The sequence below is a fragment of the Bos taurus genome, chromosome 5, assembly GCF_002263795.3.
Source record: "Bos taurus isolate L1 Dominette 01449 registration number 42190680 breed Hereford chromosome 5, ARS-UCD2.0, whole genome shotgun sequence".
In the NCBI taxonomy this organism is placed as follows: Eukaryota; Metazoa; Chordata; class Mammalia; order Artiodactyla; family Bovidae; genus Bos; species Bos taurus.
In genome coordinates, this window is record NC_037332.1 from 100,432,761 (window position 1) to 100,576,939 (window position 144,179).

Sequence of the window (144,179 nt, forward strand, 5' to 3'; positions counted from 1 at the left end):
CTCAGCAGTGGCCACAGGACTGGAAAAGATCAGTTTTCATTCCAATCCCAAAGAAAGGCAATGCCAAAGAATGCTCAAACTACTGCACAATTGCACTCAACTCACACGCTAGTAAAGTAATGCTCAAAATTCTTCAAGCCAGGCTTCAGCAATATGTGAACCATGAACTTCCAGATGTTCAAGCTGGTTTTAGAAAAGGCAGAGGAACAAGAGATCAAATTGCCAACATCTGCTGGATCATGGAAAAAGCAAGAGAGTTCCAGAAAAACATCTATTTCTGCTTTATTGACTATGCCAAAGCCTTTGACTGTGTGGATCACAATAAACTGTGGAAAATTCTGAAAGAGATGGGCATACCAGACCACCTGATATGCCTCTTGAGAAATTTGTATGCAGGTCAGGAAGCAACAGTTAGAACTGGACATGGAAAAACAGACTGGTTCCAAATAGGAAAAGGAGTACATCAAGGCTGTATATAGCCACCCTGCTTATTTAACTTATATGCAGAGTATATCATGAGAAACGCTGGACTGGAAGAAACACAAGCTGGAATCAATATTGCTGGGAGAAATATCAATAACCTCATATATGCAGATGACACCACCCTTATGGCAGAAAGTGAAGAGGAACTAAGAAGCCTCTTGATGAAAGGGAAAGTGGAGAGTGAAAAAGTTGGCTTAATGCTTAACATTCAGAAAACAAAGATCATGGCATCCGGTCCCATCACTTCATGGGAAATAGATGGGGAAACAGTGGAAAGTGTCACACTGTATTTTGGGGGGCTCCAAAATCACTGCAGATGGTGACTGCAGCCATGAAACTAAAGACACTTACTCCTTGGAAGGAAAGATATGACCAACCTAGAAAGCATATTCAAAAGCAGAGACATTACTTTGCCAACAAAGGTCCGTCTAGTCAAGGCTATGGTTTTTCCTGTGGTCATGTACGGATGTGAGAGTTGGACTGTGAAGAAGGCTGAGTGCCGAAGAATTGATGCTTTTGACCTGTGGTGTTGGAGAAGACTCTAGAGAGTCCCTTGAACTGCAAGGAGATCCAACCAGTCCATTCTAAAGGAGATCAGCCCTGGGATTTCTTTGGAAGGAATGATGCTAAAGCTGAAACTCCAGTACTTTGGCCACCTCATGCGAAGAGTTGACTCACTGGAAAAGACTCTGATGCTGGGAGGGATTGGGGGCAGGAGGAGAAGGGGACGACAGAGGATGAGATGGCTGAATGGCATCACTGACTCGATGGACGTGAGTCTGAGTGAACTCCGGGAGTTGGTGATGGACAGGGAGTCCTGGTGTGTTGCGATTCATGGGGTCACAAAGAGTCGGACACGACTAAGTGACTGAACTGAACTGAGGAGGAGTATTGGCACCTCAAGCAGCTGTGGATGTCACATTGTCTTTTCTGCTTCCACAAGAAAAAGAAAAAAACAAACTTGATTTGTCCTGGTAATTTGAAAACTTTGACCCAAAGTATTAGTTCCAAAATATTGTTTAAACATTGTTTTTGTGTCTTCCAAATTTGGCACAAATGGACTTTTGAACCAGCATCTCTAAGTGACCTGGAAGTTGATTTCAGAAATTAGCCACTTTGCCATTAGTCATGCTCATAGCATGTGCTCCTGAGACCCCCATGACAATGTGAGATTTCTGTTTAAATGAGTAGCCATTCTGAATCTGGATGTATACTCTCTTATAATTTCATTTGAACATCTTACTTGGGTTTGTAGTCTTGTCTATAAAATGAATGCTTTTTCATATAAGAAGGAGCTGATATTTTTATCAATTCAATTTAAAGGAGTCAAAAAATTGTTATTATACAGTGCATCTTGCCTTATGTCCTTTCTACTTGGAGTTGATTCCATTTTTTAATCCAGTACTAATGAAGCTGCTAGAATATTTTCCTTGTAACAATTGAAACATCAGTTTTACATGTCTGATAGCTTGGTAGGCTGTCAACTTCATGACCACATGGTTATTTTTGCCAACATCCCTACACTGGTTTCTGTTCTCCTCGCTCCATTTGTCCTTTTATCTTCTGTGTTAATTGAAAAGAAACAATTCATTTTATCATTCTCTTGGTTTGGTTTCAATAACTTCTATTTTCTTACACAGCCAATGGCCATCTTGTCATATCATGACGTGTGCTTTTTCTACCTATATTTCTAGTTTCTTGGGTTTTTTTCCCATGGAGTTTTGTGAGGACTCTCCTGTGTAATTGCCAAGGGCTGAGTCAGATCATTTTGATATATATGTTACAAAGATACAAGGGGAATACCTTGTGGCTTCAGAGAATGTTTTCAGCCTCATTTAGGCTTTGCACTTAGCTTATTTTTAGCTACCTCTTAAAGCCTGGTTAAGAGCTTATTCCAGATTTCAGCATGCAATGCTAAAAGTGTATCAGTTATTTCTGGGCAATCAGAAACAGAAGTAGCACTTGTCACTGTGGACACTGGGCACCTTTCATGATTTGTTATCCCGTAGCCAAGGTAGACATCTGTGTTGGGTAACCTTTCAGGATAATTTGTTTCCAAGTCATCCACAGCTTCTACAGACTGAAAGAGAATTCATATGGCTCTTCACTCATGAGTAGTATTTCAGAGGATGGAGATGATGCTTTTTGCTTTGTTCTTCTCAAAGATGAATTAAAAAAAAAAAAAAAGATGAATTCTCTAAGAATGTGGTATTGCTTCTGGGTTTTCTTTTCTTTGAAACTTTGTGGTGACTGTATTTCCATGAGAAGTAAAGACAAAACATTTCTGAGGTTGGGGTGGACAAGGGCAGACAGTAAAAATCGAAAAATAATTTTGAAATGTTTCATTTTCAGTTTACCAAAGAATCTATTAGATTGTTAAGAGTTACAGAGAATGAAAACAGAAAAAGCTTCTTTTTTCATTCCCTGTAACTCTTAACAATCTAATAGATTCATGTTGGTGTATGGCAAAACCAATACAATATTGTAAAGTAATTAGCCTCCAATTAAAATAAATTTAAAAAAAGAAAAAAAAAACTGTGACAGAGACCCCCCCCAAAAAAAAGAAGAATAAAAAAATAAAGAACTAGGCTTTTTTATAGATACAAAAACAGCAATCATTAAAAACCATCAACATTATTCCAAACAAGCACAGTAAAATATCCCTCATCAGTTAATTTAGCCTTAAATGAAAATGAAATGTCAGTCAATCAGTCATGTCTGACTCTGTGATCTGATGGACTGTAGCCTGCCAGGCTCCTCTGTTAATGGGATTTTCCAGACAAGAATACTGAAGTGGGTTGCCATTCCTTTCTCCAGGGAATCTTCCAAGGGATTGAACCAAGGTATTAATTACTCCACTGGACTTTTGGTCAGGAGTTTCATGAAGTTGTTTCTTAACTAAAAAGAGTTCTGGAAATCTTGACCAACACACTGGAAAGATCTGAATATTGTCCAAGTAAGCAAATTAGAAGCCTGTCCCCAAAAGTCTATTGTTTGGAGGGGGAGTTTGGGGACTTTGAGGTGTCTGGTTCTGTGTTCTTCCATGGGGCTCAAAGGTGCTACTTCTTCAATTCTGGCCTCTAGCTGGTTTCTTTCATTTGCTATTATGTTTTCCTGTTCTGAGGCTTGTCTTTTCGCCTTGTTTATAGTTTCCAGACAGACAAATGGATAAAGAAGCATATATATAATGGAATATTACTCAGCCATAAAAAGGAATGCATTTGAGTCAGTTCTAATGAGGTGGATGGACCTAGAGCCTATTATACAGAGTGAAGTAAGTCAGAAAGAGAAAAACAAATACCATATATTAATACATATATATGGAATCTAGAAAGATGGTGTTGATGAAATTGTTTGCAGGGCAGCAATAGAGACAGACACAGAGAACAGACTATGGACATGGTGGTTGGGAGAGGAAAGAGAAGGTGGGATGTATGGAGAGAGTAACGTGGAAGTGTACATTACCATATGTAAAATAGATAGCCAATGGGAATTTGCTGTATGACTCAGGGAATTCAAACCAAAGCTCTGTAACAACCTAAAGGAGTGGGATGGGGAGGGAGGTGGGAGGGAGATTCAAGAGGGAGGGGACATATGTATACCTAAAGTTGATTCATGTTGATATTTGGCAGAAACCAATACAGTTCTGTAAAGCAATTATTCTTCAATTTAAAGTAAGTAAATGTTTTTAAAAAGAAATTAGCAGTTTACTCTGTGTCTTACTTGTGCATGTGAAAATCAGTTAGAGAGCTTTACTTCCTCATCTGGGCATATGCATTTGGTTTTTTAACAAATCTACTTCCTCCTAGTAGTGCCTAGCACTAGTGGCCCCACTGTCGTTCAAACAGACACATTTGCCCCTCCTTTTATTGGAAAACTGCGATGGAAGAAGCAGAATCAATTGGTTGGCCACTGGATACTTTCTCGAGACTGGAGAGAATAGAGATGGGAAGATAAGCAAACATTAATCCAGCCTTTAAATATAAGATACATTAGACATGGGACTTCACTGGTGGTCCAACGGTTAAGAGTTCATCTGGCAATGCAAGAGATGCAGGTTCAATCGCTGCCTAGGGAATGAAGATCCCACGTGCCTCAGGCCAATTATGCTCACACTCTGCATCTACTGAATCTGCACACCTCAACTAGAGAGCCTGTGTGCTGCAAACCACAGAGCCCATGTGCTCTGGAGCCCACACACCACAAGAAGGAAGAAGTCTGTGTCCACAGCGAAAATCGCACATGCTGCAATTAAGATCCAATGCAGCCAAAAATAAAAATTTTTAAGTTTATTAAACAAGATACACAAATCATCTCTTTAATATTAGCGACTATCCTGTAAGATATGTATTATTATCTTCTTCATAATCAAAAAGAAACTGAATTCCCCAAAGTGTCATAAAAACTAAAACTAAGATTCCTACCCAACTTGATGAAACTATAGAGACAGGTCTATATCTATCTTCTTTACTCTGGGAAAGAGAAGAGTGAAGAAATCTTGCTATGTTGCAGGTAATTTTTTATGTTCATAGACTTAGATTTTCTCCTGGCTTATACATTTACCACTAACTAGTTGATGGGCTTTAATAAGCTGGGGATATAATAAATCAACCATAGGGACAGTGAATCAAATCTGTCTTACATCTGTAACCATAGTGTTTTTTCAACTACATCCAAAGAGCTCATGGAAATTATCTTCAGACACTTGTTTTCTGTCCAAAGTTTCAGCAGTATTCTATTTCCTTAAATAACTGAAGACCTCAGCAGCTTTTTCTAAGATTTTTCCTTTAAAAACTGATGATCTCAATAGCTTCTTCTTTTCTATGTTTCATTATAGTCTTCTTAGTTTCCTATATTTCTAGTCCTGAAAATTCAGTGGTTTCAGCTGAATTTCAACAGCCTGACACAAACATTTGGGTCAGTATTTAGACTCTAAGTTTCGCCTTTTGCTGGTTAAAATAGTGATAGTCTGATATGGTTTGCTAATTATTGAGACATGCTAGTTCTTAAGAAATATAATACTTTTCTTTTCTATACATCAGTGTCTCTTTTGCTGTCTCCTATACAGGGTTATTGTTACCATCTTTCTAAATTCCATATATATGTGTTAGTATACTGTATTGGTGTTTTTCTTTCTGGCTTACTTCACTCTGTATGATAGACTCCACTCTGATCCACCTCATTAGAACTGATTCAAATGTATTCTTTTTAATGGCTGAGTAATACTCTATTGTGTGGACCCTGTGGGAGAGGGAGAGGGTGGGAAGATTTGGGAGAATGGTATTGAAATATGTATAATATCATATATGAAATGAGTCGCCAGTCCAGGTTCGATGCACGAAACTGGATGCTTGGGGCTGGTACACTGGGACGACCCAGAGGGATGGTATGGGGAGGGAGGAGGGAGGAGGGTTCAGGATGGGGAACACATGTATACCTGTGTCAGATTCATTTTGATATATGGCAAAACCAATATAATATTGTAAAGTTAAATAAAATAAAATTTAAAAAAATAAAAATAATAGACTAAAAAAAAAAGAAATATAATACTTTTCTATAGTAATGATCCCTTTTCAACAACTGACTTGTTAATAATGTATTTGATTCTTACAACACTTTAAGAATTAGACATACTAAATATTACTATCTCAGTATTGTAAAGGAAGAAATAAAGGTTAATTTCAAGTACTCATCAAGTATCAGGCTTCCCAGGTGGTGCTAGTGATAAAGAACCTGTCTGCCAATGGCAGGTAGAAAAGAGATACAGTTCAATCCCTGGGTCAGGAAGATCCCCTGGAGAAGGGCATAGCAACCCATTCCAGTACTCCTGCCAGGGGAATACCATGGACAAAGAAACCTGGTGGGCTACAGTCCATACGGTCGCAGACAGTTGTACATGAAAGCGACATAGCATGCACACACACAAGCATCCACCATGTGTTAGGCAGTGCAGATACCATGGTGTGTAAGTTCTAATTATTAAAACTTGCCATCTGTCCAACGTCAAAGAGCTAATGATAAGATCTAGTTTTCAAAACCTACCAATGTCCAGTCCAGGGCCCTTCAGTTCAGTTCAGTTGCTCAGTTGTGTCCAAATCTTTGTGATCCCATGGACTGCAGCATGCTAGGCCTCTCTGTCCATCACCAACTCCCAGAGTTTACTCAAACTCATGTCCATTCAGTCGGTGCTGCCATCCAACCATCTCATCCTCTGTCATCCCCTTCTCCTCCTGCCTTCGATCTTGCCCAGAATCGGGGTCTTTTCAAATGAGTCAGTTCTTCTTTCAGGTGGTCAAAATGTTAGAGTTTCAGCTTCAGCATCAGTTCTTCCAATGAATATTCAGGACTGATTTCCTTTAGGATTGACTGGCTTGATTTCCTTGCTGTCCAAGGGACTCTCAAGAGTCTTCTCCAACACCACAGTTCAAAAGCATCAATTCTTCTGGGCTCAGCTTTCCTTATAGTCCAACTCTCACATCCATACATGACTACTGGAAAAACCATAGCCTTAGACGGAACTTTGTTGGCAAAGTAACGTCTCTGCTTTTTAATACGCTGTCTAGGTTGGTCATAACTTTCCTTCTAGGAGCAAGCGTCTTTTAATTTCATGGCTGCAGTCACAATTTGCAGTGATTTTGGAGCCCAGGAAAATAAAGTCAGCCACTTTTTCCACTGTTTCCCCATCTATTTGCCATGAAGTGATGGGACCAGATACCATGATATTAGTTTTCTGAATGTTGAGCTTTAAGCCAACTTTTTCACTCTAATCTTTCACTTTCATCAAGAGGTTCTTTAGTTCTTCTTCCCTTTCTACCATAAGGGTGGTGTCATCTGCATATATGAGGTTATTGATATTTCTCCCAGCAATATTGATTTAGCTTGTGCTTCATCCATCCCAGCGTTTCTCATGATGTACTCTGCATATAAGTTAAATAATCTGGGTGACAACATACAGCGTTGATGTACTCCTTTTCCTATTTGGAACCAGTCTGTTGTTCCATGTTCAATTCTAACTGTTGCTTCCTGACCTGCATATAGGTTTCTCAAGAGGCAGGTCAGGTGGTCTGGTATTCCCATCTCTTGCAGAATTCTCCACAATTTATTGTGCTCCACGCAGTCAAAGGCTTTGGCATAGTCAATAAAGCAGAAATGGATGTTTTTTTGGAACTCTCTTGCTTTTTCAATGACTCAGGAGATGTTGGCAATTTGATGTCTGGTTCCTCTGCCTTTTCTAAACCAGCTTGAACATCTGGAATTTCACGGTTCACATATTGCTGAAGCCTAGCTTGGAGAATTTTGAGCATCACTTTACTAGCGTGTGAGATGAGTGCAATTGTGCGGTAGTTTGAGTATTCTTTGGCATTGCCTTTCTTTGGGATTAGAATGAAAAAGGACCTTTCCAGTCCTATGGCCACTGCTGAGGTTTCCAAATTTGCTGGCATATTGAGTGAAGCACTTTCACAGCATCATCTTTTAGGATTTGAAATAGCTCACATCCACTAGCTTTGTTTGCGGTTCCTGAAACAGTATCCAGGTAACTTACTATCAGCCAATGAGAGTACTGTGTACGAGCTGATCATGTACCCTGCACCCTCTTTCTGTGTCTTCTCTGAAAGTATCTTCTCTGAAAGTGTCTTCTCTGAAAGTGTCTTCTCTGTGTCTTCTCTGAAAGGGGTCAGGAAGTTCAAGTTTGAGCATAACCTTCTCATTCTCCTTGCTCGATGTTTTGTAGTCTACACTACTTGCCTTCACTACAAGCTGGTGTCAGTAGGTTGGTTTTGCTGTGTATCACATAAGTAGACCCAAGTTCAGTTCAGTAACACAAGGCCTTTACAGTAGTCTAACAGTCTTGTGAAATATTAAAAGTACCATCTGATCTGATCTTATTCACACTGCATGTATATTGTTGAAGTAAAATAAAGTCTTTAACTCTGTCTCTGACAGAGTAGAGAATACTACAGATAACAAATGACAAACATATTGGCCAAATCCACACACGCCTTTCCTTTTCATATTTGTTTTTGAAAAATTCAAGTTTTGCTAGAGAAAGTAATGAGTAATCACTCTGCTCCAGATTTCTGTCCAGAGGTGACTCTGAGCAAATATCGTATTGAGAAATCTTTGATAGCTAACTATGAGGATGACCATGATGAGTTAAATATTACTTCTATTTTTTTAATATGTAACCTTATAATATTTCCACTAAAAATGATAATGGTGGTGGTGATATTGCTTATGGTAATAAAAATAGCATAAAACAGCTTTTGGAGGCTTTATTTTTATTCAGTTCAGTTCAGTCACTCAGTTGTGTCTGACTCTTTGCCACCCCATGAATTGCAGCACGCCAGGCCTCCCTGTCCATCACCAACTCCCAGAGTTCACTCAAACTCATGTCCATAGAGTCAGTGATGCCATCCAGCCATCTCATCCTCTGTCGTCCCCTTCTCCTCCTGCCCCCGATTCCTCCCAACATCAGAATCTTTTCCAATGAGTCAGCTCTTCGCATGAGGTGGCCAAAGTACTGGAGTTTCAGCTTTAGCATCATTCCTTCCAAAGAAGACCCAAGACTGATCTCCTTCAGAATGGACTGGTTGGATCTCCTTGCAGTCCAAGGGACTCTCAGGAGTCTTCTCCAACACCACAATTCAAAAGCATCAATTCTTCAGTGCTCAGCTTTCTTCACAGTCCAACTCTCACATCCATACATGACTACTGGAAAAACCATAGCCTTGACTAGATGGACCTTTGTTGGCAAAGTAATGTCTCTGCTTTTTAATATGCTATCTAGATTGGTCATAACTTTCCTTCCAAGGAGTAAGCATCTTTTAATTAAATAGCTGCAATCACCATCTGCAGTGATTTTGGAGCCCAGAAAAATAAAGTCTGACACTGTTTCCACTGTTTCCCCATCTATTTCCCATGAAGTGATGGGACCAGATGCCATGATCTTCGTTTTCTGAATATTGAGCTTTAAGCCAACTTTTTCACTCTCCTCTTTCACTTTCATCAAGAGGCTCTTTAGCTCTTATTCACGTTCTGCCATAAGGGTGGTGTCATCTGCATATCTGAGGTTATTGATATTTCTCCCGGCAATCTTGATTTCAGCTTGTGCTTCTTCCAGCCCAGCGTTTCTCATGATGTACTCTGCATATAAGTTAAATAAACAGGGTGACAATATACAGCCTTGATGTACTCCTTTTCCTATTTGGAACCAGTCTGTTGTTCCGTGTCCCATTCTAACTGTTGCTTCCTGACCTGCATATTGGTTTCTCAAGAGGCAGGTCAGGTGGTCTGGTATTCCCATCTCTTTCAGAATTTTCCACAGTTTATTTTGATCCACACAATAGAGATACTACCCTTGTGGCAGAAAGTGAAGAGGAACTAAAAAGCCTCTTGATGAAAGTGAAAGAGGAGAGTGAAAAAGTTGGCTTAAAGCTCAACATTCAGAAAATGATCATGGAATCCAGTCCCATCAGTTCATGGCAAATAGATGGGAAAACAATGGAAACAGTGACAGACTTTCTTTTCTTGGGCTCTAAAATCACTGTGGACGGTGGCTGCAGCCATGAAATTAAAAAACACTTCCTTCTTAGAAGAAAAGCTATGGCAAACCTAGACAGCATGTTAAAAAAGTGAGACATTACTTAGCCTACAAAAGTCCTTATAGTCAAAGCTATGGGTTTTTTCCAGTAGTCACTTATGGATGTAACAACTGGACAATAAAAAAAGGCCGAGTACCAAAGAATCAATGCTTTTGAACTGTGGTGCTGGAGAATACTCTTGAGAGTCCCTTGGAGAGCAAGGAGATCAAACCAGTCAATCCTAAAAGAAATCAACCTTGAATATTCTGATGGACTGATGCTGAAACTAAAGCTCCAATACTTTGCCATCTGATGCAATGAGTCAATTCATTGGAAAAGACCCTTAAATGAAAAGTCAGTTCATTGAAGGAGGAGAAGGGGACGATGGAGGATGAGCTGGTTGGATGGCATCACCGTCTCAATGGACATGAGTTTAAGCAAATGCCAGGAGATGGTGAAGGACAGGGAAGCCTGACATGCTGCAGTCCGTGGGGTTGCAAAGAGTCAGAAATAACTGAGTGACCGAACAACAGAATGTTTCCACTGCTCCCAAAATCTATGTGCTCAGGACTTATGCATTCTTCTCTCTCTCTTCCCAACCCAAAACCTTGGTAACCACTAATCTTTTTAAAAAATATTTATTTATCCATTTTTGCTGCCTGGGTCTTTGCTGTTATGTGCAGGCTTTCTCTAGTTTCAGGAGAACAAGAGTGACTCTATAGCTGTGGTGTTCAGGCTTCTCATTGCAATGACTTCTCTTGTAGACCATGGGCTCTAGGTGTGCAGGCTTCAGTAGTTGCTGCATGTGGGCTCAGTAGTTCTGATGCATAGACTTAATTGCCTTGTGGCATATGGAACCTTCCCAGACCAGGAATCAAACCAATGCCCCTACTTTGTGAGGCAGATTCTTAAACCATTGGCCTATGAGGGAATAATCTTTTTACCATCACCTTTGCCTTTACCAGACTATCATATAGCTGGAGTTATACTATACGACTTTTCAAATGGCCATCTTTCCCTTAGCAATAAATATTAATATTTAAAGTTCCTTCATATCTTTTTGTAGCTTGATAGTTTATTCTTCAGAGAAGGCAATGGCAACCCACTCCAGTACTCTTGCCTGGAAAATCCCATGGGTTGAGGAGCCTGGTAGGCTGCAGTCCATGGGGTCGCTAAGAGTTGGACACGACTGAGCGACTTCACTTTCACTTTTCACTTTCATGCATTGGAGAAGGAAATGGCAACCCACTCCAGTGTTCTTGCCTGGAGAATCCCAGGGACGAGGGAGCCTGGTGGACTGCCGTCTATGGGGTCGCACAGAGTAGGACACGACTCAAGCGACTTAGCAGCAGCAGCAGCAGCAGTTTATTTCTTATTGTCATTTAACATACTTTATAGTATAGATGCACTAGCTTATGAATTCATTTATTGAAGGACATGTTGATTGCTTCTAGGTTTGGCAATCATGAATAGTGACTATATACATTCATGTTCAGATTTTTGTGTGGATGTAGGTTTTCAATTCATTTGGATAAATACTGAGGAACGTGATTTTCCAGTTATATGATTAATACGTTTAGTTTTGTAAAACACTACCAAACTATCTTCCAAGGTAACTGCACTTCACCAGCCGTGAATGAGACTTTCGTTGCTCTACATCAACATTTGGTAATTTGGATTTCAGCTGTTCTGATAGACATGGAGTGGTTGCTTTGTTGTTTCAGTTGCAATCCCTTAATGTAGGTGTCCTCAACCCCCAGGCCACAGACAGATACTAGACTGAGAGCATACACTGTATGATTTGAAGCTCAGAATACAGTCTAACTTGGCAGATGCTCAACGTGAAGTTCAGACAGAGGTATATTCTGTTGTTGTTAAATAAAGTAGCCTATGAATGTCAATTATTTTATATATAGTTTGTTGTTGGTGCTGTTAATACAACTACCTCCTTGTGATTTTGTCCGCTGAATCTGTCCATTTCTAACAGAGGGTTATAGAAGTCTTCAGTGATTACTATAACAGCAAATTCACCTGTTTCTCCTAGCAGTTCTGTCAGTTTTTGCTGTACATCTTGACACTGTTCTTAGATGCACATATGTAAAGAATTCTTAGGTCTTTTGGGGGAATTAACTGTTTTATAATTATATAATGTCCCTCTTTATCCCTGATAATTTTTCTTGTTTAGAAGTTGCTCTGCATGAAATTAATATAGCATAGCTACTCCAGCTTTCTTTTAATTAGTATTCATATGGAATATCTTTCTCCATCCCTTTCTTATTTTTTTTTTTTTTTTGGTTATATATATGTTTTTTTTTTATTTTATTTTTAAACTTTACATAATTGTATTAGTTTTGCCAAATATCAAAATGAATCCATCACAGGTATACATGTGTTCTCCATCCTGAACCCTCCTCCCTCCTCCCTCCCCATACCATCCCTCTGGGTCATCCCAGTGCACTAGCCCCAAGCATCCAGTATTGTGCATCGAACCTGGACTGGCATCTCGTTTCATACATGATATTTTACATGTTTCAATGCCATTCTCCCAAATTTTCCCACCCTCTCCCTCTCCCATAGAGTCCATAAGACTGTTCTATACATCCGTGTCTCTTTTGCTGTCTCGTACACAGGGTTATTGTTACCATCTTTCTAAATTCCATATATATGCGTTATTATACTGTATTGGTGTTTTTCCTTCTGGCTTACTTCACTCTGTATAATAGGCTCCAGTTTCATCCACCTCATTAGAACTGATTCAAATGTTTTCTTTTTAATGGCCGAGTAATACTCTATTGTGTATATGTACCACAGCTTTCTTATCCATTCATCTTATTTTTAAATCTACATGTGTCTTTATATATTTAAAATGGATTTCTTATAGACAACACATAATTGGATCTTATTTTTATTCCACTCTGACAATTTTTGTCTTTTAGCTGGTGTATTTAACCATTGACATGAAGGTGATTATTTATACAGATGAATTAATATTGACTATGTCTGTAAGAATTTTCTATTTGTTGCTGTTGTTCTTTGTTTTCATTTTTTGTCTTCATTTTTCTGCCTTACATGGTTTTAGTTGGGCAGTTTAGATTATTTCATTTTCTCTCCTATCTTATATTCACTGGACTTCTTTCTCTTTCAAAAAATATTTTTATTGATTGTCCTAGAACTTGTGACACAAAATTACAGCTAATTCAAGTCTGCTTTCAAGTAACATTATAAAACCTCAAGAGTGGTATAATATCTTATAATAACAAAATAATCCTAATTATATTCTTGTCCCTTATATAATAACTGTCATTCATTCCACTGATGCATAAACTACAAGAAATACAGTTACTATTATTTTGAACAAGCTTTTATCAGTTTGATCAATTAAGAACAAAAGATACATTTTTAATTTTCTCTTCATTATTCTTTCTTTAATATTCTGTAAGTAGATCTGAGTTTCTGACCTGTATCATTTTTGTTCTCTCTTTCCTTCTTCCTTCTTTTAGTATTTCTTTCAAGACAGGTCTCCTGACTACTAATTCCCTTAATGTTTGTTTGTCTGGGAAAGTCTTTATTTCTTCTTAATTTTGAAGGGTGATTTCACAGGATATAGAATTCTGGGTTGGTGGATTCTTTTTCTTTCAAAGTTTCAACATTTCTCTTCACTCTCTTCTTATTTACATTGTTTCTTAGGTAAACAAAAATGGTAATGCATCTTTTTCCTTTAGTCTTCTTTCAAAAATTTTTCTTAATCTTTGATTTTCTGCAGTTTTACTATAATATACCTAGGTGTATTTGGTTTGTGTTTTCTTCTTTTTGTTTTTGTTTTGTTTTGTAACAATTTTCCTGCTTGGTGTTCTCAGAGCTTCCAGGATGTATGGTTCAAATTAATTTGGAGAAATTCTCAGTCATTATTGATTTCAAATATTGCTTCTATTTCTTTCCTCTCCTTTTGATGGCTCCATTATAGATGGTACACTTTTTGTAGCTGTCCCACAGCTCTTGGATTTTGGGGCTTTTTTTTCAATCTCTTTCTTTTAACTTTTCAGTTTTGGAAGTTTCTCTTACTATAGTCTAAACTCAGAGATTCTCTCCTTACCCATGTCTCATCTATTAATGAGTTCATGAAAGGTACTCTTCATTTTTGTTAGTATTTTTGATTTTCTGGCCTTTCTCTTTTTTTCTTTCTTATAATTTTTATTTCTTTCCTTACATTACCTATTTATCCTTGCATGGTGCCTATTCTTTTGCATTGGAGTCATTAGCATATTGGTCACAGTTTTTAAAATATTTCAGGTTTGATAATTCCAATATTGCTGCCATATCTAAGTTCTGATACTTTTCAAACTGTGCTTCATTTTTTGTTTTGCTTTGTGGTTTAGTATGGCTATAATTTGTGGTTGAAAACCTGTGTTGCAGTAAATATACTTGGTCTTTACCCCTTATTCCTGGCAAAGAACTTCAAACAGCATTATAATTTCTTGAGTGATAGAGAAATATCTTTGTTATGCTAATATGATTACTCATTGTGGAGGTTTTAAATAGCTTTTGCATGGGGACTGGTCACCAGGAAAACCAACTACCATGTGATTAGAGGGTAGAGTCTTTCAGCCTCCTGATCTGTGACCTTCAAAGACAGAGGGAGACTGAACATTACATTTAATCATGTGACCAATGACTTCCTCAGTTATGCCTATATAGTAACACTTGGGTAAAACTCCATGCTGGCATGCACCTGGATTCTGCCAAGAAAGGGCATTTTATCCAAGTATTACTGTATAGGCATAAGTGATTAAATCATTACCCCCATCTCAAACCTTGCTCCTTGTGCCTCTTTCATTTGGCTATTCCTGAGTTGCAGTCTTTATAATAAAACTATTATCACATGTCTAGTACATTCAGTAAGTTCTGAGAGTTGTATCCATGAATGATCAAACCTAAGGGGGTTGTGGGAAGCCTTAAATTTGTAGTCATCCAGGCAGAAGTGTGAGTAGCCTGTGGACCTGACTTGTGGCTGGCAGTCTTGTTAGGGACATTGGTCTTTAATTTGCGGGATTTGGTACAGACTACAGTTAGTGTCAGAACTGAATTGGATTGAGTTATAGAACACCCAGTTGTGTAAGAACACACAGCTAGAGAAGATATGCTGTAAAAGCAAGCTGATACTTTGCAGTTCCCAGGCTTCTGCTCCAGTGAGTTGTGGTCTCTGTACCCACCAATGTCTCTCTTCAATTTGTCAGCAATGGTTTTCCATGTAACCTTAGTTCTCTGTTCAATCTAAGAAGAGATACTGATTTTTGGGTTTTCAGATTTTTTCTTATTGTATAGATGAGCTGTAGTTCCAGCAAGGTTGGATCAAATCCTCTGCTTTTTTCCCCTCCTTTCTTTCTTCCTTCCTGCGATATGGTCCTACAGATGCAGCCACAATTTAAAAGTGCATGGTAGACACTTTTCCATGCAATCACAAACTTCTAGCAGGAGGATGGAAAAAAAGAAGTTTCTGGGAACAACTGAGTATTGGGCAGATGATGAAAAGCGAGGAACTTTGTAAAGAGACCTTTGAATCTTATTAACAAGCTCCTGTGCTCCCCCTGCTAACACATGCAGAAGTTGCACATTTTACTCTAATGTGCCAAGACATTGAGACCTGAACTCTTCATATTAGAACATTGCTTAAATTCCATTTTGGTCATTGGTTGATGCACTTGCAAGAAATATCCCCAAACACTATAAAGGCTCTGAAAACTGAACTGGAACCAGAGTCCCCAGAAGGCCTGAACCTAGCCAGAGTGACTGCCTGCTTAAGCAGAATATTTGAGTATGCTGCATACATTTAAACAAAATCAAAAGTCTCACAGCAAAATGTCCAAAAGACAATCCAAAGTTGTTCAGCATATGAATAGCCATGAAAATTTGGACTTGCATGGGGAAAGAAAATCAACAGAAGCTGTGATGAGGTGACACAAATGTTGGAATTATCTAGCAAATATAAGCAGCTTTTATAGTTACTCAAAATACCAAAAGAATGAAGAAATAAATCATTTAACATGAAATGAGGGGAAATAATTTTTCCCCTCATCTGAATTGCATTCTATATACTTTTATCAAGGAAAAATAAATTTTTCCATCCTAAATTATGACACCTCAAATTTTCCCAAAAGGCAAAAATCACTTTTTCCATTCATTAAATCATCATAGAAAATCTCAAATACAAGTTTCTTTTTTTAATTTCAAGCTCATTTAAATATATCTGACATTATACATACATATATATATGTGTGTGTGTGTATATATATATATATATATATATACATATACACACACACACACACAAATAATTTTTTTTCTTTTTATAGTACCTGGAATATATTTCATTCTCCTAAGTTTTTACTTGGACTTGCTCACTTTTCTTTTTCTGTAACTGTTCTTTACTTACCTTGTGATGTTTTCTCTCCTATAATCTTCCATGATAGATTTTCTACCTTATTTCATAATAATAACATGTTGCATCTGTGTAACACTTTACAGTATGTATTGTTCTCAGTGAAATTAATCATTAAATTCTCAGTTATAAATTTAACCTGATTATATCCTCTTTCTCTTCATAGTCCCCTTTCCTTCCTTGTTAGAGAAAAAATTTCAGTATCTGCCTGTTTTTACACAAATTATAAGCATATATATGACTTCCAGCACTCCATCTCTCACCTTTGAATGCTCTGTACCTATCAACCACTTTCCCTGTGTAGAAACTAGAGTCCATCAGCATCATTACCTTATCACCTCAAATCCCACCTTTATTCCATACAGCCCAACTTAGCTCAATCTGCAATCCATACAGTTGGAAGAAAGTCTTCCTCTACAATATTCGTGTCATTCATTTTGCCTCGGGTTTTCATGAGAGAACTAAGACCACAGTTAACCATTTGATTCAGAACTTCCTGAGTAACTAAAAATGTCAAGCGAAGTTAAATTGATCAAAGACTCACGTTTTTATAAGGTCACTGGCCACACAAAAAAAGTGTATATATATATATATATATATATACACATACATATACGTAGTAAGTCCCCTATAAGATCTGCTTGAGAGCACGTTCATCCAATTTGTTCATAAGTCAAATAGCTTAGGTACTCAACCAGCACAATTGGCTTTATAGTACTATATTGTACTGTAATAGATTTAGAATAATTTTCAGACAAATAGTACACACACACACACACACAAATAAATAAAGAAAAAATAAAGAAAACAATTTTAACCTTATAGTACAGTACCTTGTGGGCTTCCCAGGCATGCAGTGGTAAAGAATCTGCCAGCTAATGCAGGAGACTCAAGAGATGCGGGTTTGATCCCTACATCAGGAAGATGCCCTGGAGTAGGAAATAACAGCCCATTCCACTATTCTTGCCTGGAAAATTTCATGGATACAGAAGCCTTGCTGGATACTGTCCATTGGGTCACAAGAGTCAGATATGACCAAGAGTGACAATATATGATAAACATGTGAACTAATTTACATGATTAGACATGTCAACACATGTTTGCATCTTTGAAAGTTTGCAACTTGAAGTTTTGTATGTAGCGGACTTACTGTAACTCATGTATTTTGTAACTAGAGGTTTTATCTCTCAGTCTCTCTCCCCTATGTCTTCCCTTCTGCGCACCCCACCCCCCATTCCTTTTTGGCAAACACCTGTGTTTTTTTTTCTCAATATCAGTAACACTATACATAATTTATAGCTGTTTATGTTTTGTTATGCTTGTTTTAGATTCTATATAAAAGGGAAGCCATCCAGTATTTGTCTGTCTCTGTCTAATTTCGTTTATCATCATACCCTCTAGGTTCATCTATTTTATTATAATTGACAAGATTTCATTCCTTTCTATGACTGAGTAATACTCCATTGTATTATATATACCACATCTTTTTTATCCATTTATCTATCCATACTCTTAGCTTGCTTCCATATCTTGGCTATTGTAAATAATCCTTCAATTAACATAGGGGTGCATGTATCTTTTCTAATTAGTATTTTTTTTCCTTCAGATAAGTACACAGGAATAGTAATGATGGATCACATGACAGCTCTATTTTAAATTTTTTGAGGAATCTCCATACTGTTTTTCATGGTGGCTGCACCAATTTACATTCCCATAAATAGTGCATGAAGTTTCCCTTTTCTCAGTCTCCTTGATAGCACTTGTTATTTGCTATCTTTCTGAGAGGTGTGAAGTGATATCTAATCTTTGCTTGACTTGCTTATATCTTTTAGTGTACCTGTTGATGATTTGTATGGTTTTTTTTATGTTGTATTTTTCTGTATATTTTGGATATTAATCCCTTCTTATTTATATTTTGCAAATATCTTTTCCCAATCAATAGGTGCCTTTTTCATTTTGTTGATAGTTTCCTTTGCTTGCAAAAACTCTTTAGTTTGATGTTGTCCTGTTTGTTTACTTTTGCTTTGGCTTCCCTTGCTGAGGATACATATGAAAAAATATTATAAAGATCAGTGTCGAAATGTATACTGCCTATGCTTTCTTCTAGATTTATCACTTCAGGTCTTACACTTAAGTTTTTAATCCATTTCAAACTTGTTCTTGTGTGTGGTGTGAGAGAGTAGTCTAGTTTGATGCTCTCACATATAAATGTCCAGTTTTCCCAACACCATTTGTTGAAGATAATCATGGTATATACTAGCCTCATTTGTTATATATTAATTGTCCATATAAGTATGGGTTAATTACTGAGATCTTACTCTATTCCACTGGTCTATGTGTCTGTTTTTGTGGCATTGTCATACTGTTTTGATTACTGTAGTTTTGCAGTACAGTTTGAAAACAGAGAGTGTGATACTCTTGTTCTTGCTCAAGATTGTTTTTACTATTTAGCAGGTGGCTCTGTGTTTCTGAACAAAGTTTAGTGCGGGGAGCCGGTGAGGCATTCTGCTCATGACAAAGGTCATGAGGAAGGAGGCTCGGCATACGCAAAGGCGGGATCGAGCCTCAGGAGTCCCCCCGGATATTCTCGAGCATTTTCCCCCAAAAAACCAGAGTCTGCCTACTTTATTGCTTTGTGCTCTCACCTCTGACTTTACTGGGGGCTGTCCCCTACCACCATCTCTCTCTCTCTGCCAAAGAGTTAACTTACAGCTCCAATTAATAAAGTTCCTGGGCAATTAGGAGTGTTTAAATCCAAACCCCTCAGATGGCTCTCTAACTCGCCTGACAAGTTTACCCGGACTCCTGCAGCTATGCATACGATTGTTTACAGTCTCCTAGCCTCCAGAGGCACGGGAAGCTTAAGATATTCAAATAGCTTAGAGCCTCTCAGAGAGTTAAAAACTGTCAGAATAAACTAGTAAAGGATTTCATTGATGAGTCGATGCTTGTTGCCAAGTTTTCACATCCCCTGAATTGTATCCTTGAATGTGTATTAATTAATAGTTGGTATATAGTAAAAAATAAGTAGTGGCCTTGGTGTTAGTAACTTTAGACCCTTAAGGTAATAAATTCTTTCTTTGTTGTAAACCCATTACACATCCGCCCTATAGGAATGCAATTTTATCTTTGGAAGATGGTGCCAAACCTTAAAATAATTACTCTTAGAGAAAATAAGTCTTTGTTGATAAGTCCTTGTCAAGAGTCATAAAATGTTAGTAGGCCTTCTGGCCAGAAGATGATGTAAATCACCTAAACCATTTGTATACGATAAATTTGCAGGAAAGAAACCTTGGTTTTTGATAAGAATCAAAGACTGCTGACTTTGCATCCCCTATTATCCTCTGTGTGTAACTTAGGGTATAAAAGCCCCTGTTAAAAATAAAGCTATGGGCCTTGTTCACCAGCACTTGGTCTCCCCATGTCATTCTTCCCTTTAACTTCCAGCTGAGTCTCCATCTGGAGCGCGGAACCCACCACGCTTACTAATTATGCCTGGGCTTCTAAGACCCACTCGAGAAGGTGTCTAGGGTGAGACACCTTCCGCTATTCGAGAGGGTGCCTGCGGCCTACGTAAGTGGTGCAAACTTCTTGTCTTGAAGTTTTATTGGTCTCCCGCGTAAACCAAGCTACTCAGCTTCTTTTCTCCACTGAATTTTCCTACTGAGCTATCCTCATTCTATTGTTCTCTATATCTCTAATTAGCATATAAATAGTCGCCTAGGCCGTCTCTCCTTCGAATACCCTGGATCAGCTGGGGCTGGTCCCCAGCAGTTTAGAATTATCTACTCTAGTTCTGTGTGAAAAAAATGCCATTCATATTTTGATAGATATTGCATTGAATGTGTAGATCGTCTTGGGTAGTATGGTCATTTTAACAATACTAATTCTTTTCATTCATACACATAGTATATCTTTCCATTTGTTTGTGTCATCTTCAGTTTCTTTCATCAGTGTCTTATAGTTTGCCAAGTACCATGTTTTATAATCTTACTTTGTTGTTGTTTGTTGTTTTTGTTTAGTCACTAAGTAGTGTCTGACTCTCTTTGTGACCCCATGGACAATAGCCCACAAGTTTCCTCTGTCCATGGGATTTCCCAGGCAAGAATACTGGAATGGGTTGCCATTTTCTTCTCCAAGGTAACTTCCTGACCCAGGGATAGAACCCTGTTGTTCTTTCACTACTTTAAAAAAAAAAAAGTCATTTCCTCGTTTCCATTATGAAGGCACTGGTCATTCTTACTATACCTACTTTTTTTCTTTTAATTTTGCAGTAATTTTACTATAGTTTTCCTAGGTATGATTTTCAAAAGTCTATCTTGTTTTTAATTTGCCAAGCTTCTTAAATTTATAGCTTGATATCTTTCTTCTCTTTTGAAAAATTATTGATTGCTATCTCTTAAATTACTGCTTTTGCCTTCCTCCATTTTTTTCACTTCTGAGTATACAATTGCATCTATATTAAGATTTTTTATTATTGCCCTTATATCTGAATAATATTTTCTTTATTGCTTCTCTGTGCTTCAGTGTGGAATTTTTGCTGACCTACCTTACATTTTTGTAATTGTGTCTTCTGCTGAGATCAATCTGCTCTTAAACCTATCTATTAAACCATCAATTTTTATTGCAATTTTTGTTTATAAAATTTCCATTTGATTTATATTTAGGGATTCCACTTCTCTAGTAAAATGCATCATTTTTGTTAACTATTTTCTAGAATGTGTTAATCATAGTTATTTTAAAGTTTGAGTTTGGTGATTCTAATACCTGAGTCATCTATGTGTCTATTATTTATTTATTCATTTGTCTGTTTGTTTTACCTGTTGGTACAATAAGAAAAATTTTGCTTGAATGTTGTCAGTGTACCTACACATGTATGAAATATGAAACCTGCTTCCAGGAAGTATTCACATTATCCTCTGCTAAGTATTACATTCATTGATATTGTCTTAATCCAATAAAGACTGAGTTGACTTCAGTCTATTGCAATTTCTGCAAGATTTTATCTACCATTTTTCAACCATTCCATTATTTCTTATTTATCTTAGCACCTCTGGCTAAACCCTCTAGAAATTCCATCTCAGAGCATGGAATATTACTAAAGTTCCTTTTCTTGTTGGAGAGTGAATCTAATTTTTTTTTTTTTCTTCTCAAAACTACATGACTGTCAAAATGCCACTCTGCTTGTCACATTTTTCTTTTTAGCCTCTTTCCTTGTGAAGTTTAATAATTTGGCAAATGGCTTAAAGGAAAAACATCAAGCTTCCTTTGACCCACTTTTCACTTCAGGATTTTGGTCCTTCAAGTGCATTGGTAACAATTTTTATCTCACCTAGCAGAGTGCCTGCTGGCCATGGCCCTGTTCAGATTCTGAGCAGGTGATCCTTCACCAAGATACTGCTAGGAGAAGAGTGAACCTCAAAATGTTTATTCACTTCTCTGAATCTTTACTGTTCCTCTAATTACCTTGAAAAGTTTCCGTACATACGAACTTTCAAGTTTATCCTTTTTACATCATTTTATCATTTTGCTGTCAAAGAGAAATGGAACAAACCTTAGTAAATTTCATATTCTTGGAATTCCCAAATAATTGACAGAACTAATAACATTACTTTTACCATTATTATCATGACATGGTAACATAAAGCTACAGTTTATCATCATTTACCATGAGCCAGAAACATTGATAAAAGATTTAAATGTATCTCATGTAGTTGGTTCAACTACATTGAAAATGAGCTCCTTGAGTGAGAAACCATGTAAATTTGTTGTAAGTTGCCAGCAACAGAGTAAATGGTCTGATTTGGAAATTCCATTAAGGCAGTAGAAGGTCAGTGACTAAACCAGGTCATGGGATTTCTGCATTAGACGCATTTATCATGAAAGCTCTGTTTCACATTGCTTAACTTCTCTCCATTCTGGGAACAAGAAACTGAAAACTAAGTACTTGAATATTTGTACGGTTACTCACTTGCCATTTAGAACATATTTTTGAAGATAATACCTTTGAGTCACCAGGCCTCACTGAGCAGTTTAATAGGAAACTGCAAAGTTAACAGGGTATAAATGATTCATTGTGACAAATTGCAAAAAACAGTGGAATAAGTACATTATGAGAGCACTTAATGAGATATATCTACTCAGTGGAAAGTCTTCCAAGGAAGTGTTGAATAAATTTCCAAACCAATAACTTGAGTAGACATTTGCTATATTAAAGGGCGAGAAAAAAAAGAAAAAAAAAAAGAAAGGGTGAGGCAATTGAGTTTGAAGGAGGAAATAGTCCATCTGAAGGGAACTGCAAAAGAGAAGAGAATGCATCTGACTGTTAGGAAACCCCCTAAAATTTAAAATAACTCAACCACATATTAGAAAAGAAGAAGTATGAGAAAATAACTTTCCAAATAACCCAAAGCCTCTTTATTAAATACGTGAATTTTATAATTCCTAAATCTTATTGTCTTGTTTACTTTCTTATGAAACTCTATACCTGATACCCAACATGACACATAAGATGAAGTGACATTGTTTTACATGGTTCCTAGGGAGCTGCAGTGTGAGAGGAGAAAGTCACAGTTATTTTAACTTTATTGAGGATAAAAACTTTTTATTTTCCAAAATAATTTAATTGGGCCTATATTTAGGAGATGGAAGTGAGTGACTAATTGACTGAGTGTGAAAAGGTAAGAAAAAGTTCTTCAAGTTACAATTACCACCTGAGAAATGGAAGATTTCCTGCCAGATCAGTAAAAAAGGATGTCACGGTTGTCAGTGATTGTAGCCCTCCAGTGTGAGCCTGTGAGCACTAAGGGAACTCAGTAAGGAGAAGAATACCTGCCCTCTAACAGCCGTCAGACTGCTGCCACTTCCTAAGATGAACTCCAAGGAACCTCAAGATGTTAAAACCCAAAATACTGGTCCCAGAGAACTGAGACACATTTGAAAGGAAGGATTTCAGTGAGCTCAGATTCTTGCATCCTCCCATACATAGGAAAGCATCCAATTCCTTAACTTGGAGTATCTTGTTTTCTTTAAGTGACAATAATCTTTGGATGTTCTGACTACCTGCCCTTTTTTGTAAAACTTCTATATAACCTGGCCCTTCTCCTCACCTCCTCAGAGCAGTTCTCTCAGGGTTACTTGAAATGCTGTCTCCCGGGCTTGAAGTCCTAAAAATTCCCACCAAATAAAACATAACTCTCAACTTTTAGACTGTGACTATTTTTTAAGTCAACAAACCCAACAGAAGTGACTGTCTAAATGAGTAATATAAAAATAAAACAATCACTGAGATGTGATTACATAGAGCAGTGGACTTCCCTGGTGGCTCAGATGGTAAAGCGTCTGCCTACAATGCGGGAGACCTGGGTTCAATCCCTGGGTCAGGAAGATCTCCTGGAGAAGGAAATGGCAACCCACTCCAGTATTCCTGCCTGGAAAATCCCATGGACAGAGGAGCCTGTAGGCAACAGTCCAGAGGTCACAATGAGTAGGACATGACTGAGCACAAAGGGCATGAAAATTTACTCCCAGTTTACCTCTGCCCTGCTTCCCTTGGGCCTTTCTAACTTTGACAACAGAATGGATGGTTAATGTAGCTGATGAAAGAGGAATATACTCAGTGAAAGACACAGGAAAAAAAAAAAAAAACAGTTTTGGAGCAAAATAAACTCAATGTAAGTAACAAATCTTTAGCTTGTTAATTGTTTGACTTTACACATATGTGGTAGACAAAGCAATGGATGCCCGTCATCAAAAGATACCGTGTCCCAAGCCCCTAAACATGTGTATTTGTTACCTTCCATGAAAAAAAATAAAAAAGAATCTTTGAAGATGTAATTAATTAAGGATCTTGAGATGGGGAGATTATTCTGGATTACCTGGGTTGGTCACATTTAGTCACACAGCTCCTTATTAGAGGAAGATAGAAGTGTCATAGTCATGGAGAGATTTGATGATGCTCTGCTGATGGCATTGAAGATGAAGCAAGGGGTCAGAGCTGAGGAATGCAGGTGATCTCTAGAAGCTATAAGAGACAAGGAGACACATTCTGTCCTAAAGCCTGCAAAAGGAACTCAGACCTACCAATATACCTTAATCTTTTTTCAGTAAGATTCATTTTAAACTGCTGACCTCCAGAACTGTAAAATAATAATTAGTGTAGGTTTGAAATCCCTAAATTGTTGCAACTCATTAACTTTCTAAGGTTAATTAATTTATTTTTGGCAGTGCTGTGTGGCTTGAAGGATCTTAGTTCCTCCTTCAAAGATTGAACTCAGGCCATCTGTAAAGGCAGTACAGAGTCCCAACCATTGGACCATCAGGGACTTCCTGGTAATTTATTATTACTTAAATTGTTACAGGATTCCCAGGTGGCTCGGTGATAAAGAATCTGCCTGGCAAAACAGGAGACACAGGAGATGTGTGATCCATCTCTGGGATGGGAAGATCACTTGGAGTAGGAAATGGCAACCCATTCCAGTACTCTCACCTGGAAAACTCTCTGGACAGGGCACCCTGGTGGGATACAGTCCATGAGGTCGCAAAGAGTCTGACATGACTGAGCCACAGAGCATTCATGCAAATTATTACAGCACATTAAGTTCTTTCACTCTCATGATCTATATGGTGACAGAAGTATTCTGAAAAAGAAAATTATGATTTTGTTAAAGGTGTCCAAAAAACTTCAGCTGTTAATATATTTATTATTCAATTACTAATACTGTTACCAAACCATACTTGAGTCTGCTCACCCATATGCAGTAAACCCAATTTACTGACATCAGGTTGTGATGAACGTAAGTACCGCATTTATTGCAGTCACCAGACAAATAGTCCAGGGCAGTTAGTGCTCGGAAAACCCAAATTCTCTGATACATTTCAGAAAAGTATTTTTAAAGGCCAGGCAAGGGAGGGGAGTAAGGGTGTATGATCCTCTCAATTCTCTTATTGGCTGATGGTGAGGTACCAGGGTGGTATCACAGGGGTTAACATTATCAATCCTAGAGCTCCAGTAGCTCTGGGGGCTACTACTCATGGGCATCAAGCAGTTAACTTCTTCTATTTGGTAGAGAGTTAAGCATCTGTGAAACCAATCAGGATATTGGGTCAGATGTTACTACCTAAGAAATTCAGAGAGGAGGTAAAGATTCTGTGACCACCATATGGCTGATTACTGTTTTAAATTGTTATCAGTTCCTTTCACCCAACAGCTGTTTTATCACTAAATGTTTACATCTATTCAATCATTTATTCTTGAGCCAGGCTTTTGTGACTCAGGGAGGCTTGGAGAATACGCCTTTTCTGCAAAGGAGAGGTGGGCAGAGGACATGAGGGGAGGGTCTGTTCCAGGAAGACCCCATAGGGTGCTGTGTGTGTGTGTGTGTGTGTGTGTGTGTGTGTGTGTGTGCACGCACGCATGCTCAGTCATGTCCAACTCTTTGCGACCCCATGGACTGTAGCCTGCCAGGCTCCTTTGTCCAAGGAATTTTCCAGGTAAGAATACCGGAGGGGGTTGCCATTTCCTGTTCCAGAGGATCATCCAAACCCAGGGATCAAACCCAGGTCTCTTGTGTCTCCTGCTTTGGCAAGTGGATTCTTTACCACTGTGCCACCATAGGGTTCTGCTCAGTTACAATTATTCATGCCTGCCTAAGGAAATATTATGAAATTTAGTATCTAAAATCTTCCCAGTGAAGTTTGGTCTGGGGAATACCTACAACCTTTTTTCTTCAGGGCTCAGATAAAGCTATAACCCTCAAGTTAGAACACAGACTAGAGACTCTTCTGATTGACCAGTGTCTGGGTTTAAATATTCTGAACACTAGAGTTTCTTAAAGAGTAGGATAAATGGTATATTTCACCCTAGTGCATCATGAAAAGAATTTAGAGAAATGAGCAAAGCCCACTTGATCTCAGAGAGACAGCAGTAACTGATGGCTTGAAACAAGCTAGATCTTACTTCCCTGCTCAGTAATTGAACCTAGGTAGCCCTGCCTGCCTGGAGAAGGCAATGGCACCCCACTCCAGTACTCTTGCCTGGAAAATCCCATGGACGGAAGAGCCTGGTAGGCTGCAGTCCATGGGGTTACGAAGAGTCAGACACAACTGAGCGACTTCACTTTCACTTTTCACTTTGATGCATTGGAGAAGGAAATGGCACCCCACTTCAGTGTTCTTGCCTGGAGAATCCCAGGGGCGGGGGAGCCTGGTGAGCTGCCGTCTCTGGGGTCGCACAGAGTCGGACACGACTGAAGCGACTTAGCAGCAGCAGCAGCAGCCCTGCCTGCCAATGCAGAAGACATAAGAAACACCGATTCAATCATTGAGGTCAGGAAGATTCCTTGGAAGAGGGAAAGGCAACCCACTCCAGTATTCTTGCCTGGAGAATCCCATAGACAGAGGAGCTTGGCAGGCTACAGTACATAGGGTTGCAAGAATAGCAAACACCTGAAGCGACTTAGCACACAGCACAGCCTAGATGAAAACCTAGAATCCTGGCTGATAGTCAACCAGGGGTTAGAAGACAGAAGCAAAACTCCCCTTACCCTCATTGAAAAATGCATTTCTCAAGGAGGCAAAAACTGTAAAACCAGGTACAAAGTTTAATTAGAGACACAGCACAAGTGGAAAACCCTCAGAAAAACAGTTTAAGACAGAAACAAGGCAGAGATATGCACCCAGAGAGAGAGGGTGTGGGCATCCCCCTTCATGAGGAGGAGTTTGGTAAAGAGGTGGTTAAATGATTTATACAGGACAGTTCTACCGGGTCTGTGTTTATATTTGGTTAATTATCTTGCTTGTTTTTGCACAGCTGACATACCCAAGGCCCCTCCCCAATGCGCATGCACAACTTTTTTCCAAGATGGATTCCCACCCAGAAGCCTGGGGAGGAGTGGGGCTTGGCATCACATATTTTCTGGATGATGCTTCCTCCTTTTTGAACCTCAAGGAGCCTTTCTGCACAGGGAGTTTCTTCTTTCTTCAAGGATGGGAAATATGTGATCTCTTGATCTTTTACTCAATCAAGGTTTAGCCCTTCTTTATCTCTGCCATAATTGTTATCTTAAAGTGAACATGAGAAACAAAGCCTAGCTATTCAGCCTCTTCCTGTGGCTATTATTATCTCCAAATGCAGACAGAAAGTTCATCATAAATATCTAGTCTGGAGACAACTTGTCTCCTGTCTCAGCAAGTTGGAACACAAGGCTAGTTATACACCATACACAAAAATAAACTCAAAATGGATTAAAGATCTAAACGTAAGGCCAAAAACTATAAAACTCCTAGAGGAAAACATAGGCAAAACACTCTCTGACATAAATCACAGCAGGATCCTCTATGACCCACCTCCCAAAGTAATGGAAATAAAAGCAAAAATAAACAAATGAGACAAAACAATGAAAAAAAACAAAAGCTTTTGCACAATGAAGGAAACTATAAGGAAGGTGAAAAGGCAGCCTTCAGAATGGGAGAAAATAATAGCAAACAAAGGAACTGACAAAGAATTAATCTCAAAAATATACAAGCAGCTCCTGCAGCTCAATTCCAGAAAAATAAATGACCCAATAAAAAAATGGGCCAAAGAACTAAACAGACTTTTCTCTGAAGACATACAGATGGCTAACAAACACATGAAAAATGCTCAACATCACTCATTATCAGAGAAATGCAAATCAAAACCACAATGAGGTACCATTTCACGCCGATCAGAATGGCTGCTATCCAAAAGTCTACAAAAAATAAATGCTGACGAGGGTGTGGAGAAAAGTGAACCCTCTTACACTGTTGGTGGGAATGCAAACTAGTACAGCCACTATGGAGAACAGTGTGGAGATTCCTTTAAAAAAACTGGAAATAGAACTGCCATACAACCCAGCAATCCCACTGCTGGGCATACACACTGAGGAAACCAGAATTGAAAGAGACACATGTACCCCATTGTTCATCGCAGCACTGTTTATAATAGCCAGGACATGGAAGCAACCTAGATGGCCATCGGCAGACGAATGGATAAGAAAGCTGTGGTACATATGCACAATGGGATATTACTCAGCCATTAAAAAGAATGCATTTGAATCAGTTCTAATGAGATGGATGAAACTGGAACCTATTATACAGAGTGAAGTAAGTCAGAAATAAAAATACTGATACAGTATACTAATGCATATATATGGAATTTAGAAAGATGGTAATGATGACCCTATATGCAAAGCAGCAAAAGAGACACAGATGTATAGAACAGTCTTTTGGACTCTGTCGGAGAAGGCGAGGGTGAGATGATTTGAGAGAACAGCATTGAAACATGTATGTTATCATATGTAAAACAGATCGCCAGTCCAGGTTTGATGCATGAGACAGGGTGCTCAGGGCTGGTACACTGGGATGACCCTGAGAGATGGGATGAGGAGGGAGGTGGGAGGGGGGTTCAGAATGTGGAACACTGTACACCCATGGCTGATTCATGTCAATGTATGGAAAAAACCACTGCAATATTGTAAAGTAATTAGTAATTGTAAGTTAATCGTAATTAATTTAATTTTTTTAAAAAAGAAGGCTAGTTATAAATGACAAGCCTAAAGTCCATTTATTTCCTGCCTCATGCTAAGCCAAACAACTCTTGTTAGGTAGCTCAGCAGAGAAAAGTACCCTCTTCAAGAAGCAAGAATACTAAAATTTCACAGACAATGATGAACTGCAGCTGGACATAAAAATGATTCTGTGTGTGCCATCAGCTATGTGGACATACAGACCATTCAGGACCACAGTTCTCTGTGCTGAAAAGGGTTTCATACCTGGCTTAATGCCCAACCATCAGTATCTTGAAATTATTAATGATTTTTTTAAACAAAGAACTCCACTCTTTTTATTTTGCACTTGCAAATTAGATAGCAGGTTCTGACTATATGATCATATGTGCTAAGTGGCTTCAGCCATGTCTGACTCTTTGCGACCCAATGGACTGTAGCCCGCCAGGATCTTCTGTCCATGGGATTTTCCAGGCCAGAATTCTGGAGTGGGTTTCCATGTCCTCCTCCAGGGGATCTTCCTGACCCAGGGATTGAACCCATGTCTCTTATGTATCCTGCATTGGTAGGCAGGTTCTTTACCATTAGCACTACCTATGAGCTTGAAAGTTTGAAATGAGTATTTTTTTTTTTTTTGCTTTATCTAATCTAGTTTTTTTGTTTTTTTGGTTTTTTTTTTGTAATCATCTTTTGACAGGAAAGAGTTCTTTGCAGAAAAGAGCTCTCAGCAAGTTACCAACTGAAGTGAGGGGGACTGCTCATTGCTTACAAAATCAAACTCATGGACATTGGTACAGGGACAAGCTGTTTTTAATCGGAATGCCAACAATCTGGGAAGATTGTGGGCTCAGTCCCCTTAGAACCACCTCCAAAGATGCTGCTAGCCCTGAAAGTCTTAAAGAAAAAGGGGGAAGTAACCTCAGTTAATCACTGAGGAAGTGGATCAAAGTCATCACCATCCTCCACTGAGTACAGGCCTGTCTCCTCCTGATCTTCCTCTAGACTTGCTCCTTTATCCTGATCACAGGTTAGCCACATGGTTTGTTTGGGAGGTCACTTAAGGGGAAGCTACAGAAGAGACCTGGTCATCTTATTCTACATTTCTACTTCTTTGATCTATGGGAAGAACCGACAAGCTAGGCAGGCTGTTGTGTGATTACACAAGATTAGAAAGTTGGGCTCAGGTCAGAAATGAGTAGAGCAGTGAAAGTGAAAGTGAAGTCACTCAGTCGTGTCTGACTCTTTGCAACCCCATGGACTGTAGCCTACCAGGCTCCTCCGTCCATGGGATTCTCCAGGCAGGAATACTGGAGTGGATTGCCATTTCCTTCTCCGGGAGATCTTCCCAATCCAGGGATTGAACCCAGGTCTCCCACATTGTAGGCAGACACTTTACTGTCTAAGCCACCAGGGAAGTAAGGGGTACCCAATTAAATTTAGTTATAATAAGGCTTGCTAAAAAGACAAGGAAAGGAGCCTCCTGCTGTCACCTTAGAGAAATATTCACAACCTAAAAGTTGAGAGTTACGTTTTATTTGGTGGGAATTTTTAGGACTTCAAGTTTTGGAGGCAACATCTTAAGTGGCCCTGAGAGAACTGCTCTGAGGAGAGGGAAGGAGCCTGGTTAAATGGAAATTTTACAACAATCTGCAGAGAAGGCAATTGCACCCCACTCCAGTACTCTTGCCTGGAAAATCCCACGGACGGAAGAGCCTGGTAGGTTGCAGTCCATGGGATCGCTAGGAGTCGGACACGACTGAGCGACTTCACTTTCACTTTTCACTTTCATGCATTGGAGAAGGAAATGGCAATCCCCTCCAGTGTTCTTGCCTGGAGAATCCCAGGGACGGGGGAGCCTGGTGGGCTGCCGTCTCTGGGGTTGCACAGAGTCGGACATGACTGAAGCGACTTAGCAGCAGCAGCAGCAGCAGCCAGTACTCCTGCCTGGAAAATCCCATGGACGGAGGAGCCTGGTAGGTTGCAACCCGTGGGGTCGCTGAGGGTCGGACACGACTGAACGACTTCACTTTCACTTTTCACTTTCATGCACTGGAGAAGGAAATGGCAACTCACTCCAGTGTTCTTGCCTGGAGAATCCCAGGGACGGGGGAGCCTGGTTGGCTGCCGTCTATGGGGTCACACAGAATTGGACACAACTGAAGTGACTTAGCAGCAGCAGCAGCAGGTAGTCTGAACATCAAACAAGTGTTGTTAATTAAAGAGAACCAGATATCCCAGATTATTGTTAATTAAAGGAAGCCAGATGACTTCCCAGGAGGTGTAGTGGTAAAGAATCTGCCTACCACTTCCAGAGACCCGAGAGACATGAGTTTGATCCCTGGATCAAAAAGAACCCCTGGAGTAAGAAATGGCAACCCACTCCAGTAGTCTTGCCTGGAGAATCCCCAGGAGTTCTATAGCCAATCACAGAAGGACAAACTCTACATGATTCCAGTTACCTGAGGTATCTACAATAATCACACTCATAGATGCCAAGGACAGAATGGTGGCTGCCAGAAACTGGAGGGAAGGAAAAATTGGAGTTGCTAATAAACATACATAAAATTTCATTTATGTAAGATGAATGAGTTTTAGATATCTGAAAGCTGACTGCAGAAGAATTGATGCTTTTGAACTGTGATGTTGGAGAAGACTCTTGAGAGTTCCTTGGACTGCAAGGAGATCCAACCAGTCCATGCTAAAGGAAATCAGTCCTGGGTGTTCATTGGAAGGACTGATGTTGAAGCTGAAACTCCAATATTTTGGCCACCTGATATGAAGAGCTGACTCATTGGAAAAGACCCTGATGTTGGGAAGGATTGAGGGCAGGAGAAGAAGGGGACGACAGAGGATAAGGTGGTTGGATGGCATCACTGACTCACTGGACATGAGTTTGGGTAGACTCCGGGAGTTAGTGATGGACAGGGAGGCCTGGCGTGCTGTGGTTCATGGGGTCGCAAAGAGTTGGACGTGACTGAGTGACTGAACTGTACATTGTACCTATAGATAAAAATGCTATGTTATGTATTTAAAAAATTGTTAAGAGAAGAGGTCTCCTATTAACTATTCTTATCACAATTTTAAAAAATTGTTAAACCATTTCCCTGAGTATCTGTAATATTTTATACTCCATGAGCAATGCAGTTTCTCTGCATCCTCATCAGAATTTTGCATTGTCATTCCTTTTTTTTTTTTTTAAATTTTGGCAAATTTTAGCTACTTATCGTGTCGTTTTAATTTTTACTTCTATAGTGATTAACGGCCATAAGCATCTATTCTTGGTCTTTGCTCTCTGGATATTCTCCTCTGGGAAATGTCTGTTCATGTCTTTTCTGGGAAATGTTTACTATGACTCTTCTGGGAAATGTCTGCTCACGTCTCTTGCCCATGGTCTGGCCTTGTCCCAGTTCCTGGAGGCAACCTTGAAACCTTTGGATTTTCCCAAGTAACAGGAACATCCTGGTTAGAGTAGACAAAGAATGACACCTGCCATTTCAGTAAACAAAGGAAGCTGTGGCCATAACTCTATCAGTCACAACAGCTGCCCAAAACAGTGCCTCCTGATAGGAATTCAAGAAGGAGAAAAACAGGACACTGGTCCTAGACAGTTAAAATGCCTATCAAAGGACTAATTCCAGTGAGTCCAGATTCTTTCATCTTCCCATTCATAGAAAAGCACTAAAATTATTATTAATTTGAGATGCCTCTTTTATGGTTAGTGGTAATCTTTTGATGTTCAAATTCTTTTTTTTTTCCCAGCAAAAACTCTTGTATATTCTTGGCTTCCCTGGTGACTTAGATGGTAAAGAATCTGCCTGCAATTCAGGAGACCAGGTTCGATCCCTGGATCCATAAGATCCCCTGGAAAAGGGAATGGCTAACCCACTCCAGTATTCTTGCCAGGAAAATTTCATGGAATGAGGGGCCTAGTGGGCAACAGTTCATGGGGTCACAAAGAGTCAGACAACTGAACATCTAACACTTATATATTCTGGGATCCTCCCTTACCCTTTTGAAACAGTCCCTCAGAGGCTGCCAACCATGGGCTATAGTCCTCAATAATTCTGTCAAAACATAATTCTCAACTCTTCACTTGTGTATATTTTTCAGTCAACAATAGCTTATGCTACTGTGAGGATAGTCATACCGGAAAGAACAACCAGTGGGGCCAAGTGACTAGAGGGCTGGGGCTTTGAGTCGCATGATATTAGCGTTCTGTCCAGGGTGGGAGGAGAATAAACCAAAGTCAGTTGCTTTTCATTACATTAACAATTAACAAACAAAAAAAAAATGTGGAATTGAAAACAAAATGCCCTTTATATCAGCACCCTAAAAATGAAATGCTTAGGTAAAAATCTAAAAATACATGTACAAGTTCTATATGAGGAAAAGCACAACATTTGGATGAACAGAATCGAAGAACTAAACAAATCCAGAGATACTCCATGTTTACAGATAGGAAAACTCAACAACTTGACATTGTCAAGATGTCAGCTCTTCCCAATATGATCTATAGATTCAATATAACCACAATAAAAAGTACAGAAAGTCATTTTATTAATTTTGACAAAATAATTCTAAAGTTTATATGGCAAAAGACCTATAATAGCCAACCCAATATTGAAGGAGAAGAAAATTGAGAACAGACTATTCAATGTCAAGACTAGTTATCTAACTACAGTAATCAAGATAGTGTGACAAAATAAGACAAAAAGATTAATGGGACAGAAAAGAGAGACCAGAAATAGACCCTCATAAATGTAGTCAACTGAACTTGGACAAAAGAGCAAAGGCAATAGAAAGGAGAAAAAGTAGCCTTTTCAACAAATGGTATTTGAACAATTGAACATATACATACACAGAAATTATCTAGACACTGATCAAATACACTTTATGAAAAATAACTCAAAATTGATCATGAACCTAAAAGAAAAAATGCAAAATTATAAAACTGGAAGATAACGTAAGGGAAAACCTACATGCCCTTGGGTATGATGATATATTTTTAGCTACAACATCAAAGATGCAATCCATTAAAGAAATAATTAATAAGCTGGACTTCATGAAAATTAAAAAACTTTTACTCTAGGAAAAACACTAGTAAGAGAATTAAAAACAAACCAGACTGGGAGAAAATATTTGCAAAAGACGCACCCACTAAATAACTGCTATCCAAAATTTATATATACAAAAGGCTCTTAAAACTCAAACTTAATAGATACATCATCAAAAAAGATATACAGATGGCAAATAAGCACATTAAAAAAAAATGTTCCATACCATATACCATCAGTTCAGTTCAGTCACTCAGCCGTGTCCGACTCTTTGTGACTCCATGAATCACAGCACGCCATGTCTCCCTGTCCATCACCAACTCCCGGAGTTCACAAACTCATGTCCATCGAGTCGTTGATGCTATCCAGCCATCTCATCCTCTGTCGTCCCCTTCTCCTCCTGCCCCCAATCTCTCCCAGGATCAGGGTCTTTTCCAATGAGTCAACTCTTCGCATGAGGTGGCCAAAGTATTGGAGTTTCAGCTTCAGCATCACTCCTTCCAATGAACACCAAGGACTGATATCCTTTAGGATAGAATGGTTGGACCTCCTTGCAATCCAAAGGACTCTTAAGAGTCTTCTCCAACACCACAGTTCAAAAGCATCAATTCTTCCATGCTCGGCTTTCTTCACAGTCCAACTCTCACATCCATACATGACCACTGGAAAAACCATAGCCTTGACTAGACGGACTTTTGTTGGCAGGGTAATATCTCTGCTTTTCAATATGCTATCTAGGTTGGTCATAACTTTCCTTCCAAGAAGTAAGTGTCTTTTCATTTCATGGCTGCAATCACCATCTGCAGTGATTTTGGAGCCCAGAAAAATAAAGTCTAACACTGTTTCCACTGTTTCCCCATCTATATGCCATGAAGTGATGGGACCAGATGCCATGATCTTAGTTTTCTGAATGTTGAGCTTTAAGCCAACTTTTTCACTCTCCTCTTTCACTTTCATCAAGAGGCTTTTTAGTTCCTCTTCACTTTCTGCCATAAGGGTGGTGTCATCTGCATATCTGAGGTTATTGCTATTTCTCAGGGCAATCTTGATTCCAGCTTGTGCTTCTTCCAGCCCAGCGTTTCTCATGATGTACTCTGCATATAAGTTAAATAGGCAGGGTGACAATATACAGGCTTGACATACTCTTTTTCCTATTTGGAACCAGTCTGTTGTTCCATGTCCAGTTCTAACTGTATACCATCAGGGAGATGCAATTAGAGTAATGAATAATGATGAGGTATGACTGCATACCCATTATGATCAGAATCTGGAACACTGACAAAACCAAATGCTTAGAGGATATGAGGCAACAAGCAACTCTCATACACTGGGAAAGGCAAAATGATACCATACCTTTGGAAAGAATTTTGTGGTTCCTTATACAACTAAATATACTGGCACCTTATTATTTAGCAACTGCACTCCTTGGTATTTCCAAAGAATCTGGAAAATTCAGTCCACGTAAAAACCTGCGTAAGTGTGTTTTTAGCAACTTTATTCATAATTACCCAAATTTGGAAGCAGACAAGACATCTTTGAGTGGATGAATGGATAAATGATGGAACATTCAGACAAAAAATTATTATTCAGAGGTATTTAAAAATGAGCTATCAATCCATGAAAAGACATGGAGAAACTTAAATGCATATTCAGTTCAGTTCAGTTGCTCAGTCATATCTGACTTTTTGCAATTCCATGAACCTCAGCATGCCAGGCCTTCCTGTCCATCACCAACTCCCAGAGTTCACCCAAACTCATGTCCACTGAGTTTGCAATGCAATCCAACCTCCTCCTCCTCCACCACTCAAACTTTCCCAGCATCAGGATCTTTTCAAATGAGTCCGATCTTTGGATCAGGTGGCCAAAGTAGTGGAGTCTCAGCTTCAACATCAGTCCTTCCAAAGAACACCCAGGACTGATCTCCTTTAGGATGCACTGGTTGGATCTCCTTGCAGTCCAAGGAGACTCTCAGGAGAAGACTCTCAAGAGTCTTCTCCAACACCACAGTTCAAAAGCAGCAATTCTTTGCTGCTCATTCCAGTACAGTTCAGTCACTCAGTCGTGTCCAACTCTTTGCAACCCCATGAAATGCAACAAACCAGGCCTCCCTGTCCATCACCAACTCTCAGAGTTTACTCAGACTCATGTCCATTGAGTCGGTGATGCCATCTAACCATCTTGTCCTCTGCCGTGCCCTTCTCCTCCTGCCTTCAATCTTTCCCAACATCAGGGGATTTAAAACGAGTCAGCTCTTTGCATCAGGTGGCCAAGATATTGGAGTTTCAGCTTCAACATCAGTCCTTCCAGTGAACACCCAGGACTGATTTCCTTTAGGATGGATTGGTTGGATCTCCTTGCAGTCCAAGGGACTCTCAGGAGTCTTCTCCAAAACCACAGTTGAAAAGCATCAATTCTTAAGCACTCAGCTTTCTTTATAGTCGACCTCTCACATCCATACAAGATTACTGGGAAAACCATAGCCTTGATTAGATGGACCTTTGTTGACAAAGTAATGTCTCTGCTTTTAATGTGCTGTCTAGGTTGGTCATAACTTTGCTTTCAAGGAATAAACATCTTTTAATTTCATGGCCACAATCACCATCTGCAGTGATTTTGGAGCCCAAGAAAATAAAGTCAGCCACTGTTTCCCCATCTATTTGCCATGAAGTGATGGGACTGGATGCCATGATCTGTTTTCTGAATGTTGAGCTTTAAGCCAACTTTTTCATTCTCCTCTTTCACTTTCATCAAGAGGCGCTTTAGTGCTTCTTCATTTTCTGCCATAAGGATGGTGTCATCTGCATATCTGAGGTTATTGATATTTCTCCCGAAAATCTTGATTCCAGCTTGTGCTTCTTCCAGCCCAGTGTTTCTCATGATGTACTCTGCATATTCTTCATTTTCTGCCATAAGGATGGTGTCATCTGCATATCTGAGGTTATTGATATTTCTCCCGAAAATCTTGATTCCAGCTTGTGCTTCTTCCAGCCCAGTGTTTCTCATGATGTACTCTGCATATTCTTCATTTTCTGCCATAAGGATGGTGTCATCTGCATATCTGAGGTTATTGATATTTCTCCCGAAAATCTTGATTCCAGCTTGTGCTTCTTCCAGCCCAGTGTTTCTCATGATGTACTCTGCATATAAGGCAAATAAGCAGGGTGACAATATATAGCCTTGACGTACTCCTTTTCCTATTTGGAACCAGTCTGTTGTTCCATGTCCAGTTCTAACTGTTGCTTCCTGACCTGCATACAGGTTTCTCAAGAGGCAGGTCAGGTGCTTTTGTATTCCCATCTCTTTCAGAATTTTCTGCAGTTTATTGTGATCCACACAGTCAAAGGCTTTGGCATAGTCAATAAAGCAGAAATAGATGTTTTTCTGGAACTCTCTTGCTTTTTCGATGATCCAGAGGATGTTGGCAGTTTGATCTCTGCTTCCTCTGCCTTTTCTAAACCAGCTTGAACATCGGTAAGTTCACAGTTCACATATTGCTGAAGCCTGGCTTGACGAATTTTGGGCATTACTTTACTAGTGTGTGAGATGAGTGCGGTAGTTTGAGCATTCTTTGGCATTGCCTTTCTTTGGGATTGGAATGAAAACTGACCTTTTCCAATCCTGTGGCCACTGCTGAGTTTTCCAAATTTGCTGGCATATTGAGTGAAGCACTTTCACAGCATCATCTTTTAGGATTTGAAAGAGCTCAACTGGAATTCCCTTGTAGTTCAGTCGGTAAAGAATTTGCCTGCAGTTCAGGAGACCCGGGTTCAACTCCTGGGTTGGGAAGATCCCCTGGAGAAGGAAATGGCAACCCACTCCAGTATCCTCGCCTGGAAAATCTCATGGACAGAGGATCCTGGTTAGCTGCAGTCAATGGGGTCACCAAGAGTCGGGCGCAACTGAGCGACTAACACTTACTTACACTTAACTGGAATTCCATCACATCCACTAGCTTTGTTCATAGTGATGCTTCCTAAGGCCAACTTGACTTCACATTCCAGGATACATGGCTCTAGGTGAGTGGTCCCACCATCATGATTATCTGGGTTGTGAAGATCTTTTTTGTACAGTTCTTCTTTGTATTGTTGCCACCTCTTCTTAATATCTTCTGCTTCTGTTAGGTCCATACCACTTCTGTCCTTTATTGAGCCCATCTTTGCATGAAGTGTTCCCTTGGTATCTCTAATTTTCTTGTAGAGATTTCTAGTCTTTCCCATTCTATGGTTTTTCTCTATTTCTTTGGCATTGATCACTGAGGAAGATTTTCTTATCTCTCCTTGGTATTCTTTGGAACTCTGCATCCAGATGCTTATATCTTTCCTTTTCTCCTTTTTTCTGCTTCTCTTCTTTCCACAGCTATTTGTAAGGCCTCCTCAGCCAGCCATTTTGCCTTTTTGCATTTCTTTTTCTTGGGAATGGTCTTGATCTCTGTCTCCTGTACAATGTCACAAACCTCTGTCCATAGTTCATCAGGCACTCTGTCTATCAGATCTAGTCCCTTAAATCTATTTCTCACTTCCACTGTATAATCATAAGGGATTTGATTTAGGTCATACCTGAATGGTCTAATGAATTTCCCCACTTTCTCCAATTTCAGTCTGAATTTGGCAATAAGGAGCTTATGATCTGAGCCACAGTCAGCTCCCGGTCTTGTTTTCGCTGACTGTATAGAGCTTCTCCATCTTTGGCTGCAAAGAATATAATCAATCTGATTTCGGTGTTGACCATCTGATGATGTCCCTGTGTAGAGTCTTCTCTTGTGTTGTTGGAAGAGGGTGTTTGCTATGACCAGTGTGTTCTTTTGACAAAACTCTATCAGCCTTTGCTTTGCTTCATTCTATACTCCAAGGCCAAATTTGCATGTTACTCCAGGTGTTTCTTGACTTCTTGCTTTTGTATTCCAGTCCCCTATAATGAAAACGACATATTTTTTTGGGTGTTAGTTCTAAAAGGTCTTGTAAGTCCTCATAGAACCATTCAACTTCAGCTTCTTCAGCCTTACTGGTCGGGGCATAGACTTGGATTACTGTGATATTGAATGGCTTGCCTTGGAAACAAACAGAGATCATTCTGTCATTTTTGAAATTGCATCCAAGTACTGCATTTTGAACTCTTTGTTTTTTTTTTTTTTTAGTTTTTAAACTTTACATAATTGTATTAGTTTTGCCAAATATCAAAATGAATCCATCACAGGTATACATGTGCTCCCCATCCTGAACCCTCCTCCCTCCTCCCTCCCCATACCATCCCTCTGGGTCGTCCTAGTGCACTAGCCCCAAGCATCCAGTATCGTGCATTGAACCTGGACTGGCATCTCGTTTCATACATGATATTTTACATGTTTCAATGCCATTCTCCCAAATCTTCCCACCCTTTCCCTCTCCCACAGAGTCCATAAGACTGTTCCATACATCAGTGTCTCTTTCACTGTCTCATACACAGGGTCATTGTTATCATCTTTCTAAATTCCATATATATGCGTTAGTATACTGTATTGGTGTTTTTCCTTCTGGCTTACTTCACTCTGTATAATAGGCTCCAGTTTCATCCACCTCATTAGAACTGATTCAAATGAATTCTTTTTAATGGCTGAGTAATACTCCATTGTGTATATGTACCACAGCTTTCTTATCCATTCATCTGCTGATGGACATCTAGGTTGCTTCCATGTCCTGGCTATTATAAACATTGCTGCGATGAACATTGGGGTACACGTGTCTCTTTCCCTTCTGGTTTCCTCAGTGTGTATGCCCAGCAGTGGGATTGCTGGATCATAAGGCAGTTCTATTTCCAGTTTTTTAAGGAATCTCCACAGTGTTCTCCACAGTGGCTGTACTAGTTTGCATTCCCACCAACAGTGTAAGAGGGTTCCCTTTTCTCCACACCCTCTCCAACATTTATTATTTGTAGACTTTTGGATCGCAGCCATTCTGACTGGTGTGAAATGGTACCTCATAGTGGTCTTGATCTGCATTTCTCTGATAATGAGTGATGTTGAGCATCTTTTCATGTGTTTGTTAGCCATCTGTATGTCTTCTTTGGAGAAATGTCTGTTTAGTTCTTTGGCCCATTTTTTGATTGGGTCATTTATTTTTCTGGAGTTGAGCTGTAGGAGTTGCTTGTATATTTTTGAGATTAGTTGTTTGTCAGTTGCTTCATTTGCTATTATTTTCTCCCATTCTGAAGGCTGTCTTTTCACCTTGCTTATAGTTTCCTTTGATGTGCAGAAGCTTTTAAGGTTAATTAGGTCCCATTTGTTTATTTTTGCTTTTATTTCTGATATCCTAGGAGGTGGGTCATAGAGGATCCTGCTGTGATGTATGTCAGAGAGTGTTTTGCCTATGTTCTCCTCTAGGAGTTTTATAGTTTCTGGTCTTATGTTTAGATCTTTAATCCATTTTGAGAAAAATATGGAACACTTCACGAATTTGCGTGTCATCCTTGCGCAGGGGCCATGCTAATCTTCTCTGTATCGTTCCAATTTTAGTATATGTGCTGCCAAAGCGAGCACCATTTTGAACTCTTTTGTTGACTATGTTGGCTACTCTGTTTCTTCTAAGGAATTCCTGCCCACAGTAGTAGATATAATGGTCATCTGAGTTAAGTTCACCCATTCCAGTCCATTTTAGTTCACTGATTCCTAGAATGTTGACATTCACTCTTGTCATCTCTTGTTTGACCACTTACAATTTGCCTTGATTCGTGGACCTAACATTCCAGGTTCCTATGCAATACTGCTCTTTACATCATCAGACCTTGCTTCTTTCACCAGTCACATCCACAACTGGGTGTTGTTTTTGCTTTGGCTCCATCCCTTCATTCTTTTTGGTGTTATTTCTCCACTGGTCTCCAGTAGCATATTGGGCACCTACTGACTTAGGGAGTTCATTTTTCAGTGTCCTATCTTTTTGCCTTTTCATACTGTTCATGGGGTTCTGGAAGTATACTGAAGAATACTGAAATGCATATTACTAAATGAAAGAAATCATTCTGAAAATGCTGTTTGACTCCAGAAGACAATAAAAAAACTGATGATTATGGGGTTGTGGAATGGAAGGAGATCAAACTGACAAAAGCCAAAAGGATTTTTACCACAGTGGAAATGCTATTGTGCCTATATTGGTACATTGTTATATTTTGCCCAAACCCATAGAATGCACAACACCAAGAATGAACCCTAAACTGTGGAGTTCGTGTGATTGTAATGTGTCAGTGTAGGTTCATCGTTCATGAAAAATGTGCCATTCTGGTGGGTATTATTCCTAATGAGGGAGGCTATGTATGGTTTTTTTTTTTGTTGTTGTTGTTTGTTTGTTTGTTTGTTTTGGTGTTTTAAAAGGTCTTGTAGGTCTTCACAGAACCGTTCAACTTCAGCTTCTTCAGCGTTACTGGTTGGGGCATAGACTTGGATTACTGTGATATTGAATGGTTTGCTTGGAAACGAACAGAGATCATTCTGTCATTTTTGAGATTGCATCCAAGTACTGCATTTTGGACTCTTTTGTTGACCATGATGGCCACTCCATTTCTTCTGAGGGATTCCTGTCTGCAGTAGTAGATATAATGGTCATCTGAGTTAAATTCACCCATTCCAATCCATTTCAGTTCGCTGATTCCTAGAATGTTGACATTCACTCTTGCCATCTCTTGTTTGACCACTTCCAATTTGCCTTGATTCATGGACCTGACATTCCAGGTTCCTATGCAATAATGCTCTTTACAGCATCCGACCTTGCTTCTATCACCAGTCGCATCCACAGCTGGGTATTCTTTTTGCTTTGGCTCCATCCCTTCATTCTTTCTTGAGTTATTTCTCCACTGATCTCCAGTAGCATATTGGGCACCTACTGACCTGGGGAGTTCCTCTTTCAGTATCCTATCATTTTGCCTTTTCATACTGTTCATGGGGTTCTCAAGGCAAGAATACTGAAGTGGTTTGCCATTCCCTTCTCCAGTGGACCACATTCTGTCAGATCTCTCCACCATGACCCTCCCATTTTGGGTTGCCCCACAGGCATGGCTTAGTTTCACTGAGTTAGACAAGGCTGTGGTCCTAGTGTGATTAGATTGACTAGTTTTCTGTGAGTATGGTTTCAGTGTGTTTGCCTTCTGATGCCCTCTTGCAACACCTACTGCCTTACTTGGGTTTCTCTTACCTTGGTGTGGGGTATCTCTTCACGGCTGCTCCAGCAAAGCTCAGCCATTGCTCCTTACCTTGGATGAGGGGTATCTCCGCACTGCCGCCCTTCCTGACTTTCAGTGTGGGATAGCTCCTCTAGGCCCTCTTGCGCACACGCAGCCACGGCTCCTTAGATGTGGAGTTGCTCCTCCCAGCCGCCGCCCTTGGTCTCGGGCATGGGGGCGTGGGGTAGCTCCTCCAGGCCGCTGCCCCTGGCCTCGGGCTTAGGGGCATGGGGTAGCTCCTCCCGCCCACCGCCCCTGGCCTCAGGCTTGGGGCATGGGGTATCTCCTCCTGGCCGCCACCCCTGACCTCAGACACGGGGTAACTCCTCTGATCGCCACCCCTGACCTCGGACGCAGGAATACGGAATGAAGCAGGGCAAAGACTAATAGAGTTTTGCCAAGAAAATGCACTGGTCATAACAAATACCCTCTTCCAACAACACAAGAGAAGACTCTACACATGGACATCACCAGATGGTCAACACCGAAATCAGATTGATTATATTCTTTGCAGCCAAAGATGGAGAAGCTCTGTACAGTAAGCAAAAACAAGACCAGGAGCTGACTGTGGCTCAGATCATGAACTCCTTATTGCCAAATTCAGACTGAAATTGGAGAAAGTAGGGAAAACCACTAGGCCTTTCAGGTATGACCTAAATCAAATCCCTTACGATTATACAGTGGAAGTGAGAAACAGATTTAAGGGCCTAGATCTGATAGATAGAGTGCCTGATGAACTATGGAATGAGGTTCCTGACATTGTACAGGAGACAGGGATCAAGACCATCCCCATGGAAAAGAAATTCAAAAAAGCATAATGGCTGTCTGGGGAGGCCTTACAAATAGCTGTGAAAAGAAGAGAAGCAAAAAACAAAGGAGAAAAGGAAAGATATAAACATCTGAATGCAGAGTTCCAAAGAATAGCAAGAAGAAATAAGAAAGCCTTCTTCAGCGATCAATGCAAAGAAATAGAGAAAAACAACAGAATGGGAAAGACTAGAGATCTCTTCAAGAAAATCAGAGATACCAAAGGAGCATTTCATGCAAAGATGGGCTCGATAAAGGACAGAAATGGTATGGACCTATCAGAAGCAGAAGATATTAAGAAGAGGGGGCAAGACTACACAGAAGAACTGTACAAAAAAGATCTTCACGACCTAGATAATCACGATGGTGTGATCACTGACCTAGAGCCAGATATCCTGGAATATGAAGTTAAGTGGGCCTTAGAAAGCATAGCTATGAACAAAGCTAGTGGAGGTGATGGAATTCCAGTTGAACTATTCCAAATCCTGAAAGATGATGCTGTGAAAGTGCTTCACTCAATATGCCAGCAAATTTGGAAAACTCAGCAGTGGCCACAGGACTGGAAAAGGTCAGTTTTCATTCCAATCCCAAAGAAAGGCAATGCCAAAGAATGCTCAAACTACCGCACAATTGCACTCATCTTGCACGCTAATAAAGTAATGCTCAAAATTCTCCAAGCCAGGCTTCAGCAATATGTGAACTGTGAACCTTCCTGATGTTCAAGCTGGTTTTAGAAAAGGCAGAGGAACCAGAGATCAAATTGCCAACATCCACTGGATCATGCAAAAAGCAAAAGAGTTTCAGAAAAACATCTATTTCTGCTTTATTGACTATGCCAAAGCCTTTGACTGTGTGGATCACAATAAACTGTGGAAAATTCTGAAAGAAATGGGAATCCCAGACCACCTGATACCTCTTGAGAAATCTGTATGCAGGTCAGGAAGCAACAGTTAGAACTGGACATGGAACAACAGTCTGGTTCCAAATAGGAAAAGGAGTTGTCAAGGCTGTATATTGTCACCCTGTTTATTTAACTTATATGCAGAGTACATCATTAGAAACGCTGGACTGGAAGAAACACAAGCTGGCATCAAGATTGCCAGGAGAAATATCAATAACCTTAGATATGCAGATGATACCACCCTTATGGCAGAAAGTGAAGAGGAACTCAAAAGCCCCTTGATGAAAGTGAAAGTGGAGAGTGCAAAAGTTGGCTTAAAGCTCAACATTCAGAAAACGAAGATCATGGCATCCAGTCCCATCACTTCATGGGAAATAGATGGGGAAACAGTGGAAACAGTGTCAGACTTCATTTTTCTGGGCTTCAAAATCACTGCAGATGGTGACTGCAGCCATGAAATTAAAAAATGCTTACTCCTTGGAAGGAAAGTTATGACCAACCTAGATAGCATATTCAAAAGCAGAGACATTGCTTTGCCAACAAAGGTTCACCTAGTCAAGGCTATGGTTTTTCCTGTGGTCATATATGGATGTGAGAGTTGGACTGTGAAGAAGGCTGAGCGCCGAAGAATTGATGCTTTTGAACTGTGGTGTTGGAGAAGACTCTTGAGAGTCCCTTGGACTGCAAGGAGATCCAACCAGTCCATTCTGAAGAAGATCAGCCCTGGGATTTCTTTGGAAGGAATGATGCTAAAGCTGAAACTCCAGTACTTTGGCCACCTCATGCGAAGAGTTGACTCATTGGAAAAGACTCTGATGCTGGGAGGGATTGGGGGCAAGAGGAGAAGGGGACGACAGAGGATGAGATGGCTGGATGGCATCACTGACTCAATGGACGTGAGTCTGAGTGAACTCCGGGAGTTGGTGATGGACAGGGAGGACTGGCATGCTGCGATTCATGGGTTCGCAAAGAGTCAGACACGACTGAGTGACTGATCTGATCTGATGTCTGTTTTTTTAGGGCGTATATGGAATAACTATTCCTTCCTCTCAATTTCATTGTAAACCTAACACTTCTGTAAAAAATTCTTTTTTAAATAGTTATCTACTTTCTATTTGGATTCTTTATTACTGAGTTTTGAGAGTTCTTTATACATTCTAGTCACTAGTTCTTTGTCTATGTGCAAATTTTTCTCCCAGTTTCTAACTTGTCTTTTCATTCTCTCCTCAGGGTATTAGGCAAAAAAAAAAAAAAAAAATAGTTTTAATGAGATCTAGTTTATTAATGTTTTCTTTTATGAATCATGTTTTTGGTGTCAGGTTTAAGAATTTAGTGAAGTGAGAGTGTTAGTCACTCCATCATGTCTGACTGTTGTGACCCCCATGGACTGTAGCCAGCCAGGCTCCTCTGTCCATGGAATTCTCCAGGCAAGAATACTGGAGTGGGTAGTCATTCCCTTCTCCAGGGGATCTTCCTGACCCAGGGATCTAGCCCAGGTCTCCTGCATTGCAGGCAGAATCTTTACCATCTAAGCCACCAAGGAAGCCCAAGAATGTATTGCCTAGCTGTGTATCCAAAAGATTTTATCCTATATTTTTTTCTAAAAGTTTTCTAATTTTATATTTTAGATTTAAGCCTAGAGTCCTTTTGGGGGCTAATACTGGTTTCAGATGTAAGGTTTAGGTCAAAGTTCATTTTTTAAATTTTTGGCTAGTGGATGCCCAAGTCCTCCAAATCATTTAGTTACTGAATTGCTTTGATACGCTTGTGAAAATTTAATTGGTCATATTTGCAACGGTCTATTTATTGGTTCTCTATTCTGTTGTATTAATCTATGTGATCAGCACTTTGCCAACATTGTATAATGTCCTTAAAAATATAGTAAGACTTAAATCATATAAAATGATTCCTCCCAATTTTCTCTTCTTTTTCAAGGTTGTTTTGTTATCCTAGGCCCTATATCTTTCCATATGAATTCAGAAATGAGTTTGTCTATAGTCTATGTCTATGAAAATCCTACTGGATTTTGGAAAAAAGTTGCATAAAACCTATAGATCACTTTGAGAAAAACTGATATTTTACTACCAGTTAAGTCTTCAATGGACTGGTTCAAAATTGGGAAAGGAGTACACCAAGGCTGTATATTGTCACCTTAGCTTATTTAACTTGAGTACATCAGGCAAAATGCCGGAGTGGATGAACCACAAGCTGGAGTCAAGATTGCCAGGAGACATATCAACAATCTCAGATATGTAGATAATACCACCTTAATGGCAGAAAGCAAAGAGGAACTAAAGAGCTATTTGATGAAGGTGAAAGAGGAAAGTGAAAAAGCTGGCATAAAACTCAAAATTCACAAAACTGAGATCCTGGCAACTGATCTCATCACTTCATGGCAAATAGATGGGGAGAAAATGGAAACAGTGGCAAATTTTATTTCTTGGGCTCCAAAATCACTGCAGACAGTGACTGCAGCCATGAAATTAAAAGACACTTGCTTCTTGGAAGAAAAGCTGAGAAACCTAGACAGCATATTAAAAAGCAGAGACACCACTTTGCTGACAAAGGTCTACATAGTCAAAGTTATGTTTTTTCCAGTAGTCATGTATGGATTATGTGAGTTGGATCATAATGAAGGATGAGCACCAAAGAATTGATGCTTTTGAATTGTGGTGCTAAAGAAGACTCTTGAGAGTCCCTTGGACATCAAGGAGATCAAACCAGTCAATCCTAAAGGAGATCAACCCTGAGTATTCATTCGAAAGACTGATGCTGAAGCTGATGCTCCAAACTTTGGCCACCTGATGCAATGAGCCAACTCAATGAAAAAGACTCTGATATTCTGCAACATTGAGGGCAGGAGGAGAAGGGAGTGACTGAGGATGAGATGGCCTGGATGGCAACACCAACTCAGTGGACATGAGTTTGAGCAAACTCAGAAAGACAGTGAAGGACAGGCAAGCCTGGCATGCTGCAGCCCATGGGATCACAGAGTTGGACACAACTTAGTGACTGAACAACAGCAACAACAAAGCCTTCAAATCCACAAGTACAGTCTTCAGCTCCATTTATCTAGTTTTGTTTCATTTTTTCATTGACATTTAAAAATTTCAGCATTCATATCCTGAAAATGTTTAAATTTTGTACATAAGTATTTCATTTCTTAGGAATGATTATAGATACTACTGTGTTTTTCATTTGTTTCCAGGTTAACTATTAGTATATAAAATCTGATTAATTTTTTGTGTCTTGGACTTGTATCCTGTAATCTTGCTGGGCTCACTCATTAATTCTAGGAGGCTTTTCTTTTTTATATTTGGGGGAGGCAGTGACATAATTATATTATATGACCATGATTACCCTTAGGAGTTTGGGTGGTATACTGAGAATAAAGGAGAAGTCATTAAAATATTTTATGCAAAGGAGTGACCAGATCACACTTTGGATTGGAATAATCCCTCTGGTTATAAGATAAAGAATGAAGCAAAATAAATTTAAAGAGGAAGAATGGGTAAGTCTCAAATCATGTAGATGTGTTTCTGTGTAATTTTACAAGCTTGTTTCTACATGATGTTTGAATGATTAATTCAGTCAGTAGTGATTTCCACTGATGTGTTAGAAATTGATTCATTCCATTCCTTGACTTTCTGCTAGCACCAGTAGGAAAGTGTCAATGGACTTGTCATCACTTAGACGTTCCAGAATAATTGCTGTTATTTTCAATTTTATTTCCATAGAGCAATGATGGAAGAAAGCTCTTTATTGGCCCTCCCTTGTGGCCCAGTGGTTAAGAATCTGCCTGCCAAGACAGGGGACACAGGTTTGATCCCTGGTCTGGGAGGATTCCATCTGCCTTGGGGCAACAAATCCTGTGCACCATAATTATTGAGCCCTGGTGCCCTAGAGCCCACTTTCTGCAACAAGAGAAGCCACTGCAGTGAGAAGCCCACATACCACAACTAGAGAGGAGCCCCATACTGCAACTAGAGAGGAGCCTATCCAGTGAAACTAGTAATTGTATTTATTTTTCATGTGAAGAAACTCTGCTTTCAGTGGCTATTTAATTTATAAAGTTCATAGCTAAAAGATGGAATGTATGCTTTAGATACATGGCTTGAAAACTAGTTTGTGAAAGAATACTAAGTCGGTTAGGGTCACAATTTGACTCAAACATCATTTGTAAGCTAATCACATCAAGTTTATCAACACAAAATCTATTAATTGATTTACTTTATCTTCCAGATTTCTGTGGAAATTTAGCTTTCTTTATTAAAAAAAGTAGAAGAAACCAAGAAAATAGGAAAGAATCTTATAGTGTGGACAGCATTTTATATTCACAGGTATGTTTATATCATATTCAGTATTTGAGGCATTATACTAGCCTCTGAGAATATAGAACTGAGCTAGATGTAGTCTAGGCATCTTAGAAAACCTGAGGCAAAATGATTGTAAGACAATAAAAAAATAAAACGAAGATATAATCTCAAGTATGTATAAAAATATAAGTATACAATATATAAAAATAAATACAAAACTAAATATTGTCAAAGTTGCATAGAATCACACAGCCTCGGGTTCTGCAGTGTCTGCCATGCCAAGCCAAGTGATTACAGTTGTGCCCGACTCTTTGCAACCCTATCAGGGAACTCTGTCCATGGGATTCTCCAGGCAAGAATAATGGCATGCATTGCCATTTTCTCCTCCAGTTCTGCAGTCCATGGGGTCGTTAAAAATTCAGTCATGACTAGGGGACTGCACAACAAGAAGAAACTGATAAGACAAACATCCTAAGATATCACCTATACATGGAATCTAAAAAACGGTACAAACGAACTGATCTACAAAACAGAAATAGAGAAATCAAACTTCTGGTTACCTGGTGGTAAAAGAGTGGAGAGGGATAAATTGGGAGATTGAGATTGACATATAAACACAACTCTCTACAAAAGAGATAATTGGCAAGGACATACTATATTGCACAGGGAACAGTACCCTATACTGTGTGAATTCCTATAGGGGAAATAGTCTATAAACAGTGCACACATGTACGTGCATAGCTAATTCACTCTGCTGTATACTTGAAATTAACACAATTTTAGGAAAAGGCAATGGCACCCCACTCCAGTACTCTTGCCTGGAAAATCCCTTGGACGGAGGAGACTGGTAGGCTGCAGTCCTTGGGGTCGCTAAGGGTCGGACACAACTGAGCGACTTCACTTTCACTTTTCACTTTCATGCATTGGAGAAGGAAATGGCAACCCACTCTGGTGTTCTTGCCTGGAGAATCCCAGGGATGGGGGAGCCGGGTGGGCTGCCGTCTATTGGGTCGCACAGAGTCGGACACGACTGAAGCGCCTTAGCAGCAGCAGCAGCAGCAACACAATTTTTACTGGAGTATAGTTGTAAATCAAAATTTTTTACAAAAGAAGAAACTGAGAAATATACAAGTGAGATGGGAGAAATGGAAGTGTTGGATTGGCCAAAAAGTTCATTCATGTTTTTCCATTCCATAAGATCTTATGGAAAAACTGGAAGAAACTTTTTGGCCAACCAATAACACAGAAAGAGAGAATGCATTATAAATTGCTATTTCATCCTTTTGGGGACTCATCAGTACAGTGTAGCTAATGCTGTAAAAATTTTAAACATTTTGTTTCTTAAAACTCAATAATATGTAACAGTTCTGAGATTTGGGTATCACAGCCTTCATTAGTATAAGTATTTAACTATTTGTGATTTAAGTGGGATAAAAGCAGGGTGTTTTAAATCTAGTAAAGTTAAATAAAAAATTGATATATTTTTTTTAATAATTTTATTTTGGGCCCCGGCCTCGGCCTCATCTTCGGAGCCGCTGCTGCTGTAGCCCACGAGGGGCGCCGCACTCATGAGGCACCCCCGCACCCACCTTCACGACCGCACAGAGAGTCGGCAGGCAATCTCACCCCACCCGGAATTCCTCTGTGCCCAAAAATTGATATTTATATACATTTATTTACACACTAATTAAAAACATGAACACTGAGAATAAGTGTAAAAAGCTTTTTTTCAGTGTTTCAAATTCTGTTTTAAAATACGAAATCTAAAAGAAATGTTAGCCCTGGTAATTTTTTAAAACTTCATTTGGCTGCACCACATGTTAGTCATGGCACATGGGATGTTCAATTTTCCTTGCAGCACGTGGAATCTTTTCTTTTTTGCCACTTTCTGTGATTTTTTTTTTCTTTTTTCTGCTTTTTGCGTTAAAGAGTTGTTGTTTTTTTTCCCCATTGGAGTATAATTCCATATGGTGCAACTAAAGATTCCATGTGCTGTACAGCTGATTCACTTTGTTGTACAGCATGTGGGAATCATTAGCACATGAGACCTTCTAGTTGTGGCATGTGAGATCTAGTTCCCTGACCAGGGGTCAAACCCAGACCCCTTGCATTGGGAGCATGGAGTCTTAGCCACTGGACCACCAGGGAGTCCTTAGTCTTAGTGCTTTTGAAAATTTCCCTATATATCTGTAACTGATAGTAAGAGAATTTTGAATATGTTAACCAGTTATAAAGTTCTCATTAACATTTTGTATGGTTTCAGCTATCATAGTCATTTTTATGGTCCCATGTTTGCAAAGAAAAGTGCTGTCTATGTAACAAAAGAGGAATTCATTCATATTTTTTGTTTGGTCGCTAAGTCATGTCCAAATCTTTGTGACCCCATGGACGGCAGAATGTCAGGCTTCTCTATCCATTCACAGTTATCGGGTTCAGATAAAAGTATCAACTCATATTATTCAACCCCTGGAGGAGGACATGGAAACCTACTCTAGAATTCTTGCCTGGAGAATCCCAAGGACAGAAGAGCCTGGTGGGCTACTGTCCATAGGGTCACAAAGAGTCAGATACAACTGAAGCAACTTAGCACATACAATATTTAATACTTAGAATTATGCTCTTCCAAATCCCTGTATCATTCAAGAATAGCTTATTTCTTCGCTGTTAGCAAATATTATAGATCAATTTTTATGATAAATTTTCAGCAGATCAGGCAGTACAGCAGCAACTATATATAGTAATTTATAATGCATCTAAGGATATGGAGACATTACTATTTGTCTTGCTGCAAATCCTTTTTCTAATTACGTATCTCTTGCCACTACTAACTCCAGAGTCAGTCAGGTAGGCACATTCTCCAGTTCCTTGGATGACAAATCTAAAACCAAACACAAAAATATTAAAAAGCACAGGTTGGACATCTGCATTCTTTCCTCCTCATATTCTTCCACACCCCCACTCCAGGTATTTTTAATGTGAACCAGAGAAAAGTGAAAATCTGTCTTCATATGGCTTCTTAGTATAATATATATACATCATTTTTGTATTTAGTTCCTTATATACTCTCATACTCCCTACCTGAATATCAGATTATCATCACCCATCCCAAATCCAGTTATGTTGTTGACTAGTTATTTAGCGCTTGCTGTTGCAGCCAGGTGAACTGCTGCCATGGGTGGAGATAAAAGACATTTGCATATATTGAAAGATAGGGAAGTCATTCTGGCTTACACATGAGTAAACTTGAATTTTAGGCCATCTGTAACAGCCTGTTTGTGGCCTATCAAACATATATTCTACTTTTGCTTTAATGACGAAAGAAAAGGGTACACTGACCAGAAATAAAAAATGTCCATGTTAAAAATAAAAATTAAATGTCTCTCTTCTGGGGACACTAGTGCTGGTCCTCCTTCAATGATAAGACTCCCTTCCCAGGTGCCAAGGCCATACTGACCCGCTCTGTATGTGCTGGTCTATTTTTTTCATTTGGATTCATGTTGATGTATGGCAAAACCAGTACAATACTGTAAAGTAATTAACCTCCAATTAAAATAAATAAATTTATATTTTTTAAAAAAAGAAATATCCTTGAAATCTTGAAGGAATGTGACCCTGACTTGTTTAATGTTCTCTCTTCTGACAAAATATAAAACTGGGCTAGAAACCCTGTTTCTCTGAAGCAGTTTCTCAGAGTGATCTGGGAGGTGGGCTTCCAGGCTAGTCCTCAGCTTGGCTCAAATAAAACTCTTCTCTATTCTTTTAGTTTTGATCATTTATTAATTATTTTCATTGGCCTTCAATGAAGATGATTTTCAGTGTTCTCTTGACCTGCTTCATAAACATATGAAAATAAAATTATGTACTTACTAGTAAATTCTTAAATGGGCTTGGCTTTGATTGAGGGAAGCTATTGCCCCTTTTTATTCTGTCTGCTCCAGTGTAATGGTTACAGTTAAGACCTCTCCACTGAAGTGTTCAGATACTAAGTTTCTTCCAGGGATAAATTATCACAGGAGGGATTCCCTCTGGGTCCCTGACAACATACCTTTTAGGAATAACACAGCAGCTGGCAGAGTGGACTGAGGGTCTGTGGATACCAATTCTTCAGTGGCTTTCCAAGACTATAGGACCCCAGAGTACCTCAGCTGCTCTCTCTACATTCTAAATATGGATTTCAGCACAGTTTAAGTCAGTGCGTGAAAGCAGAAGAACTATGTCTAATGTCATCATCATGCTAAAGACTTCAATTGAAAACATGATATGTAAACTTTTCCCAAAGGCACTGCTAATAAACAGAAGAGCATACAAAGGACTTCTATTTCTTACATCATAGTGCAGGAAACTTTCCATGATATGAAATTTACATTCCCATAAATACAACTCACACCCATAACTACATAGAATAGAAGGCAGCCTAAAAACTTACGGGACATTAAGTTTAGAGTTGTCTGTCCACTTCCAAGCATGATGTGATGATTCTCTGCTAAGGCCAATCCAATAGTCAAAAATGTCTTTGTATCTTGTCAGAAAGTTCTATTATAAAACACAGAAAGCAAAAACACATGTCTCCTTCATTTTACCCTTGAGTCCTCTTCCCCCCAGCCTTCTCTCGTTGGATGACAGCCTGGTAAGATTGAGAAGCTTAGACATTGAAGGGAGAAGACTAGTCCCCAGTTCTCAGCTTAAGTCACTCAAATGTGTCTGATCCTAAATTACATTAAAGTGATCACACATCTCAATTTGACCGGGAAAGTCCCAGGTTATGCCTGTGGTTCCAACATAATATTGTCACTTTCACTCCCCAAGATGTCCCAGTTTGGATGATAAATTACAGGATTACCATACTTCTTTTTTTACAATGGGAACAATATATCTAATGTGAAGGTTAACTATGAGGATTACATGAGAGAATGTGTCTAATTTGTCTCACAGCTTTCCAGGCAGAGAACATGCCCAAGAAATATCAGGCACTAATATGCACTCCAAGGCCCCAAGTCTGCCTGGAATGGGATCCTTCCTCTTCTTTCAGCTGTCACCCTGTGCGGCCTATATCCTTCTCAGGGGCTAAGTATTTAACAAAGAACATGATCCAAAAATATTCCTTACCAGCTCCTCCTCAGTTTCAAACTGAGCAAGAACAGCTCCCACTGAAGTACAGGATATCTGACTCAATGTCCAATTCTCTGAGTCTTCAGAAAAATAAAAACACTTATTCCCAAATCCAATCCATCCTTTTGGGCAGGTGACATACACAACTTGTAAGTCTGTCTCTCTGCTTCTCACTAAAAGTTGGACAGACACAGTGAAGCATAACAAATAAATTTTCTCATCCCTTTTATCTATTTTTACACTTACCACCCTGAGGTCAGTCTTTTTTTACATATGTATATATACATATATACACATGTGTACATGTATATGTAGGTACAGTATAACAAAATTCCAAAATGAGGGGTTTGAAGAAAAGCATGGCCAAAGAACAGCTAGACTCTTATACTTTCATGGCCTTGGCTAATAATCTTTTGCTTTTCTCAAAATCTGAACAGGGGCTACTTTCTATAGGTAGACTCTTAGAAATGTTTTCCAAGCCCAAATTTGTCTGTTTTTCTGAATGAATAGTTTTCCTTTATATGTATCTTGGCACCACCCACTACATAATTTTCTCTCATTTTACTTCCAGGAACATATTCTCAAGTGTATTTCTAATGCCTCTTAGAATGCTATCAGCCTTAGTCATTTATAAAATGTCAACTGTTACTCAATATTTGGAAATTTGATTGCACTTCACTGCTTGCCAAAAGAAGTCTTTTGAGGTCATTTTTCCTTTTTGGTTTCTGGGAAAATGGAATATTGAGATCCGTGATCACTTGCTGAGTACAAACTAGTGAAAGAGGCTTTTCCCAAGTGATTTTATTATATTGAGGATTTGCCTTAGAATAGAATGTTCTATGAAAACTATTATGTTAATAAATATACACATTACATGATTCTCAATGTAGCAGTCAAAATATTATTCTACAATGAAATTCAGATCATGGCATTCCTCTCCTACAATTTCCCTCTTCTTGATACCCGCTACTGCACTCAGATTAAAAGCCAGAGTTTTTACCTGACTCATTAGGCTGTAACCTCCCTGACCCCCAGCCCGTTACTCTTCCTCATTCCCACCTTGCTTAAGCCTGTTACTTCCACCTCATTCCCTTCCTCCTTCAGCATGGAGGAAAGCCTCCATGCTGTTCCTCAAACCTGCCAGGAGATTATTCCTTTCATTCTACTTGTTCCTGCCATCTGGAATGCTTTCCCCACATACCCAATGGCTTCTTCATCTCCTTCAAGTTTGCTGAAAAGTCGTTTTCTCAAGGAGGCTTGCCCTGGACACTTAACATTCAACTCAATCTGTTACCCTATATTATAATATCTGCATCTTCCTGCTATTTATAGAATAGGAGTGTTTTGTTCACTGATACACCTCAAGCGTTTCACACACCCTGGCACATAATGGAGCTCAATAAATATTTATTGACAATGTGAATGTGCAAAGAACATGGTACGGTTTGGAGAACAGGTAACTCACCTGCCAGAAGAACGGAAAGTGTCACCACATTTAGAGCTACAAGTATAAGAATAATCAGGATGCAGCAGCAAAGCGTGGCAGGTGTAACAGAAGAGGTAATTGCTAGGCATTTCTTTTGGAGACCTTTGCCTGTAAATACAAATGTCATAATCTCAATCTCATGGAGGTATTAGAAAGAAAAACAAATTTATCACAGAATCAACACGTAAAGTCTGCTGTACCTCACCTCCCCTATTGCCAAACTCTCTCACAAAAGGTCCATGTCCAGGACAGACAGCCATGGACATGGCCCCAAAGCGACTAGAGAGAAGAGAAACTGAAGCTTTTTCCCCTGGAGAGTCTTCCAGTTATTGGAAGAAGAGCTAATAAGAGAGTAAGAAACGAAAAGAGTAGAAATCAGAATGAAAACAAAACATACAAACAATCCAGATTTACCTCCATAAATAATAAATTTGGTTAGAAGTTCTGAGAAGAGCATTAGAAAATTAATCACTATAATTCATCATATTAACAGAATAAGAGAAGAGAAATGGATATGACCATGTCAATAAGTATGACATAAAATATGGAAAAACGTATGTCATCCAAAATAAAAAAGCCCAACAAATTATGAACTGAACTTTCACTTTTCATAGAAATAGGGCAGCTAACATGATACTTAATGGTGAAAAAGTGAAGGCCTTCCTCCAAAGGTCAGGAACAAGGCAGGGATGTCTGCTCTCACCAATCTAATTTAACATTTTACTGGAGTTTCTGTGAGTGCCAATAAGGTAAGAAAAGTAAATAAGGCAAAAGTTAAAAAGGCAAAGAGATGAGAAAGAAGTGAAAATGTTTCTCGAAGTCACATCCACTCTCCTCCCAGTAGAAATATCAATTTGAAAAGTATCTGCACATTAAAAATACCTTCCCCAGAGCAAGGAGCACCAGGTACACCCACCCCCTGCTTCATCCCAGCTCCTGTGTACTCTAGCAATTCCAGGCAGATAATGCAGCCTTAGACAGCTTCCACCCAGGGCTTCCTGTGGGCATCTAGGAGCCCAGGCTCCTGTCTCCCCCCTGCACCTGCCAACTCCAGCTGCTCCAGGTGGGGCTCCTGTGACACTTGGCTCCTGGTGAACTCTTGGGGACCAGGCCCCCAAAACCCTTCCCTCAGGACTGGGCAGTCCAGCAGAGAGAGAGACCCATTCCCCATGGGAAAAGGGGAGTAAAACAGCACCTGACTTCACTACACATCCCAGATCTGCCTTCCCCATCCTTCTGGCTCCTGCAGCCCTGTGTGACTCCCTGCAGACTCACAAACCAAGGCCCCCCTCTCCCAGGTGCCTGCCAGCTCCAGTGACCCAAGTGACTCCTGTGACACCAGGTTCCCAGCAGGCTTCTGGGAACTAAGGCCTCCTTTCACCCCAGTGACTGCTGAATCTAGCAGCCCTAGGCAGCTCCTATGACTTCCCTGTTGGCTGCCACCAATCAAGAAACCAACATAACTAGTCATTAGGGAAACAGTAAAATACAGTGAGCTGCCACAATATGTGCATCAGAGTGGCAAGTAAAACAAAATAACAAAACTAGGTGATAGGGAAGAAAAGATGCAAATGGAATTCTCATGAACTGTTGGAAATATAACTGTATAGCCACTTTGGAAAACAGCTTGGCAGTTAGGTGTGGTGAACATACCCTTACCATATGCCCTAGCAATGTAAGAATCCCTTGGTGTCTATGCAAGAGGAATGAAAACTTCCATTTACACAAAAACCTAGACTTGAATATTTATATTAACTTTATTCATTATCGGGCTTCCCTCGTGGTTCAGCTGGTAAAGAATCCACCTGTAAATGCAGGAGACCTGGGTTCGACCCCTGGCTTGGAAAGATCCCCTGGAGAACGGAAAGACTACTGACTCCAGTATTCTGGCCTGCAGAATTCAATGGACTGTATAGTCCATGGGCTCACAAAGAGTCAGACACAACTGAGTGGCTTTCGCTTTACCTTTTTATTCATCATCACCAAAACTGGCAACAATTCAAATATCCTTCAGCTGATAGAAAGATAAATAAATACCACTTGGTACTAGGAGAAAAGAAAAACTTGACTTTATATTCACAATTGCTCATTTCTTATTTTTCTTTGGCTTGTTAAATTTTAGTGAGGCTCACTCTCCCATCCAAATCCCCAAACTCTGGCTTGCCTGAAAATGTAAACAAGCTCTAAAAAGAGAAGTGAGATGCATCATAGCTCATGTGTGACCATGAGTTCGTGTCCCTGGCACAAAGTGGGAAGTGCTAACTTCAGGCTATCATCTACTCTTTACAGTTCATGCTCTCTTCCCCCACAAGTGTCCAACCCACTTCTTGACCTATTTATAAAATGAGGACCTTTTTTAGAGCATTTTTCCTATTGCAGGAGTCCTTGTAAATAATATCTCTCCTTCTTAAAACTACACTATTGATAACACAGTACAATATGGATGAATTTCAAATGCACGATGCTTAGTTAAAAAAGTCAGACTCCATCAACATTCTTCTAAAGCAAGAGTATAAGAAAAGATAACAGATCAGTTTTTATCAAAGGGTGGACAGAGAGGAAAGCAATGTTTACAAAGGTGTGGGTGCGGGCGGAACTGTTCTTTATAATGATCGTGATGTGACTACACAACTATATGTATTTGTCAAAACTAAAAGTGTATACCAAAAGGATGACTATTATTTTTTTAATTTATTTTTAATTGAAGGATAGTTGTTTTACAGTGTTGTGCTGGTTTCTGCTATACAACAGCATGAATCAGCTATAAGTATACATATATCCCCTCCCTCTTGAGCCTCCTCCCACCCTCCCATCCCACCCCTCTAGATCATCACAGAGCCCTGACCAAAGTAAGACCCTGATGCTGGGAAAGACTGAAGGAAGAAGGTAGAAGGGGATGACAGAGGTTGAGATGGTTGGATGGCATCACCAACTCGATGGACATGAGTTTGAGCAAGCTCTGGGAGTTGGTGATGGACAAGGAAGCCCCATGCTGCAATCCATGGGTTCACAGAATCGGACAAGACTGAGTAACTGAGTTGAACTGAACTGAATAGGCAAATATATAATTTAGCATTAGAGTGTTTTTATAATTTTTCTCCATGGTATTTGCCATTAACTTATGAATTATTATTTGCTTTCAAGTATATTGTTTCGTGTATTTTTTAGATGATTTTGATATTGTTGTCCATGGAGTAGAAAGAGCACTGGTGAGGAATTTAAGGAACCCTAGAAAGAGTTTTGTCTCTATCACCATCTGCGTGTGTGGACTTGAACAAGTTATTCTGTCTGTTAGTGTTTTAACTGGTCACCATTTTTCAAATCTTAGTAGCAGAATGAACAATGGTCTCAAAAGCGTCACAGTTATATTAAATTCTAAATACATAATTGTCCTCACAGCGATGATCAAAGTCTTTCCTGAATTTTTGATGACTAGTGCATGCGTGGTTAGTGTTAGTGGGGTGGGGACAGGTTAGAAACATAACATTTATTTCTTCTTCCTCTTTCTTACTTTATTGTTCCCCTTCTTTCTTACTTTAGAGAGACCAGTTCTGTTAACGTGCCCAATGCACTGGCAACAAATCCGAGATAAATGCTTGTATTTTCATGAATCTTCCAAATCTTGGAATGACAGTCCAGCTGACTGTTCCACAAGAGAATCCAGTCCACTGCTTATTCAAGATGGGGAAGAACTGGTAAATAATTAAGTAAAATACTTTAATACAACTTAGCACTGACTTCTAGCCACATCAAGATCTTTGTGCTTTAGCCTTAAGGGTTCTATGCAGATGAAAATATCAACCTTGACTTCAAGAAGCTCACAATCTGAGAGACTAAATAGACATGTAAACAAGATAAATATAATTTAATGAATACAACAATATAAATATAAACATTTGTATATAGTAATATATAAATGAACAAATAGAAATATCACAAATAAGGATTAATTAACTCCAACAGGGAGTCAGGAAAAGCCTCTTAGAAGAGGTGATACTTGAACTGGGTTTCAGAGGATGAACATAAGAATGCAAACCAGCAACAGATAGACAGATTCAATATTCAGTCATTTCTTCTGTTTCATTTACAGAGACTCATACAAAACCTGATAAACAAAGAAGGAATTCTGTTTGGGATTGGATTAAATTTTACATTCTCAGAGAAGAGCTGGAAGTGGGTAAATGGATCCTTTTTAAACTCTAATATGTGAGTTTTAGATAAGCTAATTTGAATATTCAATTTGCTTCCCACTAGCTATCCATTTTGCAGATGGTAGTGTATATATGTCCATGCTACTCTCTGTTTGTCCTACTCGCCTTCCCTTGTGTCTCCATTCCTGCCCTGCAAATACGTTCATCAGTACCATTTTTCTAGATTCCATATAGATGCATTAATATATGAGATCCAACCAGTCCATCCTAAAGGAGACCAGTCCTTGGTGTTCATTGGAAGGACTGATGCTACAGCTTAAACTCCAATACATTGACCACCTCATACGAAGAGCTGACTCATTGGAAAACACCCTGATGCTGGGAGGGACTGGGGGCAGGAGGAGAAGGGGATGACAGGATGAGATGGCTGGATGCCATCACCGACTCGATGCACATGAGTCTGAGTGAACTCCAGGAGTAGGTGATGGACAAGGAGGCCTGACATGCTATGATTCATGGGGTCACAAAGAGTCGGACATGACTGAGTGACTGAACTGAACTGAATGATGCTTGCTTTTTAAATTTATTTATTTATATTAATTGGAGCATAATTACTGGTCTACTGGTTTTAACTTTTACTTTCATGTCCTAGAAAACTTATTTAACTTACAAGGACAGTTTAAATTTAAAAGAAAATAGATTTCACCTTTGTGCTGCTCAAGTAGTTTCGCCTACGTGGCTTAGGTAGTAAAACATCAACATTTGGCAAGAACTTTTGCTTTCATTAAGCATTAAGCATTAAGCACGAGCCCTGTGTTTCAGGAACCTCAATATCCGATTGTCCCAGATAAAAAGTAAAGTTCAGGGAGAGGGGAGAATGGGAGAAGAAAGAAGGAAATGCAAATTTTTAGCAGAAAATAGAAGTTCAGTAAAAGCTATAAAAAGTGTTCTTTCTACTGGACTGAAGAACAAACATGCATAAGCTATGTTCTTTCTCTTTATCATCAAATTTAATATAAACTAAAAATGCTAAAGAATTTGCTGGTGGATAGATTTAGGTCCAATTCCTACTTTCAAACTCTACATCTGCTTTTAAATTATCAAAGATTAAAATTTTTAAACATAGAAATAAATAAATTACAAAGGATCTATACACCAATAGTCTCAGTTTTTGCAGGTGACTTTTTAAAAATCAATAATTACTCATGATTTTATCAAAGTCTCTTTAGAGAACAATAAATTAATTCTCAGCTCCCAATTTGCAGTAGTAGTAAAGAACCCACCTGCCAATGCAGGAGACATTAGAGACACGGGTTTGATCCCTGGGTCCAGAAGATCCCCTGGAGGAGGACATGGCAACCCACTCTAGTATTCTTGCCTTTAGACTCCAATAAACAGAAAAGACTGGTGTCCTCTTCCAGGGGATTTTCCAGACAAGAATACTGGAGTGGGTTGCCATTTCCTTCTCCAGGGAATCTTCCTGACCCAGGGATCACACTTAGGTTTCCCGCATGCAGGCAGACTCTATACTATCTGAGCCACCAGGAAATCCCTTAATTTAACTAAAATGGTTATGTTTAAAAGATGCTCATTTCATTTTTATGATCACTTCTGAAAATTTCTGGTAAGACACATTATATAAACTACTTTGGTAATGTATTCTAAGTAGGATGATATAAAGCTTAGCTGAAGATGTGCTATAATCAAAAGTCCAGAGAATGAAAAAAAAAGAGAGAGAGAGAGAGAACACAGAAGTACACCAGATCCCATGAGACAGAGAGAGACATAAAGCAAGAGAGAAACAGTGTATGAATGCTCAGTCACTTCAGTCAGGTCTGACTCTTTGTGACCCCATGGTCTATAGACCGCCAGGCTCCACTGTCCATGGGATTCTCCAGGCAAGAATACTGGGGTGGGTTGCCATGCCCTCCTCCAGAGGATCTTCCCCACCCACTGATCAAACTTGCATCTCCTGAATTGCAGGCAGATTCTTTACCCACTGAACCACTTGGAAAAGCTGGAGAAAGCCAGAGGGAAAGACAAAGGGAAAGTCATTTGAACATATAAATGAGCCTCAATAGATTTCATCTGAAACACTTAACGATATCACTGAAAATCACATTTACCCTTAATTCCAAAAGAAAATTTTTCAGGACAGTTTTATCCCCAAGGGTAAGAAAATATACTTTTATATTTATTTAGATTTTTTTGGAACACAAAATTTTGACTTGTACTCATATTTCTTCCAGAAAATGTGACTACTCATTCAAAGCCCAGATCAAAAGTCACTTCACAAGTAAAGCCATCACCAATTCTCTAGGTTTTATTAAATACCTTGTAGTACAAATCGCATCAAATTGTAGTAACTCATTTGTCTGTCCCTGAGATGATGAAGCCCTGCAGGCAGGGTCTAAATACAATTTGTCTTTGTAGCTCTGTGTCTAACAAATAACAGATTCCAAATATATTATTATTAGTTTCAAACAGACTACAGCATAAGTGTCATGGTTAATTTTTTTTAACATATACATGTGTTTATTCTTTTTCAAATTCTTTTCCCACTTAGGTTGTTACATAATATTGAGCAGAGTTCCCTGTGCTATATAGGAGGTATGGGTAACTTTTATTAGTTTATGTATTACAAAATTGTTGGTGTCTGTTTGCCATCCCTCTGGGATATAATCATCTGTTATTTAACATCATAATGTGAGTTGCCAGAATGCAAGTAGCCAGCAACCTGGAGAAAATACGAAGACTAATTAAAAACAAAACCCACAGACCATTTTTCTCTTAACCTCCTATAACATAATTCACTGTGCAGTAATATTTAAGTAACATATCCAGTAGCAGAATAACTAACATAACAATTACACACCTGCCCTCTCACCCACTTCTAGTCCCTCAAAACATCTCTCCTTCTATGGAGGTTAACTGTGAAGTACTGATACCTCTAAAGCACAATTTCTACTATGCTGTCAGTGATCAGTAGTATAAGAACTCTCCTCCCCAACTCCCGTTTTGTTTTGTCAAAGTTCATCAATTTAACCTTACCAGATCTCCACGCCTCTGTGTTCTCTCTATAGGTAGGGTCTGTCTCTAAGATTTTCAAAAACACCTCTGTTGATGTCATGTTTCTGTTTGAAAAAAAGGATTTGGTGGTACCTTTTCTCAGTCGTTGCAAAGCAGGAAATGTGAATTGAAAGGAACTTACTTTAACATTTGGCTGAAAAGAAACTAGCAACCTCTCAGTTTAGACTCCACCTCCTATTGCAAAAGAGCCTCCTGATGAAAATGAGTGAAAACGCTGGCTTAAAATTCAACATTCAAAACTCTAAGATTATGGCATCCAGTCCCATTATTTCATGGCAAATAGATGGGGAAACAATGGAAACAGTGACAGACTTTATTTTCTTGGGCTCCAAAATCATTGCAGATGGTGACTGCAGCCATGATATTCAAAGATGCTTGCTCCTTGGAAGAAAAGCTATGACCAAACTAGACAGCATATTAAAAAGCAGAGACATTACTTTGCCAACAAAGATCCATCTAGTCAAAGCTATGTTTTTTCCAGTAGTCATGTATGGATGTGAGAGTTGGACTATAAAGAAAGCTGAGCACCAAAGAATTGATGCATTTGAACTGTGGTGTTGGATAAGACTCTTGAGAGTCCCTTGGATGGCAAGGAGATCAAACCAGTCAATCCTAAAGGAAATCAGTCCTGAACATTCGTTGGAAGGACTGTTGCTGAAGCTACAATACTGTGGCCACCTGATGTGAAGAACTTACTCATTGGAAAAGACCCTGATGATGGGTCTTTTCAGAAGGCAAAAGGGGAAAGGGGTGCCAGAGGATAAGATGGTCAGATAGTATCACTGACTCAATGAACATGAATCTGAGCAAACTCTGAAAGATAATGGAGAACAGAGGATCCTGGTATGCTACAATCCTTGAGGTTACAAAGAGTTGGACGTGACTTAGCAACTGAACAGCATCATGTCACTACGTCACTGGGTGCAGACCTTCCAAAAATGTACATGTTTTTGTTGTTCAGTCACTCAGTCATGTCCAACTCTTTGTGACCCCATGGACTGCAACACGCCAAATTTCCCTGTCCTTCACCATCTCCTGGAGCTTGCTCCAACTCATGTCTACTGAGTCAGTGATGTCATCCAACCATCTCATCCTCTGTCATCCCCTTCTCCTCCTGCCTTCAGTCTTTCCCAGCATCAAGGTCTTTTCCAATGACTCGACTCTTCACATCAGGTGGCCATGTTTAGAGTCATCTCTTGTACTGTTGGAAATGTACATGAGGCAGGAGCTAAATGGACTCGGGGCTGTACAGCTGGACTCTGTCCCCTGTGGATAGATACCCCAAGATAAAGAGGAGGAGGAGCTAAGCCCTGCCCAGAAATGAGATAGTACTTTTCTCATTCTCAAGGTCCAGAGGACCTTTCCAAGAATACACCTGCAGCAAGGCTCTTTGTGGATCAAAAAAGGAGTAATGTCAACCTGTCCACAGGCCTCTTCACTAGAAGCCATCTTGGCTAGGAAATGTGGGCACACACGTGGGAGGACACTGATATACACCAAATATGGACTCAGAATCAGCCAAAGCAAGACGTTTGGCCAAAGGAAACCCAGAAGAAAATCGCATAAAAGTGATTCAACTACCACAAGGACCCGACGCTCTGGGCTTGCCAGTGTGTGCCTACGCACATGTACTCTTTTCCCTCCTAATAAATGTCTCACTTGTTTCACTAGTTTTGGTTTCTCTGTGGAAATTCATTTTCTGGAAATGAATCCTAATAGCCAGGACTCAGCACTTGGCCTAACTTCAATCTCTGGCCAGAAACCAAAGTCCTGTTTCAAGTCCCTGCAGGTTGAGGCCACCTAAGCTCAGACATATCTTCACAAAAACCTTTGCCTTTGTCTGTTCATGAAAAAACAATAACAACAAGGAGACCTTAGAGGTAGCACAGCCTCAAGATAAAAGAAACTTATGTCCCTGAATTTCCACGTGGAAGAAAGCTGCATTCTAACTAGAACCTCCTATATTTCACAGCTACATGAGTGATAAGTAAACATACACTGTGCTATCAATGAAATTCAGGAGGTTATCTATTGTAGCAGCTGTGTAATGTATCTAGTCAGAGTGGCAGCCTCATTTTTTCCATATTTTTTGCATTACTAATCACTTCTTATCCAGTCACCAAATATCTGCAGATTGTTTACTACTATGGTAGGTGCTGAGAAACAAAAGCTCTGCGAATTCTGATGAAGAGGATGAAGCAGGGACCTGGGGCTTGTGTGGGAGAGGTCTGGATGGATTTTCCAGAATGGCTGAGGCAAGGTTAGTGTCTTCTCTGGTGTCTAGTCAAGACAGGGACATTTTAAAAGATTACGGTTTATAGTACCACTGAAAACTTGACAGAGCTAAGAGCAACAACAAATTGAAATTATAATAGAGTGATCATTATAATTATAATGAAGTGTTCAGCATACAAAAATAGAGTTGGAAGGAGAGGGTCTGATTTCAGAATTCAAGAATTAGAACTTCTTTGTATCTTGGTATTGTACCACACAAAAGGACAGAGCAACACCTGGACATTCCTGTGGCCTCAAGATATCCCGAGAAATCTTGTTGTCACCCTCAAGATCTCCCTCCCTCCCTTTCCTGTGTTTGTGCAACCAATCCTTGCTTAACACACTTCACTTCTCATCAACTGAAGTTTTAATGCTTGAGAAACAAGCTCTGTAATGAACCCATGGCTTCTCACATTTAAAAAGTTAAATAAACTTCCTCCTTTTTTTTAAGTGTGTCAGTCACAACTCAGAGCTACATCTGTATCTTCAAGCTGGGGCTCTCACAATCCAGCCAAAAAACGCCTCTTCTCAATCAGGTCTTTGTTTCTGAAATTTCAGTTAATAAAAGCAATACATTATGAAAATGGTGACACACTTAACCTGCATGACACCAGGAAGGGAGCCCTTTTTTTTTTTTTTTTTTAACACACCCTTATTCTGTCAGCGGGAGTTTAAGGCTCTTCAGACAAAACGGAAAGAAAAGTCTCCCCAAGAACACTGGGACCTTTGTGTTTCTGGAAAGGAGCAGAATTCAGGCCGGTTCCAAAGGGATCTCAACTTTTCAATTAAGATACAATCCTGGGAGAGAGGCAGACAGAGACATAAAAAGGGGAAAGACCCTGAAACAGGTCACTAAGAACACCTGCTGCCCTCTCTCAGCCTTTCAAAGCCCTTAATCCCTAGACCGCAGAGCTTACCCTAAGGAATCTCCCAGTCACCCACTAAAGTTCTGCAAACTCCTATGAAGAGGGCGGCTTAGGCGCACAGCCATCTGGGGAGAAATCAAGTCAAATATTTTTCAAATCACGCAACTAGGCCAGATGTTCACCCCGTATTGGGACAGCCCTGGAGAGTTTGCAACCTGCTAGAGACCAAGAAGGCAATTTCTTCTTTCTCTTCTCTCGGTAGCGGTTTCTCTTTCACTATGGCTTTGCTCTGGATCAGAAGTGGCCAAACAGGGGGATGCGGCGTCTCAGGGCTGCGACCACCGCCCTCTCCCGGTGCCTCTAGCTTACCTGTGGGGTGACCACATCCCTCTCCTCCTCGCAGATAGATCTGCGGCTATCTCCCACATCCAGGTCCCAACCGTCTGCCAAAGGAGACACCGGATGCGGGGCCTGGAAAATTACACCCATAGAGCGGATGGTACCCCAGATGGTACGAGATAACCCTCCCTCCCCGACCCTCCACCTTCTGCGCTCCACCCTAGATGTTACGCCCCACTTCCTGTGTTTCATTTCTCATGATGTGGAGGCAGAAAAGAAACTCAGAACACTTGAAAACAGGATGCCTGCGGTTGAAGGGTCTTTGGCTCCTTTCCAACCTGCCAAACGCCTCATGGGGACCTGGTGGACTAACAGTGGATCTAAGAGGACAGCCCTCTGCTCAGGCTGTCTGCCACGCTGGGTCCCTTCCTAGCAGAGCAGGAGAACGTCTGCATAAATCTCCACAGCCTGCGAGTCTCCCTGGCCTAGCAGAGATGGGGACAAGGCTCTGTCTCTCTGAGGTTCAACCCGTGGTAACCAAGACCCCTGAGGACAGAAACCCTGTTGTGTGTAGCCACCCACACACAAACCTACTCTAAAAGGTGTTGATTTGTGGCTTGTTCACACCACTGTTCTCAGGAGATCATACACAGATCAAAACCCCAGGCTATTACGTTCTGAGGCTACAAAATGAGGAAAGGTTATAAAGGTCAAAACTATAAGGTTATATAAATTGTCAGAAATTAGGACTAGAGTTGGGAAGAAATAAGAATGCTTGTTTAAACAGGAGTTTTTTTTGGGTTTCAAAATGGTTACACACTTGCAGGTGTAGGAGGGAGGCACTTTGAAACTATATTTGCACCTGGCAGTGCTTGCAGATACTGTTTTGAAAATGTCTGGTGATGGTCTTGAGTTTGATATAATTCAGAAAGTTTAAGTTCTCAGTGATGCATCTGCAAGTTCTCAGATGCAAGAATGCATCTGAAACTACCTCCACCTAAGGCCATCTGGCTCCATTTTGTATGTGTGAACTATAGTTACTCCATTTTTATTTTTGAAAGATCTTAAATACATAATCAGGCTTCCCTGGTGGCTCTGTGATGAAGAACCTGCCTGACAATGCAGGAGAGGCAGGTTCAATCCCCGGTCCAGGAAGATCCTTTGGTGAAGAAAATGGTAGCCCAGTCCCAGTATTCTTGCTGGGAAAATCCCATGGACAGAGGAGCCTGGTGGGCTACAGTCCATGGCGTCACAAAAGAGTTGGACAGGACTTAGTGACTAAACAACAGCAGCAGCAAATATATCATCACCTGTCTACATCACCCTTTTTTGGACTTTTGTGAGGTGATAAGATTTCAACCCTGACGATCTGCTACACTGAGATTGGTCCAGTTGGAACAGAGTTTACAAACAGATTCTTAAAACAAGACAGTAATGGCATAAATTGGTCTTTGATGAACAAAAATTTCTTTCCTGGTGAATTATTTTGATCCTTGAAATGATTTAGAAGTTTCACCAAGTGGTGACAATAAAAAGCTGACTCTTTAGAAGACAGTTTGTCCGTTTCTTATGAAATTAATATACTTGCCAGGTGATCCAACAGTCTCACTTTTTGGCAGTTACAGAAATGAGTTGAAAACTGATGTTTATGCAGACTTACACAGGTGTGTCTATAGCAGCTGTATTTTTGATTGCCAAAACTTGGAGGCAACCAAGATGCCTGTTAATATATAAATGGCTAAACACACTGTAGACTCTCCAAACAATGACATAATGTTCAGGGACTTAAAGAAAAGTTCTCAAGTGAAAAAAAAATAAAAAGAACCTTTTATACGGGTTATTAAGTGAAAGAAGGCAATCTAATAAAGCTGCATACTGTAAAATTGCAACAATTTGACATTTAGGTAAAGGCAAAACTATGGAAATGTTGAAAAGACATGTCAGAAGGGCCAAGGTGGAGAGATTGGGAGGGATGAATTGGGGAGGCCAGGGGATTTTTAAGACAGTGAAACTATACTCTGTGATTCTATAATGATGGATTTAAAACTATTAGGTGGTGTTTTGGGGGATTCTCAAGAGCTCTAGTTCTTTATGTCTCAGCACAGAAAGAATCCAGTGAGAGGCAACGTGATAGATAAGAAGTGATTTATTAGAATAGGAGATTTGTGAGGCTAACAAGTGGGTGGATGAGAGGGTGCTGTGCCTGAGAACTTAGTGGGCTATAGTTTTATATTAATAATCAAAGGACAAGTAGGGAGGGGGGAAATACCTCTTTTTTTCCTCATTCTTGAGTAGATGTCAAGCTTCCATAGTCAGCTCTGCCTTCATGTCAGGCTGGGGAGTTTTCTTGTCCCTACGTGGTTAAGCCAGGACAGTCATGGCACTATGGAAAAATTGTTTCAAGTCTCAGGACCATGAGGGTCTTTCACTTTGAATGTCACTTTTCCATTTTATTGTTTTTTTATATGTGCCGAGAGGTTGTCCTAGGGGGTCATTAACTTACTGAGCTCACTAGGTGGGATGTGGGTCTCATGCCATCGTTCTATTGTTTTGAGAGATGTCTCAATGCTTCTGTTTTGCAAGGTTTTGTTGCTAAACAACCCTGCTTGGTTTTGTAGTTAAGCAAACCTGCTTTTTTAAGCAATCATTAACATACAGGGGTTTCCCAGTCTCATACTTTTTTACTTACAATCCCCAGTGGGATTAACCATTTAATTACCTACTTTGTCCCCTTACTCTATCCCTATCAAATTCATATCATTATGAAAGTGAAAGTGTTAGTTGCTCAGTCGTGTCTGATTTTTTGCAACCCCATGGACAGTAGCCCACCAGGCTTCTCTGTCCAAGGAATTCTCCTGGCAAGAATATTGGAGTGGATAGCCATTCCCTTCTCCAGAGGCTCTTCCTGACCCAGGATTGAACCCCAGCCTCCTGCCTCACAGGCCGATTCTTTACTGTCTGAGCCAACAGGAAAGCCCAAGCTTGCCATAGCATATAGAACATAAAAAGTAAACCCTAATGTAGTCTATGGACTTCAGTTCATAATATTATAGCAAAATTTGTTCATCAGTTGTAACCAATAAAACAAACTAATGCAATGTGTTTAAAACAGGGGAAGCTGTGTATGAGGAAGAAATGCCTGTGGGAACTCTCTGCATTTCTGCTTTTCACCCCAATCTAAAACTGCTTTTTCTTTTTTCCATAAACCTAAAATGGAGTCTCTTAACTTAAAAGAGCAGTTGACTCTTAGTCAGCATTATCATTGTTTTTAACTCAGTGACTGCTCTCTGAGGAACTGCTCTCATCTTTAAACTAGAACTGGAAGTTAAACATGCGACATATACGGAGCTCTAGTGTGTTCTGTGTGACATGAGTTTATAGGTCAAAGATTATTTGCTGTCAGAATCCTTTAAACTTAAAGTGTAAGTCTGAAAAAGGCACTTTAGAAACCACTGGGGACAATGCTGAACAAATTGAAGCACTAAACCATCAAGAGAAAAAAAGAGGCTGAAATCTCTATTCTTTGCTTTGCTATGACCACAGAAATCTTTGAAGCAGAATTGTTATCCATCCAACTACCCTTGCTGAAGGGTAAATATAATCAGGACTTTCCTAGTTATTTAGTGGTTAACAATTCACCTCCCAATGCAGGGAAAGCAGGTTCAGTCACTGCTCAGGGAACTAACATCCCACATGCTGTGGGGCAACTAAACCCTCAGGCTGCGACTAGAGAATAGCCATGCCATAAAAAAAGACCCTGCATGCTGCAACTAAGTCTCACTTAGCAACTAAACTACCACCACCATAGAGCTTCTCCATCTTCAGCTGCAAATAATATAATTAATCTGATGGTGGTATCCATCTATAGAGTTGGGCTTCCCATGTGGTGCTTTGGTTAAGAATCCACCTGCCACTGCAGAAATTGTGGGTTCAGTCCCTGGGTGGGGAAGATCTCCTGGAGAAGGTATCTCTTGACTTAGGCAAACACCTGTCTAGAGCTTAAACAAGGGGCTTCCCTGGTAGCTCAGCTGGTGAAGACTTTGCCTGCAATGCATGAGACCCCAGTTCAATTTCTGGGTCAGGAAGATCCCCTAGAGAAGGGATGGGCTACCCACTCCATTATCCATGGGCTTTTTTTGGTGGCTCAGACAGTAAAGAATCCTCTTTCAATGCAAGAGATCTGGGTTAGATCCCTGGGTTGGGAAGATCCCTGAAGGAGGGCATGGCAACCCACTCCAGTATTCTTGCCTGGAGAATCCTCATGGACAGAAGAGCCTGGCAGGCTGCAGTCCATAGCATCACAAAAGAGTCAGACATGACTGAAAGACTAAGCGCAAAGTGTACACAAAGGGAAATATCAAGGCTGTCCAGGTCACCATATATATATACATCAATCTTGTTCAGAGGTACCTGGGCACAATAAGCAACACAGTGAATACTGTTTTCATCCACTCGAATTTAGACAAACTACCTACCCAGGAGCAGAGCTGCTGTTTGCGGTACAATGGCCAGCCTTGAGCAAAATTTATTTTAGCTTTTTTTTCCTCTGTATAACTTGGTTTTGTAGGTATTACAGGAGCAAAATGTGATGCGGTAGGCTGCAAAAGGAGCCTGGGTTTTGAGGTAGGAAACAGATGGTCAGTTTTGCTCCTTACTCATCCATAAATTCAAAAAAATCCAGTGCCTGGATAAGGCAAATATTAATGTATCAAATGAAATAATGTGAATTGAAGCATTTACCAATAACTTGAGCTTTCTGATTTCAATATACAGAAGGTTTAAGGATATAAAAAAGAAAGGCCAGCAGCGCCCCCTGGTAGGAACTGTTAGTGAATGAACTCAGATTTTTAAAAACATTAAACAACAAAAACCAACCCCAAAACAAAAACCAACCAGCCAACCAGACAACAACAACAAAAGCCTGCAAAGCAAAATACACTTGGGTTTTTGAAGCAACTACACAAGTTTCACTCTAGCAATCAATACTCCTTTTCTTTATGTGCGTGCATGCGTGGGTGCTCAGTTGTGTCCTACTCTTTGTGACCCCATGGACTATAGTATGCCCATCTCTGCTGTCCATGGGGATTCTCCAGGGGACAATAATGGAGCAGGTTGCCCTGCCCTTCTCCAGGGAATCTTCCCAAACCAAGGATTCAACCCACATCTGTTATGTCTTCTGAATTGGCAGGCAGATTCTTTACAATTGGCACCACCTGTGAAGCCCTAGACATAGGTTTATTCCATATCTTGGCAATTGTATAAGTATTGCTGCTACAAACATTGAGGGGTGCGTATCTTTTCAAATTAGTGTTTTTGTTTTTTTGTGACATATACCCAGGAATGGAATTGCTGGGTCGTATGGTAGTTCTAGTATACATATGCTAACAATATTAATCTTCCAAGTCACAAACATGGGATGTCTCTTCATTTAGTTATGTCTTCTTTAATTTCTTTAAATTCTACAGTTTTTAGTACAAGTTTTAATTAGGTTTTTTTCTGAAGTATTTAATTCTTTTTGATACTGTTGCCAATGAATTTCATTTTCTTTCCAAATCATTAATCAGTGTATAGCAACTGATTTCTGTGCATTGACTTTTTATTCTGAAACTTAGACAAATTCATTTATTAGTCTAATAGTTTGTGAGTGTGTGAGTCTGGAGTCTTGATGGTTTTCTACACATAAGGTTATGTCTTCTCTGAACAGATGTAATTTTGCTCCTTTTTTTTTCAACTTGGAGGACTTAACTTCTTTTCCATGTCTAATTGGTTTGGCTAGAACTTCCATACCTATGTTGAATAGGAGTGGTGAGAACAGACATTCTTGCTTGTTCTTGACCTCAGAAGAAAAGCTTTTATTTTTTTTTTTTTCACCACTGATTGTGCTGTGGGCTTTTCATAAATGGTCTTTATTATGTTGAGGTATGTTAGTCACTCAGTTGTGTCTGACATTTTGTGATCCAATGGACTGTAGCCTGCCAGGTTCCTCTGGTCCATGAGGTGGTCCAGACAAGAATAATGGAGTGAGTAGCCATTCCCTTCTCCAGGGGCTCTTCTTGACCCAGGGACCAAACCCCTGTCTGCTGCATCTCCTGCTTTGGCTGGCGGCTTCTTTACCACTGAGCCACCTGAGGAGTCCATTTTATAAGTATACAATAGTAATTGCATAGTAAGGGTCTTCTGTCCTATAAGATGGTTGTCAAGATGGTTATAACAAATGAAAACATCCATCAGTATGTTTCACACTGCATATGCACAAATGAAGAGTCTCCTTTGGTTTATATTTCTGGCTGGTTTATACTTTTGAAGCTCACATAATTTTGCAAGCTTCTGGTTGAAGAGAATACTCCTTCCTCACTCAATTGTTTTTAACATGGCCATTGTGGACTTCTCGTGGTCATAGTCACGCTTCCTAACTTGAAGTTAAACTTCAGTGCACTGAAAGCATGCTTTTAAGCTAAGAATAGTCTGGATCTTTGGCTCTTTGCTTTCTCTGTTGTATTATTCAGTGACCTTTTTCACATTTACAGCTCCTTTTCCCACATTTTGCAGCTCTTGTCAGGAGCACAAATATTTCAGGAAGATTTGAGAGCTTTAGAAAATTGTCCTACAGTTTTTTGTGTGTGTTAGTGTTTACTTTTTACAACATTGCGTTAAATATGGTTTATCTTGATTCTTGGGGGGGTTTTTGTTTGTTTGTTTGTTTTTATTTTGAGCCAAATTAGAGTACTTCATTTCCTTCACTTTGGTCCTGGCCCAGAAAAAGGTGTTGAAAAAAGATACTTACAAAGACAACAAACAATCTTTCCAGAATATTGTCAAATAATAGGCCAATTAACTAAACAAAGTAGATATTGAGTTGGCCAAAAAGTTCCTTTGGAATTTTCCATGTTATGGAAAACTTGAACGAACTTTTTGGCCAACCTAATGTTATATGTCTAAGTACACTGGACACCCAGTAAGTGGACTTCCTCACTAATTTATAGACAAAACCCACAACTACCATTGTGGGTAGGTGCTAGTATAAGAAAGAGCAAAACTTTTTAAACTGATCACTTCCTTCAGCTGATCTTGCCTCATAGAAGTTGGAGTTTTTCCTTTTATACGAGTAAAAGGAAGAATTCTTCTGCTTGCAATGGAGAGTCAGCTGGTATATGCTGATTTAAACTTACCCAGGGATTCTGGCATTGAAAGGTCATCACCCCCATCTCTTCTTCAGAGTAAGTGGCTTTAATTTTCCTTTTGGCATTTGTATATCTTCCAATAGTTAGATGTTCCTGTAAATTTGTGGCTTTAAATCATAACTTTGAAGATGAGCAGTTGTCATGTTTTAAGTTGATATAGCATGGCCTGTCTGTAGGTAATCACAGGTGTGGAAAAAAGTACATACCTTTAGATTTCTTTTTGAATATCATTCCTGTTATTGAACCTTGGCTAAAAGAACCTGAATAAATATTTTATAAGTATGAACAAAGGAGTATTTTTTATTTTATTTGGAAATAAAAGGAGTTTTTCTATTTTTTTTTTGTTTGTTTTATTTTTTGCCATCCCATGTGGGGAGCAGGATCTTTGTTCCCCAACCAAGGATGAAACCCGTGCTCCCTGCAGTGGAAGCACGGAGTCTTAACCACTGGACCAGCCAGGAAGTCCCTTTTTTGTTTTTATTTTTTAACAAAGAAATGTTTTTAGAAATATTTTGCTACCTTGTTGTAATAGTAACCTACTTTATTTCAAATCTCTCTGTAAAATACTGCGATTAAGTTCCAGTGCATTTGCACCCATGACATTCCTTTCAGAATACAAAGTGTTAATGATTAACACTTTGCTAATTAATTAACACAAAGTGTTAAAGATGTTAATGATGAACATCTTCCACTTTTCAAAGGGAAGAAAAAATGTTCCAAAAGAAAGTTATATTCAAGATCAAAGATGTGAATATACTCACAATCTGATGATTTTTAAATTGAAAAATGTATCAGTTTAGAAGGAGATAGGCCACAAGACACAGGAGAATGTCACTGATAAACCTATTTGATATTTGTTGAATTTGGTAATTTTCTGTGTGTCAGAGGAGCTAGTATTCTGAGTGAAGGAGATGAGGATTCTAACGTGAGGTAACAGGTGATGGATTCCATGGCTGAAAAGAAACTAGAAACTAAGTAGAAAAATGTATAAAATTATTATAATATAGTACTGCCTTCTGATGTCAAACCAAATTTACTAATATTGCAATTTTTATCCCACCTGATATTCATTCCTTTGTGTGCTTAGCAGGTGTGCTACATCCTTTCAGGATGACTTGGGATAATTTCAAACTATTCAGTTATCAACATTCTAAATTGGAGACTGAAAAGTCTTAGGGTTATCAAATAGTTTCACAATACCCTTCAAATGGCAGTTATGGAAAATTGGAGAATTTTGATAACTATAGTGACAGTTTGGTCAAACTATAGTTATTTTTTTATGGGAAACAGAAAAGCATTCCGTTCCCTATTCAAATCTAGCAAAAGTGGCGAGAAAGGAGGATGGTGTTGAAAGGAGATGTGGGAGGATGAATATAGAAAAAGCAAGATTTTCCTCAAAAGCTATGATCTAAGATCCCAAATCAATGGGGTCAGAAGATGTGTCTATTCTGCTTGTAATCATTATTCCTCAAAATATCATTATAAAAGTAAATCTGAAAAACAAAGCAGAATAAAGTCAGAACAAAATATGTGGTTACAAAACACTTGACTGCAAAAAAATGTATAACCTACAAGTTGAGAATTTTGTATTTGGTGGTTTTACCAAGGACCATAGCTGGGAAGGCAGCCTCTTAGATAACTCCGAGGAACTGTCCCCAAATGGTGAGGGAGAAACCAGGACATATAGGAGTTTTTGCTGGAAATAAAAAAATATATAGTTGACTACAAAAAGATGACTGCTAATCACAAAAACAGACATCGAGTTAATGATTTTAGTGTTTACTTATGTGGGAGAAGATGCAAGAGTCTGGGCTTACTCAAATCATTCCCGTGACATGCATTTTAACTATCTACTGCTAGTATCCTGTTTTTCTTCACTCTGAATTCCACTCGGACTTCAACATCACGGCGGCTGCCCTGGCTAATGGGTTTATGGTCACAACATCTCTTGTTTATTGAAATGGCAGCTGACATTCTTTCTCCACAGATTGACCTGTTATTACATTTATTATGAAGCTACCCCTGAGCTCTTTGGCTGAACTGTTCAGGCTGTGGGAACTGTAGAGTAGTGATTACATCAAAGGCATTCAGGTAAACCGGAGATGTGAGTTGTGACCTATTTAGTTTATGGCCCAGCACTTGATTTCTTAAAAAAGTAGATAAGTGTTCACAAAATGCCTCTAGAGTTTACATATTCATCCAAAAATAAGCACCTGTACCAGGCATGCCCTGGTGCTGAGGTTAGGACAAGTGGAAAAAATAGTGGAAAAATATTTTCTCTGTTTGTGTTTATGTTATACTGCTAGGAAGACATACAAATAAACAAATAACTAAGTATATACATATATATGGGTTAGATAATATTAAATGCAATAGAGAAAATTTTATCTATATTTTTTACTCTCTCATATTCACCCCTCTGCTTTTTTTATTCTTTATTTATTTATTTATGGCTGCACTGGAACTTTGCTGCTGCCTGTGAACTTTGTTGAGTTGTGGACTATTCAAGGGCTAGTCGCTAACTGTAGCGCACAGGCTTCTCATTGTGGTGGCTTTTCTTGTTGTAGAGCTCAGACTCGGTACCGGATGTGCACTGCTTAGTTGTTTCACGGCATGTGGAATCTTCCCAGATCAGGGATAGAATCCCTGTCCCCTGCTTTGGCAGGTGGATTCTTAACCACTGGACCACTAGGAAAGTCCTGAGAAACTGTTTTTTATTTGTGCTGGAATTGAGAGTTAACTTCAGAGAGGGTATGATATCAAGTAGAAGAAGGCCTGCTTCACAAAATGACATCTGAGCCAAGACCTGAAAGAATTAAAGGACAAAGATATGTTTCCTTGGAGAAGAGCTTTTTAGAAAATGGACCAGGGCAAGTGCAAGTTCCCTGGGATGAGAACATTCCTGTCCTTTTGTAGGAGGAGCACATACATTGGGTGTGAAATGATGGACCATATCTGTGTTGAAAGCAGCAGGAGATAAAGTCAGAGATGTAATGGGAAATGGATTGAACAGGAATTTGTAGACTGTTTTACAGATGTACAGTCTTAAATCTGCTTGAGAGAAGGCCAAGAAAAGGTTTGCAGCAATGGAGTGAGATGATTTGGCATACTATTTTTTTTTAACTTTATGTATTTATTTATTTATTTTTGGCTGCACTGGGTCTTCGTGGCAGTCCAAGGGTTTCTCATTGTCACAGAGCGTGGGCTCTGGGCTCATGGACTTCATTAGTCGCAGAATGCAGTCTCGGCAATTGGGGCTTGTGGGCTCTAGAGCATGGGCTCAGTAATTGTGGCAGAATCTTCCCAGACCAGGGATTGAATCTGAGTCCCCTACATTAGCAGGGAGATTCTTATCCACAGCACCATCAGGGAAGTCCTTGGCATATTGTTTATATTCAAACAAAAAGTAGCCCTGCGTGGGTATTTCCAGATGACTAAAGGAGGAGAAGGGGAGAACAGGATGAGATGGTTGGATGGCATCACCAACTCAATGGACATGAGTTTGGGTAAACTCCAGGAGTTGGTGATGGACAGGGAGACCTGGCATACTGAGGTTCATGGATTCGCAAAGAGTCAGACACGACTGAGCGACTGAACTGAAGTGAACTAAAAATTTACCTGGCATCTTCAATTTGTTGTAACTTTGTTAGTTCTAAAGTCATGTAGTGTTGCAGAAAAACAACTCAGAAGAGTCATAAGACCCTCCTCTCAATTCCATAAATTTTAAATGAACAGTTATTATGTACCAGAGTCCATGTCTAGAAGAAGTTTTTCATATAACCCTTTCCAAAACCTCACAAAGTAACTATTATTTTATGTTTCACAGGTGAGGAAGTTGTATTTTATGAAGGTTATAGGCTTAAAGTAACATACTCAAATACAAATCTGTTACATTTGAGAGCCTTTGCTCTTAACCACTGCTGTTCTTCAGTAATAAATGATAAGATAGTGACTATATGAAACTTTCTCCATTTTTCAAAATTTCAAGACAGGAAAGAATAAGGAAGAAAAGAGACAGAAAGGTAAAATACCATACAGCTGTCAGGAAAGTTCACCTAGGACTGTCTCAGGCTCACTAAGTTTAGCTACTGTGTCACACAGGATCGCATTAGAAGTTCTAGGTCAATATTCTCCAGTGTGCTTTCTCTCATTTTCAGATTACCCCTAGGACCTTGGAGCTCCTCTAGGTGTTATCTTTTCTCTCTCTCCTCCACATGATTATCCAGGTGTCACTATCTAAAATTTAATCCATTCTGTTTCCTACCTTAATCTTTTATCACATTTAGCTATCTTAAATTCCATCTCCACAAGGATGTTTTAGAAAGGGCTAACTCTTAGACAAATGTCACCGTCCTAATAGGAGAGTTCGGTAGTAGTTGGCTGAAAACTGGGTCACACAACTCAGTCACCTGGGGGAGTGTAAAAAACTAAAGTAGAAATAAATGGACTTACAGGTCACTCTGGAACATTTTTTTAAATCAATTAATTAATTTTATTTATTTTTGGCTATGCTGGATCTTTGTTGCTGCGTGGGCTTTCCCTAGTTGTAGTGAACAACTCTTTAGTTGCTTCTCATTGCAGTGGTTTCTCTTGTTGTGGAGCATAGTCTCTAGGGTGCTTGAGTTTCAATACTTGTGGCCCACGGCTTAGTTACCCTGCCACGTCAGGTGGGGTCTTCCTGGAATAGGGATTGAACCTGTGTCCCCTGCATTAGCAGGAAGATCCTTAACCACTGGACCACCAGGGAAGTCCTTAGGACCCTACTTTAAGATAACTGATAAATGTTCTTTCTTGCCCCTAACCCCCAACCTGAATCTTGCTCTTTCTTATGTGATCCAAACAGCCTTTGCTTTTTGTACCAGATGAACTCAACTGAGTTAACCAAGCATGTTTTCTTAATGTCTCAGATCTTTGTCAGGGTCCACGTTGGCATAACTTTCCCCTGAAATTTAGTTGTGCTGTGATTATACTTCTTGCCTTGACTGTGACTGGGTTGAGTGTTTCAGGTAAGTGATGCAAGATCATTTATTTCTTGTTCTACTTATTCTCCTTCTGCCATAAATAGTAAAATATGTTAAACAGCTTTGGCCACCCCAAACTTAGCGGAAGACTGATGAAATAAAAACAGTTACGAAACAGTGCTCTAATAGTGCCCAGACCATATCCACTTTGCAAACCCTAGGCTTTCATATTTCTCTTTCTAATTGTTCTGAGAATCTTCATAGGGGATTTACATGTGCTCCAAGAACTTTTTAAAAAATTGTAATTATGATAAAAGCTTGATAATAACAAAGAAGATAAGTTTACAATTGCTTAGAGTTTCTTTTTTTTTTTTTTAATGTGGACCATTTTTAAAGTCTATTGAATTTGTTACAATACTGCTTCTGCTGTTTTTATGTTCTGGGTTTGTTGTTGTTGTTGTTGTTGTTGTTTTGTTTTGTTTTTTGGCCCCAAGGCATATGGGATCTCAGCTCCCCCACCAGGGATCGAACCAGCATCCTCTGCATTGGAAGGTGAAGTCTTAACCACTGGACTTCCTGGGACATCCCTACAGTTTCTTAGGTGCCTACTAAATTCCAGATTGTCCTAGGCAATGTCTCCCATAGGACAGACACAATTATACTCATTCTGAAAATGGAACATGTAGACAGGAGTGTAAGCAATTTAAGAATTTAAATAACACCTGAGAGTTTACTTATATAGTGGGTGTGTGCATGCTAAGTCACTTCAGTCATGTCTGACTCTTAGAAATCTTAGGGACCATAGCCCTCCAGGCTCCTCTGTTCTCTCCAGGCAAGAATACTGGAGTGGGTTGCCATTCCCTTCTCCAGATTACTTATACATTAGATGCAAGTAACTCAGTGTTTCTCTGTGTTTACTTACATGTTGTTTATGTTGTCTTCTAAGCAGACCCACTGTTACTAAATTGCTATTGCTCTTATCTTCTGTTCATTTCAAGCTTGTTGAGATAGTACTGAGACGACAATTCCCTGAAGTGATAAATATAGCATATGCATTTCATTGCACCTTTCAGCATTTTATCTTCTTAATGGTGTTTCTTTATTTACCAGTGATATTCATAAGACAAAACACATCAGTAGAAAAAACCAGCATGGATGCTCAAGAGAACAGGAAGGAAGCAACAGGTATATTTTGTGGCTTGAATTTTCTAAGACTAATGGCTAAAATTTGAAGTTATCATTGTATTACTTTCCTTAAAGCTCATTACAACCCATATGTTAAGATTAGTCTTATCACTCTGATTTTATGTTTGGCAGAGCTGAGGCATGGAAAGGTTAAGCAACTCATTTGGGGTCATACATGTGCTAAGGGGTGACACTGAGAATTGTACTTCAGTGGTCTATCATCATAGCCTATCATCTTAACTACCAGATAATACTGCCTTATGAGTACTCAGGCTAGGAGAGTCAATAATTATTAGTCAAAATCCAAGCTATAAAGTAAAATATACATTAAGTGAGCTATTTGGTGATTTTAATATGTCAAGCAACTAACCTTTGACTAAAGCTAATGAATAGAACACAAACATGTAATGAATTCTTTAATATTTATTGTATTAACCATTAAGATATTGATCTTGTCTTTATACTTAATAAGCAGTGTGTGTTAATACTCCATTGTTGACAGACTGTAGCAGAATGTGGTCATTTTTTATATATATTTGTACAGAAGAGAAATTTTAAGAAAATGAGAATATCCCTCTAAAAAATGCTATCAAATAGATCTTATTATTATTAGGCAAATATATAATTTATCAGTTAGAAATTTTCTAATAATTTCTGTCCATGATATTTGCCATTAATTGTGAGTATGAATTATTATTTGCTTTTCATTTTACATGTTGTTTCAAGTAGACTTTTTTTTAAGAGCGTTTGATATAGTTGTCCATGGAGTAGGAAGAGCAATGATAAGGAATTTAAGGAATCTCAAAAAGAGTTTGGCTCTATCACCACCTGCTTGTGTGGACTTGAACAAGTTATTCTGTCTCTCAGTGTTTTAGCTGGTCACTAAGAATTGATGCTTTTGAACTGTGGTGTTGGAGAAGACTCTTGAGAGTCCCTCGGACTGCAAGAAGATCCAACCAGTCCATTCTGAAGGAGATCAGCCCTGGGATTTCTTTGGAAGGAATGATGCTAAAGCTGAAACTCCAGTACTTTGGCCACCTCATGCGAAGAGTTGACTCATTGGAAAAGACTTTGATGCTGGGAGGGACTGGGGGCAGGAGGAGAAGGGGACGACAGAGGATGAGATGGCTGGATGGCATCACTGACTCAATGGACATGAGTCTGAGTGAACTTCAGGAGTTGGTGATGGACAGGGAGGCCTGGCGTGCTGCAATTCATGGGGTTGCAAAGAGTCAGACATGTCTGAGCGACTGAACTGAACTGAATAGCAGAATGAACAGTGGTCTCAAAACCCTCAGTTATATTAAATTCATGAATTGTTCTCACAGTGATGATCCAAGACTTTCCTGAATTTATAATGACTTGTATGAGATCCAACCAGTCCATCCTAAAGGAAGTCAATCCTGAATATTCATTGAAAGAACTGATGTTGAAGCTGAAACTTCAATACTTTGTCCACCTGATGTGAAGAGCTGACTCATTTAAAAAGACCTTGGTGCTGGGAAAGTTTGAAGGCGGGAGAAGAAGGGGACAACAAAGGATAAGATGGTTGAATGCCATCACCAACTCAATGGGCATGAGTTTGAGTAAACTCTAGGAGTTGTTGATGGACAGGGAGGCCTGGCCTGCTGCAGTCCATGGGGTCACAAAGAGTCGGACACTACTGAGCGACTGAACTGAACTGAATTGTGTATGTGTTATTAGTGTTAGTAGGGTGGGGACAGGTTAGAAATATAACATTCATTTCTTTTCTTCCTCTTTCTTATTTTATTTTTATTTTCCCTCTTCTTATCTTACTTTAGAGAGACCAGTTCTGTTAACGTGTCCAATGCACTGGAAACGAATCCGAGATAAATGCTTATATTTTAGTGAAACTTCCAAACCTTGGAATGATAGTCTAGCTGACTGTTCCACAAGAGAATCCAGTCTACTGCTTATTCAAGATCAGGAAGAATTGGTAAATAATTAATAAGTAAAATATTTTAATACAATTCAGCACTGGCTTCTAACCATATCAAGATTTTTGTGCTCTAGTCTTGAAGGTTCTATGCAGATAGAAGTATTAACCTTGACTTCAAGGAGCTCACAATCTGAGAGACTAAATGGACATATAAGAAAAATAAATATTATTTAATGAATACAAAAATATAAATATAAATATTTGGGTATATAAATGAACAGAATAGAAATATTACAAGTAAGGAATAATTAACTCCAATGGGTATAGGAAAGGCGTCATAGAGAAAGTAATACTTGAACTGGGTTTCAGAGGATGAATAGAAGAATGCAAACCAGCAATAGATAAAGGGATTCAATACTCAGTCTTTTCTTCTGTTTCATTTACAGAGACTCATGCAAAACCTGATAAACAAAGAAGGAATTCTGTTTTGGATTGGATTAAATTTTACATTATCAGGGAAGAGCTGGAAGTGGATAAATGGTTCCTTTTTAAATTCTAATATGTGAGTATTAGATAAGCTAATTTGAATATTCAATTTGTATCAGGTTTGCAAGGCAAGATAGTAACACTGCTATTGAAAACTGAGATTTATAGTTTTAATTTAGTTTAGAAATTTTCAAAAGAAGCAGTATAGTCTGAGAAGAAGAATGATTTTTGAAGTTAGTTGAAGGATTCATATTGATGTATGACAAAACCAATACAATGTTTTAAAGTAATTAGCCTTAATTAAAATAAATAAATGAAAAAAATTTTTTTTAATTTTTTAAAGAAAATCTCCATATATGAAAAGACATCACTCTTTGTCACAATGTATATTTTTAATTACAATGGAGTTTTAAGAAACAGGGGATAGACCAACTCCTTTGGGAGGGACACCAAAAAAAATTTTTTTAATAACAAAATTTAAAAATAAAGAAATTTTTAGCTGGATGCTATTGGACAAAGAATTTTTGTTGCAATATTATTAAAACAAAGAATTTAAGTAGAACTTTTCAAACTATGGGACCAAATAAGTAGGCAACATCCAGCATTGAAATAATGAATACGAGAAGAAAAAAGTATAGTAAATATCAGATTGTGGAATCCAGGCATTTGAGAGAATTGGCCAACTTGTGACAAATATTGTAGCCTATTTTAATCAGTGGTGTAGAAACAGAGTTGTTTGAGGAGATGCAATGAAACTGCATAAGCTGTGAAAGAGCTTTTTGCTATTTTTTAAATGTTTTTATTTATTTATTTATTTTTGTCTGTGCTGGGTCTTTATCACTGCTCAGACTTTTCTCTAGTTGCTCAGAGTAGGGGCTACTCTGTAGTTGTAGCATGTGGGCTTCTCATTGTAGTGGCTTCTCTTGTTGCAGAGCACAGGCTCTGTAAAAAAATTTTGATGAGCTTTTCAGAACAGATGATATCTTGTTATGATTTTTGAGTCTGTGAATGATATATTTACATTTGTATAAAGGATAGTTAAAATTGATTTTTTTATCATTCAAAAAAATAAGACATTAAAATTGAAGACATAGGAGTGGGTAAAAATTTATATAAAATAGAGTAATAATTTGTTATGTAGAAAATTACAAAAAATTGAGAGACATGTTGCTTTAATTAGCAAATTTTTATGTTGCTTCACCCATGTTCTAAAATATAATATTTTTAAATACAGTACTTTAAAAAGAATATCACTTTAAAATAAAGGGTCCTGGACAAGAATAAATGTATGAAAAGGCAAATATATTTTGTTACATAAAATCTATTCTGATTTTTATTTGTTTTCCAGGAATTATATTCTATACTTTATTTACACATAAATGCAATTCTGATATTAACTTATTTCTATTTTTCTGAACATAGAAAAACGTTAATTTCGGTTTCTGCGTGGGTATGTTTCTTATTGGGCCATTATGTTTATTCTATTAAGCTTTATGATAAAATTGGAAATCTCTGAAGTGTCTATGAGCAGAAATATAGGCAAAGTTGATGAACTAAATTCAATTGGCATTCTATTCTATTCTGAAGACTGAAAGGATGCTTTGGTTAAGACAGTAATCAGGTAACCCTGAAAGGTATCATATGATAGTAGAAAGAGTAGCAGTTAGACTCGCTTTTCTTTAGTTCTCTACCCTGGTTTTCAAGTAATGAAAAACATAAACAGGAATAATTTTTTTCACTGCTTTGGGGATTAAAGAATATAACACTAAAGAACTAGGCAGAGATCTGGTCAAAGAAGGCCTGAGAAGTCACTGAGGGTCTTTTGAAAAAGGGCTTGGTCAAATGAGCATTCAAAAAGTTATCTTGAAATTTGAAGAAGGGGACCAGAAGGGTGAAAGAGATAAAACACAGGGGACTTTTGCTATTACTCACTTGAAAGAAGTGCTGATGTGACTAGACTGTCAGGCCCTAGGAGGGAATCAGGTGGACTTCTCAGGGCCAAGGGGCTTTATGAAGAAACGGAACAAAGTAACAAAGAAAATCTGTGATGGAGCCCTGCCCACTGTACCACTTCACTTTCGATTTAGGACAAGCAGGTGAACGTCTTGCGCATATCCCATCCTAGCACGCCAGTTCTGCGTGGCCATCCCATTCTTTGACTGCTTCTCACACCACATCTGCAATGAGCCACAACACTCCTGCATCTTTGGAATTAATAGAACATGGATCACAGCAGACACTCGTGTACTGTTTGGAATCGGAAAGAAAGGAACCTTCCACTGCATACAACATGAACTGAACCTCCTTTTCTGGCCACATTCAAATTCTGCAGAGCCTGTGTATCTGTACTTACTTACTACATTTCCTGAGCACATACTCTGTTTAAGCCTGATCACACTTCTATAGGTATCGTCTCAATGCCTCCCCAAATACTAGGTCGTTATATCCTAAATATTTAAGAAAATCAAAATTCCATGAAAGCAATAAGTTTTTCATGTGATATGTTAATAGGAGATTCAGTTTCCAATTTTCAAAGCTTCATTTTGTATATCTCATGATGACATTTATGTTTAGAATGCTTTGCTTCCAGTGAAGATGAACTTGCAAGTTCCAGATGGTTGATTAGCTTTCTTTTAAAAGTGTATATTTATGACTGACTGTGTAGTTATCACTGTTAAGTTGCTAAGTCGTGTCCAACCCTTTCTGACCCCCATGGACTGCAGCTCCCCAGGGTCCTCTGTCCTCCAGTGTCTCCCAGTTTGCTCAAATTCATGTCCTTTTGAGTCAGTGATGCTATCTAACCATCTCATCCTCTGCCTCCCCCTTCTCCTTTAGCCTCAGCCTTTCCCAGCATCAGGGTCTTTTCCAATGAGTTGGCTTTTCCCATCAGGTGGTCAAAGTATTGGAGCATAAGTCCTTCCAAAGCCTCAGCATCAGTCCTTCCAAGAAATATTCAGGGTTGATTTCTTTTAGGATTGACTGGTTTGATTTGCATGCAGTCCAAGGGACTCTCAAGAATCTTCTCCAGCACCACGATTTGAAAGCATCAATTCTTCGGCACTTACTCTCTTTATGGTATAAATTTCACATCAGTACATGAGTAATGGAAAAGCCATAGATTTGACTATACTGACATTTGCTGGCAAAGTGATGTCTTTGCTTTTGAATATGCTGTCTAGGTTTGTCATAGATTTCCTTCCAAGGAGCAAGTGGAAAAAAAATGAAAGGGAAAGTGTTAGTCCCTCCGTCCATGACTCTTTCCCATGCTATGGATGTATCCCTCCAGGTTCCTGTGTCCATGGAAATGGAATTCTCCAGACAAGAATACCGGAGTGGGTAGCCATTCCCAGGAGCAAGTGTCTTTTAATTTCACGTCTTCAGTCATTGTCTGCAAAGATTTTGGAGCCCAAGCAAACAAAGTCTGTCACTGCTTACATTTTTTCCCCTGCTATTTGCCATGAAGTGATGGAACTGGATGCTAAAATCTTAGCTTTTGAATGTTGAGTTTCAAGCCAACTTTTCACTGTCCTCTTTCACCCTCTTTCAGAGGCTTTTTACTTCCTCTTCACTTTCTGCCATTAGACTGTTTATTTACCCAATGCTTCTCGTTGTTTCCTGAAAGTTATAGAAAACACTGGCTGGATGAGGAGAATTGTGTGAGAAAATCATGAACACTAAAGAGAGTCTTTTCTTTTTCTCCACAGATTACCCATTTTTGGTGATGCTAAAGAAGACTGCTGTGTTTACATATCAAAGACACAATGTATTTCTGATTACTGTGCTGCAAAAAATAGATGGATCTGCCAAAAAGAACTAAAACCTGTCAGAAACAAAGGAATATATTCTTCCAATTGACTAGACATCCCCTTCCATCTCTTTAATTTCCATTTCAGATCTCTGTCATTTTAACTGCATATATTGTCATAGTGGCTCCATGCACATTTTGTGGTACAAAGTGAACACACACTGAGAATTCTAATTTTTGTGAATTTTGCAAAAGTTCATGTCTAACCTCCCCATTAAATAACTGAGAAAACATACACCTAAAGAAAAGATGTCTCAGGGCAGGTGCTCAGGAGTCAGATAGGTGGATCATATGGTAGTTCTATTTTTCAGTTTTTTAAGGAACTGCCATACCGTTCTCCATAGTGGCTGTATCAATTTACATTCCCACCAGTAGTGCAGGAGGTTTCCCTTTCCTCCACACACTCTCCAGCTTCTCCTGTTTGTAGATTTTGTTCATGATGGTCACTCTGACGGGTGTGTTAGCTTTGACATAAATACACAACCATATGTAAAATGAATAGCTAGTGGGAAGCTGCTATATAGTACAGAGAACTGAGCTCGGTGCTCTGTGATGACCTAGAAGAGTCTGATGGGGAGGGGGGCAGGCAGGAGGCCCAGGGGGGAGAGGATATATATACATATATATCAGTTCAGTTCAGTTACTCAGTCGTGTCCGACTCTTCGCCACCCCATGAATCACAGCATGCCAGGCCTCCCTGTCCATCACCAACTCCCGGAGTTCACTCAGACTCACGTCCATTGAGTCAGTGATGCCATCCAGCCACCTCATCCTCTGTCGTCCCCTTATCCTCCTGCCACCAATCCCTCCCAGCATCAGAGTATTTTCCAATTAGTCAACTCTTTGCATGAGATGGCCAAAGTACTGGAGTTTCAGCTTCAGCATCATTCCCTCCAAAGAAATCCCAGGGCTGATCTCCTTCAGAATGGACTGGTTGGATCTCCTTGCAGTCCAAGGGACTCTCAAGAGTCTTCTCCAACACCACAGTTCAAAAGCATCAATTCTTTGGCTCTCAGCCTTCTTCACAGTCCAACTCTCACATCCATACATGACCACTGGTAAAACCATAGCCTTGACTAGACGAACCTTTGTTGGCAAAGTAATGTCTCTGCTTTTGAATATGCTATCTAGGTTGGTCATAACTTTCCTTCCAAGGAGTAAGCATCTTTTAATTTCATGGCTGCAGTCACCATCTGCAGTGATTTTTGGAGCCCAAAAAATAAAGTCTGACACTGTTTCCCCATCTATTTCCCATGAAGTGATGGGATATATTAATAGCTGATTCACTTCATTGTACAGCAGAAGCTAACACAACATTGGAAAATAATACTCTAATGAAAAGTCTCATTTTAAGAGACAGTGATGCACTATGGATAAAAGCCCAAACCGGCTAAGGGGAATGATTTCTAATCCAGCAGCTTTCATCCATCCCCCTCTGTGCCTTATCTCATCTCCAAAAAGTTTTAGTCAATATTTCTAAAGTCTTCTGCTTATTCCACAGCCTCTATTTTTTGCTTTTATATTTTGTGGTAGAGCATTGACTAAAATCAATTCTCTGGACTCTTATATCAGAGATCCATTACTAAAGGAATTTGAGGAAGGGAACTTAACTCTTCCCCATTATTGCAAAGTTCTTTTCATTTTAGTTTTATCCTTGCTTTTTTTTAAATTAAATTTTATTGGAGTGTAATAGCTTTATAATCTTGTGTTAGTTTCTCAGTTCAGTTCAGTTCCTCAGCCATGTCTGACTCTTTGCAAAGCCATGGACTGCAGCACACCAGGATTCCCTGTCCATCACCAACTCCCGGAGTTTACTCAAACTCATGTCCATCAAGTCAGTGATGCCATCCAACCATCTCATCCTCTGTTGTCCCCTTCTCCTCCTGCTTCCAACCTTTCCCAGCATCATGGTTTTTTTCAGTGAGTCAGTTCTTCATATCAGATGGCCAAAGTATTGTGACTTCAGCTTCAGCATCAGTCCTTCCAGTGAATATTCAGGACTGATTACCTTTGGGATTGACTGGTTTCATCTTGCAGTCCAAGGGACTCTCAAGAATCTTCTCCAACACCACAGATCAAAAGCATCAATTCTTTGGTGCTCAGCTTTCTTTATAGTCCAGCTGTCACATCCCATACATGACTACTGGAAAAACCATAGCTTTGACTAGACAGAATTTTGTTGGCAAAGTAACCTCTCTGCTTTTTCATATGCTTTCAAGGTTCATTATAGCTTTTCTTCCAAGGGGCATGAATCTTTTAATTTCATGGCTGCAGTCATCATCTGCAGTGATTTGGGAGCCCAGGAAAATAAAGTCTCTTACTGCTTCCATTGTTTCCCCATCTATTTTCCATGAAGTGATGGGACTAGATGCCATGATCTTTGTTTTCTGAATGTTGAGTTAAGTCAACTTTTTCACTCTCCTCTTTCACTTTTGTCAAGAGGCTCTTTAGTTCTTCTTCACTTTTTGCCATAAGGCTGAGGTCATCTGCATATCTGAGGTTACTGATATTTCTTCTTGCAATCTTGATTCCAGCTTTTGCTTCATCCAGCTCAGCATTTTGCATGATGTAATCTGTACATAAGTTAAATAAGCTGGGTGACAATATACAGCCTTGACCTACTCCTTTCCCAATTTGGAATCAGTCCATTGTTCCATGACCAGTTCTAACTGTTGCTTCTTTTTTTTTTTTAATTTTATTTTATTTTTAAACTTTACAATATTGTATTGGTTTTGCCAAATATTGAAGTGAATCCGCCACAGGTATACATGTGTTCCCCATCCCAAACCGTCCTCCCTCCTCCCTCCCCATACCATCCCTCTGGGTCGTCCCAGTGCACCAGCCCCAAGCATCCAGTATCGTGCATCGAACCTGGACTGGTGACTCGTTTCATACATGATATTCTACATGTTTCAATGCCATTCTCCCAAATCTTCCCACCCTCTCCCTCTCCCACAGAGTCCATAAGACTGTTCCATACATCAGTGTCTCTTTTGCTGTCTCTTACACTGGGTTATTGTTACCATCTTTCTAAATTCCATATATATGCGTTAGTATACTGTATTGGTGTTTTTCTTTCTGGCTTACTTCACTCTGTATAATAGGCTCCACTGTTGCTTCTTGACCTGCATACAGATTTCACAGGAGGCAGGTCAGGTGGTCTGGTATTCCCATGTCTTTCAGAATTTTTGTTGTGATCCACACAGTCAAAGGCTTTGGCATAGTCAATGTTGGGAAGCATAGTACAAAATAGCCGTATTAGGAGAAAGTCCTTGGGAAAATGGTGAAGGGCCAGAAGTATCCAGCTTTGTGTACTGCGGACAGAAAAACATCTCCTGCCTTTGGTTATGCTCATCGCCAAGATTTAATAATAAATAGGGATGTTACTTGAGAAAAGGGGTTGTGGGATAAGCACATGAGTCACTTAGAGCACGCTGTCCTTGAAATGTTTTTACTGATTATGTGTTAACCCCGTATGCGCTCTGCTGGCCATATACTTTAAGCTGTTTGTTCCTGCTTCTATAAAAAGGCTTGACTGCAGAAATAAACTTGTCAGTCCTTGCAAGAGACTGTCTGAGTGTCATTCTTTCAGGTTCATTGCTTCCAAGCCCCAGGGAGAAAAATGCCCAACAAGTGGCGCCCGAACAGGGACTTGAAAGGAAGACTGAACAAAGCGACGAGCCCCTGCAGAAAGAGGTAAGCAGGATAGGACAACATAGCAGTAAAATTCCTTTCATTTCTATAATGCATCATTTTTTGAACAAGACGGTGTTAATGTTTCAAGAGATCAGTTGAATGACTGCTATCATATACTATTGGAACATAATCCATGGTTCCTTGAGGACGGGACACTTGATGTATGGAAAAGGGTTAAAAATAATGTTTTGTGAGCATATCGGCAGGGAGTTCACATTCCTCCTCAGTGGTGGGTTACCTGGTCACTCATACGGGCTGTCATAGAACAAATTGAAGGACATAATGTTGATTTGGAGGTAGAGACTATTCGGTCTTTGCATGAATACGAGCTTAATGAACAAGACATGCAAGGTGCTTTGAAATGCAAGAATGTCATACTCAATCAAACACAAACCCTGGAAAAACAACTTGAGGATGTATCTATTAAGGATGTGCCAAAACCAAAACCGCTTAAGGCGGAAGTCATTTCATTCAGCAGACAACCCAAATCTGAGGCTTTTCCTCCTGCTCCGTCTGTAACTGCTGTTGCTAACTTTGCTCATACTAACCGCTTCACTCCTCCTCGGGAGATCCCTGCTTGTGCTTTCGCTTTCCCAACACAATATGATCAACTCGTCCAGGGTCAAAATTCTTGGGATGGTATAGATTTTAGCATGTTGTCTAATTTTAAGAAAGCATGTACTCTGTATGGACCTACTTCTCCTTACTGTATAGAATTTCTCAGAGGATGGGCTGACCATTGGATGCCATATGATTTTTTTCAAGTAGCAAAGATGGTTTTAAATCCTCAACAATTACTGCAGTGGCAAATGTGGGTTAGTGATGAGGCCCAACAGCTGATGATTGACCAGCAATCTCGTGGTAACACTGCCAATTTAACTTATGATATACTGACTGGAACAGGGACTATGGCCGATGTAATGGCACAATTAGCTAATATTACCCTTGAGATGTTGCATTTCATTAAAGAAACTGCCTGCAGGGCATGGGCAAATGTTGATAGCGCTAACTCTGATGGTTCATTTGTTAAGATTATTCAAGGACATGAGGAAGAATATTCTCAATTTATAGGAAAATTAAAGGATGCAGTTGAGAAATCGTTTAAGGATGTGACTTTACAAAATATTATTTTAAAACAACTTGCTTTTGAAAATGCTAATGAGGAATGTCAATCCGTGCTCAGACCAATTTGAGAGACTGGCTCTCTTATGGAATATTTGAAAGCATGTAGGGACATCGGATCTATGTCCATAGAGCAAAATTGGCAACACTGGAAACCTTTAATGTGCAAAAAGCTGCTAATTCCAAATGCTTTAATTGTGGGAAGCCTGGCCATATGAAAAAACAATGTCGCATGCCAACACAGGCCGGAAAAAATAATACTACTTCTAATAAGAAGAGACCCCCAGGAGTATGTCCAAGATGTAAAAAGGGGTTCCATTGGCTGAATGAATGTCATTCTAAATTTGATAAGGATGGAAACACCTTGAACCCCAGTACACAACAAAAACAATAGGGAAACTGATAAAGGGGCCGTACTCTAGCCCCACTACAAAAGGAGGACCTAACGTTATGACGCTACAAGCAGCTACATCTAAGAGTGGTTGCATTGATATACCTAGTCCTTATGATATGGAACTAATAGAATTATACAACCCCCACAAAATTCCCACTGGATATTATGGCCCGATTCCACCCAGGACAGTGGGACTAATTTTGGGACGTAGTAACTGCACAATGAGAGGTTTAATGGTATTGACCAGTGTTATGGATGAAGATTATGAAGGGGAAATACATGTTATGTAAATGTTGTGAAAATGGGAAATGCATACTTACAAAAAGGGGAACGTTTTGCACAATTATTACTTTTGCCATAGGTCAAACAATGAAGGCATCTGATAAAGTTTAGCAGGGAGGCTTTGGCAGTACCAACCTTACTGCTGCACTATCCACCTTATTAAAGGAACATCAGAAACCCATGCTTACTTTACGCATTCAGGGAAAGAATTTCACAGGCATATTAGATACCAGAGCTGACATTTCAATCATTAGAGCTGCAGAATGGCCCCTCGATTGAGGTAAGGTTATGGCTCCTTCTAGACTATTAGGAGTGGGTAAAACTGATGCCACACAAACTTTGTCAGTGCATCCTATTTACAAGTGTATGGCCCTGATCAAATTGTAGCTTATCTTAAACCATATATTACTAATATCCCTATCAATTTATGGGGACGGGATTTTCTTGAACAAAAGAAAGCCACAATTTCTTTAAATGAACCTTTTTAATGGGGGCCATTGAGTTAACACTGCTGCCCCTCGATTGGGAATCTGATATCCCAATATGGACACCTCAATGGCCCATAACTAAAGAAAAATTGGCAGCTCTTATGCAATTAGTTAATGAACAGTTACAAAAAGCTCATATAGAACCTTCATTTTCCCCGTGGAATTCCCCTGTTTTTGTAATAAAAAAGAAATCAGGAAAATGGTGAATGTTGATAGATTTAAGAAATGTTAATAATACCATGTTACCTATGGGGCCCTTACAACCTGGATTGCCCTCCCCTTCTATGGTACCAAAAGGATGGTCTATAGTTACTATTGACTTATAAGACTGCTTTTTTACTATACCTTTGCACCCTAAAGATAGAAAACGTTTTGCCTTTTCAGTTCCTTCTATAAATCACATGGCTCCTGTTAAAAGATTCCAATGGAAGGTGCTACCTCAGGGAATGATGAACTCCCCTACCGTTTGCCAATATCTCGTATCTGTTTTATTACAACCCATTAGAGATAAGTATACTACTGTGTTTATAATTCATTATATGGATGATATACTTCTCTCTATGGAATCTGAACTCTGTTTACAACAGTTATGTAATGAAGTTACTACTACTCTTCAAAATCATGGCCTGCTTGTTGTGCCAGATAAAATTCAATGGAAAGCACCCTTTAAGTATTTAGGACATGTTATGGAAGAATCTAAAATCAAACCTTAAAAAATTCAAATTTCTGTGCAATCTCTACACACGCTGAATGATTTTCAAAAATTACTAGGAGATATTAATTGGCTGTGGCCATCTGTAGGCATCCCCACCTATGCCTTACAAAATCTGTTTAAAATTTTAGAGGGATCCCCTGACCCTAATAGCCCTAGGCAGCTAACAAAAGAGGCCAAAGAAGAACTGGCCTTAGTGGAGAAACGCATTCAACAATCTTTTTCAACTCAGCTAGATTATGATCAACCAATTTCTTTATATATATACCCCACTGAACATTCGCCCACTGCAATTATAGCTCAGCATAGCGCAATAGAATGGGTATATTTACACACTAAACAGTCTAAAAAAATGGTATCATATCTTGAGAAAATAGGGCACTTAATTGTGTCAGGAAGAAGCCATGTACAAACTTTAACTGGATTTGATCCATATGCAATATACGTTCCCTTGACAAAACAGGAATTGCAAACTGCCTTACAGTATAACTTGACCATGCAAATGGCATTAAGTGATTTTCAAAATGTTATCTTATTTCATTTGCCAAAAGGAAAATTATGGGACTTTCTACAATGTACTAAATTCATTGTAACTAATATCATTGCACCCCAGCCTATTACCAATGCACCCACCTATTTCATTGATGGCAACAAGAAAGGCATAGCAGGGATTGTCAGCCCTGGTACCAAAGAGAAATTACCCACTACCTACTCTTCAGAACAAACAGTTGAATTGTATGCTTTATACGCTCTTTTGTCGCTTCAACCATTATCCTTCAACGTATATACTGATTCCAAATACCTTGCTTCTCTTTTTCCTGATTACCACCTTTTTATACAACCTAGATGAAGAATTATATACTCTCTTTTCACAGACTCAAGCTTTAATTCACTCACGTATGGAACCCTTCTTTATTGCACATATACATGTTCATTCAGGTTTACCTGGCCCTCTGGTCACAGGAAATGATGCTGTTGACAGGCTCATAGCTCCCATTTTTACATCTGCCAGTGACGAACATGCTAATATTCATACCAATGCTAACAGATTGCCCTCTAAATACCATATTCCTCTCCCTGAAGCACGGCATATTATTAAAACCTGTGATGTCTGTGCCCTTCTGCACTTACAAACTACGATTTCAGGAATTAATCCCCGGGGCAACAGCCTAACTCCCTTTGGCAACTTGATTTCACTCACTGCTCCTTAAGAAAGTTTTCTTTGCTTTTTGTCTCACTTGATACATTTTCAGGCTTTATCTGGGCAGTACCTGTCTCTTCAGAATCCAGCAAACACGCCATTTCCATACTCTTACTCACCTTCCCCGTTATGGGGATTCCTTCTGTCTTGAAAACAAACAATGGACCTGCATTCACCTCGCATTCGTTTCGTTCATTTTTATCAGAATGGAACATCACACACATTACAGGAATACCCTATAATCCTCAGGGTCAAGCCATTATTGAAAGAGCCCACCACACCCTAAAAACTCATTTACTAAAACAGAAAGGGGGAATATGGAAGAGGAGATACACTTCTTATCCTATGAACCCTCAGTTATTATTATCTTTAACTCTTTATTCCCTAAATTTTTTAAACTTTACAAAAAATAATTCTGACACTCCTGCAGATAGACATTTTGCAGAAGACAAAAACAGCAAATTAGAAATCAATACACCAATATGATATAAGCAATTTAATCAGTGGCTGCCAGGAATCTTACGACTCCTAGGCAAGGGTTATGGTCTTGTCATTGCAGATGGAGAGGAAATCTGGGTTCCCCTTCACCATGTCCGTTACCAAGAGGGACCCTGAGACCAGACTCCCTTGGGAAGTGATGAAGTTGACGTGAAGGGTCTCATCAGTGACCCTGGAGGAGCCAATGAGGAAACGCCATCATCTGAATCCTTACCGGACGTGGGCTCAAGTGAAAAACATGACTCGTCAGGCTGAGCAGACACTGAAGAGCACTGGAACTCCTATGACTCCAGATAAGCTATTTCTGGCAATGTTAGCTGTTCTTTCCTGTTCCTCTGGGGTAAGTGCAGAATATGTTTATTGGGCATACATACCCAACCCACCACTTCTCTCCATAGTGGATTGGGTAGATAAAGCCCCTATGATCTTTACTAATGACAGCACGCATTTTCCAAGTCCCTGGTCCACAAAGCGACCAATCCATGAAGAAGATGAGGGAAAGCCAATCAACATTTCCGTGGGATTCAAAACCTTGCCTATCTGTTTAGGATCTCATCCTCTTTGCATGACTATCTTCCCACAGTGGTGGGCATACTCTGCCAACAATGGGACTGCTTCACGTCTGGGAATGTTTGCTATGGCATCTTTCTTACTTAATGGCTCCGAGCGACATTATCCAGGCCAGATAGCCAACTATTCGAACTCACTTTTTCAACCAGAGGAACCTACATGTCATACTGTATCTTGGAGAAGAAAACAGGAGATACAACCGTTACATTGGTCTGATTGTCAAGGCCAATTTGGGAAAGTTTCTATAATTCAGCAAAATCATACTACTCATACATTTATATTTGTTGACTGTGGACCTCACGGTTTGTTTGTAAACTGTTCTGAAGAGCAGGAGGAACTTCATAATTGCTCCTGGTTTAATAGATCAAACATTGGAGGCTTTCATAAATCTAAGACAAGTTTCTGGGCTGATAAGGACATACTGCTGAATTGGTATAACGGGGGCTTATCACCCCCATGACCCAGGATTGTCGTCCCCATTGTGGGGCCAAAGCAATGGCACATTTGGAAAATTCCAGCAGCTTTAGAGCACTTCGCTAGTGTTTATGGGACTGCGGGTGTGTTTCATCCTTCTAATTATACCTTCCTATATAATAGTACTGGCTATATTCAATCGTGTGTTCACCTTCTGTACTTGTTTATTGTAGGGCATTTTGATATTGACTTATCAGCCAAGATTGTCAGTTGTACTGCATGTGCATTTTATACCTGCCTTAAGCACACCATTTCATATCACAATGCTAGCATTGTGCTAGTTAAACAAAAACCTGAGTTATGGCTTCCCGTAAACTTAACTGAGCCTTGGACTGATTCTGTATTTCATTCTGTATGTTGAAAACTGGGCTTAGGCAATCTAAGCACATCATTGGGTGGATTATTGCAGGCATCTTAAGCCTTATCTCCATTGTGACTGTAGGAACTTTGTCTGATATGGCTTTATATAATTCTATACAAAATCATGATTTTATCACTGCTTGGCACAAAGACTCTCATGATCTGTGGACTCAACAAGCTCAAATAGATCAGCAATTACAAACACGAATTAATGAGTTACAAACTGTGGTTATCTACTTAGGAGATCAAATGCAGCAACTGACTTTCCAAACACATATACGTTGTCACTGGAATTTTACTTCTTTTTGTCTGACTAACATGCCCTATAATAGCACTGAATATCCTTGGAATAAAGTTAAGGCGCATTTGCAGGATCTCACAGATAACTCAAGTTTAGACATCAATTTGTTGAAACAAGTTGCTAATTTTCAAGTTAGAGTACCTAGGGAATTGTATGGTACTCAATTCTATGATACTTTAACCAAAACCCTATTGTCTCTAGACCCTAGAACTTGGCTTTTAAGAAGCATTATTTTTATATATGTTTTAATCACCCTGCTCTTTTTGTCATTGCTTATAGGATACAGAAGTCTCTACTCAAGACTCTGTGCCTCCCACAATGGAGTCCAACTAGCAGCCGCCGTGCTTAAATTAAAAACAAAAGGAGGATATGTTGGGAAGTGTAGTACAAAATAGCTGTATTGGGAGAAAGTCCTTGGGAAAATGGTGAAGGGCCAGAAGTATCCAGCTTTGTGGACTGCGGACAGAAAAACATCTCCTGCCTTTGGTTATGCTCAGCACCAAGATTTAATAATAAATAGGGATGTTACTTGAGAAAACAGGTTGTGGGTTAAGCACATGAGTCACTTAGAGCACGCTGTCCTTGAAATGTTTTTACTGATTATGTGTTAACCCCGTATGCGCTCTGCTGGCCGTATACTTTAAGCTCTTTGTTCCTGCTTCTATGAAAAGGCTTGACTGCAGAAATAAACTTGTCAGTCCTTGCAAGAGACTTTCCGAGTGTCATTCTTTCAGGTTCATCACTTCCAAGTCCCGGGGAGAAAATCCCCAACAGTCAATAAAGCAGACGTAGATGTTTTTCCTGTAATGCTCTTGCTTTTTGATTATGCAACAGATGTTGGCAATTTGATCTCTGGTTTCTTTGCCTTTTCTAAATACAGCTTGAATATCTGGAAGTTCTTGGTTCATGTGCTATTGAAGTCTGGCTTAGAGAATTTTGAGCATTATTTTGATAGCGTCATGAGATGAGTGCAATTGTGTGGTAGTTTGAGTAATTTTTGGCATGCCTTTATTTGGGATTGAAATAAAAACGGACCTTCCAAATTTGTAGGCATATTGAGTGCAGCACTTTCACAGCATCATTTTTAGGATTTGAAATAGCTCAGCTGGAAATCCATCACCTCCACTAGCTTTGTTCATAGCGATGCTTCCTAAGGCCCACTTGACTTCACATTCCAGGATGTCTAGCTCTAGGTGAGTGATCACACCATCGTGGTTATCTGGGTCATGAAGATTTTTTTTGTACAGTATTAGTTTTTACTGTACACCAAAATGAACCAACCATACATATACACATACCCCTTCCCTTCAAGACTTCCTTCCAACAGTGCATTAATTATTGTTCCATGTGCTATGCACTGTGCATAGGACCAATTTCGAGAGGACATTTTTTCCACCAACCAGGGAAGGGGGTATGTTTCAGGATGATTCAAGTGCATGATATTTATTGTACATTTGTTTATTTACTTCTATATTATTATATCAGCTCCACTTGATTTTACATCAGATCATCAGGCATTAGATCCAGGATGTTGGGGACCCTGCCATATTGTATATTCTCATTAGTTATCTATTTTATACATAGTATCAATAGCGGATCTAATCCCTCATTTCCTCCCACCAACCCCTTTCTCCTTTGGTGTCCATACGTTTGTTCTCTGTGTCTGTGTCTCTACTTCTGTTTTGCAAATATGATCACCTGTACTGTTTTTCTAGATTCCACATGTATGCATTAATACAAAATTTATTTTTCTCTTTCTGACTTACTTCACTTTGTATGACAGTCTCTAGGTCCTTCCACGTCTCTACAAGCAACCCAACTTTATTCCTGTATACGACTGAGTAATAGTCCATTGTAGATATGCACCACATCTTCTTTATTCACACTTCTGCTGATGAACATTTGGGTTGTTTCCGTGTCCTCGCTACCGTAAATAGTGCTGCTATACACATTGTACTGCATGTGTCTTTTTGAATTATGATTTTCTCTTCAATGCTTGTTTATTTTTCTTCTATGTTTACTTCTTTCTATGGTTCATGCTATAGGAAATATGTAATCAAATTTTTCATTGCTATCGTGGAAAATGTGTTTTTATTTTCCAACTCCACAGTTGGGGAAGCTAATGTTACAGAAGAGACATGTTTATTCTGATAGATCTCTCGAGTATTCTGTTTTAAAAAAAACACATGGCAAATTTTCTATGGAAATCAAATAAATGGTAATATTGAATTTATTTTTTAAGGAGACTCATAATAAAATTCCTGAAAAATAGATATCTACTTACTCTGGTAAGTCAGTCCCAACCTGAATCATATAAATTCAAATAATAGTATAATGACCAAAATAAAATTTTAGTTTCTGCTTTCCACACATGTTGATTTATAATAATTATTAATATAAAATTTTGAACACATCAAAAATTCAAAGTATAATTCATTTTGTGCCAATTACTTAGGGAATATCAATAAGTTTTTAGGAAAAGATTCTAGACAAGAGTATCATTACAAAGTAATATATGATAAAAAGTGAGATTTTTGAAGTGTTTGATACTTTGGGGAAAAAGATCTGTAAAGAACAGATACTTTAGAAAAAATGTTCCCACAATTGACAATACACATTCCTACCTCATTGGAATGATGTTCAAAGCAACCTTCCTTCTAAAGCAGATCAGGGTAAAGCTAAGTTCATTCTCCTATACTTCTGAGATCTGAAATCAAGCACCCCTAAAGCACACATCTGTACAAACACTTTACAATGAAACTAAGCCCAAGAGGTTAGGTTCTTGCACTGCCATTTGCTATTGCATCATTAGAAAATCACGTGAATTCATTCTTGGATATATTAAGGCTGAGGTCATCTCTGAAACTCAAACTATGAAGATGCAATTCCAGGAGGAAGGCAAGTCTAAACCATATTCTGCTGCTGCTGCTGCAAAGTCTCTAGACAGATTGAAAAATATCAGATAGGAGAACATGTTTTATTTGCAGTATTGAAGCAACGTTTCCTGACAATAAACTTGCTGCAAAGCCAAGTCATGTCAACCTATTATGTCATTCAGGATCGGCCATCTACACTTCCTCTGTGCAGCCCATGCTTCAGATGCAGGCTCCTGACCACTCTCCAAACACAACCTGATGTTTTAGGATTTCAATTTTGCCCCATATGTGTGACAGACTCCTTTCATATAATCCTTTGATTCTTTGCCTAGAAAAAGCCTAGGAACTGTAGAAAGCGTGAATTGAATGTTCATTTCTTTCTGAACTTTTCCTCAAATCTCCCTGGTTCTCACCATTTTTAATCTTTTTCTCCTCACTTTTCTAAAACAGGATTTATCTTCTTTTTTTCCATATTATAATTAGTTCATTTATGATTGTAAGACTGGCTCTACTTCTCTCCTGGCTAAAATTGGACAAATATCATGATAGAACAATGAAGGGAAGTCTCTGATTCAGTTACAAGGGCGTAACAATGATCTATTTATGTTGTATTGAATGGCCCTTGAGACTGGACCAGTGACATATCTTCCATTTATTTTCTATGCCTTGTGCTTGAATTTGAAGTTCATTTCCCACCATTTTACCTTCCTTTTCCACCCATTGACAGAGCTCCTCAATATACACTGTGTGTGTTAAAGCAGGTATCATGGTTAACATATATACACTATAACATGTAAAATAAACAGCAAGGACCTACTGTATATTCCTTTGCTGTACACTTGAAACTAACACAACATTGTAAAGTAACTCTATTTCAATTTTTTTAAATCAATTATCATAAAAAAAATTACCCTGGAAAAAATTAAAACATAAATGTATTAGCCTAGCTTTTTAAACCATTATTTCCAATCCACGATGTGTAAGTAACCACCAATAAATTCTGTTTCTTTCAAATGCAGGTATGGATAAACAAGAATAAGTTTTGACTTTAATACCAAGCAGTGTGGGAAAGGAAAATCCAAGAAGTACAAGATAATTATTAAAAAGTTTAAATTCTAAACATCTATAAATTCATGAAGCAACTAAAGTAACCAGGTGTGATGGGCATAGTTTTTAGTTCCCCCTTGATAGCAGTTGGTTTGCATCTGCAGGTGTTTGATAAACTCCATTCTGTCCTCTTGTGGGCTTACTGAGTTTTGTTTGTGTGTGTGGTGTATGTGTGTTTGTAACTATACTTGTTCCCTTCCAACAAAAAAAAAAACAAAGTTAAAAAAAAATTGTATATCAATCAGAAGCGATTTATCTGTTTTTTCCTTTTGCACAGCTTATTTCTTTCATAATATATGAAATTTTACAATTATTTAAATCTCATTTTCCTATTATTATTTTTTATTACCACTATTGCTGTTTGAGCTCCATGAGATCAAGTACCTTTATAGTATTGTAAGTCAATGCATGGTTTTGGCACATAGTAGATGTTCAATCTGGAGAAGGAAATAGCAATCCACTCCAGTGTTATTGCCTGGAGAATCCCAGGGATGGGGGAGCCTGGTGGGCTGCCGTCTATGGGGTCGCACAGAGTCGGACACGACTGAAGTGACTTAGCAGCAGCAGCAGCAGATGTTCAATAAGTATTTCCTGAACAAAAAACAAATAAATATCAGAGGGCATTTGTTTACTGAATGAGCTGTTCTAGATGATTCTTGCTTGAGGTTTCTCATGCAATGGGAGTGAGATGGTTGCTGGACTGGGGTGAGTTCAAAGTCTGTGTTGCTTGTATATATGGTGACCGATTACTTCAAACCTCAGGAGGATGACTGAGTTACAGGAGCAGTTATCTGAAAGGACAATTTTTCAAGAAATAATATAAGCAGCATAGAACGATGTGTCAGCATTTAGGAGGTGACCTGAGGCTTTCCAGGTGGTGCTGCTGCTAAAGAATCCACCTGCCAACGCAGAAGATGCAAGAGACGAGGGTTTGATCCCTGGGTCAGGAAGACATCCTGAAGGAGGAAATGGCAACCCACCCAAATATTCTTGATTGCAAAATTTCCATGGAAAGAGGTGCCTGGAGACTACATTCCATGAAGCTGTAAAGAGTCTGACACAACTGAGGACGTGAGCACAGGAGGTGAGCCACTAACAGGGTTAGAACCCAAATACAACCACCCAGGTATATGAATCCAACTGCAGTCTCTATCAAAACAATCTGTAAGGGTCCTTTCAAAATAAACTTTGAAGGCTGCATAATCACAATGTGCTTTGGATTTTCTCTCTGTGCTTCATGAGAAATTGTCAATGTTACACTTTAAGAATTAGGTAACTGCTAAAGAAATGCAAAAAGGCAAAATGGCTGTCTGCGGAGGGCTTACAAATAGCTGTGAAAAGAAGAGAAGCAAAAAGCAAAGGAGAAAAGGAAAGATATAAACATCTGAATGCAGAGTTCCAAAGAATAGCAAGAAGAGATAAGAAAGCTTTCTTCAGCGATCAACGCAAAGAAATAGAGGAAAACAACAGAATGGGAAAGACTAGGGATCTCTTCAAGAAAATCAGAGATACCAAAGGAACATTTCATGCAAAGATGAGCTCGATAAAGGACAGAAATGGTATGGACCTAACAGAAGCAGAAGATATTAAGAAGAGATGGCAAGAATACACAGAAGAACTGTACAAAGAAGATCTTCATGACCTAGATAAGCACGATGGTGTGATCACTGACCTAGAGCCAGACATCCTGGAATGTGAAGTCAAGTGGGCCTTAGAAAGCATCACTACGAACAAAGCTAGTGGAGGTGATGCAATTCCAGTTGAGCTATTCCAAATCCTGAAAGATGATGCTGTGAAAGTGCTGCACTCAATATGCCAGCAAATTTGGAAAACTCAGCAGTGGGCACAGGACTGGAGAAGGTCAGTTTTCATTCCAATCCCAAAGAAAGGCAATGCCAAAGAATGCTCAAACTACACACAATTGCACTCATCTCACACGCTAGTAAAGTAATGCTCAAAATTCTCCAAGCCAGGCTTCAGCAATATGTGAACCGTGAACCTTCCTGATGTTCAAGCTGGTTTTAGAAAAGGCAGAGGAACCAGAGATCAAATTGCCAACATCCGCTGGATGATAGAAAAAGTAAGACAGTTCCAGAAAAGCATCTATTTCTGCTTTATTGACTATGCCAAAGCTTTTGACTGTGTGGATCACAATAAACTGTGGAAAATTCTTCAAGAGGTGGGAATACGAGACCACCTGACCTGCCTCTTGAGAAATTTGTATGCAGGTCAGGAAGCAACAGTTAGAACTGGACATGGAACAACAGACTGGTTCCAAATAGGAAAAGGAGTTCGTCAAGGCTGTATATTGTCACCCTGTTTATTTAACTTACATACAGCATACATCATGAGAAAGGCTGGACTGGAAGAAACACAAACTGAAATCAAGATTGCCGGGAGAAATATCAATAACCTCAGATATGCAGATGACACCACCCTTATGGCAGAAAGTGAAGAGGAACTAAAAAGCCTCTTGATGAAAGTGAAAATGGAGAGTGAAAATGTTGCCTTAAAGCTCATAATACAGAAAACTAAGATCATGGTATCTGGTCCCATCACTTCATGGCAAATAGATGGGGAAACAGTGGAAACAGTGTCAGACTACATTTTTGGCCTCCAAAATCACTGCAGATGGTGATTGCGGCCATGAAATTAAAAGATGCTTACTCCGTGGAGGGAAAGATATGACCAACCTAGACAGCATATTCAAAAGCAGAGATATTACTTTGCCAACAAAGGTACATCTAGTCAAGGCTATGGTTTTTCCAGTAGTATGTATGGATGTGAGATTTGGACTATAAAGAAAGCTGAGCACAGAAGAATTGATGCTTTTGAACTGTGGTGTTGGAGAAGACTCTTGAGAGTCCCTTGGGCTGCAAGGAGATCCAACCAGTCCATTCTGAAGGAGATCAGTCCTGGGTGTTCATTGGAAGGATGGATGCTACAGCTGAAACTCCAATACTTTGGCCACCTCATGCGATGAGTTGACTCATTGGAAAAAACGCTGATGCTGGGAGGGGTTGGGGGCAGGAGGAGAAGGGGACAACAGAGGACGAGATGGCTGGATGGCATCACCCACTCGATGGACATGAGTTTGAGTGAACTCCGGGAGTTGGTGATGGACAGAGAGGCCTGGCGTGCTGCGATTCATGGGGTCGCAAAGAGTCGGACACAACTGAGCGACTGAACTGAACTGAACTGATTCATCAGAAATACTTGATTTGTATTTAGATTTTGTAAAGCTTACAGTTTTAAAGTCTTTATTGAACTTGTTACAATATTGCTTCTGTTCTTCCCATGTTCTGGGTTTTTGTTTGTTTTTGTTTTTTGTTTTTGGCCAAGACGCATGTGGGATCTCAGCTTTCCAACCAGGGATCACACCTACTCCCCATGCACTGGAAGGCAAAGTCTTAACACTGGATGGCTTAGGAAGTCCCTATAGTTTCTTAAGTGCCTACTAAATTTCAGATTGTCCTGGGCAATGTCTCACATAGGATAGGCACAATTATACTCATTCTGAAGATGGAGCATGCAAACAGGAGTGTAAGCAATTTAAAAGTTTAAGTAACACCAGGTTACTGAAAGCAAGTAAAAAATGTGAAAGTGAAAGTCGCGTAGTCATGTCTGACTCTTTGCAACCCCATGGACCATACAGTCCATGGAATTCTCCAGGTCAGAATATTGGAATGGGTAGCCTTTCCCTTCTGCAGGGGCTCTTGGATTCTTTGCCAGCTGAGCCACAAGGGAAGCCCAAGAATACTGGAGTAGGTAGCCTATCCCTTCTCCAGCGGATCTTCACGACCAAGGAATCCAACCGGAGCCCCCTGCATTGCAGGCTGATAAGCAAACAAAGAAAGTTTAAGTAAATAGGTAAAGTCTTATTTATAGTAGAAGCAAGTAACTCAATGTTCCTGTGGGTTGACTTGTTATGTATTTGTTTACATTGTCTTCTAAATGGACTCTCTGTTACTACATTGCTATTCCTTTTATCTTCTGTTCATTTCAAGCTTGTTGAAATCATTTCCGGAAGTGATAAATACAGCATATCCATTTCACTGCAGCTTTTAGCATTAACCTTTTAAAATAGTTTCTCTTTATTTGCCAGTGATATCCTTAATACAAAACTCATCAAAAGGAAAAAGCACTGTGGATTCCCAAGAAAAGAGGATGGAAACAACAGGTATATTTTGTGCCTTGAATTTCTTAAGAACAATGGCTAAAATTTGATAGATATCATTGCCTTATCTTAATTAAGGCTAATAACAACCAATACATTAAGATAGTATTATCACTCTGCTTTTACCTTTGACAAAACAGAGACATGGAAAGATTAAGCCACTCATTCAGAGTCATACAAGTCCTAAGAGGTGACACTGAGACTTTGGTCATCTATATTCAGAGCCTATGATCTTAACCAGATAATACTGTCTTAATGAATATTCCTGCCAGGATAGTCAATAATTAATTAATAGTTAAAAACCAAGCTATAGTCAAATAGTCATTTACATGGGCTATTAGGTGATTTGAATGAATATATCAAGCAGTTAACTTTGGTCTGAAGTTAATTAATGAAACACAAATGTGAAATGAATTCTTTAAATTTATTGTATTAATCATTAAGACATTGATCATGTTCTTATACTTTCTAAGTAGTGTGTTTTAATACACTATTGATGAGTGGCTGCAGCAGAAAGTGATCATTTATTATATACATTGTACAGAACAGAAATTTTAAGAAACTTGGGAAATCCTTCTAGAAAATGCTATCCAATAGATCCTGTTAATAACCCATCCCCAAGAAGAAGAAATGCAAAAAACAATGGGCTGATTCCAATTTGGGAAAGGAGTACATCAAGGCTGTATATTGTCACTCTGCTTATTTAACTTATGTGCAGAGTACATTGTGTGAAATCCTGGGCTAGACGAAGCACAAGCTGGAATCAAGATTACCGGGAGAGATATCAATAATCTTAGATATGCAGATGACACCACCCTTATGGCAAAAAGTGAAGAAGAACTAAAGAGCCTCTTGATGAAAGTGAAAGAGGTGAGTGAAAAAGTGGGCTTAAAACTCAACATTATACCTGTGGTGGATTCATTTTGATATTTGGCAAAACTAATACAATTATGTAAAGTTTAAAAATAAAATAAAATTAATTTAAAAAAAAATGAAGATGATGGCATCTGGTCCCATCACTTCATGGCAAATAGATGGGGAAAAATGGGAACAGTGACAGACTTTATTTTCTAGGGCTCCCAGATCACTGCAGATTGTGACTATAGCCATAAAATTAAAAGACACGTGCTGCTTGGAAGAAAAACTGTGACCAACATAGACAGCATATTAAAAATCAGAGACATTACTTTGCCAACAGAGGTCTGTCTAGTCAAAGCTATGGTTTTTCCAATAGTCTTGTATGGATGTGAGACTCGGACCATAAAGACAGCTGAGTGCTGAAGAATTGATGTTTTTGAACTGTGGTGTTGGAGAAGACTCCTGAGAATCTCTTGGACTGTAAGGAGATCAAACCAGTCAATCCTAAAGGAAATCAGTCCTGAATATTCATTGGAAGGACTGATGCTGAAGCTGAAGCTCCAATCCTTTGGCCACCTGATGCAAAGAGCTGACTCATTGGAAAAGACACTGATGCTGGGAAAGATTGAAGGCAGAAGGAGAAGGGGATGACAGAGGTTGAGATGGTTGGATGGCATCACCGACTTGATGGACATGAGTTTGAGCAAGCTCTGGGAGTTGGTGATGGACAAGGAAGTCCCATGCTGCAATCCATGAATTTACAGAGTCGGACAAGACTGAGTAACTGAGTTGAACTGAATAGGCAAATATATAATTTAGCATTAGAAATTTTTTTAATTTTTCTCCATGGTATTTGCCATTAACTTATGAATTATTATTTGCTTTCAAGTATATTGTTTCAAGTGTATTTTTTAGATGATTTTGATATTGTTGTCCATGGAGTAGAAAGAGCACTGGTGAGAAATTTAAGGAATCCTAGAAAGAGTTTTGTCTCTATCACCATCTGCGTGTGTGGACTTGAACAAGTTATTCTGTCTGTTAGTGTTTTAACTGGTCACCATTTTTCAAATCTTAGTAGCAGAATGAACAATGGTCTCAAAAGCGTCACAGTTATATTAAATTCTAAATACATAATTGTCCTCACAGCGATGATCAAAGTCTTTCCTGAATTTATGATGACTAGTGCATGTGTGGTTAGTCTTAGTGGGGTGGGGACAGGTTAGAAACATAGGGTTTATTTCTTCTTCCTCTTTCTTACTTTATTGTTCCCCTTCTTTCTTACTTTAGAGAGACCAGTTCTGTTAATGTGCCCAATGCATTGGCAACAAATCCGAGATAAATGCTTGTATTTTGTTGAAGCTTCCAAACCTTAGAATGACAGTCTAGCTGACTGTTCCATAAGAGAATCCAGTCTACTGCTTATTCAAGATCAGGAAGAATAGGTAAATAATTAAGTAAAATACTTTAATACAACTTAGCACTGACTTCTAGCCACATCAAGATCTTTGTGCTTTAGCCTTAAGGGTTCTATGCAGATGAAAATATCAACCTTGACTTCAAGAAGCTCACAATCTGAGAGACTAAATAGATATGTAAACAAAATAAATACAATGTAATGAATACAACAATATAAATATAAACATTTGTATATATTAATATATAAATGAACAAATAGAAATATCACAAATAAGGATTAATTAACTCCAACAGGGAGTCAGGAAAGGCCTCATACAGAGTGAAGTAAGCCAGAAAGAAAAACACCAAAGCAGTATACTAACACATATATATAGAATTTAGAAAGATGGTAACAATAACCCTGTATACGAGACAGCAAAAGAGACACTGATGTATAGAACAGTCTTATGGACTCTGTGGGAGAGGGAGAGGGTGGGAAGATTTGGGAGAATGGCATTGAAACATGTAGAATATCATGTATGAAACGAGTCACCAGTCCAGGTTCGATGCATGATACTGGATGCTTGGGGCTGGTGCACTGGGACGACCCAGAGGGATGGTATGGGGAGGGAGGAGGGAGGAGGGTTCAGGATGGGGAACACATGTATACCTGTGGTGGATTCATTTCGATATTTGGCAAAACCAATACAATATTGTAAACTTTAAAAATAAAATAAAATTAAAAAAAAAAAAAGAAGAGGTGATACTTGAACTGGGTTTCAGAGGATGAGCATAAGAATACAAACCAGTAACAGATAAACAGATTCAATATTCAGTCATTTCTTCTGTTTCATTTACAGAGACTCATACAAAACCTGATAAACGAAGAAGGAATTCTGTTTTGGAATGGATTAAATTTTACATTATCAAAGAAGAGCTGGAAGTGGGTAAATGGATCCTTTTTAAATTCTAAAATGTGAGTATTAGGTAAGCTAATTTGAATATTCAATTTACAACATTGTTATTGAAGACTGAGATTTATAGTTAATAGCCTGAGAAGAAGAATGATTCTGAAGTTGGTTAAAAATTTCTATATGTGAAAACACACCAACCCTTTGTCACAACATATATTTTATCTGCAGTGCAGTTTTAAGAGACAAGGAATAGATCAATTCCTTTGGGAGGGACACACACAAAGAAGTTTTTAAAAGAATAAAATTTAAAAATAAAGAAATTTCTAGCTAGAAGCTATTGACCCAAAGAATTGTTAAATAGCTTTTCAACCTGTGGGACCACATACCTTAGTGGGCCACGCTGGAACGATAAATACGAGAAGAAAAATATAGCGCATATCAGAGTATGTGGAACCCAGATATTTGGGAACTAGCCAAATTGTGATAAATATTGCAGCCTGTTTTAACCAGTAGTGTGGAAAAAGAGCTGTTTGAGAAGATGTTATAAACCTGCATAAGCCACAATTTGAGCTATTTGCCATTTCTTTTTCTTACATTTTATTTATTTATTTTTGTCTGTGCTGGGTCTTCACTGCTGCTCAGAGTTTTCTTTAGTTGCTCAGAGTGGAGGCTACTCTCTAGCTGTGGTGTGCGGGCTTCTCACTGTGGTAGTTTCTCTTGTTGCCGAGCACCTCTTCTAGGGCACTCGGGCTTCAGTAGTTGCGGTGTATGGGCTCTAGAGCACAGACACGATAGTTGTGTTGCACAGGATTAGTTGCTCCACAGCATGTAGGATCTTCCCAGATTAGGGATCAAACCTGTGTCTCCTGCTTTGGCAGGTGGCTTCTTCACTGAGTCGTTAGGGAAGCCCTTGCCATTTTTTTCTGGTTGTCTCACTATAGTCTCTTATTGCAAGATGGTCAGGATAACCATGAGTGTTTTAGGATTGATGTTACAAATTAAATTACAAATCTTTAACGGACTTCATCTATTTTGTACATCAAAGGGCAGGACACTATTTTTCCCTAGAAAGCGAAAGTGTGCAGGCATCCAACCAATTTTCTGAAAAGAATTTTTGTTGAGTTTTTCGGAACAGATGACATTGTGTTATGCTTTTTGAGTTCGCAAAAGATTTATTGACATTTGTATAAATTACAGTTAAAATCGATTCTTTTTCTCATTCAGAAAACCAAGACATGGAAGGTTAATACCCAGGAGCATATGCAAGTTTATATATAGTATAAATATAGTATAGTAATAATTTAGTAATATAGTAAACATAGTAATATAGTAATAATATAGTAATATTTTATTGTGTGGAAAGTTACCTAACATTGAGATATGTTGGTTTAATTACCAAGTTTTGATTTGTTTGACTCATTCTAAAATACAGTATTTTTTTAAGTGCAGTACTTTAAAATGAATACTATTTTAAAATAAAGTGTTCTGGACTAGAATAAATATATTAAAAGGCAAATGTATTTTGTTAAATAAAATCTATTCTGAATTTTTATTTGTTTTACAGGGATTATTATCTATACTTCATTGACATATAAATGCAACTCTGATATTAGCTTACTTTTATTTCTTTGTCATTAGAAAAGGTTAATTTTGGTTACATGTGTGTATGTTTCTTACTGGGGCATTATGTTTATTTTATTAAGGTTTATTATAAAATTGGAAAACTCTGAGGTGTTTATAAGAAGAAATACAGGCATAGTTGATAGATTAAATGTGACTGAACATTCTATTTTATTCTGAAGTTTAAAGTAATGGTTTTATGAATACTGTGATCAGGTAAATCTGGAAGGTTTTATTGGAGTGTAATTGCTTTATAATGTTGTGTTAGTTTCTACTGTACAGCAAATTAAACCAGTCTTACGTATACATTTATCCCCTCCCTTTAGGACTTCCTTCCCACAGTGCATTAATTAGAGTTCCATATGCTATGCACTGTGCACCAGGTACCAATTTCTTTTTGGCAGTAGATACCAATTTCAGGAGGACAATTTTTCCACCAACCAGGGAGGAGGTTATGGTTTCAGGATGATTCAAGTGCATTACATTCACTGTACATTTGTTTATTTATTTCCATTATCATTATATCAGCTCCATCTCAGATCATCAGACATTAGATATGGGAAATTGGGGACCCATGCTATACAGTATGTTCTCATTTGGTATCTATTTTATGTATGTACATAGTACCAGTAGTGTAGATATGTCAATCAACTCCCCCAATTCCTCCCACCACCCCCTTTCTCCTTTGATATCCATACATTTGTTCTCTATTTCTATTTTGCAAATAGGATCACCTATACCATTTTTCTAGATTCTACATATATGCATTAATATGAAATTTATTTTTCTCTTTCTTCCTTACTTCACTCTGCATGACAAACTCTAGATCCATCCATATCTCTACAAATGACCCAATTTCATTCCCTCTTATGTCTGACAAGTCAGTGCCAGCCTGAATCATATAAATTCAAATAATGCTATAATGATCAAAATAAAATTTTAGTTTCTGTTTTCCATGCCTGTTGATTTATAATACTTATAAAATTTTGAACACATCAAATAGTCAAAGGATAATTCATTTTGTGCCAGTTACTTAGGAAACATCAATACATTTTTAGAAAAATATTCTCGACAAGATTATATTTACAAAGTAATATATGATAAAAGTGAGATTTTTGAAGTGTTTGTTCTTTCGAGGGAAAAGACCTATAAAGAACAGATACTTTAGAAAAAATGTTCCCACAATTGACAATGTACATTCCTACCTCCTTGGAATGATGTACAAAGCAACCTTCTAAAGCAGTTCAGGATAAAGCTAAGTTCATTCAGTTAGTTCAGAATTCATTCCACATATAGCACTTTCTTTCTCCTATATTTATGTGATCTGAATTCAAGCACCCCCAAAGCACACGTCCGTAAGAACCTTTTACAATGAAACTAAGCCCAAGAAGTTAGGTTCTTGAACTGTCATTTGCTATTGCACTATTAGATAATCACGTGAATTCATTCTTGGATATGATAAGGCTGAGGTCATCTCTGAAACTCAAACTATAAAGATGCAATTCCAGGAGGAAGACAAGTCTAACCATATTCTAGACAGATTAAAAAATATCAGATCTAAGAGAACATTTTTTGGTTGCACTATTTGAGTCAATGTTTATATAGCTGGTAAAGAATCCACCTACAATGTGGGGGACCTGGGATCGATCCCTTGGTTGGGAAGATCCCCTGGAGAAAGGAACGGTTACCCACTCCAGTATTCTTGCCTGGAGAATTCCATGGACTCTATAGTCCATGGGGTCGCAAAGAGTTGGACACAACTGAGTGACTTTCACGTTTTACTGACAATAAACTCACTGCAAAGCCAAGTCATGTCAACCTATTACGTCATTCAGGATCAGCCATCTACACTTCCTCTGTGCATCCATGCTTCAGATGCAGGCTCCTGACCACTCTTTGAACACATCCTGATGTTTCAAGATTTCATGGTTGTGCCATACATGTGACAGGCTCCTTTCATATAATCCTTTTATTCTTTGCCTAGATAAAGTCTAGAAACTGTAGAAAGCTTGAATCAAATGTTCATTTCTTTCTGAACTTTTCCTCAGATCTCTCTGACTCTCTTTTTCCTCCCACTTTTTTAAAACAGGATTTAGTTTCTTCTTTGCAATATTATAATTAGTCCTTTTTTATGATTGTAAGACTGTTCTGCTTCTCTCCTGGCTAGAGCTGGACAAGTATCACGATAAAACAATGAAGAGAAGAGAAGTCTCTGATTCAGTTAAAAGAGTAAGGGCAAAAAACTGGAAATAGAACTGCCATACGACCCAGCAATCCCACTGCTGGGCATACACACCAAGGAAACCAGAATTGAAAGAGACACATGTACCCCAATGTTCATCGCAACACTGTTTAAAATAGCCAGGACATTGAAGCAACCTAGATGTCCATCAGCAGATGAAAGGATAAGAAAGCTGTGGTACACATACACAATGGAATATTACTCAGCTATTAAAAAGAATGCATTTGAATCAGTCCTAATGAGTTTCATGAAACTGGAGCCTTTTATACACAGCGAAGTAAGTCAGAAAGAAAAACACCAATACAGTACGTTAACATATATATATGGAATTTAGGAAGATGGTAATGATGACCCTATATGTGAGACAGCAAAAGAGACAAGACGTAAAGAACAGACTTTTGGACTCTGTGGGAGAAGGCGAGGGTGGGATGATTGAGAGAATAGCATTGAAACATGTATATTATCATATGTGAAATAGATCGCCAGTCCAGGTTCGATGCATGAGACAGGGTGCTCAGGGCCGGTGCACTGGGATGACCCTGAGGGATGGGATAGGGAGGGAGCTGAGAGGGGGGTTCAGGATGCGGAACACCTGTACACCCATGGCTGATTCATGTGGATGTGTGACAAAAACCACCACAATATTGTAAAGTAATTAGCCTCCAATTAAAATAAATTAATTAATTAAAAAAAGAGTAAGGGCATAACAATGGTTTATTTATGCCATAGTTAATGGCCCTTGAGACTGGACCAATGGCATGCCTTCCATTTATTTTCTATGCCATGTGTGTGCATTTGAAGTTCATTTCCCACTATTTTGTCTTCCTGTTACACCCATTGACAGAGCTCCTCAATATATACAGTGTGTGTTAAAAGCAGGTGTGTTTAACATATTACACTATTACCTGTAAAATAAACAGCAAGGACCTACTGTATATCCCTTTGCTGTACACTGGAAACTAACACAACATTGTAAAGTAATTGTATTTCAATTTTTTTAAACATCAATTATTGTGGAAAAAATTATACTGGGAAAATTTAAAAATAAAACATACATGCATTAGCCTAGCTTTTTAAAAACCATTCTTTCTGATCCACAATGCGTAAGTAGCCACCAGTCAAATTCTGTTCCTTTAAAATGCAGGTATGACACCAAGGAAACCAGAATTGAAAGAGACATGTGTACCCCAATGTTCATCGCAGCACTGTTTATAATAGCCAGGACATGGAAGCAACCTAGATGGCCATTAGCAGATGAATGGATAAGAAAGCTGTGGTACATACACATAATGGTGTATTACTCAGCCATTAAAAAGAATACATTTGAATCAGTTCTAATGAGGTGGTTGAAACTGGAGCCGATTATACAGAGTGAAGTAAGCCAGAAAGAAAAACACCAATACAGTATACTAATGCATATATATATGGAATTTGGAAAGATGGTAACGATAACCCTGTATGTGAGACAGCAAAAGAGACACAGATGTATAGAACAGTCTTTTGGACTCTGTGGGAGAGGGAGGGAGGAGATGATTTGGGAAAATGGCATTGAAGCATGTATAATATCATATAAGAAACGAATCGCCAGTCCAGGTTTGATGCAGGATACAGGATGCTTTGGGCTGATTCACTGGGATGACCCAGAGGGATGGTATGGGGAGGGAGGTAGGAGGGGGGTTCAGGATTGGGAACATGTGTACACCCATGGCAGACTCATGTTGATGTATGGCAAAACAATACAATATTTTAAAGTAATTAGCCTCTAATTAAAATAAATAAATTTTTAAAAAATAAAAAATAAAATGCAGGTATGGATAAAAAAGAATAAGTTTGACTTTCATACCAAGCACTGTGAGAAAGGACAATCCAGGAAGTACAAGATAATTATTTAAAAAGTTTTTAAAGTTCTAAACATCTATAAACTCATGAAGCAACTAAGGTAACCAGGTATGATGGCCATAGTTTTTAGCTCACCCCTTGACAGCAACTACTTTGAATCTGCTGGTGTTCGATGAACTCCATTCTGTCCTCTTGTGGGCCTACTGGGTTTTGTTTTGTGTGTGTATGTGCAATTTGTCTGTTTTTGTGTGTTTGTAACTATACTTGTTCTCTTCCAACAAAGCAAAACCAAACAAAGTTAAAAAAAAAATGTTGTATATCAATCGGAAGCAGTTTATCTGTTTTGTCCTTTTGCACAGCTTATTTCCTTCATGATATATGAAATTTGATATTTATTTCTATATCATTGTATTGTTGTTATCATTTTATTACCACTATTGCCATTTGAGCTCCATGAGATCAAGACCTTCATAGCATTCTAGTCCATGCATGGTTTTGACACATAGTAAATGTTCAATAAGTATTTCCTGAACAAAAAACAAATAATTATCAAATGGAATTTGTTTACTGAATGAGCTCTCCTAGGTGATTCTTGTTTGGAGTCTCTCTTGCAACTGGAGTGAGATAGTGACTGAACTGGGGTTAGCTCAAAATCTTTGTCATTCGTATATGTGATTACTGATTACTTGAAACCTCAGGAGGATGACTGAGTTACAAGAGCAGTTTTCTGAAAGGACCATTTTTCAAATAATAAGCAGCATAGAATGATGCATCAGCATCTGGGAGGTGATCTGAGACTCTCCAGATGGTGGTAATGCTAAAGAATCCACCTGCCAATGCAGAAGATGCAAGAGGTGAGGGTTTGATCCCTAGGTCTGGAAGATCCCCTAGGGGAGGAAATGGCAACCCACCCCAGTATTCTTGCCTGCAAAATTTCCATGGACAGAGATGCCTGGTGGGCTGCTGTCCATGGAGCTGAAAAGAGTCAGACACAACTGAGCACATGAGAACAGGAGGTGATGCACTAACAGGGCTAGGACCTAAATAAAACCACCCAGGCATATGGATCCAACCACACTCTCTGTCAAAACAATCTATAAGGGTCCTTTCAAAATAAACTTTGAAGGTTGCATAATCAGAATGTGCTTTGGATTCACCTTCTGTGCTTCATGGGAAATTGCCAATGTTCTACGACAAGAATTAGTTAAAGTGCTATGTGGCTAAAAATTTCTAGCAAAGAACTCTAATAGGCATAATTTTTAAAGGCAATTTCAATTCTGACTGAAATTGCTCTCTAGCTTTCTCTTCAGCTATTCCTCATTTTACACGTGACAGCTACTCATTCCCGACTTGAGTAAGGTCACAGAATGAGACGTTGATGAAGCCAGGACTAAAGACTAGGTTTTCCCTGAAACAAGTATCAGTCCTTGCTTCTTCCTACTCCAGGGTTTCTTCAACTTTTCAGCACTCTTATTTGAATGTTAACTATTCAAATATGGTGTGAATTTTCTCAATGATTTTTGCCTTCTGGGATTTTCACATTTCTCCTCTTAGAGCCAGCATTTGAGGATGTTATGTTCAGAAATATTTCTTTCTGGATGGACTCTCCATTCACAGGAGTGTTCTTGTACGAATTAATAGTGAGCCTATCGCCACCTTGTGACTATAGTGTGTAGTTGCAACCGTAAAAGCAGTTTCACATGTGCAAAATCGATCAAGAACAATTTGTTCAATACCAATGTTTTCTCACCTAAATCTAACAATTATTACAATTTTCCTATATATCCTTTAATTCCCCTCACTTGCTTTCTATTACCTTTTATTTCTGAATGTGATGATTAGTAAGTTGCATATATAAATAAATTTAAGAAAATAAAAATAATTTAATATATAGGGGCGGCGAACAAGAGGAGCTACACCCTGCCTAAGGCCAGGGGTGGCAGCCAGAAGGAGCTACCCCACTCCCGAGGTCAGGGGCGGCAGCCGAGAGGAGCAACCCCACGTCCAAGGAGCGGTGGCTGTGCTGGCGCAGGAGGGCCCAGAGGAACTACTCCACGTTCATTGTCAGGAGGGGCGGCTGTGAGGAGATACCCCTTGTCCAAGATAAGGAGCAGCAGCTGCGCTTTGCTGGAGCAGCCATGAAGAGATACCCCACATCCAAGGTAAGAGAAATCCAAGTAAGACGGTAGGTGTTGCAAGAGGGCGTCAGAGGGCAGACACAATGGAACCATAATCACAGAAAACTAGTCAATCTAATCACAAGGACCACAGCCTTGTCTAACTCAGTGAAACTAAGCCATGCCGTGTGGGGCCACCCAAGACAGGCGGGTCATGGTGGAGAGGTCTGACAGAATGTGGTCCACTGGAGAAGGGAATGGCAAAAACCTCAGTATTCCTGCATTGAGAACCCCATGAACAGTATGAAAAGGCAAAATGATAGGATACTGAAAGAGGAACTCCCCGGCTCAGAAGGTTAACCGAATATGCTACTGGAGATCAGTGGAGAAATAACTCCAGAAAGAATAAAGTCATGGAGCCAAAGCAAAAACAATACCCAGTTGTGGATGTGACTGGTGATGGAAGCAAGGTCCGATGCTGTAAAGAGCAATATTGCATAGGAACCTGGAATGTTAGGTCCATGAATCAAGGCAAATTGGAAGTGGTCAAACAGGAGATGGCAAGAGCGAAGTCAACATTCTAGGAATCAGCAAACTAAAATGGACTGGAATGGGTGAATTTAATTCAGATGACCATTATATCTACTACTGTGGGCAAGAATCCCTTACAAGAAATGGAGTACCCATCATGGTCAACAAAAGAGTCCAAAATGCAGTACTTGGACATAATCTCAAAAACGACAGAATGATCTCTGTTCATTTCCAAGGCAAACCATTCAATATCACAGTAATCCAAGCCTATGCCTGAACCAGTAACACTGAAGAACCAGTAACACTGAAGAAGCTGAAGTTGAATGGTTCTTTGAAGACCTACAAGACCTTTTAGAACTAACACCCAAAAAAGTTGTCCTTTTCCTTAAAGGAGACTGGAATGCAAAAGTAGGAAGTCAAGAAACACCTGGAGTAACAGGCAAATTTGGCCCTGGAATACGGAATGAAACAGGGCAAAGGATAATAAGAGAATGCACTGGTCATAGCAAACACCCTTTTCAACAACACAAGAGAAGACTCAACACATGGACATCACCAGATTGTCAACACCGAAATCAGATTGATTACATTCTTTGCAGCCAAAGATGGAGAAGCTCTATACAGTCAGCAAAAACAAGACTGGGAGCTGACTGTGGCTTAGATCATGAACTCCTTATTGCCAAATTCAGACTTAAATTGAAGAAAGTAGGGAAAACCACTAGACCATTCAAGTATGACCTAAATCAAATCCCTTATGATTATACAGTGGAAGTGAGACATAGATTTAAGGGCCTAGATCTGATAGATAGAGTGCCTGATGAACTATGGACTGAGGTTCATTACATTCTACAGGAGACAGGGATCAAGACCATCTCCATGGAAAAGAGATGCAAAAAAGCAAAATGGCTGTCTGGGGAGGCTTTACAAATAGCTGTGAAAAGAAGAGAAGTGAAAAGCAAACGAGAAGAGGAAAGATATAAGCATCTGTATGCAGAGTTCCAAAGTAGAGCAAGGAGAGATAAGAAAGCCTTCCTCAGCAATCATTGCAAAGAAATAGAGGAAAACAACAGAATGGGAAAGACTAGAGATCTCTTCAAGAAAATTAGAGATACAAAGGGAACATTTCATGCAAAAATGGGCTTGATAAAGGACAGAAATGGTATGGACCTAACAGAAGCAGAAGATATTAAGAAGAGGTGGCAAGGATACACAGAACTGTACAAAAAAGATCTTCATGACCCAGATCATCACGATGGTGTGATCACTCACCTAGAGCCAGACACCCTGGAATGTGAAGTCAAGTGGGCCTTGGAAAGCATCACTACCAACAAAGCTAGTGGAGGTGATGGAATTCCATTTAAGCTATTTCAAATCCTGAAAGATGATGCTGTGAAAGTGTTGCACTCAATATGCCAGCAAATTTGGAAAATTCAGCAGTGGCCACAGGACTGGAAAAGGTCATTTTTCATTCCAATCCCAAAGAAAGGCAATGCCAAAGAATGCTAACTATGGCACAATTGCACTCATCTCACATGCTAGTAAAGTAATGCTCAAAATTCTCCAAGCCAGGCTTCAGCAGTATGTGAACTGTGAACTTCCAGATGTTCAAGCTGGTTTTAGAAAAGGCAGAGGGAGGCGGTCCTAAGATGGTGGAGGAATAGGACAGGGAGACCACCTTCTCCTGCACAAATTCATCAAAAGAGCATTTAAACACTGAGTAGATTCCACAAAACAACTTCTGAATGCCGGCAGAGGACATCAGGCACCCAGAAAAGCAGCCCATTGTATTCGAAAGGAGGTAGGAAAAAATATAAAAGACAAAAAAAGAGACAAAAGAGGTAGGGACAGAGCTCCGTCCTGGGAAGGGAGTCTTAAAAAGAGAGAAGTTTCCAAACACGGAAAACACTCTCACTGCCGAATCTGTGGCGAGCCTTGGAAGCACAACATAACAGGGAGGAAGAGGGCAACATAACAGGGAGGAAAAATAAATAAATAATTAAAACCCACAGATTACGAGCCCAATGGTAACTCCCCCAGTGGAGAAGCAGCACAAACGCCTGCACCCACCACTAGCAAGCGGGGGCTGGGTAGGGAGGCGCGGCCTGCATTGCTTAGAGTATGGACCAGACCTGAATGCCCCAAGGGCAATCTGAGGCAACTAACTTGGGCTAGCAAACCAGACTGTGGGATAGCTACCACGCGAAAAGTCCTAACCTAAGACACCAACAGGCCCATGCCCAGAACAAAGGACTGAACAGAACTAACCAGCTGCAGACCATCCCCCTCTGGTGACAGGCAGCCAGAGCCAGAAGTGGGCAATCCCAGCCCCAGAGAGACATTATCTACCAAACTGCAAGCAGGCCTCTTTGCTAACTAAGACTTCTTGGGGTTCTGGATGGTCAACATCTGCCTAAGAAGATGTGCCAGTTGTACACCCAGAAAACCGAGTGGCAGGGACAGGGGAGGCGATAAGTTGCAGCAACCGCACTCAGCAAACACCTCATGACCTGAGCTGCTCGGACCTGGGAAGGGCACAAAACGCAGGCCCAACTGAGTCTGTGCCTCTGAGGACTACCCGAGTGCCTGAACCTGAGCGGCTTAGACCTGGGAGGTGTATGCAGCCCAGGGCCAGCCTCGGATGGTTCCCGACGGAGCAACCTACAGCCTAAGCAGTGTGGGCAGGAAGGGCACACGTGCTGTGAGTGTGGGCAGGTCCACTGTGGCTGAGACACTGCGAACACACGCCAGTGTTATTTGTTTGCAGCGTCCCTCCCTCCCCACAGCACGACTGAACAAGTGAGCATAAAAAAAACTGTCTACCACTGCCCCCTTTGTGTCAGGGTGCAAATCAGACACTGAAGAGACCAGAAAACAGAAGAAGCTAAAACAGAGGGAACCGCCTTGGAAGTGACAGGTACAATAGTTTAAAACCCTGTAGTTAGTACTGACTACATAGGAAGGGCCTATAGATCTTGAGAAATATAAGCTGGACCAAGGAACTATCCGATAATGAACTGACCCCACACTGCCCACAACAACAACAGAGAAAGTCCTAGATATATTTTTACTATTTTTATGATCATTCTTTTTTTAAATTTTTAAAAAATTCTCTATTACTCCTTTAATTTTCATTTTTATAACCCACTATTACTTTGCAAAAAAAAAAAAAAGAGCCTATTTTTTAAAGCAAACTTCATAGATATATATATATTATAATTTTGTGACTTTGTCTTATTTTGTTTTGCTTTTGTTTTTTCTTTTCTTCTTTTCTTTAATATTGTATTTTTGAAAATCCAACCTCTACTCTAGATTTTAAATCTTTGCTTTTGGGTATTTGTTATCAGTTTTGTACTTTAAGAACCCAGTCTTCAATACCCATTTTTACTTGGGAGCCAGATTACTGGCTTGACTGCTCTATCCCCCTTTGGACTCTCCTTTTTCTCCACCAGGTCGCCTCTGTCTCTTCCCTTCCCCTTCTTTTCTCTACCCAACTCTGTGAATCACCAGTGTGTTCTGGACGGTGGAGAACACTTAGGGAACTGATTACTGGCTGGATCTGTCTCCCTCCTTTTCATTCCCCCCCTTTTATCCTCCTGGCCACCTTTGTCTCCTTCCTCCCTCTTCTCTTCTCTGTATAACTCTGGGAACATCTCTGAGCGGTCCAGACTGTGGAGCACACACAAGGAAGTGATTACTGGCTAGCTTGCTCTTCTCTTTTGATTCCACCTCATCTCCTTCGGGTCACCTCTAACTCCCTCCTCCCTCTTCTCTTCTCCGTGTAACTCTGTGAACCTCTCTGGGTGTCCCTCACTGTGGAGAAACTTTTCATCTTTAACCTAGATATTTTATCAATGGTGCTGTATAGAAAAGAAGTCTTGAAACTACTGTAAAAATAAGACTGAAAACCAGAAGCAGGAGGCTTAAGTCCAAATCCTGAGAACACCAGAGAACTCCTGACTCCAGGGAACATTAGTCAACAGGAGCTCATCAAACACCTCCATACCTACACTGAAACCAAGCACCACCCAAGGGCCAACAAGTTCCAGGGCAAGACATACCATGCAAATTCTCTAGCAACACAGGAACACAGCCCTGAGCTTCAATATACAGGCTGCCTAAAGTTACTCCAAAACCACTGACATCTCATAACTCATTACTGGACACTTAATGGCACTCCAGAGAGAAGAAATCCAGCTCCACCCACCAGAACACTGACACAAGCTTCCCTAACCAAGAAACCTTGAAAAGCCACCTGTACAATCCCACCCACAGCAAGGAAACTCCACAATAAAGAGAACTCCACAAACTGCCAGAATACAGAAAGGACACCCCAAACTCAGCAATATAAACAAGATGAAGAGACAGAGGAATACCCAGCAGGTAAAGGAACAGGATAAATGCCCACCAAACCAAACAAAAGAGAAGAGATAGGGAATCTACCTGATAAAGAATTCCGAATAATGATAGTGAAAATGATCCCAAATCTTGAAATCAAAATGGAATCACAGATAAATAACCTGGAGACAAGGATTGAGAAGATGCAAGAAAGGTTTAACAAGGACCTGGAAGAAATAAAAAAGAGTCAATATATAATGAATAATGCAATAAATGAGATTTAAAAAACACTCTGGAGACAATAAATAGTAGAATAATAGAGGCAGAAGATAGTATTAGTGAAGTAGAAGATAGAATGGTAGAAATATATGAATCAGAGACGAAAAAAGAAAAACGAATTAAAAGAAATGAGGACAATCTCAAAGACCTCCAGGACAATATTAAACGCTCCAACATTTGAATCATAGGAGTCCCAGAAGAAGAAGACAAAAAGAAAGACCATGAGAAAATACTTGAGGAGATAATAGTTGCAAACTTCCCTAAAATGGGGAAGGAAATAGTCACCCAAGTCCAAGAAACCCAGAGAGTCCCAAACAGGATAATCCCAAGGCAAAACACCCCAAACGTAAATGGGTTGAATGCCCCAACCAAAAGACAAAGACTAGCTGAATGGATACAAAAACAAGACCCCTATATATGTTGTCTGCAAGAGACACACCTCAAAACAGGGGACACCTACAGAACTGAAAGTGAAGGGCTGGAAAAAGATATTTCATGCAAATAGAGACCAAAAGAAATCAGGAGCAACATAGGAGCACCACAATATGTAAGACAAATGCTAACAAGTATGAAAGGGGAAATTAATAATAACACAATAATAGTGGGAGACTTTAATACCCCACAAACACCTATGGATAGATCAACTAAACAGAAAATTAACAAGGAAACACAAACTTTAAATGATACAACAGACCAGTTAGACCTAATTGATATCTATAGGACATTTCACTCCAAAACAGTGAATTTCACCTTTTTCTCAAGCACACACGGAACCTTCTCCAAGATAGATCACATCCTGGGCCATAAATCTAGCCTTGGTAAATTCAAAAAAATAGAAATCATTCCAAGCATCTATTCTGACCACAATGCAGTAAGATTAGATCTCAATTATAGGAGAAAAACTATTAAAAATTCCAACATATGGGGGCTGAACAACACGCTGCTGAATAACCAACAAATCACAGAAGAAATCAAAAAAGAAATCAAAATATGCATAGAAATGAATGAAAATGAAAACACAACAACCCAAAACCTGTGGGACACTGTAAAAACAGTGCTAAGGGGAAAGTTCATAGCAATACAGGCATACCTCAAGAAACAAGAAAAAAAGTCAAATAAATAACCTAACTCTACACCTAAAGCAATTAGAAAAGGAAGAAATGAAAAACCCCAGGGTTAGTAGAAGGAAAGAAATCTTAAAAATTAGGGCAGAAATAAATGCAAAAGAAAGAAAAGAGACCATAGCAAAAATCAATAAAGCCAAAAGCTGGTTCTTTGAAAGGATAAATAAAATTGAAAAACCATTAGCCAGACTCATCAAGAAACAAAGGGAGAAAAATCAAATCAATAAAATTAGAGATGAAAATGGAAAGATCACAACAGACAACACAGAAATACAAAGGATCATAAGAGACTACTATCAACAATTATATGCCAATAAAATGGACAACGTGGAAGAAATGGACAAACTCTTAGAAAAGTACAATTTTCTAAAACTGAACCAGGAAGAAATAGAAAATCTTAACAGAGCCATCACAAGCACGGAAATTGAAGCTGTAATCAGAAATCTTCCAGCAAATAAAAGCCCAGGTCCAGACGGCTTCACAGCTGAATTCTACCAAAAATTTAGAGAAGAGCTAACACCTATCCTGCTCAAACTCTTCCAGAAAATTGCAGAGGAAAGTAAACTTGCAAACTCATTCTATGAGGCCACCATCACCCTAATACCAAAACCTGACAAAGATGCCCCCCCAAAAAAGAAAACTACAGGCCAATATCACTGATGAACATAGATACAAAAATCCTTAACAAAATTCTAGCAATCAGAATCCAACAACACATTAAAAAAATCATACACCATGACGAAGTGGGCTTTATCCCAGGGATGCAAGTATTCTTCAATATCTGCAAATCAATCAATGTAATACACCACATTAACAAATTGAAAAATAAAAGCCATATCATTATCTCAATAGATGCAGAGAAAGCCTTTGACAAAATTCAACATCCATTTATGATAAAACCTCTCCAGAAAGCAGGAATAGAAGGAACATACCTCAACATAATAAAAGCTGTATATGACAAACCCACAGCTAACATTATCCTCAATGGTGAAAACTTGAAAGCATTTCCCCTAAAGTCAGGAACAAGACAAGGGTGCCCACTTTCACCACTACTATTCAACATAGTTTTGGAAGTTTGGGCCACAGCAATCAGAGCAGAAAAAGAAATAAAAGGAATCCAAATTGGAAAAGAAGAAGTAAAACACTCACTGTTTGCAAATGACATGATCCTCTATGTAGAAAACCCTAAAGACTCCACCAGAAAATTACTAGAGCTAATCAATGAATATAGTAAAGTTGCAGGATATAAAAATCAACACACAGAAATCCCTTGCATCCCTATACACTAATAATGAGAAAATAGAAAGAGAAATTAAGGAAACAATTCCATTCACCATTGCAATGAAAAGAATAAAATACTTAGGAATATATCTACCTAAAGAAACTAAAGACCTATATATAGAAAACTATAAAACACTGGTGAAAGAAGTCAAAGAGGACACTAATAGATGGAGAAATATACCATGTTCATGGATCAGAAGAACTAATATAGTGAAAATGAGTATACTACCCAAAGCAATCTATAGATTCAAAACAATCCCTATCAAGCTACCAATGGTATTTTTCACAGAGCTAGAACAAATAATTTCACAATTTGTATGGAAATACAAAAAAACCTCAAATAGCCAAAGCAATCTTGAGAAAGAAGAATGGAACTGGAGGAATCAACCTGCCTGACTTCAGGCTCTACGACAAAGCCACAGTACCACCAAGACAGTATGGTACTGGCACAAAGACAGAAATATAGATCAATGGAACAAAATAGAAAGCCCAGAGATAAATCCACGCACCTATGGACACCTTATCTGTGACAAAGAAGGCAAGAATATACAATGGATTAAAGACAATCTCTTTAATAAGTGGTGCTGAGAAAACTGATCAACCACCTGTAAAAGAATGAAACTAGGACACTTTCTAACACCATACACAAAAATAAACTCAAAATGGATTAAAGATCTAAACGTAAGACCAGAAACTATAGAACTCCTAGAGGAGAACATAAGCAAAACACCCTCCGACATAAATCACAGCAGGATCCTCTATGACCCACTTCCCTGAATATTGGAAATATAAGCAAAAATAAACAAATGGGACCTAATTAAACGTCAAAGCTTCTGCACAACAAAGGAAACTCTAAGCAAGGTGAAAAGACAACCTTCAGAATGGGAGAAAATAATAGCAAATGAAGCAACTGACAAACAACTAATTTCAAAAATATACAAGCAACTCCTGCAGCTCAATTCTAGAAAAATAAATGACCCAATCAAAAAATGGGCCAACGAACTAAATAGACATTTCTCCAAAGAAGACATACAGATGGCTACAAACACATGAAAAGATGCTCAACATCACTCATTATCAGAGAAATGCAAATCAAAACCACAATGAGGTACCATTTCACGCCAGTCAGAATGGCTGCTATCCAAAAGTCCACAAGCAATAAACGCTAGAGAGGGTGTGGAGAAAAGGGAACCCTCTTACACTATTGGTGGGAATGCAAACTACTACAGCCACTATGGAGAATAGTGTGGAGATTCCTTAAAAAACTGGAATAGAACTGCCTTATGACACAGCAATCCCACTGGTGGGCATACACACCGAGGAAACCAGAATTGAAAAAAACATGTGCACCCCAATAATCATTGCAGCACTGTTTATAATAGTCAGGACATGGAAGCAACCTAGATGCCCATCAGTATAGGAATGGATAGGAAAGCTGTGGTACATATACACAATGGAGTATTAATCAGCCATTAAAAAGAATACATTTGAATCAGTTCTAATGAGGTGGATGAAACTGGAGCCTATTATACAGAGTGAAGTAAGCCAGAAAGAAAAACACCAATACAGTATCAGTTCAGTTCAGTCACTCAGTCGTGTCTGACTCTTTGAGACCCCATGAATCGCAGCACACCAGGCCTCCCTGTCCATCACCAACTCCTGGAGTTCACCCAGATCCATGTCCATCGAGTTAGTGATGCCATCCAGCCATCTCATCCTCTGTCGTCCCTTTCTCCTCCTGCCCCCATTCCCTCCCACCTTCAAAGTCTTTTCCAATGAGTCAATTCTTCGCATGAGGTGGCCAAAGTACTGGAGTTTCAGCTTTAGCATCATTCCTTCCAAAGAAATCCCAGGGCTAATCTCCTTCAGAATGGACTGGTTGGATCTCCTGGCAGTCCAAGGGACTCTCAAGAGTCTTCTCCAGCACCACAGTTCTAAAGCATCAATTCTTTGGCGCTCAGCCTTCTTCACAGTCCAACTCTCACATCCATACATGACCACTGGAAAAACCATAGCCTTGACTAGACGGAACCCTGTTGGCAAAGTCATGTCTCTGCTTTTGAATATGCTATCTAGGTTGATCATAACTTTCTATCAAAGGAGTAAGCGCCTTTTAATTTCATGGCTGCAGTCACCATCTGCAGTGATTTTGGAGCCCAAAAATATAAAGTCTGACACTGTTTCCAGTTTCCCCATCTATTTGCCATGAAGTGATGGGACCAGATGCCATGATCTTCGTTTTCTGAATGTTGTGTTTTAAGCCAACTTTTTCACTCTCCTCTTTCACCTTCATCAAGAGGCTTTTTAGTTCTTCTTCCCTTTCTGCCATAAGGGTGGTGTCATCTGCATATCTGAGGTTATTGATATTTCTCCCAGCAATCTTGATTCCAGCTTGTGCTTCTTCCAGCCCAGCATTTCTCATGATGTACTCTGCATATAAGTTAAATAAGCAGGGTGACAATACACAGCCTTGACGTACTCCTTTTCCTATTTGGAACTAGTCTGTTGTTCCATGTCCAGTTCTAACTGTTGCTTCCTGACCTGAGTACAAATTTTTCAAGAGGCAGGTCAGGTGGTCTGGTATTCCCATCTCTTTCAGAATTTTCCACAGTTTATTGTGATCCACACAGTCAAAGGCTTTGGCATAGTCAATACAGCAGAAATAGATGTTTTTCTGGAACTCTCTTGCTTTTCGATGATCCAGCAGATGTTGGCAATTTGGTCTCTGGTTCCTCTGCCTTTTCTAAAACCAGTTTGAACTACTGGAAGTTCATGGTTCACGTATTGCCTGGCTTGGAGAATTTTGAGCATTACTTTACTAGCGTGTGAGATAAGTGCAATTGTGTGGTAGTTTGAACATTCTTTGGCATTGCCTTTCTTTGGTATTGGAATGAAAACTGACCTTTTCCAGTCCTGTGGCCACTGCTGAATTTTCCAAATTTCCTGGCATATTGAAATCAGCACTTTCACAGCATCATCTTTCACGATTTGAAATAGCTCAAATGGAACTCCATCACCTCCACTAGCTTTGTTTATAGTGATGCTTTCTAAGGCCCACTTGACTTCACATTCCAGGATGTTTGGCTTTAGGTCAGTGACCACACCATCGTGATTATCTGGGTCATGAAGATCTTTTTTGTACAGTTCTTCTGTGTATTCTTGCCCCCTCTTTTTAATATCTTCTGCTTCTGTTAGGTCCATACAATTTCTGTACTTTATTGAGCCCATCTTTGCATGAAATGTTCTCTTTGTATCTCTAATTTTCTTGAAGAGATCTCTAGTCTTTCCCATTCTGTTGTTTTCCTCTATTTCTTTGCATTGATCGCTGAGGAAGGCTTTGTTATCTCTTCTTGCTATTCTTTGGAACTCTACACTCAGATGCTTATATCTTTCCTTTTCTCCTTTGCTTTTCGCTTCTCTTCTTTTCACAGCTATTTGTAAGCCCTCCCCAGACAGCCATTTTGCCTTTTTGCATTTCTTTTCCATGGGGATGGTCTTGATCCCTGTCTCCTGTACAATGTCACAAACCTCAGTCCATAGTTGATCAGGCACTCTATCAGATCTAGTCCCTAAATCTATTTCTCACTTCCACTGTATAATCATAAGGGATTTGATTTAGGTCATACCTGAATGGTCCAGTGGTTTGCTGCTGCTGCTAAGTCACTTCAGTCGTGTCTGACTCTGTGCAACCCCATAGACGGCAGCCCACCAGGCTCCCCCGTCATTGGGATTCTCCAGGCAAGAACACTGGAGTGGGTTGCCATTTCCTTCTCCAATGCATGAAAGTGAAAAGTGAAAGTGAAGTCGCTCAGTCATGTCCTACCCTCAGCGACCCATGGACTGCAGCCTTCCAGGCTCCTCCATCCATGGGATTTTCCATGCAAGAGTACTGGAGTGGGGTGCCATTGCCTGCTCCGGGTCTAGTGGTTTACTAACGCATATATATGGAATTTAGAAAGATGGTAACTTCCAAACCTTGAAATGACAGTCTAGCTGACTGTTCCACAAGAGAATCCAGTCTACTGCTTATTCAAGATCAGGAAGAATTGGTAAATAATTAAGTAAAATACTTTAATACAACTTAGCACTGACTTCTAGCCACATCAAGATCTTTGTGCTTTAGCCTTAAGGGTAATCAGATGAAAATATCAACCTTGACTTCAAGAAGCTCACAATCCGCGAGACTAAATAGACATGTAAACAAAATAAATATAATTTAATGAATACAACAATATAAATATAAACATTTGTATATATTAATATATAAATGAACAAATAGAAATATCACAAATAAGGATTAATTAACTCCAACAGGGAGTCAGAAAAGGCCTCATAGAAGAGGTGATACTTGAACTGGGTTTCAGAGGATGAGCATAAGAATGCAAACCAGCAACAGATAAACAGATTCAATATTCAGTCATTTCTTCTGTTTCATTTACAGAGACTCATACAAAACCTGATAAACAAAGAAGGAATTCTGTTTTGGATTGGATTAAACTTTACAATATCAGAGAAGAGCTGGAAGTGGGTAAATGGATCTTTTTTAAACTCTAAAATGTGAGTTTTAGATAAGCTAATTTGAATATTCAATTTGCTTCCCACTAGCTATCCATTTTGCGGATGGTAATTTATATATGTCCATGCTACTCTCTCAGTTTGTCCTACTCACCTTCCCCTGCATCTCCATTCCTGCCCTGCAAATACGTTGATTTTACACAGTAGATTTCATGATCTTTTTAATTTGCATACATTAAAATTCACTCTTTCTGCCATAAAATTCTGTGAGTTTCATGGGTTTTGACTAAAGCATAATGTAATGAATACACCATTACAATATCATACAGAATAAAGTTTCATTGCCCTGAAATATCCCCTGTGTTTCACTTTTCAACCTTACTTCTCATGCAAATCTTGACAATATTTACCGTCTTTACAGTTTTGCTTTATCTAGATAACACATCAATGAAATTATGTAAAATAGAGCATTTTCAAACTAATGTCTTTTAATATGAAATATGCATTTCAGATTTACCTATATATTTTTGTGGCTGGATAGCTAATTCTTTTTTATCGCTCTTTCCTTCATCTGAGTACCATAGTTTGCACACTCATTCACCTATTGAAAGACATCTTGACTGCTTCCTGCTGCTGCTGCTGAGTCACTTCAGTCGTGTCCAACTCTGTGCGACGCCATAGATGGCAGCCCACCAGGCTCCCCCGTCCCTGGGATTCTCCAGGCAAGAACACTGGAGTGGGTTGCCATTTCCTTCTCCAATGCGTGAAAGTGAAGTCGCTCAGTCGTGTCCAACCCTCAGCGACCCCATGAACGGCAGCCTACCAGGCTCCTCTGTCTATGGGATTTTCCAGGCAAGAGTACTGGAGTGGGGTGCCATTGCCTTCTCCACGACTGCTTCCTGTTTGGGGCAATTATAAATCAATCTGCCATAAACATTCATGTGCAGTTTTTTTGTGGATATAAGTTTTCAAATCAGTTTGTAAATACCTAGAATGTTAGTTGCTTGATCATTTGATAGATTATGCTTAGTTTAAAAAAAAAAAATGGGGGAGGAGCCAAGATGGCGGAGGAGTAGGACGGGGAGAACACTTTCTCCCCCACAAATTCATCAAAAGAGCATTTAAACGTCGAGTAAATTCCACAAAACAACTTCTGAATGCCGGCAGAGGACATCAGGCACCCAGAAAAGCAACCCAACTCTTCGAAAGGAGGTAGGAAAAAATATTAAAAACAAAAAAAAAGAGACAAAAGAGGGAGGGACGGAGTTCCGTCCCGGGAAGGGAATCTTAAAAAGAGAGAAGTTTCCAAACACCAGGAAACCTTCTCACTGCCGAATCTGTGCCGAGCTTTGGAAGCACAGAGGGCAACAAAACAGGGAGAAAAAATAAATAAACAATTAAAACTCGCAGATTGTGAGCCCTACGGTAACTCCCCCAGCGGAGAAGCAGCGCAGACGCCTGCATCCGCCATTAGCAAGCCGGGGCTGGGCAGGGAGGCGCGGCGTGGGCTGCATCACTGAGAGTAAGAATCTGGCCTGAATACCCTGAGCGCTATCTGAGCGAAATAATTTGGGCTAGCAAACCAGACTGTGGGATATTTACCACGCGAAAAGCCAGCCCTAACCTAAGACCGCCAGGCCCGCGCACGGAACAAAGGACTGAACAGAGATAGCCGGCTGCAGATCTTCCCCCTCCGGTGACAGGCAGCCAGAGCCGGAAGGGGGCAATCGCAGCCCCAGAGAGACATTATCTATAAAACTGTAAGCAGGCTTCTTTGCTAACTAAAACTTCTTGGGGGTCTGGACGGTCAACATCTGCCTGAGAAGGTGCGCCGGTTTTAACACCCAGATAACCGAGTGGCGGGGAGGCGATAAGTCGCAGCATTGGCGCTCGCCAAACACCTCATCACCTGAGCTGCTCAGACCTGGGAAGAGCACAAAACGCAGGCCCAACTGAGTCTGCGCCTCTGAGGACTACCCGAGTGCCTGAACCTGAGCGGCTTGGACCTGGGAGGTGCATGCAGCCCAGGGCCAGCCTCAGATTGTTCCCGGCGGAACAACCTAGAGTCCGAGCAGTGTGGACAGGGAGGCTACACGCGCCGTGAGCAGGGGCAGACCCAGGGTGGCTGAGGCACTGCGAGCCCACGCCAGTGTCATTTGTTTGCAGCATCGCTCCCTCCCTCCCTCCCCACAGCGCGACTGAACAAGTAAGCCTAAAAAAAAAAAAAAAGAAAAAAAAGTGTCCTCCACCGTGCCCTTTGTGTCAGGGCGGAAACCAGATACTGAAGAGACTAGCAAACAGAAGAAGATATAACAGAGGGAAACGCCTTGGAAGCTACAGGCAATAGATCAAAACCCTGTGGTTACTACGGACTACATAGGAAGGGGCCTATAGATCTTGAGAAATATAAATCTGACCAAGGAACTAGCCAAAAATGAACTGAACCCACAACACCCACAAAAAAAAACCAAAAAAGTCCTAGATATATTTTTATTATTTTTACGATCATTCTTTCCTTTTTTTTTTTTAATTAAAAAAAATTTTTTTAAGTCCTCTATTGTTCCTTTAAATTTCACTTTTATAACCTATTACTTTGCAAAAAAAAAAAAAAAAAGACCCCATTTTTTTCTTCTTCAGCAAACTTCATATATATATATTTTATAATTTTTTGACCTTGTTTTTTGTTTGTTTTTGTTTTCTTCTTTTCTTTAACATTGTATTTTTGAAATTCCAAACTCTACTCTAGATTTTTAATTTTCACTTTTTGGTATATGTTATCAATTTTGTACCTATAGTTTTGTTTTGTTTTTTTTTTTTATAATTTCTAACTTTTTTTTTTTTCCTTCTCTGTTTCTTTCTCTTCTTCTTTTATATAACATTGTATATCTGAAATTCCAAACTTTACTCTAGATTTTTAATTTGTGCTTTTTGGTATTTGATATCAATTTTGTACCTGTATTTTCTTTATAATTTTTGTGACATTGTTTGTATTTGTTTGTTTGTTTTCTCTCTTTATTTTTCTTCTTCTTCTTTTTTTTTTTTTAACATTGTATTTTTGAAATTCCAAACTCTACTCTAGATTTTTAATTTTTGCTTTCTGGTATTAGTTATCAATTTTGTACCTGTACTTTCTTTATAATTTTCGCGACCTTGTTTGTTTTTGTTTGTTCGTTTTTTCTCTCTTTCTTTTCCTTCTTCTTTTCTTTAACATCGTATTTTTGAAATTCCAAACTCTACTCTAGATTTTTAATTTTTGCTTTCTGGTATTAGTTATCAATTTTGTACCTGTACTTTCTTTATAATTTTCGCGACCTTGTTTGTTTTTGTTTGTTCTTTTTTTCTCTCTTTTCCTTCTTCTTTTCTTTAACATCATATTTTTGAAATTCCAAACTCTACTCTAGATTTTTAATTTTTGCTTTTATGTATTTGTTACCAATTTTGTACCTTTAAGGACCCAATCTTCAGGACCCATTTTTCACTAGGGAGTGAGATTACTGGCTTGACTGCTCTCTCTCCCTTTGGACTCTCCTTTTTCTCCACCAGGTCGCCTGTGTCTCCTCCCTAACCCCTCTCTACTCTACCCAACTCTGTGAATTTCTGTGTGTTCCAGACGGTGGAGAACACTTAGGGAACTGATTACTGGCTGGATCTGTCTCCCTCCTTTTCATTCCCCCCTTTTATCCTTCTGGCCACCTCTGTTACCTTCCTCCTTCTTCTCTTCTCTGTATAACCCCGTGAACATCTCTGAGTGGTCCAGTTGTGGAGTGCACATAAGGAAGTGACTACTGGCTAGCCCACTCTCTCCACTATTGATTCACCTCATCTCATTTGGGTCACCTCTAACTCCCTCCTCCCTCTTCTCTTCTCCATGTAACCCTGTGAACCTCTCTGAGTGACCCTCACTGTAGAGAAACTTTTCATCTTTAATGTAGATGTTTTATCAATGGTGCTGTATAGAAGGAGAAGTTTTGAAACTACTGTAAAAATAAGACCGATAACTGGAAGCAAGAGACTTAAGTCCAAACCCTGACTCCAGGGAACTCCTGACTCCAAGGAACATTAATTGACGGGAGCTCATCAAATGCATCCATACCGACACTGAAACCAAGCACCACACAAGGGCCAATAAATTCCAGGGCAAGACATACCAAACAAATTCTCTAGCAACAAAGGAACACAGCCCTGAGCTTCAAGATACAGGCTGCCCAAAGTCACCCCAAAACTATAGACATCTCATAAATCATTACTGGACATTTCATTGCACTCCAGAGAGAAGAAATACAGCTCCACCCACCAGAACACCGACACAAGCTTCCCTAACCAGGAAACCTTGACAAGCCACCTGTACAAACCCGCACACAGTGAGGAAACGCCACAATAAAGAGAACACCACAAACTGCCAGAATACAGAAAGGACACCCCAAACTCAGCAATTTAAACAATATGAAGAGACAGAGGAATACTCAGCAGATAAAAGAACAGGATAAATGCCCAGCAAACCAAACAAAAGAGGAAGAGATAGGGAATCTACCTGATAAAGAATTCCGAATAATGATAGTGAAATTGATCCAAAATCTTGAAACTAAAATGGAATCACAGATAAATAGCCTGGAGACAAGGATTGAGAAGATGCAAGAAAGGTTTAACAAGGACCTAGAAGAAATAAAAAAGAGTCAATATATAATGAATAATGCAATAAGTGAAATTAAAAACACTCTGGAGGCAACAAATAGTAGAATAGCAGAGGCAGAAGACAGGATTAGTGAATTAGAAGATAGAATGGTAGAAATAAATGAATCAGAGAGGATAAAAGAAAAACGAATTAAAAGAAATGAGGACAATCTCAGAGACCTCCAGGACAATATTAAACGCTACAACATTCGAATCATAGGGGTTCCAGAAGAAGAAGACAAAAAGAAAGACCATGAGAAAATACTTGAGGAGATAATAGTGGAAAACTTCCCTAAAATGGGGAAGGAAATAATCACCCAAGTACAAGAAACCCAGAGAGTCCCAAACAGGATAAACCCAAGGCGAAACACCCCGAGACACATATTAATCAAATTAACAAAGATCAAACACAAAGAACAAATATTAAAAGCAGCAAGGGAAAAACAACAAATAACACACAAGGGAATTCCCATACGGAAAACAGCTGATCTTTCAATAGAAACTCTTCAAGCCAGGAGGGAATGGCAAGACATACTTAAAATGATGAAAGAAAATAACCTACAGCCCAGATTATTGTACCCAGCAAGGATCTCATTCAAGTATGAAGGAGAAATCAAAAGCTTTTCAGACAAGCAAAAGCTGAGAGAATTCTGCACCACCAAACCAGCTCTCCAACAAATACTAAAGGATATTCTCTAGACAGGAAACACAAAAACGGTGTATAAACTCGAACCCAAAACAATAAAGTAAATGGCAACGGGATCATACTTATCAGTAATTACCTTAAACGTAAATGGGTTGAATGCCCCAACCAAAAGACAAAGACTGGCTGAATGGATACAAAAACAAGACCCCTACATATGTTGTCTACAAGAGACCCACCTCAAAACAGGGGACACATACAGACTGAAAGTGAAGGGCTGGAAAAAGATTTTCCATGCAAATAGGGACCAAAAGAAAGCAGGAGTAGCAATACTTATATCAGATAAAATAGACTTTAAAACAAAGGCTGTGAAAAGAGACAAAGAAGGTCACTACATAATGATCAAAGGATCAATCCAAGAAGAAGATATAACAATTATAAATATATATGCACCCAACACGGGAGCACCACAGTACGTAAGACAAATGCTAACAAGTATGAAAGGAGAAATTAATAATAACACAATAATAGTGGGAGACTTTAATACCCCACTTACACCTATGGATAGATCAACTAAACAGAAAATTAACAAGGAAACACAAACCTTAAACGATACAATAGACCAGTTAGACCTAATTGATATCTATAGGACATTTCATCCCAAAACAATGAATTTCACCTTTTTCTCAAGTGCACATGGAACCTTCTCCAGGATAGATCACATCCTGGGCCATAAAGATAGCCTTGGTAAATTCAAAAAAATAGAAATCATTCCAAGCATTTTTTCTGACCACAATGCAGTAAGATTAGATCTCAATTACAGGAAAAAAACTATTAAAAATTCCAACATATGGAGGCTGAACAACACACTGCTGAATAACCAACAAATCACAGAAGAAATCAAAAAAGAAATCAAAATTTGCATAGAAACGAATGAAAATGAAAACACAACAACCCAAAACCTGTGGGACACGGTAAAAGCAGTCCTAAGGGGAAAGTTCATAGCAATACAGGCACACCTCAAGAAACAAGAAACAAGTCAAATAAATAACCTAACTCTACACCTAAAGCAACTAGAAAAGGAAGAAATGAAGAACCCCAGGGTTAGTAGAAGGAAAGAAATCTTAAAAATTAGAGCAGAAATAAATGCAAAAGAAACAAAAGAGACCATAGCAAAAATCAACAAAACCAAAAGCTGGTTCTTTGAAAGGATAAATAAAATTGACAAACCATTAGCCAGACTCATCAAGAAACAAAGGGAGAAAAATCAAATCAACAAAATTAGAAACGAAAATGGAGAGATCACAACAGACAACACAGAAATACAAAGGATCATAAGAGACTACTATCAACAATTATATGCCAATAAAATGAACAACGTGGAAGAAATGGACAAATTCTTAGAAAAGTACAACTTTCCAAAATTGGACCAGGAAGAAATAGAAAATCTTAACAGACCCATCACAAGCATGGAAATTGAAACTGTAATCAAAAATCTTCCAGCAAACAAAAGCCCTGGTCCAGACGGCTTCACAGCTGAATTCTACCAAAAATTTAGAGAAGAGCTCACACCTATCCTGCTCAAACTCTTCCAGAAAATTGCAGAGGAAGGTAAACTTCCAAACTCATTCTATGAGGCCACCATCACCCTAATACCAAAACCTGACAAAGATGCCACAAAAAAAGAAAACTACAGGCCAATATCACTGATGAACATAGATGCAAAAATCCTTAACAAAATTCTAGCAATCAGAATCCAGCAACACATTAAAAAGATCATACACCATGATCAAGTGGGCTTTATCCCAGGGATGCAAGGATTCTTCAATATCCGCAAATCAATCAATGTAATACACCACATTAACAAATTGAAAAATAAAAACCATATGATTATCTCAATAGATGCAGAGAAAGCCTTTGACAAAATTCAACATCCATTTATGATAAAAACTCTCCAGAAAGCAGGAATAGAAGGAACATACCTCAACATAATAAAAGCTATATATGACAAACCCACAGCAAACATTATCCTCAATGGTGAAAAATTGAAAGCATTTCCTCTAAAGTCAGGAACAAGACAAGGGTGCCCACTTTCACCATTACTATTCAACATAGTTTTGGAAGTTTTGGCCACAGCAATCAGAGCAGAAAAAGAAATAAAAGGAATCCAAATTGGAAAAGAAGAAGTAAAACTCTCACTATTTGCAGATGACATGATCCTCTACATAGAAAACCCTAAAGATTCCACCAGAAAATTACTAGAAATAATCAATGACTATAGTAAAGTTGCAGGATATAAAATCAACACACAGAAATCCCTTGCATTCCTATACACTAATAATGAGAAAACAGAAAGAGAAATTAAGGAAACAATTCCATTCACCATTGCAACGGAAAGAATAAAATACTTAGGAATATATCTACCTAAAGAAACTAAAGACCTATATATAGAAAACTATAAAACACTGGTGAAAGAAATCAAAGAGGACACTAATAGATGGAGAAATATACCATGTTCATGGATTGGAAGAATCAATATAGTGAAAATGAGTATACTACCCAAAGCAATTTATAGATTCAACGCAATCCCTATCACGCTACCAACAGTATTCTTCACAGAGCTAGAACAAATAATTTCACAATTTGTATGGAAATACAAAAAACCTCGAATAGCCAGAGCGATCTTGAGAAAGAAGAATGGAACTGGAGGAATCAACCTACCTGACTTCAGGCTCTACTACAAAGCCACAGTTATCAAGACAGTATGGTACTGGCACAAAGACAGAAATATTGATCAATGGAATAAAATAGAAAGCCCAGAGATAAATCCACGCACATATGGACACCTTATCTTTGACAAAGGAGGCAAGAATATACAATGGATTAAAGACAATCTCTTTAACAAGTGGTGCTGGGAAATCTGGTCAACCACTTGTAAAAGAATGAAACTGGACCACTTTCTAACACCATACACAAAAATAAACTCAAAATGGATTAAAGATCTAAACGTAAGACCAGAAACTATAAAACTCCTAGAGGAGAACATAGGCAAATCACTCTCCGACATACATCACAGCAGGATCCTCTATGACCCACCTCCCAGAATATTGGAAATAAAAGCAAAAATAAACAAATGGGACCTAATTAACCTTAAAAGCTTCTGCACATCAAAGGAAACTATTAGCAAGGTGAAAAGACAGCCTTCAGAATGGGAGAAAATAATAGCAAATGAAGCAACCGACAAACAACTAATCTCAAAAATATACAAGCAACTCCTACAGCTCAACTCCAGAAAAATAAACGACCCAATCAAAAAATGGGCCAAAGAACTAAATAGACATTTCTCCAAAGAAGACATACAGATGGCTAACAAACACATGAAAAGATGCTCAACATCACTCATTATCAGAGAAATGCAAATCAAAACCACTATGAGGTACCATTTCACACCAGTCAGAATGGCTGCGATCCAAAAGTCTACAAATAATAAATGCTGGAGAGGGTGTGGAGAAAAGGGAACCCTCTTACACTGTTGGTGGGAATGCAACCTAGTACAGCCACTATGGAGAACAGTGTGGAGATTCCTTAAAAAACTGGAAATAGAACTGCCTTATGATCCAGCAATCCCACTGCTAGGCATACACACTGAGGAAACCAGAAGGGAAAGAGACACGTGTACCCCAATGTTCATCGCAGCACTGTTTATAATAGCCAGGACATGGAAGCAACCTAGATGTCCATCAGCAGATGAATGGATAAGAAAGCTGTGGTACATATACACAATGGAGTATTACTCAGCCATTAAAAAGAATACATTTGAATCAGTTCTAATGAGGTGGATGAAACTGGAGCCTATTATACAGAGTGAAGTAAGCCAGAAGGAAAAACATAAATACAGTATACTAACGCATATATATGGAATTTAGAAAGATGGTAACAATAACTCTGTATACGAGACAGCAAAAGAGACACTGATGTATAGAACAGTCTTATGGACTCTGTGGGAGAGGGAGAGGGTGGGAAGATTTGGGAGAATGGCATTGAAACATGTAAAATATCAGGTAGGAAACGAGTTGCCAGTCCAGGTTCGATGCACGATGCTGGATGCTTGGGGCTGGTGCACTGGACGGCCCAGAGGGATGGTATGGGGAGGGAGGAGGGAGGAGGGTTCGGGATGGGGAACACATGTATACCTGTGGCGGATTCATTATGATATTTGACAAAACTAATACAATTATGTAAAGTTTAAAAATAAAATAAAATTAGAAAAAAAAATAAACAAAATAAAAAGAGAAAGCATTAAAAAAAAAAAAAAAAGAAATTGCTAATAAATATGGGGCTTCCTCTGGGGTGACTGTTCTAAATTTAGATTGTGGTAACAGTTGCACAACCCTGTGAATATATTTATCATTAAATTGTACACTTTAAATGGGAAAAAAAAATAAAAAATAAAATAAAAAGTGCCAGTTGTCTTTAATTTGAATGTCTTTGCATTTCCACCAGCAATGAATGAGTCCCTGTTGCTTCTCATCCTCATCAGCAATGGGTATTGTCAGGACTTTTGATTTTAGCATCCTAGCAGGTGTCTAGTGGAAGTTCATTGTTGTTTTAGTTTGCATTTCCCTAGCAACAGATGTATCTTTTCATGTGCTCTTTCCATTTTCATATCTTCTTGGGTGAAGTGTCTTTTCAAATCTTTTGCCAATTTTTCGATTGAGTTGTTTGGCCAGTTTTTGTTGAGTATTGAATTATTTACACTGACACTGACTGCAAGTCCTTTTATGAGATTCATATTTTGCAAAAAAAACTTTTACTGCTTTGTGACTTAAAAGTGTCTTTAACAGAACAGAAGTTTTTATTTTAAATGGAGCCCTTTCCTTTTTCAATTGAATTGTATTTGTGTCTTTCTCAAAAATGAGTTGACTATATTATAAGGCATCTAGTTCGGGGGGGTTTCATTTTGTTCTGTTGATCTATATGTGTTGTCTTGGTTACTTTGGCTTTATAGTAAGTCTTGAAATCAAGTACTGTGAGTCCTTCAATTTTGCTCTTCTTCCTCAGCATTGTGTTGACTGGTCTAGAACTTTTTGTCTTCCTACATAATTGGAATTAGTTTTGTCGAGCTCTATGAAAAAGTTTGAAGAGATTTATTTGTGATGATTTATTTGTGATTACAGTCTATAGATAAAGTCAGAAGGAATCAACATCTTTACAGTAATGAATCTTCCAATATGTGAACATGAAATATCTCTCCATTGATCTAAATCTCCTTTGATGTCATTCATTTTATCAGTGCTTTAAGTTTTCCACATATAGATTCAGTACATATTTTGCTTGATTTATATCTAAATATTTCAATTTTTTACGCTATTGTAAATGGGATTTTTAAATGTTAAATTCAAGTTGTTCGTTGCTGGTATATATGTATGAAATTGACTTTTTATTTATTAACCTTGAACCTTGCAAATGTTCGGTGTTCACTTCTTAGTTCCAATAATTTTTTATGTTGATTCTTTTGGGTTCTCTAACTGGACAGTTACATCATCTGCTAAAAGAAATAGTTTTAGTTTTTGTTCTCTAATCTGTATGCCTTTTATTTCTTGATTTTCTTGCACGAGGTAGAATTTCTAATACAATGCTGAATAAGAGAGGTAAGAGTAGACATCTTGCCTTTTTCTTGAGCTTAAGAAAACTACCTCACCATGAAATATGATGTTAACAGTAGATTTTTAAATAAGTATTGTTTATCAAGCTTTTTATTTGCTCAGAGTGCTTATGGATATTGATTTTGTCACTTTTTTTTCTTCCAGCTGACTTGATTACATGCTTTTTCTCCTCAGCTTATTGATTGGATTATATTTATTGATTTTTGAATATTGAACCTGCTTTCCAAACCTGAAATAAAACCCAATTGTGCATGATGTATACTTCCTTTGTAGATTTTTGGATTTAATTTGCAAAGTTTTTTTTTTTAACGGTTTTGTTGGTGTGTTCATGAGAGATATAAATCTGTGGTTTTACTTTCTTTTAATGTCTTTGTTCTACTTTCAGTAATGTTGACTTCATAGAATGTCTTCTCAGGAGGTGTTTTCTCTGTTTCTATTTCCTTTATGAGATTGTGGAGAATTGGTACTACATCTTTCTTACAACTTTAGTAGAATTCACCAGTGACATCCTTTGGCCCTGGGTTTTGTTTTTGTTTTTGTTTTTTTTAATGGTTTGGAAGGATACTAGTAACTGACTCAATTACTTCAATAGATGTGGACTATTCAATTTATCTATTTCTCCTTGTACAAATTTTCATAATTTCTGTATTTCCAGGAATTGACACATTTTATCTGTTATCAAATTTGTGGGAATAAAATTGTCTCTGGTATATCTAGGTTATGATTTTATTGCCATGAAATCTCTTATTTCTGATATTGGTAATTTCTTTCTTCTCTCTTTTCTTCTTATCCTGATTGGAGTTTGATGAATCTTATTGATACCAAGCTTCTTGATGAATCTTATTGAAACTAGCTTTTGGTTTCCCTGATTTTCTCTATTGTTTTCCTGTTTCATTTATTTCTGCTCAAATATTAACTATTTCTTTTTTTCTGTGTCTTTTAGGTTTAAAATATTCTCCCTTGTCTAGTTCCCTAATGGGAATTTAAAGCTGATTTTAGATCTTACTTACTTCTTTTTCAGTGTATCCATTTCATGACATAGATTTCCCTCTAACTACTCACTGCATCTCACATATAGAAGTATAATAATGGTATTTTTCTATACGATACAATTATTCCTATATTTGGAATTTATTTTTGAGAAAAAGCCAAGGAAATTACAGAAGGACTGAATGTGTCATGTATGTCCATGTGTGTTAGTCACCCAGTTGAGTCCAACTCTTTACGACCCCAGGAACTGTAGCCCACCAGGCTCCTCTGCCCATGGAATTCTCCAGCAAGAATACTGGAGTGGGTTGCCATTCCTTTCTCCAGGGGATCTTCCCCATCCAGGGATCGAACCCGGTTTCTCACATTGCAGGCAGATTCTTTACCCTCTGAGCCACAAGAGAAGACCGAATGTGTAATAAAAGAAATTAAATATGACTTTTGCTAAAATCAAGAGGACAGGAGGAAAGAAATGAGGAGTTGTATTTGGAAAAAGAGTGATCTGATTTTGGACATAAGTTTGAGATGCCTATTAGACATCCAAATGGAAATGCCTAATGTGCATTTAGATATTTGTACCAGTAACTCAAGAAAAAGAACTATATATGAAGCAGAATGAGCTCACTCAAAGAGTGTACTTACAGTGCTAAGTACTGTCCTTGAGAAACTCCAACATTTAGAGCTAAAAGAGAGAGGAAGCCAGTAAGTGAGATTAAGAAAGGGTAGCTAAGGATGTCAGAGAAAAAAGAAAGAGATGTGTTTGGAAACACAGAGAAGAAAGTTTTTATTAAGCAACAGGTGGCAAACTATGTCAAAGGATGCTGAGAGGTCAAGAAATACAGGGATAGTTAAATGGCCATTAACTTGGCAATGTGGAAGTCCCTAGTGATATTGATCAGAAATGATTTTGTGAAGAGAAGAGAATGGAATGAGTTGAAAAGACAACAGAAAATGAAGAATTTGAGAGTGTGTATTTAGCCAAATTTTTTGACAAATATACTGAGAAGAATGAAGGAATAATGGAATAATAGCTGGAGGAAAATATATGATCAAGGGAAATTATTTTATTTTAAATATGGTGGACCTTAGAGCATGGGGGGGGGGGGTTGTTCCTTTAGGTTGCTTTTTCTTTGATGATGATGGAAATGAATCAGTGAAAAGATAAAAAATCAATACTGCAGAAAAGGGTGGAAGAGAAATAATTGCAAAAGTAATGTTTTCAGAAAAATCAAGAGGAGATGGATTCTAGAGTACAAGTGGTGGGCTTGGCTTTTTATATGAGCAAAAATATTATTTCCACTGTAACAGAATAGAGATTATTCTATGCTTTGAATTCTAGACACACTTAGGTTAATTTTGGCCAAGAGTTGTGTACAAATTTCTAAATTATTCTCTTCTACATCAAAGAAAAGCAACTATGGAAGGATAACCACAATCTCTTCCTTTCCTGGCAGCTTACTTCCTCTCAAACAATGCTTATGGCATTTCTCTGAAGTATTTTGAAGACTGTGGGTCACCTAAAATTTTTTCAAATATGCTTTCATGATTTGTTTGAAATTTTGCACAAAAAAATAATAATTTAGATCACATTTGTGTTAAGTAGATATGAATCAGCAAACTAAGTGGTTGAGAGCCAAGTGTATTGCCAAAAGAATTGCTAGGAAAAAAAGAGAAGTTTGGAATTAAAGGAAGGATCCTTCAAGACTATTCTTCAAGGAGTGTCAGGAGCCAGCGTGAGGAGCTCCACCCACGGCAAAGGTCATGAGGAAGGAGGCTCAGTGTACGTAAAGGCAGGATCGAGCCTCAGGAGTCCCCCTGGAAATTCTCGAGCATCTACCCCCAAAACCAGAGTCTGCCTACTTTACTGCTTTGTGCTCTCACCTACACCTCTGACTTTACGGGGTGCTGTCCTGGGCATGACAAGAGTGTTCTAGTTCACAACCGTGAGAGGCATGAGATGTTCTAAACTGTCTGAATACAGATTCCTTTGAGCAGTTAAAAGATTGATTAGAAATTGTATTGGTGAAGGGTTTTTCACTTGTTGGGCCAATGTTTGCTGCTAAGTTTCCATATCCCTTACCTGCTGTGTCCCTGGCAGTGCATTGATTAATATAATTGGTGTAAGTAGTAGCTTTAATGTTTGTAACCTTGGACCCTTGAGTTAATTCTTTTTCTTGTTATAGCCCACCACACCTTTGCCCTATAGGAATGCAACTTTACCTAATGCTTTTGGAAGGTAGCGACTGACTAATCACCTTTAGAGAAAAATAAGTTTTCTGAAGAAAGGGTCTTAAAATGTTAACAGGCCTCCAGGCCAGAAGATGATGCAAATCACCTAAAATTTGCATATGATAAGTTTTCAGGAAGAAAGCCTGGCTTACTGCATGACTCTACCCCTTCTCCCATTATCCTCTATGCATAACTTAAGGTATAAAAATTACTTTGGAAAATAAAGTGCGGGCCTTATTCACCAAAGCTTGATCTCCCCATGTCGTTCTTTCTCTCACCTCCTGGCTGAATTATACAGCCTTTTTTCTCCACTAAATTTTCTCTCTGAGCTATCCTTATTTAACCACTCTTTATACCTTTAATTAACATTTAATTAAGCAATTGTTTCCTGATCCTCACCGACGCCATCCCCGCTTCGAATTCTCTGGATCCACTGGGTCTGGACACCGGCAAAGGGGCTGTAAGGAATTAAGGGGGAAATAGGGGACAGAATATGGAAAAGAAGTGAAGAAAAAGGATAGTAGCTTTAAAGGAAAGGAAACCATAATATTACAGCAATAGAATTTATGGTATTAATTTAAAAAGCAGAGTAAAAGCTAAAGGTTGACCCCAATATCATTCAGACCCCAATATTACTCTTTGCGATCCCATGAACTATACAGTCCATGGAATTCTCCAGGCCAGAATACTGGAGTAGGTAGCTGTTGCCTACTGCAGGGGATCTTCCCAACCCAGGTCACCCACATTGCAGGCAGGTTCTTTACCAGCTGAGCCACCAGGAAGCCCAAGAATACTGGAGTGGGTAGCCTATTCCCTCCCCAGCAGATCTTCCTGACCCAGGAATCCACCTGGGGTCTCCTGCATTGCAGGTGGATTCTTTACCAGCTGAGCTACTAGGGAAGCCCTGAAAGAAAGGAAATAATAATATTATAGGATAGATTTTATGGTGTTAACTAAAACAGCAGAGTAAAAACCTAAAGGTTGACTCCAATATCATTCAGTTACTGTATGAATTTTTATATCCTTTTACTTACTATATGAATACTAAAGTTATCTTTGTAAATGTCAAGGATAACTTTGTTTTAATCTTTGGATTTAGATCATATAGCAGAATATCTAAAAAATGTAGCTTTTAAAAATATACTAATGGAGTTGACAAAGCCCAGGGAATGTAAAGAGCAATTTGTTCTTATAAATATACAAATGATTAGAGCTAAGAATGAAAAAGATGAGAGAGGTATTCACCTACTTGGAAATAGCAAAAATAAAGATTTTTATAATTTATTTAAATGACATTATTAAAATAATATTGCATACTTATAATATTTTGGAGATGCACCATCTCCTTCAACCATTTAAACCACTCTCTCAGGGCTATTATTCCCACTTTAAAGATGAGGAAACTGAGTGGCAAGGAGAATGATCAACTTAATGTAGTGTTGGAGCTAGAATTTATATCCATGTTATCTGATGTAGAGTCTGGACCCTTCAACATGCTCCTTCATAATTTCTATGTATACCTGTGGCTCATTCATGGCAAAAAAACAACAAAATTCTGTAAAGCGATTATCCTTTGATTAAAAAAATGAATTAATTAAAACAATGTTCCCAAAGATACTTATTCTACACCACCTAAATGTCTTGATTTAAATTTCCTTCATCCTACGAGAAACTTTACCAGTGAATATTTACGTCTGAATAATCATCATTTTTGATCACCTACTGTGAATCTGGTTCAACCAAGAATGACATTCTCCTGATTACAGATTACTGAGGAAGCAACATTGTGACAGGTAAAAGAATCAAAAAGAGCATTAGAAAATTTAGGGTGTCTAGGCAAAAGAGAGCAGAACAAAGTGGTCTTTGTACAGCCATAGAACCATCAAGTCATGTAATTGTTGCTCTTCACTTGCTAAGTCCAGTCCAACTCTTTGTAACCCCAGGGACTGCAGCATGACAGGCTTCTCTGTCCTTTACCATCTCCCAGAGTTTTCTCAGATTCATGTCCATTGAGATGGTGATGCTATCTAAACACCTCATCCTCTGCCACCCTCTTCTCCTTTTGCCTTCGGTCTTTCCCAGCATCAGGGTCTTTTGCAATGAGTCAAGTGGAGGCTAGACCAAAAGAGAAATACATTAGGTAGAGAATGATCTTCCATAACTGTCAAAAAAGAAAGGAACAATAAAAAATAAATAAATAAAAGTATATTGTTGTTGTTTCTCAAAAAGAAAAGAACAATAAAGAAAAATACCAAAAATCAAGTATAAATCATGTGTGCACTATAACAAAAATTGAAGACAAGTAACACAGAAAGCATTTGAAATGTATATGTAAATTAAGGAACTATAGTCTTAATATACAAGGGTTTTTTTCTAGTCAGTTAAAAAAATAGCAATATAAAACTAGAAGAAAACATGAGGTAACAATTTATGAAAAAAGAAAATATATCATCAATAAGCATTTGCAAAAAATTCTTATGTGTATAAATAAACAGTCCATCTGAGAGCATTAGCTGTCTCTCCATTCATTTGTGAGAAAAAGCATATTTGATACAGAGTAAAAAAACAAAAAGAAAACAAGACCTCACCAAGATATGTATCTAACCACATCAAATTATTTTATCAATTTCCAAATCTAACTTTATTTTTTCCTAAATAAATCATCTTAAAACGTACTAGAAGTCCTCATTGTATAATTGAATACTAGATAAAGTACACTTGCATAAACTGATCTAAAAGAAAAACTAACATTTCATAATAAATGGTGGGGGAGGAGAGTTCAGTAGGCTTTATCTTGAAAAATAAAGCATGATATTATTGGAAAATAGTTTATCTTATATTTAAGATTTAAGCTACAATTGTATATATTCAACAATCTTTAGAATGGAGAGAATTAAGTGTTGAGATTTTATGAGGCACATTATTTTTCAACCTGATTTTATAATAGCAGAGTAGTATAACTGTAGCTCTTATTTGAGTTTTATAACATAATCATATAATGTGCCACTTTTGCAAAAAAAAAAATAGAATACCTCTCTGATTTTATTTTTATTGAGTGTCTCTTAATACTTCAGTCTTCAGTTCATTCTCCTTTGAAGCAGCTACTAATCTTCTTAGTCCCCCTGTTGATTTTGTATATTTAAAGTATTAATTTGTACAATTCTGTTGTTCTCCCATTTTTCAGTAAATTTGCCTGTGATTTAAACTAATTTCTAATTTGATTTAAACAAATCTCAAAGCTCTCAGAAAATCTTAAATACTTTGGAAGCAAGGTTATTTTGCATAGCACACTCTGTGTGCATTAAATTTTAGCATCCGACAGCTGATGAAATACAGTCAACAACTTCCTTGATGTCATGACATAGATGGAGGCTAATGCCAAGTGGGAAGAGCAGGTGCATGGCAGCCAATTTTGCTAATGCCAGGTGGGAAGAGCAGGTGCGTGGCAGCCAATTTTGCAAGTGTCAGCTCATCAGTGATTAATTTTGCTTCTATTGCTTTTGAAATTTACTACTTTCTTATACAGCCTCATAACTGCAGTGATTCTGTGAATGAA

The 144,179-nt window shown here is 38.9% G+C and overlaps 2 protein-coding genes and 1 non-coding gene across 4 annotated transcripts; 1 reads left to right on the forward strand and 2 right to left on the reverse strand.

Moving 5' to 3' along the window:
• Nucleotides 1-24,150: 24,150 nt before the first annotated feature.
• On the reverse strand, nucleotides 24,151-62,225 carry CLEC2D (C-type lectin domain family 2 member D). Its single transcript, XM_002687838.7, has 6 exons — nucleotides 62,084-62,225; nucleotides 54,861-54,989; nucleotides 53,393-53,568; nucleotides 52,713-52,819; nucleotides 51,061-51,164; nucleotides 24,151-24,523 (listed from the first exon to the last, which is right to left on the reverse strand). Exons 1-6 carry the CDS (start codon nucleotides 62,160-62,162, stop codon nucleotides 24,393-24,395), a joined length of 726 nt encoding a protein of 241 aa, XP_002687884.2. The 5' UTR covers nucleotides 62,163-62,225; the 3' UTR covers nucleotides 24,151-24,392.
• LOC112446891 (U6 spliceosomal RNA) lies at nucleotides 40,483-40,589 on the reverse strand. Its single transcript, XR_003034970.1, has one exon. It is a non-coding gene; the product is annotated as a U6 spliceosomal RNA (small nuclear RNA).
• Nucleotides 62,226-72,648: 10,423 nt separating the features above from the next.
• Nucleotides 72,649-88,684, forward strand: KLRB1 (killer cell lectin like receptor B1). Of its 2 annotated transcripts, XM_005207051.5 has the most exons (6): nucleotides 72,649-72,818; nucleotides 77,690-77,788; nucleotides 78,854-78,928; nucleotides 80,731-80,885; nucleotides 81,275-81,390; nucleotides 85,019-88,684. In XM_005207051.5, exons 1-6 carry the CDS (start codon nucleotides 72,734-72,736, stop codon nucleotides 85,167-85,169), a joined length of 681 nt encoding a protein of 226 aa, XP_005207108.1. In that variant the 5' UTR covers nucleotides 72,649-72,733; the 3' UTR covers nucleotides 85,170-88,684. The 2 variants fall into 2 exon arrangements, with proteins under 2 accessions (XP_005207108.1, NP_001193565.1); NM_001206636.1 differs by lacking the exon at nucleotides 77,690-77,788 and having other exon boundaries at nucleotides 72,734-72,818; nucleotides 85,019-85,169.
• The last annotated feature ends 55,495 nt before the right edge of the window (nucleotides 88,685-144,179 follow it).

Excerpts from the sequence above, each read along its gene's own strand:
- CLEC2D (XM_002687838.7), bottom strand. The coding sequence starts at position 62,162 with ATGACATCAACAGAGGTGTTTTTGAAAATCTTAGAGACAGACCCTACC. Across the intron at positions 53,569-54,860 it reads ACTTTCCGTTCTTCTGGCAG|TGAGAAGCAGAGAGACAGAC; the intron begins GTGAGTTACCTG and ends TCCAACTTTTAG. Across the intron at positions 52,820-53,392 it reads TTGAAACTGAGGAGGAGCTG|AACTTTCTGACAAGATACAA; the intron begins GTAAGGAATATT and ends GTTTTATAATAG.
- KLRB1 (XM_005207051.5), top strand. The coding sequence starts at position 72,734 with ATGGAGAGTCAGCTGGTATATGCTGATTTAAACTTACCCAGGGATTCT. Across the intron at positions 72,819-77,689 it reads ACCCCCATCTCTTCTTCAGA|ATCTTTGTCAGGGTCCACGT; the intron begins GTAAGTGGCTTT and ends TTAATGTCTCAG. Across the intron at positions 81,391-85,018 it reads TCCTTTTTAAATTCTAATAT|ATTACCCATTTTTGGTGATG; the intron begins GTGAGTATTAGA and ends TTTTCTCCACAG.